The 138,771-nt window shown below is 48.3% G+C and overlaps 3 protein-coding genes and 1 long non-coding RNA gene across 4 annotated transcripts; 3 read left to right on the top strand and 1 right to left on the bottom strand.

Moving 5' to 3' along the window:
* The first annotated feature begins 53,771 nt into the window (after positions 1-53,771).
* Positions 53,772-56,892, top strand: SLC18A3 (solute carrier family 18 member A3). Its single transcript, XM_008521995.2, has one exon. The coding sequence runs from the start codon at positions 54,913-54,915 to the stop codon at positions 56,497-56,499; it is 1,587 nt and encodes a 528-aa protein (XP_008520217.2). The 5' UTR covers positions 53,772-54,912; the 3' UTR covers positions 56,500-56,892.
* A 322-nt stretch (positions 56,893-57,214) lies between these two features.
* CHAT (choline O-acetyltransferase) lies at positions 57,215-114,408 on the top strand. Its single transcript, XM_070615175.1, has 15 exons — positions 57,215-58,585; positions 64,639-64,741; positions 67,637-67,828; positions 68,735-68,853; positions 70,480-70,533; positions 73,814-73,994; positions 75,848-76,025; positions 95,260-95,429; positions 97,830-97,930; positions 98,842-98,970; positions 101,521-101,643; positions 104,658-104,799; positions 104,935-104,997; positions 109,406-109,543; positions 111,302-114,408. The coding sequence occupies exons 2-15, from the start codon at positions 64,676-64,678 to the stop codon at positions 111,569-111,571; spliced, it is 1,926 nt and encodes a 641-aa protein (XP_070471276.1). The 5' UTR covers positions 57,215-58,585; positions 64,639-64,675; the 3' UTR covers positions 111,572-114,408.
* LOC139082608 (uncharacterized) lies at positions 114,336-120,893 on the bottom strand. Its single transcript, XR_011538807.1, has 4 exons — positions 120,758-120,893; positions 118,857-118,890; positions 116,011-116,100; positions 114,336-114,527 (listed from the first exon to the last, which is right to left on the bottom strand). It is a non-coding gene; the product is annotated as an uncharacterized lncRNA (long non-coding RNA).
* A 58-nt stretch (positions 120,894-120,951) lies between these two features.
* C1H10orf53 (chromosome 1 C10orf53 homolog) lies at positions 120,952-138,323 on the top strand. Its single transcript, XM_008521992.2, has 3 exons — positions 120,952-121,081; positions 136,869-136,988; positions 137,946-138,323. Exons 1-3 carry the CDS (start codon positions 120,985-120,987, stop codon positions 138,008-138,010), a joined length of 282 nt encoding a protein of 93 aa, XP_008520214.1. The 5' UTR covers positions 120,952-120,984; the 3' UTR covers positions 138,011-138,323.
* Positions 138,324-138,771: the final 448 nt, after the last annotated feature.

The raw sequence follows: 138,771 nt of genomic DNA, 5'->3' as shown, positions 1-138,771 counted from the left end.
ACTATTCATGGTTTGAGGCATCCGCTGAGGATCTTGGAATGTATCCCCCATGGTTAAGGGGGAGGACTACTATACAGTCACATTGGAGTTTAGGGCTTCAACATACAAATTTTGGGAGGAGAACAGCACAATTCAGTCCACAGCAAGCCCAGCCTTCAGTGACCTCACACGGGCGGCTTGAAGCTGGCCGGGAAGGAATATTCACACTACAGAAATGGACAAACTATGAACCAGGACTTTTGGTGGGAGGGGGACCTTGATCTGTTTCCAGCATACGCCTGCTTGTTCTTCTCAGGCCTGCGTGACTTTGCACATGCGTCTCTGCGTGGAATTCTCTCATCCGTTCCAAACTCAGCCCAGAGTTTCTTTTTTCTGAAGCTTTCCTTGGCCCTCTAAACAGAGTTAGGCATTGCATCTCTGCTGCACGCCTAAAGCAATATTTCCAGTATCTCTAGTGTAGCACTTATTGCTTTAGATTTTAACACATTTTATTTAACAAGCACTTATATAGCCCTCACTGGGGGCTAAGTTTTGTTCTGAGTGCTTTACACATACTAACTTAATTAAATATGACCAGAATTGTCCTTGTGCCTTTCCTTTCTATTTAGTGTTCAGTGCAGGAAACTCTCCTCCTGCTCTTATGAAGCAGAAGCGCTAAGTTGAGCCTCAGTTTTCAAACCATCAGGGTAATGACAATGCACCACCTTGATTCTCCATTATCCATAAACATGGAAAAAACTAATGAAAAAAACAGTAGCAATATATTGGGAGAGCATTGAATACTGTGCAAAATTGATAAATCTGAAAATAGAGGTCAAATCATATTATTTAGAATTATGTTGGCAACTACTAGAAAGACTAATGTTAAATATACGTTGAATAAATGAGCAAATAATTTTAAAATCAATGAATGTATAAAATCATATAATTCCACTGAAATACGAATGTATGTGTATCTGTGTGTGCATGTGTGTGCGGTGGGGATGAGGAACAGTCCCCTTACTTTTTGTTCACACCTCCACCAGGGCATTTGTGACTTTATCTCTCTTAACTTCATTGTTTCATATATCCTGTTCAACTTTCTCTTTGCCCTGACTTTTTCTCAAACCCCTCCGTGATTAATTTTGGCCATTGCTTTTTTTCATGATCTTTTAGGGTCATTTCAGTAATCTCCAGCAAACACCTTGCTCTCCAAAGCTGATATAAAAAGAAGAGAACAGATCCGCATGAGCAAGTTCTGCTCACACTGTAGAAGGTACAGGTTCATCTCAGTGTGTCCTGATTTTATTAGGCTCCCCTGTTTCAGTGTAATGTTCCTGTTAGTCACCAGCATTGTAACTAACGTGTGCAGTTGTACATTAAGGAGATTTTGAAGGGAATCCTCATGATTCTGAACACCTGAGAAGAAAGTTATTGTTGGTCTAGTCTTCATATCAGTGGAAACTGAGAGTATGAACATAAAGAAGAATTTAGCAATAGTAAGAATAACCTGCGGACTTGGATGTGTTTACAGGATATCTAATTTCAGATAAAACTCATAGAAAGAAAGTGGACTCATGCTGTCTTAATATGCTCTACACTGATGAGGCAGCTTCATTTGCTTGTTCACTGTTGGTCCGGCTCCCTTTGAGCCGCTGACTCTCAGGGGATGCTATTCAACCAGTGGCCACTAGAGGAAGCAGAGCACCAACTACTGGGTTTGGGTGATTTCGTTTCAACAGACGCATTTTAGTGAGTGCCTACTCCGAGCCGGGTGCTCTGTTGCACGTGGAGGACACAGGTGAACAGAGCAGACAAGGTCCCTGCTCTCATAGGACTTACACTTCAGCAGAGGGAGAAAATTAAAAAATGCATTAAACAAATAAAAATATAAAATAATAAATTTTATTTAGGAAAATAAAATAGGATAACATGTTAGAGAGTGAGCGGGATGCCTCCCTAATGGATGTGAGGTGGTATCTGAACAGGAGACATTCTGGCTGCAATCTGAATGACAGGAAGAAGACTGTGAGGTGGGGATGAGGCAGAAGAGGATTCTCGGCGGGAAGCAGTAGTACAAAGAGGGTAAGACAAGCACAAACTTGGCAAATTTAAAGACTAGAAATTGACCCACTGCGGCTGAAGCCGGGGTAGGCAGGGGCTGGATGGCTAGAGCTCTGTAAGCTAAGCATGGAATTTAGATTTTCATCTAAGTGCAAATCAAATCCTTTGGGGGAGAGGTTTAAATAAGGAAGTGACATAATGAAACTTACATTTAAAAAATATTGTTTTGGCATAAAGATAGTCTTATGGATCAGTGGAATAGAATTGAAAGTCCAGAAGTAAACTCACACATCTGTGGTCAATTGATTTTCAATACCAGTGCCAAGACCAGTCATTGGGGAAAGAAAAGTCTCTTCAACAAATTGTGCTGGGAAACTAGATATTCACAGGCAAAAGAATGACATAGGAATCTACCTCCCACCATATACAAAAATTAACCCAAAATGGATCAAAGACCCAAATGTAAATGCTAAAACTATAACGCTCTTAGAAGAAAACTTAGGGGTAAATCTTCATGACCTTGAATTTGGCATCGGTTTCTTAGATATGACACCAAAAGCACAGGCAACAACAACAAAAAATAGATCAATTGCACATCATCAAAATTGAAAACTTTTGTGCATCAAAGGACGCTATCTAGAAAGTGAAAAGACCAGCCACAGAATAGGAGAAAATATTTGCAAGTCATGTATCTGGTAAGGGTCTGGTATCTAGAACATATAAAGAGCTCTTCCAACTGTTGAACAACAAAAAGAACAAACCAATTTAAAAATGAGCAAAGGACTTGAATAAACATTTCTCCAAAAAATATATATCAGTGGCCATAAGCACATGAAAAGATGCCCAACATCATTAGTCTTTAGAGAAATGCAGATCAAAATCATAGTGAGACACCCCTTCACACCCACTACATGGCTATGATCAGAAAATGGAAAATAACAAATGTTGGGAGGATGTGGAGAAATTGGTACCCTCATATGTTGCTGGTGGTAATGTAAAATGCTGCAGCCACTTAAAATAATTTGAAAGTAGTTTGTCAATTCCTCAGAAATTAAACACAGAGTTACCATATGACCCAGCAGTTCCACTCCTAGGTGTATAATCAAGAGAATGGAAAACCTAGGCCCCCACAAAAAATGGTACACAAAGGGTTCATTGCATTGTTATTTGTAATAGCCAAAAGGTGGAAAAATCCAAAAGTGTGTCAACTGATGAATGGATAGACAAAATGTTGTACGTCTATACAATGGAAAATTAGTCAGCCACAGAAAGAATGAAGGACTGACACATGCCACCACGTGGATGAACCTTGAAAATATCATGCTGTTTGAAAGAAGCCAGGCACGAAAAACCATGTTGTATGGTTCCATTTATATGAGAGGTCCAGAATAGGCAAATGCATAGAGACAAAAATAAACACCACTGAATTTTACACTTTAAAAGTGAATTTTATGGTAGGTGAATTATATCTCAATAAAGCAATTTTTGTTTGTTTTTTTTGGTTTTTTTAAGATTTTATTTTTTTCCTTTTTCTCCCCAAAGCCCCCCGGTACATAGTTGTATATTCTTCGTTGTGGGTCCATGTAGTTGTGGCATGTGGGACGCTGCCTCAGCGTGGTTTGATGAGCAGTGCCATGTCCGCGCCCAGGATTCAAACCAACGAAACACTGGGCCGCCTGCAGCGGAGCGCGCGAACTTAACCACTCGGCCACAGGGCCAGCCCCTCAATAAAGCAATTTTTTAAAGAGCTCTAGTGCCTTAGGGCTTGAACTGTTGTTTCTCTTGGAAATCTTGTGACAGCCACCAAGCAAATAAGCCCGGTGGGCATCAGGTCAACTCAAGACTTGTGAGTGAGGCCATCCTAGACCATCCCGCCCTAACTGAGAACTGAGCCTTCAGCTGACCTCAGGGATCAGTGGAGCTGATCCAGACCAGAGAAATTCCTAGCTGACCCATGGAATTGTGAGAACTAATAAATATTGGTGGTATTAAGCAGTATGTTTTGGAGTACTTTATGCAGCAAAAGCTAACTGATGTGGACGGTGATCCAGAAGGATGGCACAATGCTCGGTGCCAGAGGTGTGGACGACAGGATGGCTTCTTTCTGAGGGCTCATGGTCCAAAGAGGACCTGCGATTTGCACAAAGGCACAGGCAGCCAGCAGGTCACTGCACTGTCACCTGTGGAGCAAGCAGGTCCACGGGACTCCAAAGGCTGTACAGATCTCTGGCATTCAGAGGAGATGCAGAAATGAGCCAGCAGAAAGAGAGCCACTCCTCTTCCACCCAGAGCAGGTGGTTCTTAAGTGGGACCCTTCCTCACTCGTCCCAGCGCTCTGCCACGCACGGGCACAGACACCTGGGGCAGGGAAGAGAGGCTGGGAGGGGGGACAGGCCACAGGCTTTCCTCTGCCAGCAGCTCACTGCTTCTGAAGACCTGGGCAGAGGGTCCTAACACTCAAATGAGCTGCATATTTACCTGAAAGGCCACAGATGTTTTAACCCCAAATTAGAATACTGGCCAAACTTATCAGATGTGACCTGGGTAATATTGTCTGTCAGGAGACCAAGTTTCCTTTCCTCCCCACTTTCATGAACAGAAAAAGAACCTGAAAAAGCAAAGTTGATAGTAGTGCTTGTTAGAGGGGGAAATCACGTTTGAACGTTGTTGGATTAAAACTCCCCATTCAGCCTGTTACATTCTCTCATTCATTTTTCTTTCCCTAATACTTGGTCCTAGCAATGCGCCTGGCCCTTGGGAAGAGGAGGAATAAATATCTGAGTCTTTGCTCATGTCGTCCTCCTCTTCGGATCGGCAGTGTGGTGGTGGTCCACAAGTTCTCCGTGATTTAGCTCAAATTCCAGCCCTTTCCTAGAGCCTTCCCAACACTCCCCTTCGGGCTGCAGGAAATCCTCCTTGCTGTCTGTTCTTAACTCCAGCACAGCACTCACCAGTGCTGCTTTGTAACTGGCTGGGTCAGTGTCCATTTCCCCTACTGATTGGGGTAAAGATCTCTGCTGCCCCCACAACCTCCCCCTTTTCCCTCCGGAAACACAGGATGTCACTCCCAGCCCAGCCGTGTCCCCTCTCCCACAGCCATGAGGACTGTCAGGCACATAAAGAGAGATGGCTGCTGCCTGTCAATGCGTCAGCCCCTGGGGGACAGCCAGTCTCAGAGCCATCAGCTGTTCCGAGGTTGCACGAAGTGGTGGAGCTTCAAAAGCTTGCCTCCTCCAGCCTAGCGGAAGCCCCTGTCCACAGCCCACCTCGTTTCTGTGAGGTCTGTGTTTAGAGACCCACAGATTCCTCAGGATGCTTTTTAAGACTTCCTGCTCTTTGCTGGCAAATTGTTAATCAGTTTGTGGCAGCATAAATAAAATTAGAGGGTTTAATTTAAACTAATGAATGAGTGAGTGGAGACCAGCCTGGCGCTTTGCTCTCTGAGCCTCGGAGCAGTAAATAATGAAAGTGTCACACAGCGAGTGATATGTTTTAGCAGAAGTGTAGGGCCAGCAGAAACGAGACCTCAGAGAGCTCCTCCACCGAGATGCAATTTGCAAGTTGGTGGAATCCCCATTTTGGTGTGTCTTATTAACTAATTCCGCAGGAACTGTTCCAGTTTTCTGGCTTTTACAAAGACGGGAAAAAAACGCTAGCACTCAGGATGCCCATTCTCTGCGTCTCCTTGGCGTACCTTCACGGGGCACCGCTTAATGTTGTGGTCCTTATGGAGGGGAGCAGTGGACACAATGATGAAGCCACACTATAGGCATTTAGTGGGTGGGGACCTGGAATTCCGACATTGTCAGTGTGGAGGACACAAAAGGGAGAATTATACTACATTCTACTTGACTTTCAAATGCTTTCCCAGACGTTTGTGTAGGTAGAAAACTTACTTATAATTATTTGAGTTAGAACTGAACTCCATGTGACATAAAGTCCTTTTGGCACAGTCTTACTAAGGAATTTTCCAACGATGCACCTACCGTGTGAGTGAGGTAAGCTGAGACTTTGGCAGCATTTTAAAAGTCGCATCCCCAATGGCAACACCCCTCCTCGTCTCCACATCTCTGGCATAACGCTGAGTCAGTCTGTGCTGTCGCTTGTCACTTTCAAGTTGATGCCACATATACGCCCGAGCATCTTTCTATTCATTTTGTGTCCAAGTGTCAGCCTGCCCAAGCATTCGCATGTTGAAATGAGGATTGTTTCATTACAAATTATTTCTCTTTTATTTTATTCAGCAAAGGTATTATACTGATTTCAAAAAACTGTGTGTGTGTGTGTGTGTGTGTGTGTGTGTGTGTGTGTAGCGGGTGTTAAGATGTATTTGTTACAGAATGGGTGCCCTGGATCAGATGAGTTTGAGAACCAGTGTTCATGCCAGCATGTGACTGTGAAAATGGTTGAGAGAATTTTGGAGAATGTGCCTTCCCACTGCTCCTCCTATTCCCTGACCCCACCATCTATCAGTTCTGATTCAAGTTCCAAGGGACTTCCAGAAGGCATTTCTGGGCCTCTGGAACAGCTTTTCAGCCTGGGCAAGTGGTCCCACGTCTGAACTCTCCATCCAGCTGGCTGCTCAGTTCTTTCTCTAGCTCTCTGTCCCACATACCCCACACCCACTCCAGCTCCTGTAATTCTTGAGGAAGCCCAAGAGTGTTCCTTTCTTGGCTTTCCTTACTTTTCAACTCACTTTTATGTCCAGGGGTTGGGGCCATGAGGGTAGGGGTCCTGGACCTGGGCTGGACGCTGGGGCAGTGTGGTAGGCAGGATTCCAAGATGACCCCCATGTTCCCATGATCCTCCCTCCCCCACTTCTGGACATGGCCTGCAGAGTCTCCGGGGCCCCTAGTATGATGGATTTTACTCCTGTGACCAGGTTACCTTATATGACACAGTGGCCATTTAAATAGGGAGATTTCTACATGGGTCTAATGGAATCATCTGAACCCTTTAAAAGCAGGGAGTTTTCTTTGGCTGGTGGCAGAAGGGAAAGTCAGAGATTCCCAATGTGTCGCTGCTACATTGAAGATGGAGGGGGCCACGTGGCAAGGGATGCAGGCGGCCTCTAGGAGCTGAGAGCTGCCCCCAGCGGACTTTCAGTGAGGAAACGGACTGTGGTTCTACAACCCCCCGGAACTGAGTTCGGCCAACGATAAGAATGCACATGGAAGCAGGGGGTTGCCCAGAGCCTCCACACAGGAACTCGGTCCTGCCGACTCCTTGATTTCAGCCTGTGATACTCTGAACGGGGTCATGCTCTCTCCCAGTCACGCTGTGCCAGACTTCTGACCTACAGAACCGGGAGCTAATAAATGTGTGGTATTTTAAGCTGCTGGGTCTATGGTAATTTGTTGTGCAGAAGCAGAAAATGAATACAGACAGGCACTATTTTCCTGAGGACAACAGGGCCAGGTATTTGGAGGGTGATCTGTGAGGAGCTGAAGCCAAGGCCTGACAGAGAGGAGAAGGTGCAGCTCAGGGGCACAGACAGAGACCAGAGGCCCGGTAAGATGGGAGGTCCAAGTGGGGCTGAGAAGCAGCCTGGTATCCACCACATTGATAAGATACAAGTAGCAGTGGTTAGTTCCCTTTAAATGTTTTTTCTCTATATATTTAAAATTTTTCTCTCTCTGTATAATGATGGCACAGCCTTGTTACAGAAAATTACCACCAAAAAGTAGTAAGAAAAACCCAGAAATCCCAACACTGACAAACAACCACTGTCAACTCTGGTTCACATCCTTTAGATATCTATGCAATATGGAGGTAAATAATTTGACACAAGAATTACAACTAATTTTAATTGAAGTCTTGCCCTGGGTCAGTACTGTGCAAAATGCTTTACACAGAGTAACTTATTTAATCCTCACAACACTCAGGAGTACTTAAGTACTCATATGTACTTATGAGACAGGTCCTTGTACTCTTATGAGATAAGCCCAGTTCTCGTCCCCATTTTAAAGCTGATTCACTGAGGCCCAGAGAAGCTGGACAACTTTCCCCTGCAGGTCACCCTGCAGAGCCTGGATTGGTCCTCAGGCAGCTGGACCCCAGAAACTGCGCTCTAACCAGTACCTCTCTACTGCCTTGTGTAAACAGGATTTCACAACAGATGCAATTTGACAAGCAGCTCCTCTCAGTGCTCCGTCACTGGCAGTGTCCTAGGTCGGGTCCCACAGGAAACAGGCGCTAAGGCAGAGATTTGCATGCAGGAGATTTGTGGGGGGCAAGATCCAGCAGAGGGAAAAGGTGGACCGCAGTGTCCTTTCAACACAGGCCTTGGCTCATCCCTCAGGGATCCCTGGAGCAGGGATAGCCCTCCAGACTGAGTCAGGGGCCCTGACTTCTGCCATGGCCCCAGGATGCAATACTACCTTTGATCTACTGTATTGGGTGGAGATGAGGGGAGCAGTTTCAGGAGCTATTGTAATAGCTCTGACCCCACAGGCCAAGGGACAACTGTGGGAATTCCGTCCACTATCTAGTATGTGCCTTCCAATTATACCTTGGGGACTGGGAAAACAACCACTGGCTGGGTTTGTGCGTCCTTCCACGAAATTGTCCTCAACTAATGGGAGCCAGCTGCCTTGTCTAAAGTTACCCAGCCTCTAATGACTGGTCAGTGTTGGGTACGAAGAGCAGCCTCCGTGCCTCGATTCAAAGCATCTGTGAAGGGCCAGCCCTGCTCCAGAGCTCTGAAAGGATTAGTTCCACTTTCCTTGCAACTGCCTTCCAGTGGAACTTTCTCCCTCTGCCCAGTCCTGCTTCGCTCACTTCCACACTGTGCTGTTACCACGAGCACTTCCCAATAAACTCCTCTGCCTGAGAGTCCCTTTCCCGGGGCTCGTGACCTAAAGCAGTTGGAGTCAGGAGGGGTTCAAAGATGCCGATTCTGAAGTAGGGTTTTAGGGTTGTATCACCAACTGGCTGACAATGAGGACCCCATAGCTGTGTTAGGTGGGGTGGATAGCCCCCAGCATGCTGACACTGTGCAATTTTTAAAACTTACACCAGTCATGCACTGCAATGGGACAGCAGTAGAAGGATATTACAGGTGTAATGTCTCGGGATTCTGAGGAGTTCAAGAGAAGTAATGATCATAAAGACAATGAAATTGGTTGACTCTTACTGAGTGCCGTTGATACTTGAAAGAAAGACAATGACAGGCTGAGGGTGATCAGTCATCAATTAAAGGCATGGCGTGAAAGTCAGACAGCCTTCTTGGCAACATAGAAAGAGATTCTCATCTTTTGCAGAAAGAGCTGAGACAAGACCCAGGTGTTAACTATAAGACAGTGGAACTCCAAGGAAAGTTGAATTCTCAACCCCAAGTCTGCCATGCCAAGGTCAGAGCCAGGGAGGAGAAGGAGTGGAACCCTGAGGCAGGATGGGGATGTCTGGGTTGATGCATTTGAGAACTATGAAACCACAACCCTCTGAAATCTCTAGGTCTTCAGAAGTAGCCCCTCCTCCTTATTAAAGGCCAGGCCCCCCCGCCCCACTTTGCTTGAAGACAGAGAGAAGTCTCTGCTTTGCGAGGCAACACATACCTCCTCAGGACCCGCCCCACCCCCTCTACTAATCACCAGACTGAAAACTAGTGTCAAATCACAACAAAACCTGGCCAGACGAGTGGTAAGCCAACTAAGGGAGGAAAGGATCGTTAAGACCCAACCAACACTGACCAACAAGAGCTGGGATATGTGGCTAGGAGCCTCACTTATAGAGAGAGATGGAGATGAAACAATAGAACATGGAATTCCTAAGAACAAGAGAGGTGGGCAGTCAACGAGGGTATTGCTCAATCTGTACATTTAAAAGGAAGCCAGGATGGACGAGCGAAGGCAGAGGGCAGCCGCTCCAATAAAAACTCAAAATCTGTCTCAGTCCGCTTAGGCTGCCATAACAAAATACCGCTGACTGAGCAGCTTAACAGAACACAAATTTATTTCTCACCATTGCGGAGGTTGGCAAGTCCAAGATCAAGGTGCAGGCAAGGCAAGTTTCGTTCCAAGGCCTCTTCTCTTGGCTTCTACATGGCTGCCATCTCGCTAAGTGCTCACATGACCTCTTCTTTGTGCGTATGTGGGGAAAGAGAGGGAGCAACTCTTTGTGTCTCTTCTTATAAAGGCACTGATCCCATCATGAGGCCCCACCCTCATGACCTCATCTAAATGAAACTACCTCCCAAAGGCTCTATCTCCAAGCACCATCACATTGGGGGTTAAAGCTTCACTATGTGGATTGGGTGGGGACCCAAACTTTCAGTTCATAACATAATCCTTTGCCCAGGTTCTGGATTTGAGCCAACTTGCAGACCTGAAACCTATTGACTGAAGGAGAGACTGGGTCCCCGGAGGAAGGACCTGCAACAACACATGCCTTCCCAGCCCTAGGGGACCGTTTCCCACATCCTCTACCTCAGCCCTAGAATAGTGGCTGTTCTTTATACCTGCTTTTCCTGTGTTCTTTAGAGTTATCTTTATTTTTTACTACCCAGTTCCTTATTATTCCATTTTCCTATGATAGTTAATTGTTTAAACTGACTATATTCAAATTAATATGTGATTTCTCACTCCTGACTTAACCCAACTGATACAGAATTGGTACCAGGAATGGTTTTATCTCCCACCCTCTTGTTTGCATGTATCTTACTAAGGCATCTAAAGGACTTGCTACTTCCTGCTTATCAGATCTGATCAAAACGATATTGTCAATGAAGCAGACCACTGTGATGTTTTGTCAAATGTCAAAATGATTAAGATCTCTGTGGACTATAATATGCAGACAGCAGGAGATTGGCATAGCTCTGAGGCCAGATTGTGGAGGTATACTGTTGATAATGCCAGGTAAAAGCAAATGGATTCTGGTGATCCTTATAAATTGGTAGGGAAAAAGATACTAGCTAGGTACATACCAAATGCCAGGAGCTGTGTTTATTTTTTCTAGTAAAGCTATACATCTGAGACAGTAGCTAAAATTGGAGTCACCATTTGATTAAGTTTACAATAGTCCACAGTCATTCTCGAAGATCCTTCTGACTTCTGCACAAAACTGGTGACTTACATGGGGCCATGATAGCCATCACATCCTAAGTCTCTTATGGTAGCACTAATCTCTGCAATTCTTGCAGGGATATAGTATTGCTTCTGGATTACTATCTTGGAGAAAGTGGAAGTTAATCCTTAGCCTTTCCTATCATCATGGTCCTCACCTGATAGATCAGAGAGGCCATGTGGGTGTTCCACCAGTTGCTAAGTTTGTCTACTCCAATTATACATTCAAGAACTGGGGAAATAACCCCAGAGTTGGTCCATGGACCAACAGGGTCCACTGCGACTCAGACTTAAGCTAAGATTCCATCTATCACTTGACCACCATAAATTCCCACTCTGACTGGTGGGCCACTGTGGCATTTTCGGTCCCCAGGAATTTGGGTCCCCAGAGTCAGTATCTAATAATCTTGGAGAAGTATGGGAATTTCCTTTCCCAGATGCACAGTCACGCTAGTATACAGCTCTAGGTGCCTTTGGAGAAGGCTTAGAGTAAGATTTGCAGTGTATACTTGTGGCGATGATACAGGGTTTTCCAGAAGGGGTCTCTTCATTCAAGGGGCCCTGAGTGTGTGAATTGCCTTGTATCTAGAAACAAGGGGAGACGCCATGACTCAAGTCAGATCTTTGGCTACCAGACCTAGAGGCTTTCTTGTTATATAGATCAAGCAACACTGTAGTAGACTGTCCATCTATTTTATTCTTAGGAACATTGTGATAAGCTGGCCACTGCCAATGATTTCTGTGAGTCAAGGCATTCTGATTGCCTGTACATCCATGCTGCCCTTTACAGTACATGTGTCTTTGACAACTAAGTGCTGTCTCTTGGCCTCTACTATTCTGAGATCTCACCTCTATTGAAACCAGCAAGCCCATCTCAAAGTCAGCATCCCCTAGAGTCATATCTGACCTATGGGAGAAAGCAAACACAGAGCTGTTCAAGGGTGCAGGTGCTCTGGTCACTAATTTGTTTTTCAATTCCTTAGTGAAGAGAGTATCTCTGGCCTTCCTCTGAAATGTAGGTGGGGGCTAGATGTACAGGTTGACATGATAAATCCAGTCCAACATTCCAACTTCCCTAGCCTTTGGATTCTATTCTTTGTATCATGCCAGTACAGCCCCAGCATCTGAATTGCATTAGATGTAGGCCAGCATTGAGTCCAAGATTCAGTCAACAAGGCAAGTTGTTGCACATACAAATATATCCATAGCAAAAGAAGGAGGAAATACTCATGACAATTACAGTTCTCATACTAAGAGACACCCTGAGGGTCTCCTGTATTCCACACATGCTCTTCCTTACCTCCGTTATGGACTAGTAATCCAATTTCCCCTGGGTGGTCAGGCTCAATCATCCCAACCGACACCATAAGTCTCATATTTGCCTGTTGATTCAGAGGCATGGGGAGCCCAAATTGGTCAGGTGACAGTCTTAACTTCCAGAACAATAGAATCATTATTGTGTCTTTCAGTGGAAGCGTTCCTTCCTCTGCAACCAAGACCTCTAGATCAGCAGAACACAAAGTTGCAGGAACAGGAGGCAAAAAGTTTGCTAGTGGGTCACTAGGAATAATAGTGAGTGGTGCCACTCCCATTTCCATCCCTTGATTCCTGGACCAGAGAATCCTGGCTATCAGAGAAACAGCACTATATATTGGACTGATTCAGAGCGTATATGGCCTTCTGGAGAACCTTGCCCCAGCCCTGAAACATGTTGTCACCTAGCTGGCACTGTAACTGAGACTTGAAAAGGTCATTCCACCATTCCATCAAGCCAACTGCTTCAGAATGGTGGAAAATCTGGTAAAACCAGTGAAGTCCATGAGCACGAGCCCATTGCCACACTTCTGTTGCTGTTCTGTGAGCTCCTTGATCAGAAGCTGTGTGGAATACCATGACAGTGGATAAGGCATTCTGTAAGTCCACGGATGGCAGTTTTGGCAGAAGCATTGCATGCAGGGAAAGCAAATCCATATTCAGATTAAGTGTCTATTTCAGTAAGGACAAAATGCTGCCCATTCCATGATGGAAGCAATCCAATGTCATCAACCTGTCCCGAGGTAGCTGACTGATAACCCCAAAGAATGGTGCATATTGGGGCCTCAGGGTTGGTCTCTGCTGCTGGCAGATTGGGCACTCATTGGTGGCCATAGCCAGGTCAGCCTTGGGGAGTGGAAGTCTACATTGCTGAGCCCATGCATGACTTCCGTCCCTGCCACTATGGCAGTTGTACACAGGCCCATTGGGTTATGACAGAGGTGGCTGGGAAAAAGGCTGACTGTTATCCACAGAACAAGTCATCCTATCCACTTGATTATTAAAGTCCTCCTCTGCTGAGGTCACCCTTGGGTGAGCATTCACATGGAATGCAAATATCTTCACCTTTTTTTGCACATTCAGAGAGGTCTATCTATATATCCATTCCCCAAATCCCTTTGCACCTATTTTCCGAACATATTCCAAGTCCCCAACCATCCAGCCACACCATCAGCTATAGCTCATGAGTCAGGACCTAATAGTATGTCTGGCTATTTCTCCTTCCAAGCAAAGTGAACAACCAGACACACTGCTTCAAGTTCTGCCCGCTGGGAGGATTTCCTTTCACCACTGTCCTTCAGAGATGTCCCCAAAAGGGGCTGTAGGGCTGCTGCTGTCCACTTCTGGGTGGTGCATCCGTGTTGTGCAGAACCATCTGTAAACCAGTCCCGAGTCTTCTCTTCCTCTGTCAACTGACCATAAGGAACTCCTCCTGAGGCCACAGGTGCGGAGAGGGAGAGAGAAGGCACTGTAACGGGAGTGGGGACCATGGGTTTTTGGGCCACTTCTTCACTGTACTCACTTGCTCAGGCCCGATCACATATGTACCACTTCCATTCAACGCTGGAATGTTTCTGTGCACACCCAACTTCCTGGCTTGGTAGGTTAGACAACACTCAGTGCATAGTGCTCAGCTCAGGTCGCATGGTAACTTGTTGGCCTGTGGTTAAATGTTCGGTCTCCACTAAGACCCAGTAACAGGTCAAGAGCTGTTTCTCAAAAGGAGAGTGGTTATCCATACTGGATAGCCGGGCTTTGTTCCAAAATACCAAAGGCCTGCATTGCAAATCACCTGTAGGGACCTGCCGAAAGCTCCAGACCACATCCCTCTCTGCCACTGACACCTCAATTATTTAAAGACTAGAGGTTAAGAAACATAGAGCAGATAAGCATGGCACTTGTTTGTTCACTTCTCCCATGCTCCATAAATAATATTTTTTAAATAGAGCATGATACTCTATCAGTGTGAGCTTGGATCACACTACGTCATGAGACCTGAGTGTGTTCCAATCTTAACAGAGCCTGAGGCACAGAGAGAATGAACCTGCTGTACCTCATATCCTCTCTGCCTAACACAGGGCCTCAGACGCAACTCAGTTCGGTGTTTCTGAAATGGATGGGAGGCTGGCACATGCCAAGAGTTTCCTTCTACCTCCCGGGTCTAGCACAGTCTTCTTAGCTTGCAATGGTGGTTCTCAAAGTATGGTCTGAGGCACCCCTGCATCAGCATCATGGATGAGCTTGTTAAACACAGATTCCCAGGCCCCCTTCAGACCACCAGAACTGGAATCCCCAGGAGTGGGCTGGGAACAGGCCTGTCCCCGCAGCTCCCTGGGACCTGACCCATGCTGAGAGGCGGCCTCTGGGACCTCCAGACCAGGGGAGGCATTGCTGACTCCCCCCCACTCCTCCTTCATTCTCACCCTCAGTGCAGCCCCCCACGTTTAGTTATGTTTCCTTTCCTTCTGTTTAACTCCACCTGCTGGTTATCTGCCTCCTATCAGCTTGGCCTGTCTCGCACACCAGAATAACTATTGTGGAGTCCAGTGGTAGTATTTATCATAAAGTTACACTGTTTCATATTTCTTGCTCAAGAAATGTGGTATTTTATTTAGAGCTGGCTGTTCTAGCCCGAGTCAATACAGAAATGATACAGGTAAGGATCAAGGGTCAGAGGTACAGAAATCAGCAAAGGTCCCAGGGAAAATCTCAACATAACAGAACAATATTCAAGAAGAGAATGCAAACCCTCTCCAACAATTAATGCCTTGGAATCACAGCTTTAATTTAAAAAACGTTAAGCACTTATTGGAGATGCGGGTTGGGATTTGGAACCCGTGTGGTGCGTGTTGTTTTCTGACTGATAAAGGAATTGAGGCCTTTGGTCCAGGGGAGAAAATGCCGGGCTCAGCAAGATCCAAGGTGCATGCAATTTGGAAATGGTTTGGAGGAGACCAATTCCCTGCCCAGAAGGTCTAAACAAACCCAAACCCGGGCTTTTTACACAAATGATTAGAAATGAAAGGAAAACTTTCATCGCAGCAAAGGTGTGTGTGCAACATATTGGCCCCTTGGTGTCATTTGAAGGAAATTAATGTGGAGGGCCAAAGAGATGGAGTCTGCAATATGCAATGCTCCAGGGAACTGCCTGGGAGTTTGTTCCTAGTGTAGCAGAAATAAATGCTCCCAGCAAACCTGCAGGGAGAAATAAGACACGTGCATAAGTAAGATTAATCAGTGAAGCTAGCGTCGACCTAATGAGTCATCTTTAACATCATAAAACTCGAAAAACACAAGGTTGTGGCCTGTTGGATCTGTGCACTCAGAAGAAGCAAAGAGAGGCTGCCCAAGGGCACGGCTGTGGGCAGCTCTTGAGCGCGTTATGCCTAGCAGAGATGAAGTGATAGAAAAATGGCTGCGTTTTATTGACCTACCGTGGGTCTGTTTCTGTGCAGACTTGGGGTGGGGTGCTGGGGTGGAGAAAAATGAAGGTGTGGGGGCTCATGAGCCTTCTCCCCTCAGGAACCCCCTTCCTTCTGTTCAATGAGGCTCCCAGGGAGGCTGTGTTTCTGTCCAAATCAACCATCCACCAGGACTTTCTGGGATGCAGCACCAGCTTCTGGAAGACTGGGGAAAGGAGGGGCACACAGCACGGCCAGCACAGGACCTCCATGGGGCAGGACCTTCAGAAGTTTCCAGGCCCCAGAGAAGAGTGTTTGGAGTGGCCTTGTGTCCACCTGTGCTGTCAGTTCTCCACTCCCATTTGTCACCAGATCCTGTGGGCCAGGGCCCACCTAGAATTAGCCCCTCCTTTCTGCTATGCATCTGCATCCACTCACACACAGCCTTTACTTGTCTTGAGCCTGAAAAGCTCTTCATGTCCCTCCCCTTCCATACCAGTTATCCCCAGACTCAATCAAGACTAGGCTGAGGGCCATGTGCTATCCTCATAAATCACAGTCCCTTTTAGAAGATGGCCCATTTTACTCAGTACCTCAGATGTCCCACCCCTGCCACCCTTAGCCATCAAAATTCCAAATCTCTTCCTCGGGGAATCATGATTACATGGCAAGCCGGACCACGGCCTCTTGACCATAGGCTCCCCTGGTGCTTCTGGCTTTGAAAGCTTTCTTTAAACATCCGAAAAGCTGAAACCCACCTTCCCTCTGTTGACTCATTCCATCTAGATGGTGGACAGCATGCCTCAAGAGCCCCGGAGAGCTCCTCTGTGGTTAGATCCCCCTGGAGGAACAGCCAGGCCCCTCCGCTGTGCACAGCTGGGTTCTGTGGGAGCAGCTTCCTTCCTTCAGAGACCATACCACGTCGCACCGGCACTGGGATCCCACCCACACCCAGAGCTCTCCAGCCCTCTGCACACCAAAATTGCCAGTCCTGTCACATGCAGCTGGCTGCTTGGCTTACTCCATAAGACTCACTGTAGTATTCAATTCTCTGGGCACACAGCCCCCCTCCCTCCAGTGGCAGGTCCCGGAAGTCCTTGGCAAGGGCATCAGATCTGGCCCTCTTTCTTGGGCCATGTGCACACTCCTTGTCCACACATTCAACTTGAGAGCAGGTTTCTGGGACTGTTTGTCACGGCAGACACTGAGTATACGAAAGGGCACGAGCTTTAGAGCAAAGCAGGAACTCACCTGGCCTGGTGTCTTGAGTTAATGTCTCAGAGCCTTGGTTTCCTCATTTTTCACTCCTTCAATAATATTTACTGTTCCTACTGTGTACCTGCACTGTTCTAGGCACTGAGGAGACAGCAGCAAATAACAGAGACAATCTCCACTCTCCTGGAGCTTACGTTAAGTAGAGAAAGAAAGACAAGCAATAAAGGAGTAAGCAAGTAAATAAATGCCAGTGGAAAACGCCATACAGGAAGTCCACGTGACAGACAGACTGTGGCTGGACAACCGGGGGACTGAGTGGTCAGGAAAGGCCGCTCTGAGGAGATAATCTTCGAGATGAGGCCCGATAACCAAGAAGAAGCCAGCTGCAGGCAGATCTAAAGGGAGGGGAGAGGAGAGCGGGAATGTCGCTGAGGTCAGAGTGAATTCCACATATTCAAAGAGCAGAAGGGCGGGGAGTGGAGGGAGCAAGAGGAAGTGGGGGTGATATGAGTCCAAGATGTGGGCAGAGGCTGGGTCATGCCGGGCGTTGTGAGCTGCAGGGTCTTCCCTGCTTGAATTTTATTCTAGTTGCAACAGGAAACCACTGGGTGGTTTTCAGTAGGAGAATGATACCAGATTTCAGTTTTTAGAACTTTACTTGTATGCCTGCCTTGGGATAAGTAGTCGGTGGCAGTGGCAGGAAGTGGAGGTGGGTGTAGTAGAGGCAGGTGACTATTAGACAGCTTCTGCGACTGTCCAAGAGAGATTAGGATGGAAGTAGTGGAGATAGAGCAGGCCCAGGTTTGGAATATGCCTTGGGAAACTTGACAGCTCTTGCCAATAGGTTTGATGTGAGGGTTGAGGAAAGGAGGAATTAGGGATGATTCAAGATCTTTTGCTTACGCCACCGTAGGGTGGTGGTGCCATTTACTGAGATGGGGAAGCCTGGGAGAGAAGCAGATATGTGCAAGTGGAGAGGAAACAGGAGGAATGTTTTAGCCGGGTTTTGTCTGAGAGACCTCTTAGACATCTAAGTAGAAATTCCAAGTATGCAGTCAGATATGTGAGCCTAGCATTGAGGAGAGAGGTCTGGGGTAGAAACATAAGTTTGGAAGTCTTCAGTACATGATGGGATGTGAAGTCATGAAATCATAGGAGAGCACCTTGAGGCAACATGTAAATAGAGAAGATGGACCAAGCTCTGGAGCCTCTAGCATTTAGAGGTCAAGCATGAAAAACCAGCGAAGGAGACTGAGAAACTGGGGTAGGAGAAAAATTGGGAAAAAGAGAATGTCGTGAAAGCCAAGAAAGGGAATATTTCAAGAAGCAAGTAGTGGTCCACTGTGTTTATACTGCCCACTTCATAGGACTCCTTCAAGGACTGAATGAAGTAGTGTACACAAAAAGCCCCTATGGGCCATGCCATGAATAACTGCACCATGACTAATAATAGTAAGATGCCTATTGTTGTCTGCCACCAGGGCCTACTACTCTCATGAGGGTCCTGTGTATGACTGTGGACCACTCTGTTCCAAATTGCCAGTGGAAGAGCAATTGCAGCCCTATTTCCCTCACGAAATCCAATGGAAATTGTAGTGATCTTTGGGTAACAAAAACTTTTAATGGAATGGACCCAGAAGGATCAAATGGGAGAGGAGGATGGAAAGAGGTATGAAGAGTTTATAAACATCATGCCTGAGAACCAGAATTTTCACCAAGGAGGCAGAAAAGAAGTTTTGCCAAAGAAAGAGTAAAGGATTGTTCTAAACCTCATTAAGACACTGAGACCAAACATTATCTAGTTAGTCCTGGCTGCACACTGATTGATAAAATGGGTTATCATACAGTAGTTGGGTCAACAGAGATTTGAGTAACTATTGAGCTTTTTATGAAAGAGTATACAGTATGAAACCATTATCTCAAAAGGGAAAGCAGCCCAGTCATTTACAAACATCTCTATAGTTTCTCCATGTCTTGAACAAGCCATAAGAAAAGCTTCACAACAACCATGAGCTCTAAGTGCTTGACTCTTTATGTGTGTGTGTGTGTGTGTGTGTGAGAGAGAGAGAGAGAGAGAGAAAATGCACAAAAGAGAGTCAGAGATAGATGACCAAATATGGGGATAAATTAACTTTTTTGAAAAATCAGATTTCTATGTGAAATACTGCTGTATCATATATTTCTCCCTAAATCTCTCTGTCTCTCTTTTTGTGTCTCTCTCCCTCTCTCTCTCATACAATCATTCACTAGCCTATAGACAACACACAACCCAACCACCCACCTGCCCATCCAATGAGCATTTATTGATCACTTCCTCTGTTTCAGGTCCTGTGCTTAACGCTGAGAAGTCAGAAATAATGAGAAATTCAGAATAAAACAAAAGCAGATTTTGAGAGGGAATAGCAAGGACTATATTCACCTTCCATCTAGTCAAAATATATGAAACAATGGGTTTCAACACATTGGACACCAGGCAATGAAATACAGGGATTCCTGAGCAATGGAAGACAGTTGAGAATAGCCCTGCAATTGCCTCAGTTTACCACCTTGAGAGAGTTTCCAGCACACAGTACACAGAGAACCCAAACAGAACCAGAAGACTCTGATTCAAGAACAGGGAGCTGAGAGTCTGGGGCAACAAAAACAACTAGAATTCTGAGGACAGAGTGCCAGACAGGAGAGAGAACTACAGAGACTTACAGGGAGTCCCTCTTGAGTACTTAGCAGAGTATTGACCAGCATGTTTGTGTAAGGAAATTACCCAGGTCTGGGAAAAGAGCCACCCAAGACTATTAGAGAGAACAATGCCAACTGCTCACACAGTGGTTGGAATAGCGCCTGTTCCTACCAGGCAGACTGGAAAACCTCATAATTCATGATAGAAGTACTCAGGGAAGTCTTGCCTCAATAATGTAAAATAATTAACCCCAGACTGGGCACTGCTCCAGATCCACCAAACAAATCATAAATCAAAACTTAAAGGATCAAACTGTCTCCAAGTAAATTAACTGCACCCCAGGACAATGCTCAAGAAGACTCATAATAAAAATTACTCAGCACCCAACAAGGTGAACTCACAGTGTCTCACATCCAATCAAAGATTACCAGGCATTCAAAGAGGTGGGAAACCATGATCCATAATGAGGTTAAGAAAGTTATAAAAAAGACACAAGTTAAATTCCTGAGATGAAAACTACAATGTATAAAATGAAAAATATCCTGCATGGGATTAATGACAGACATCACAGAAGAAAAGATTAGTGAACCTGTAAACATTGTAATACAAACTATCCAAAATGAAACAAAGAGAGAAAAAAAGAACTTTAAAAATGTAAAGAACATCAGTGAGTTGCAGGATAACTTTAAGCAGCCTAATATGTGTGTGACTGGAGGCCCTGAAGGGGATGGGCAGAAAATATTTGAGAAATAATGGCTGAAAATTTTCCAAACTTGATGAAAATTATGAAGCTACGGATCCATGAAGCTTAACAAACCCCGAGCACAAGAAACATGAAGAAAACTACACCAAGGCATATCATAATCAAATTGATCAAAACTAGAGATAAAGAGAAAAATCTTAAAAGCAGCTGGAGGAAAATGACGTGTTATATAAAGAGGAACAAAGATAAACATGACTGCAGATATTTCTTCAGAAACAATGCAAGCCGGAACACAGTGGAGTAACGTCTTTAAAGTACTGATAGAAAAGAAATCATTCTAGAGCTCTATACCCAACAAAAATATCTTTCAAAAACAAAGATGAAATAATGACTTTCTGACATATGAAAGCTGAAAGAATTCATCATGACCAGACCTGCAATACAAGAAATGTTAAAGGAAATCCTTCAAACAGAAGTAAAATAATACCAGATATAAATCCGGATCTATACAAAGAAACAAAGAATGCCAGAAATGGTAGCTACACAGGTAAGTGTATAAGACTTTTTTTTAAAATTATTTAAGTTTATTTAAAAGATAATATAGTTTAAACAAAAATGATAGCAAGGTATTTAATATTTATAACTTATGTAAAAGTAAAATTTGTGACAACAATAGCATAAAGCCTAAGAGAGTAAGTATTCTAAGGGTCTTGCACTATATGTCAGTGTTTCTCAACTGCTATTGATATTTTTGACTGGTTAATTTTTTATTGTGAGAGACTGTTCTGCGCATTGTAGGATCTTTAGCAGCGTCCCTGTCCTTTATCTGTTAAAAGCTCCTAGTCCCTAGACCTTGCTGACTGTTCTCTGAAGGACAAAATTGCCCCCATTCGAAAACCACTGCTGTATGTGAGATGGTTTAATATCACTTGAAAATAGACTGTGATACGTTAAAGAAATATACTGTAAATCTTAGAGCAACTACTAAAATAACAAAACAAAGATATAATAGGCCAACGGAGAAGATAAAATTGAATATTAGAAAAGATTCAATCCAAAGAAGGCATGAAAAGAGTTAAAAGGGAGCAAAGAACAGATGGGCTACATAGAAAACAAATAATAAGATGACAGACTTGAACTTAACCATATCAAAAAATCACATTAAATCTACGTGGTTTAAACATTCAATTAAAAGGCAGAGATTGTCAGACTGGATAAAAAAGCAACACCAAAACTACACACTGCCTAAAAGAAATACTCTTTAAATATAAAGACCAAAATAGATTAAATATCAGGGTGGAAGAAAATATATACCATGCTAATACTAGTCAAAAGAAAGCTATAGTGGCTATATCAATATCAGACAAAGAAGATTTCAGCACAAAGAATATATCAGGGATGAAGAAGATGATTTCATAAAGATGAGGGGGTCAGTGGATGTTAGCTCAGGGCTAATCTCCCTCAAAAAAGAAAGAAAGAAAGAAAAAATAGATGAAATAACACTGACAGAACTATAATGAGAAATAGACAAATTCACATTATACTCAAAAATTTCAATACTCTTCCCTCAATAATTGACAGGACAAGCACACAGAAAATCAGCAAAGATACAGCAGACGTGAACATTCTCAACCAACTTGATCTGTTGGACATTTATAGAGTGCTCCACAGCAAAGTACTCATTCTTCTTTGGATTTAATTTGGTCTTCCTTTTCTAACTCCTTAAAATGGTGCTCACATACACGACTAGTCCTTCTCTCAGGCATCCCCATCTCAACAAAAGCAACCACCCTTCTTCCAAGGTCTTGGGCTAAAACCCAAGAAGTCCTCTTCAATACCACTCCAACAACTAACTACGCTCTACTTTGAAAACTTAGATTGAATCTAATCTCTTCTCTGTATCCATCACTACTACCCTGGTACAAGCCATCATATCTTGTCTGGATTTCTGCTATAGGCTCCTAATTAAAATGCCTGTCTCACTCTTGCTTAGCCCCTACTGTCTATCCTAGTGGCCTACATATTTAATGTTCACAGATTATCTGTGATATATCACACTTGCCAGCACCCTTGCAGCTGGACAGTGCTATAAGCAGAAACAACTAAGGTCACTCCTAGCTGAAACAATGAAAACCCCTATCTAACCCTTCAGCCCCTTCATCTTCTGCCATAGTGTTTGGTAACCCCAGAGGCCACACACTGAGGTGGTATACCTGCAAGATGAAGCCAGGCTGCATATCTGACCTTCAGTTTAGAAAGAGGTTGCCCTAGAGAGCCACCTGTCTTGCAGTGGAGTTTGCAGGACCGAGAAATAAATTTTATGCATTCAGACACTGAGATTTTGGGTTTGTTTGTCACTGCACTGAGCATATCCTATCCTAACTAATACAACCCTATACACGGCAAAAAGGTAGATCTTTTAGAACATATATGCCCAAAATTTTAAAATTTCTTTAATTAAGGTGCAATTCACATAACACAAAATTAACCATTTTAAAGTAGCATTTAGGACATTCACAATATTGCCTAACCATCACCTCTATAAAATGCCAAAATATTTTCATCACCCCAAAAGAAAATCTCATTCTCATTAAACTATCACTCTCTATTCTCTCCTTCTCCAGCCACTGACAACCACCAATCTGCCTTCTGTCTTTATGAATTTACCTATTCTGAATATTTCCTATAAATAGAATCATAAAATATGTGAACTTTTGTGTCTGGCTTATCTCACTTAGCATAATGCTTTCAAGGTTTATCCACATTCTAACATGTATCAGTACTTCTTTCCTTTTTATGGCTGAATAATATTCCACTGTGTTGATATACCACAGTTTGTTTATCCATTCATCGATTGATGGACATTTGGATTGTTTCCACATTTTAGCTATTGTGACTAGTGCTGCTATGAACATTTGTGTACAAATATTTGTTTGAGTACTTGTTTTCAATTCTCTTGGGTATATACCTAAGAGTGGAGTTTCTAGGTCATGTGGTAATTCTGTATTTAACTTTTTGAGGAACCATCAAACTATTTTCCACAGAGGTGCAGCATTTTACATTCTTGCCAGAAACATATATGTGTTCCAATTTCTCCACACCCTCACCAATGTTTATTATTTTCTGGTTGTTTAAAAATTGTAGTCATCCTAATGGGTGTGAAGTTGTATCTCATAGTTTTGATTTGCATTTCCCTCATGGCAGATGTTGTTGAACATCTTTTTATGTGCTTGTTGGCCATTTGTGTATATTTTTTGGAGAAATGTGCATTCAAGTCCTTTGCTCATTTTTAAACTGGGTCATTTGTCTTTTGTTATTGAATTGTAAAAGATCTTTACATATTCTGGATACTAGATCCTTACCAAAGATATGATTTGCAAATATTTTCTCTCCTTCTGTGGGTTGCCTTTTCACATTCTTGATTGTGTCCTTTAAAGCACAAAAGTTTTTAATTTTGATGAAGTGCAATTTACCTATTTTTTCTTTTGTTGCTTTTGTTTTTGGTGACATATTTAAGAAACCAAAGCCAAATCTAAGACCATGAACATTTACCCCTATGTTTTCTTCTAAGAGTTTTATAATTTTGGCTCTTACATACAGGTCTTTGATCCATTTTCAGTTAATTTTTGTATATGGTATGAGGTAAAGATTAAACTTAATTCTTTTGCATGTAGATATCCAGTTGTTCCAGCACCATTTATTGGAAAGACTATTCTTCACCCATCGAATAGTCTTGGCACCCTTGCAGAAAATCAATTGTGTATAAATGTACGGCTTTATTCATAGGACTTTCAATTCTATTCCATTGGTCTATATATCTACTCTTATGACATTACCACGCTCTTGATTACTATCGCTTTGTAGTAAGTTTTGAAATCAGGAAGTGTGAGTCCTCAAATTTTGTTCTACTTTTTCAAGATTATTTTGACTATTGAGGGCCCCTTTATTTCCATATGAATTGAAGATAGGGTTTTTCATTTCTGCAGAAAGGCCATTGGAATTTGGTAGAGATCACACTGAATGTGCAGATAGCTTTGGGTAGTGTTGCCATCTTGACGATATTAAGTCCTCCAGTCCTTTAACATGGGATGTCTCTCCATTTACGTAGGTCTTTAATTCATTTCAGAAATATTTTGTAGTTTTCAGTGTACAAGTCTTGCACCTCCTTGGTTAAATTAATTTCTAGGTATTTTGTTCTTTTTGATACTATTGTAAATGGAATTGTTTTCTTAACTTTTCATGTTGTTCATTGCTGGTGTTTAAAAACACAGTTGACTTTTGTGTGTTGATCTTGCACCCTGCAGCTTTGCTGCATTTGATTTTTAGCTCTAGTAGGGATTTTTTTTTAATGGATTCTTTGAAATTTTCTATACATAAGATCATGTCATCTATGAATAGATGTAGTTTTACTTCTTCCTTTCCAATTTGGATGCAATTTATTTCTTTTTCTTGCCTAGTTGCTTTAGCCAGAAATACCAGAACAATGTTGAAATGCATTGGTAAAAGCAGGCATCCTTGTGTTGTTTCTGATCTTAGGGGGGAAACTTCAGTTTTTCACTATTGAGTAGGATGTTAGCTGTAGATTTTTTGTAAACACCCTTTATGTTTTGAGGAAGTTCCCTTCTATTCCTAGTTTTCCAAATGTTTTATCATTAAAGAGTTCAGGTTTTGTGAAATGCTTTTACTGCGTCAAATTGAGATGATCATGTGGAGTTTTTTTCCTTCATTCTCTTAATGTTGTATTTTACACTGATCGATTTTCTTATGTTAAACTATTCTTGCATTCCTGTGTAAATTATATGTGGTCATGTTGTATACGCCTTTTAATATGCTGTTGTGTTTTGTTTGCTGCATTTTGTTGAGGATTTTTGTATGTATATTTATAAAGGATATTGGTCTGTATGTTTCTTTTCTTGCCATGTCTTTGTGTGGCTTTGATATCAGAGTAGAAATGGCCTATTGAATGAGTTAGGAGGTATTCATTCCTCTTCTATTTTTTTGACAAGACTTTGAGAAGGGTTGGTGTCAATTTTCTTTAAATATCTGATAGAATTCACCAGTGAAACCATCTGGCCCTGGGCTTTTCTTAGTTGGGAGGTTTTAGAATACTGAGTCAATCTCTTTTCTTGTTATAGGTCTGTTGAGTTATCTAGGTTGTTGTTATAAGGACTTCTTAAGTAGTTTTGGTAATTTGTATGTTTCTAGGAATGTTTCCCTTTGATCTAGGTTATCTAATTTGTTGGGGTACAATTGTTCACCGTATTCTCTTACAGTACTTTTTACTCCTGTAAAGTGATAGTAGTGTACCCACTCTCATTGCTTACTTTAGTTATTTGCATCTTTTCTCTTTTTTCTTAGTCTAGTCAAATGTTTGTCAGTTTTGTCATTTTCCAATAACCAACTTTCTGTTTTGTTAATTCTCTCTATTATTTTTCTATTTCTCTATTTCACTTATCTCTGCTCTATCTTTATTATTTCCTCACTTCTGCTAGCTGTGGGTTTGGTTTACTTTCATTTTCTAGCTCCTTAAGCTGTACGGTTAAGTTGTTGGTTTGAGATCTTTTTTATTTTTTAATGTAGGTGTTTATAGTTATAAATTTCCCTCTGAGCACTGTTTTTGCTGCATGTCATAAGTTTTGGTATGTTGTGTTTTTGTGTTCATTCATCTCTGAGTATTTTCTAATTTCCTTGTAATTTTTTAAACATATTTGTTGTTTATGAGTGTGTTGTTTTGTTTCTATGTATTTGTGAGTTTTCCCGTTTTCCTTCTTCTGTTGATTTATAGCTTTATTCCATTGTGATCAGAGAAGATACTTTGTATGATTTCAAACTTTGAAAAATTTTGGGGAATTGCATTGTAGCCTAGCATATGGTCTATTCTGGAGAATGTTCCATAGGCATTTGAGAAGAGTATGTATTCTGCAGCTGCTGGATAGAGTGTTCTATATATGTCTGCTAGGTCTAGTTGGTTTATAGTATTTTTTGGCCCTCTATTTCCTTATTGATGTTCTATCCATTGTTAAAAGTAGGTATTCAAAGTCTCCAACTATTGTTGTAGAATTTTCTATTTCTTCCTTCAATTCTGTCAATGTTTGCTGCATTTTGGGGGTGGGGGGGTCTCTGTTTATAAGTGTGCATATGTTTCTAATTATTATATCTTCTTGATGAGTTGAACATTTTATCAATGTATAGTGACTTTTTCTGTGTCTTGTAACAATTTTTGAGTTAAGGACTATTTTTTTTCTGATATTACTATAGCCCCCTCAGCACTCTTGATTACTATTTGAATGGGATATCATTTTCCATCCTTCTACTTTCAACCTATTCATGTCTTAGGATCTAGAGGTAGTTTCTTATGGACAGTTTATGGTTGGATCATTTTTTAAAATTCATTCTGCCTATCTCTGTCTTTTGTTTCAAGAGTTTAAACAATTTCCACGTAATTACTGATAAGAAAGGACTTACTCTTGCCATTTTTCTATTTTCCTGTATGTCTTATACCTTTTTTGTTCCACATTCCCTCAATTACTGCCTTTGTAGTGTACCTCCTTGACTCTCTTCTCATTTCCTTTACTGTATGTTTTTATAAATATTTTCTTAGTGGTTATAGTAGAGATTACTGTTAACATCCTACATTTATAACAATATAACTTGAACCAATATCAAGTTAGCTTCAATAGCATACAAAAACTTTGCTCCTATACAGCCATTCACCACTTTTATGTTGTTATTGTCACAAATTGCATCTTTGTACACTGGGTGCCTATTTATAATTATTGTTTTATGCATTTGTCCTTTCAATCATATATTAAACCAAAAGAGGAATTACATACCCAAAACACAACAATATTGACTTTTATATTTGCCTATGTAGTTTCCTTTGCTAGAGTTCCTTATTTCTTCATATGGCTTTGAACTACTTACTGCCTAGTGCCCTCTCATTTCAGTCTGACATACTTCATTTAACTTTTCTTGTAGGGCAGGTCTATGAGGGAAAAACTTCATCATATTTTATTTATCTGAGAATGTCTTAAAATTTCTCCCTTAATTTTGAAGGATAGTTTTTCTGGATACAGAATTTTTGGTTGACAGTTTTGTTTCTCTCAGCACTTTAAACACATCATTCCACAGCCTCTGGCCTCCACAGTTTCTGAAGAGAATTTGGCTGTTAATCTTACTGAGGGTCCTTTGTATGTGACAAGCCACTTCTCTCCCTGCTTTCAAGATTCTCTTGTCTTTGGCTTTCAGCAATGAATGCCCTGATGTATAATGTGTCTTATGGATCTCTTTGTGTTTATTCTTCTTGGAGTTTGTTGAGCTTCTTAGATGTATAAATTTCTGGGTTTTTAAAATCAAATTTGGGAAGTTTTTGGTCATTATTTTTCAATATCTTCCTACTTCTTCCTTTCTTCTCCTTCTTGGACTCTCATGCATATGGTGATAGCTTGATGGTTTCCCATCATTCCCCTAGGCTGTGTTTCTTTTTCTCCACTCTTTCTTCTTTCTGTATAATTTCAAATGCCCTATCTTCAAGTTCACTGATTCTTTCTTCTGCTTGCTGAAATCTGCTATTGAAACTCTCATGAATTTTTCATTTTAGTTATTGTACTTTTCAGATCTAGAATTTCTGCTTGGTTTCTTTTTATAATTTATGTCTCTTTATTAACATTCTGTATCTGTCAAAATATCAATTCTTTGGTTTCCTCTAACTCTTTGAGCGTAGTTTAGACACTTGATTTAAAGTTTTTGCCTAGTAAGTCCAAAGCTGTGCTTACTCAGGGACAGTTTCTATTCATTTCTTCTGTGAATGTGTCATAATTTTTCGTTTCTTTGCCTGCCTCATAATTTTTTCTTTAAAAATGGGCATTTTGAGGATTATAATGTGGTAACTCTGAAAATCAGATTCCTCTCCCCTCCACAGGGTTTGTTTGTGTTGCTTGCTGTGGGCTGTACCTGTTAGTTTGTTTAGTGACTTTTCCAAACTATTTTTTTTATAAAATCTGTTTTCCTTGTCACGTGTGGTCTCTGAAGTCTCTGTTCCTTTAGCTTGTGTTCAGCTGGTGTTTTCACAGAGATTTCCTTTAGCACCAGAAGACAGAGAAGAGAGAAGGAGAGAGAAATAAAAGAAAGAGAAGAAAAGAAAAATGATTCTCCTAGTCTCTTCAGATTGGCTGTGTCGGGGCAGTCTTCAACACTTAGATAGGCTGTTAACGATTCCACCTTAACCTCCACTTTCCACTTCCACTGATCCTAGAGATCAGTGAGAGGCAAAAGCTTAAGGTCTTCTCAGGTCTTCTCTGAGCATGCATTCTGCCCTGGGTGTACATGTGGCTTTCTTGAGTCCTCAGCATTCATGGGAACTTTTGAATGCCCTAATATCCTAAAACATTCTTCCCCTAGCTTTTGTTCCCAGGCTTTGGGTTCTCTATTCTCGGCCTGAACTGTAAGCGTTTGCCCCAGGCAGAAGTGAGTTGGTCATTTGCTTTACAATGTCATCAAGGAATGCCCACTGCCTGTCCACGCTGAGTGAGTTCCAGGTTAGGTGAAACAAAGGCAAGCACCTTGAGACCATTTTTCAGGTAACTCTCAGACAAGTTAGAACCGAAAAATCACAATTACTTTAGAATGGGATCTGCTCTGCTTCCTCTGGAACCAGGGACCAGAGTTCCACACTGGGAATGCAGGTTGCCATCTTCAAGATGGCTGCCAAGCTGGGGTGGAGGTGTGGTAAGGGCAAATAAACACATGGCAAGATGTTTTCTATCATTTTTAAGTTACTATTTTCTTTTCCTTTTTTAGGGGTGTAGGAAGATTGGCTCTGAGCTAACATCTGTGGCCCATCTTCCTCTTTTTTTTTCTTTTTTTGAGGAAGATTAGCTCTGAACTAGCATTTGCTGCCAATCCTCCGCTTTTTGCTGGGGAAGACTAGCCCTGAGCTAACATCCGTGCCCATCTTCCTCTTCTTTATATGTGGGACGCCTGCCACAGCATGGTTTGACAAGTGGTGCGTAGGTTCACATCCAGGATCCAAACCAGCAAACCCCAGGTCACTGAAGTGGAATGTGCAAACTTAACAGATGCACCACTGGGCCAGCCCCCAAACTTCCTCTTTTCCCTTGAGGAAGACTCACCCTGAGCCAACATCAGTGCCAATCCTCCTCCATCTTGTACATGGGACACCACCACAGCATGGCCCAATAAGTGGTGCACAGGTCCACACCTTGGATCCAAATCTGTGAACCCTGGGCGGCTGAAGCGGAGCATGCAAACCCAACCACTACACCACCAGGCCAGCCCCAAGTTACTTTTTTCTTGATTCGGCATTTTCTTGGTTGTGAACCTTTGACTATTTTTCATTTCTGATGAAGTTGATTCTGGCAGTTTTACTTGTTTTTTCAACATTTCTGTGGAGGGATGGCAGCTTGGAACTGCCTACTCCACCATTTTCACTTTGTCACATGATCAGTTATTTTAATGAACTGGATTCATAGAATTTAAGCAGAAACTAACTTTATACCTTTTCACATCTACCTTTTTTTTTTTTTGAGGAAGATTAGCCCTGAGCTAACATCTGCTGCCAATCGCCCTCTTTTTGCTGAGGAAGACTGGCCCTGAGCTAACATCCATACCCATCTTCCTCTACTTTATATGTGGGACGCCTGCCACAGCATGGCTTGCCAAGCAGTGACATGTCTGCACTCGGGATCCGAACCAGCGAACCCCAGACCACCAAAGTGGAATGTGTGCACTGAACTGCTGCACCACTGGGCTGGCCCCTCATCTACCTTTAAACCTGCTCTGTAGGCTATTTATTTTTAACTCTTAGGTAAAACCCTAGATGGACCTAATAACTTTTCCAGTTATACTTAGATGGTAAGCAAATACACTCTTGTTATTATCTAATCCAGTGTAATAGAAATAACTCCATTTCATCCCAGTGTAATAATCATATTTATAAATTCACCCAATCTGCCTTCTACCCCAGTCCCTACCTGTTCCAGACGAGGAACTTCCAGGAAGCCTGGAAGATGGGGTACGTGCGAAGAATATAGTCATCTCCTACACTGTTTCCTGGCTTTGCACCCACTGCCACCAATGGCTAGACTGGCTTGAACCAAGAGGGAGAGATAATTAACAGAAAGCACAAAATGCCTGGCCATCTGGTAAAGGTGACTCCTGGAAGCCAGATGTCTAATTGCCAGTGTTTTCTCCTACTGGGTGATTGTGTAGGTTCATTAGTGGTCTCCTTCTGGGGAGAACCATCTGCTTAAGAGCCCAACAGGGGTCTGGAGAATAATGGCTGAAAAATGACTGCAGCCTTGCAATCAGGGAGGTGTCTCTGTTTTCCCTTCCCAAAGACTGCAACCCAGAGCGGGCAGGGGCCCAGCTTCAACAGTGAAACTAGGGCAGTGGTTCTCAAAGTGTGCTTCCAGATCAGCAGCATCAGCATCACCTGAGAATTTGTTAGAAATTAAATTTGGGGTGTATATCAGACAGGATTAGAAACTCTGAGAGTGGGGCCAAGCAATCTGTGTTTCCTAAGCCCTGCAAGTAATTCTGATACACGGTCAAATCTGAGAAATGTTGATCTTGGATCATCCCCTAAGCAATGATTCTCAAACATGATCGTGTCATGTTTGACACCACGGGAGCTCAAACAAATACTGACACCTAGGTCCCACATCCAGAGATGCAGATTTAATTCACCTGGAATGAGACTTGGGCACCTGGATTTTTTTTTTTTCACATTTTTCCTGGTGATTTTAATATGAAGTCAAAGTTGAGAACCACTTACCTGTGGGATGATGGAGGAAAAAGGTGAATGGAACTTAGATCTCTGAATGACCATGTGGAGCAGAGCCTCCTGCTGACTTGTAGCATTTCTTTGGGACCTTGGTGCGAGAGAGAAATTTCTCTGTTCTTTGAGCCACATGATTGTCGAATGACCTCTTAGAGCAACTTTTGCCTGACTAATACAAGATTGCTAAGGATGTGAGCCAGAGTTGGTGGTTCCCCCAGCTCTCCCCCGGTATTTCCTATTTTGGTCCCCATAGATAGGATGCCCCACTCCAGCTTCATCTTGGGATCCAAACCCCAGTGCAGGCCTCCCTGATCCACCTCAGCCACCATGGAAGGGCTCCAAACTAAGGGAGCAACTGATACACTGGCAGAAAAGGGAGGGGTACAGGTCTAAGTGAGTGAAAAGCAGGTGAAACAAGAAAGGAGTAAGTTAGCCTAGGAAATTGGAGTTCCTGGTCAGAGAGGGGAAGAAGGGGGTTGTAGTTCCAGGAGTGGAATAGCACTGGGTGGTTCACGCTCACGGCAACAGCCATGGGTTGAGCAGCCACGAGGTGGTGTAGTGAGAGTCCCTGGGGTCTAGGAAGTCCAGGTGCCGTGAGGCAGTAAGGAGGACAACGTTCTTCCCCGACTGATCCTGCGTCACCTTGCCCAGTCCCCTCCCATTGTGTGCTCACAGACCCGCCACAGAAGGAGGGACAGTCATGAGCAGGTTATAAAAATGGACCCTTTCCTGGCTTTGAATTTCAAAAGCTAAGAAGGCCCTTCAATGACATAGACCATAGATTTGGGAGAAAAACATGATGAATGAGAGTAAGGATACCACCCTCCTTACTCTGCCACCTTAGCCTCCCACCAATTGGAAAACCATTCCCTAGGCTATTGGTGGTCGGGGGGAGGTTGAGGGAAACAACGAGAGTGTAGATTTGGGTGGATTTCAAAGAGTGGTTCTGCAGGTCGTCCCCAGACTAAGACTGAAGGAGGCATCAGAATCCAGGTAAGTCTCTGGGGTCTGTGAGCAGAGACGAGCTATGCCTGCCTCCCGGTAAAGACCTAGGAGAAGCATCAGGGACGGTCCTAGAGGGAATGGCTGCATTGGGTGTTTAAGCAGAGGGGATGTTGGGCAGCCTCTCAACAGAATGATTCCTGAGAGCCAAAAGCATTACAGAGGAGACAGGCAGGCAGCAAACAGGGACCACGCAACAGGGACGAAGGATGCTCCTCTCCCCACCCCAGGACCTGCATGGGTAATTGACACCAAGGACCAGAAGCCCTTTCTTCCCCAAATTTCAATCTCAGCCATAAGGGAAAGGGGGAGAATCTGTGTTGGCTAAGGTTAGGATTCCCTCACTTGTGCAGCGTGGGGACTGGCATCAGAATAAAGAACATTCATATTTCTTGTGTGTCTCAGTTGGATTGCACTTCTGCCTATTGCAGTAGAGCACAGGATAGGTAGTAGAGGCAGATGTCAGTGGGCAGAGGCAGGACGTGCCCTGGAAGGAAAGACAGGGACAGGGCAGATGGAACCAGGTCTTCCTGACTCCACATGAGTGTCCCCCACTGTCCCTGGAGTTATGCACTTCTGAAGCTTTCCTGGAGCCTGTTGAAGTGGGGTGGGGTGGGGCAGGCAGGGAGGCATCCTAGAATCTGGGAGGCTGGTAGCTGGTCTCAGCTCTGAGCTGCAAAAGGACATTCAATTGCTGCCAAGACTTCATTTTTGCTTCTTTCCCCACATTTCCTTGACTTCCATGACCTAACAGCAAATCAATGGGTCAACTCAGTGAAATAACCAGGAAGTGACCTCCTCTGGCCGATCCATCCATTCATTCAACTGGCTTGTGTCCCAGGCAGCAGCATGGAGAGTCACTGATTCTGCCTGCCACCATCTGGGGGAGCTTCACAGAGGAGGGAGTCATTGAAAGATGAGCCTTGAAGGTGAATATGATTTCGTGGACCAGAGAGGGTAGGGTGAGCAATTCATCACGAAGACACATGAGGAAAGGCTATTGGGTCTGGAACCTGGAGAGCAGGGGCCATAGCTACTTTCCTCTGTTACCATCACCCAGCAGAGAAATGGACCCAACATGGACAGACAGACAGAAAGAGGGATAGGTAGATGAGTCAATGAATGAACAAAGTTAACACGGCTATTTCAAGCAAGGTGAAGAAAACTCAGAGAACCCAAAAGAAGTAAAATAAAATAAGAAGCAAATTCAAATCTCTATTACAGTCAACATAGACTCTAACTCATCCTTAACTCATGCTGTTCCCTCTGCTTGCAATGCCACCCTCCAAGCCTTGGTGATGAGCTCCAGTCCAGGCTGAGAGCGAGCGAGGTGTGATGGATGCACAGGCCTCCCCTCCACCCTCTCTTACCACCCAACCATCACACTCCAGCCCTGCCCAACTCTGGGTGACTCTGAAAGGCAGACTCCCACTCACATGGGCTGTTCCTCCTCCTGAGAAGTCATTGCCCTCTTCTCTGCGTCTCATTAACTCTGATTTCTCCTTAGGTCCATTTGAGGACCCAGAGAGGAGTCTCCAGTCTATTGTGTGGATTTCCTCTCCTTGCTGCTGCCGGGCTGTTAGGGGATTGATTCCCTACCTTTGCATTTCATCTCTCCCCACCTCCAGAACATGTGGGGTTATTTTACTCCTATTCCAAACACCAAGGAAACAGTCCCAACCACCCGTCACTCAGGCAAGAGCAATAGCATATCCTAAGACTGGAGAATTAAATGTTACAACAGGATGTGTACACACATCAGCTGGGAATCAGGTCCTGGTAGACGTAGGCCGGGGCTGCTCTTCATCTCTCCACACCTCCCAGAAGCTCCCCCTCTGTCCTCAAATTTGGCCATCGGCAGCTCAGCATATCACTCCCCCAGCAACTCTAGAAGCAGAATCTGGGGCTGCATTATGTTGTTTACATGATATACAGGCGTAAATTTCCTGACTCCTCACTGGTTTCATCATTTCTGCAGATCTGGGGAACTGGTCCTGTAAATGCCCTCTGGCCCCTACACATTGGTCAGCATGGGCTTTTATTACAGGTGTTCCTCCAGGGCCTGCACTTGAGGAGGGACAGCGTCACTGACGGTTGGACCTCAGCCAGAGCCGGGGAGTGGGCGAGTCTGGGCCGGCTGCTGCCTGGCCTTGTTGGTGGCACAGTCCCCACAGGACATGCAGGGAGGACCCAGGGAACTGAGGGTATCAGCCAAGCACAGGGACAGGACAGTAAAGCCAATATGGCAAGCTTACCATCCCCTCTAAGACATCAGCCCATAATCATACAGGACTAGGACCAGGGATGGCTCCATTGCAGAGGCTCTCGTAAGATGGCCTAGTGATGGGCAAAGGGCCGGTGGATGCCATAATGGATTCCAGAAGAAAACTGCCAGCCTTAATGTGTGTGTGTGTGTGCATGCCTGTTTGTGTGTACGTCATGAGTGTGAGTAATTGAACGTGGACACACACACACATACCTGTGTGTAGTAGGGGCTTTAGCACAGGCCTCTGGGCCACGCCAGTTCTGGACTCAGTTTACATCTCTTTTCTCGGGCAAACTGACCCTGATTCTCCCACAGTGCAGCTTCCTGGGGGCCCAAAGAACAACACCCGTTCAAATGCCCATCCCACAGCTTCTGAGTGGCGTGGCCAGGATCTGGACCACGGTGGATCCGACGTGAGACCGAGGGCTCTCTGATCAGTGAGGAAGAGTGCTTCCTGTAATATCTCCAAGGACCAGAGGACAGTAACGGTTTGCACTGCCATCTCCCACCACAGCCATTCTGCACACAAACAACTCCAGCTCAGCAGCTTACAGCAGAAAGCATTTCTCTCTCTCTCCGGGTGGTGGACCGCTGTGGCTCAGCTGGGACTGGCTGGAGTGGTTCCAGACTGGGACCAGCACCGCTGGGGCATGACCTTCTCAAGGCAGAGGGCAGAAGCACAAGATTCTAACCCACATCACACAAGCACACGAAAGCCTCTGATCACAGTTCCATCAGCCAAAGCAAGTCATATGGCCAAACCCCACTCCAGAGGGGCAGAGAAAGATATTCCATAGTGTTAGTGAAGGTGAAAGATACTTTCAGGCAAAGACAAATACAGCCCTGCTTCCTTGCCCCAACCTGACCACCATATTTGGAAGACCCACTTCCTCATGGTCCATTGTGATGGTTAATTTTATGTGTCAACTTGACTAGGCTATGTGCCCAGATGTTTGGTCAAACAGCTGTCGAGATGTTGATATGAAGGTGTTCTTAAGATGAGATTAACATTTAAATAAGTAGACTTTGAGTAAAGCAGATGACCCTAGGTAATGTGGGTGGGCCTCATCAATTACTCGAAAGCCTTCAGAAGAAAGAATTGAGGTCCCCCAGGGAAGAAGGAATTCTGCCTCCGGCCTTCAGACTCAGGCTACAGCATGAACTCTTCCCTCAGTCTCCAGCCTGCCAGCCTGCTCTGCAGATTTCAGACTTCCAGCCGACCTTCTCAAGGCAGAAGGTACTAAGCCACACCACCACAATCACAAGAGCTGAGCCAATTCCTCAAAATTAATCTCTCTTTCTCTCTCTAAATATATACACATCCTATCGCTTCTATATGTCTGGAGACCCCTGACTAATACATCCATCAAGCACGTTTGTCCTCTGAGACCTAACCTCTGACCTTCTCCTGCAGGGTCAGACCTTCCCCAGGGTCCCATGGTCATGGGTCAAAGCAGAAAATGTCAGGTCCCCTTTAAGAAACTGAAACACAGAAAGGTCCCAGAGCAAATCCTCATTGAGATGAGCCAGCTTGCTGTCTGCTTCCAATCCCAAATCATTTAATACATCAGTGCTCTCCAACATTTAATCCCTTAAAATGATGCTCAACAGGAGTAAAAATGCCGAGGGATCAGATAAGTTTGGGAGGCACTGGATACACTCATTAACGTTTCCAAGAAGTTCTGCAGTAAAATACAACACAACAATAATAACAACTCCCCAAACCCAAACCTGCCTAACGTTGTTTAACATAGCACAGGACCCTGCTCCTCACCCCCATCTGAAATACCTTCAGAAGAAGATGCGCTCCCTGCCGGAAATCGAAGAACCTGGGGAGGCAGAAATTAGGCAAACCCAAGTCAAACGTCAATCATTACATATTTCAGCATTCAGTATCGGTGAGCAGTTCCCCAATCCTGAATAAAATAGCGATGCTTCCTGCTATGAGGGACCCCGGGAAAACGTCAGGATGGGGCTGGTGCTGCCGAGAACAGCTGGGAGGTGATTCCTTCTCTCCTGGGGACAGATGGACAATAGCCCGCCCCCTCATCCCTCAGCAAGGCACCCCAAAACCCCTATGTGTGTTCTGAAAGAATAGCAGCCTACGAAGCTGCTCCGAGGGAAGAAGACATGTATCTTGTCTCAAGCAGATGTTTGAAAGCACCTTGCTTTAAAAATCCTACTTCTTTTGTTTAAGGACCAGTTTAAATGAATTATATATAATAAAAACATACATAAGTCATTTAAAAATCCTGCTTGGTTAGTCTTCTGATATATGTCCTAATAAATAAATTGGGGGGGGGGGGGACTTGTCTCCTTATGCCCCAAACAAGAAAGGGGAAATGTGTTCTAGCTGTCACTGTGGACACACAATTTTGCCCCAGAGAAGGTGACAGAACATTCACAGTTTTTGCTGAAACAGTTGCCCAGTCGTCCTCAGAGGGGCTTGACTGAGGCTATGGGAAAACCCACCAGGTCCCCCCACCCCAGCCCATTGCAAGCCAGCCCATCAGTGGACTGTGGACGCTCCACAGTCCAGGACCTTGGGGATCTCTTGTCCCTGAAGATAATGCCAGGATGTTGCATGGTCCTGTAAACAACTGGGCTCAAAGGAGGAGTGAGACCCACAGACTACGCTCCATCTCAGGGTGGTCTGCTACTTCCATTTCAGGGAGAACGAAGCATCACAGCACAGTCTAGCCGGGAGAGGGGATGCAGCCTAGGTCCTTGCAGGCCCTGAAACACCTACTACGTGCCAAGGGCTTTACAGATGTTGTCTCACTGAATCCTCAGGAAACGGAAAATCAGTAACTTGCCCAAGATCACACCAGCAAGTGGCAGATCGTGAATTCAAACCCAGGTCTCCCAACTCTCACGATTTCAGATTTCTTAGTTCTCCTTAGAAAGAGGTCAGTTCATAATCCTCGTGTGACCCAGACACAGCAGAACATTTTGACCCTGTCATTTTAACTCCAGTGCCTTTTTGACCAAGTTGCCTGGGGGGAAAAAAAGAAATTTGTTAAAAAGTCAACACACAATCTAATAGATAAAACAGCTTAAATAAAAATTTTCATTGGCTGAAGAAATGGATAAACTAATAATAGCGACAAGGACCTCTAAAGAAAAATCACAGAGGTAGAAGTTATATTGATGAAATTTGATACGGATTTTTAAAGCCCAATGGGTAAATAAAATCTTCATTGAGAAATTTACAAGGAAAATAATTTATCCCACTGAAGATACTTTCAGTGAAATAAAAATTAAAATGAACAGCCCGATGGATGGACGAATAATTGATCTATCAGAGGGAGAGCATGTCATTCTCAAGAGTGACCAGACAGTGGCAGCAAAGACCAGTGATGGACTCATCCAGGCCAGCGGGCATCAAAGTGTGGTCTCGGGGCCAGCAGCCTGTTTCTGGGAAGGTATAAGATAATTTCAGACAGGGGCAAAACCCTGCTGGGAACTTGTTAGAAAAACAAATCCCAAACCCACTGGATCGGAAACTGCTGGTGATGGAGCCCAGTACCCTGCATTTTCACAAGCCCTCCAGATGGTTTGGGTGGCCACTCGGGAGACGCTGCAACCAAGCACAGGTCAGTTTTCTCCATAGTCAGCAGGCACTAATGTAGGAGTTGATTACGCGTTTCTTTATTTTGCTAAACAGCTTCTGCCTAGCCACTAAACTGCTTGTTTTTGAGAGAAAGAAAATGCAGCTGACTCTATGTCAGACTTGGGGTTGAAAGCTTGTCTCCAGCTCTGAAACGGGGATGGGCGGGTCAGAGCCTTGTGTCCACAAGGACAGCTCCCAGGCTGGCCACCCTCATCCCATTGTCCTCCTGTCCTGGGCACTGTAGCTGCCCCATCTCCAGCCTAACACCTCTCTCCTGCCTTCATGCTCCTCACACTTCTCACCTGCAGGCGGCATTTTTCCGTTTGTCTCAGGTCTCCTCTTGGAAGGGAACCCAGTGATCAGACCCAGAGAGCAGGATCTGCCTTCCTGAGTCCTGGCCTCTCCCCAGTCTTGACACTGGAGGTCACATGTTATACACCATGGAGCGCTCTCTTGCCGTAATTACCCAACTGGTAAATGAGAGGGAAAATCCATACCTGGCCCTCATGATCCACCAGTCCTGCCCTGGTTCCTCCTGAGAGCCTGTGTGGAGCCCACAGTCATGCCTCATGAGGGTGTCCCTCCCGCAATGACTGGGGGGAGGTGTTTAGATGAAGACGATGTTGCCTGCAGAGCCTTGGGACAAGGTCTGGGGGCAGCCCCTGAAAGAGCATGGGCTGCAGAACAAGAGGGACCTATTCCAGTGTCAGCTCCACCACTTTCTGCAGGGTTTGCACCTGCACAAGCCTCATCAAGCCCCAATTTGTACATCTGTAAAATGGAGCTAAAACTACGTTTCTCACAGGTTCACTAAACTATCAAGCATGTCAATGTCAAGCACAGTGCGTAGCACCTGGTCCTGTAGCTCTCAGCACGTGGATACAGTCTTCCCTTCCCTCAGGAAGTAGTGAGCCTCCTGTGCCTGGCAGCATGTAAGCAGAGATTGTTGCCCATTTTGTCAGAGATGTGGAACAGAGGTTACAGGTACAAATGCCTTCAGGATGCTGGAGACTCAAAGAAATTGGTGCAGTAGCTGGATGGGGCCTGTGGGAAGCTGGTGACGGCATGCCCTGTCTAAATGGGGAGCTGCCATTTGGCTCGGTGAACTGCTGCCAGGTGGAAAAGAGGCTGTGAGTCATCGGACTTTCTTGCTTTTCAAAAGAAGTTGGAAATATAGATGTTTATGGGAAGCCCAGGCAATGGCCAGCCCCCTGAGGGCCACAGCAGAGGGGATCCATGCTCCAGGTCACTCACAGCTGTGACCAGCTGAAACCATCACTCTTAGAGGCATTCTCTGGAGGCCCCAAGAGGAGGGAGGAGCCTGGTTGCTGTTCAGCAGACCTGGCTTTGCATCTTGGCTCCAGCGCTCATTACCCGTGAGATGTTATGCACCACGATGACCAGCACGAGCCTCTTCTCCATCTGTAAATTGGGGCTACTAGGAACTCCTACTTCGCCAGTGTTTAGCAGGGATTAAGTGAAACCACATTGTGAAAGGGCTTTGCGACTTGAATGTGAGGTGTTCATGTTAATCAGTGATGACAAAGCCCATCTGATAAAGACCACTGGGGATGCACTATCACAGCCCAATAAAATTAGGGTTCTTAACTTGCACACCCAGGGACCTGGGGGCGTCCTACCAGAGGAGTGATAGGGCTACTGTAGGATCTGTGGCAAGGGCAGGTGTAGGAACAAATTTAGATGAAGCAGTGTTTGACACGGTTATGGCACAGCAAAGGGGCTGCACGGAGAGGTAGACCCGGGGTCCCATTTCCTTAGAAAGTACAAAGGGAAGATGGTGTGGGATGCTGTGTCCGAAAACCCCTTAGCTGGAGCTCTGCAGGGTTGGAGATGGGGACCGGTTCTCTGAGTCACAGTAAGCCCCTGGCACGGGTCCTCCCATGACGACTGAGGTGTCCACTTCTCACTCAGGATTCCAAGCAGCCAGGTTTCTGGCCACCTGTGATTTTAGAGAGCAGTTTCTCAGCACCATGTCCTTGGTGCTCTTACAGACGAGGTGTTGTAACAACCGTAGGTGCCCCTCCAGCGCTGCACAGTAGAGCCTGTGGTTGGAACCAGAAGGCCTGCCCCACAGCCCCAGCTCTGCCTCTTCCGAGCTGTGCCGTCTTTGCTCATCACTTAACCTCTCAGATCCTCAGTTTGGGACAAATACAGACCCACGATCCCTAACTTGCAACTTCAACATCTAAAAAGCACTAAAAGCCAAAAGACTTTTTATAACTCATTGGCTGCAAAACCTGTCTTGAACTAACTCCTCTGCTGGCAAAATCTGCCTGAACCGACAGGAGTCTTTTTATGGTCTCTGTGGACGCTGAATATTTGTACATGTCTCTGCAGAAAATATTGATGTATTTGATTATGGGGTGCTCCCCCAGAGCCTGCTGGGAAATGATAAAAGATACAGGATACCCGTTATCTTATTTTCCTGAAATACACAAGATTTTCAATTCGAAAAACCATGAGGCCCCAGGGTTTCAGACAAGGATTTGTGGGTCTTTGGTGGCTAGCTCAAAGGCTGGGGGTGGGGATTACACGTGGTGCTGTGGAAAGGTGCCCCATGTGGAGCACGTGGCAAGTGCTCAGTAACACCAGCCATTGGGCTTGCGGCTGCGTGCTCTTAGTGCACTTCTTCCCTCCCCACGTGCCATTCCCCAGCTCTCGCCTCCTTCCTCAGGGCTCCTGGGCCCTCTGCCCTTTCCCCAACCCCGATGCCTCCTCTGGGCATAGCCAGTTTGGCAGCTGTCCTCACAGGGTGAGCCCCTCTTCTCAGGACAGACTTGTTCGCAGATGTGGTCCTCCCCTCCACCAGGACAACCCCTGGTCCCGTCCTTCATCTCGCTTCGAGCCCTCGGCCTGGCCTTCCAAATTCAGGAGCAAAGCCAAACCAACTCTGCTTGGCAGCTTTCTCCTTCCCACCCTTAGATCTCTCACTCCACTTCTGATGCTGAAGACCCAGCTAGAAGGGAGGACCCACACGGGATTCAGTGGGTCACCCATGTCTCCCATCCTTCAGCGGCAGGACCCACTTGTCCAGGTCCCTGGAACCTGATGCCTGGGTGACTCAAACCCTGCGAGGCCTGGAGGCTCGGCAGGTCCTGGTAGCTGCCTTTGATTTCCGGGCCTCCTCAATGAGCCATTTAGAGGCTCTCTGTGCCCCTTTCACCTCTCGCGTGGCTGCTGGAGGACCCAGCCTTGCTAAGTGAGTGAAGCTGGGATGATCAGCTCCCTTCCAGAGAGCCTGGGGCCGGCTGTGGGTGGTGGTCTCCACCCATGAGGTGTGGTCCCTGATTTTCACCAAGACAGAGCCACACCCCGCAGCTTTCAGTTCCGCTGGGGCCAGGCCCTGACCAGCTCGTCTCTAAGGGGCTGTGGCTGGCTCTCTGCTGACTTGGCCCTCCAGCCCCCCATCTTGAGCTGGGTTGGAAGAGCTCAGGAATCAGGGAGTGAGAACCACAGGCCCCAGCAAAGAAGGGCACAGATCCCCCAGGCAGAGGGGCTGTGGGGACAATCTCACTGAGGGCTTTATTAAGACTCTGGGGAGTGATGGCTTTATTGAGACCCTGGGCAAGCTGAAGCGAGGTCTGGAAGGCCAGTGGGGGTCAGAGGTCAGTCTCCCCAGGCTGACCTCATGGCTCAGGTCACTGGGTTGCACACTCACAGGCCCAGCAGTGGGCGATGCCATTAACCCTCTCCCCTCCTGTTTCCCTTCTCAACGTCGCCATCATCAGCTCAGCTCACCTTCCCTTCCCCACCCGGTTCTGCAGATGACCCTCCACATGACCCCCTGCCCTCAAACACCCTCTCCATCTCCCGGCTTTCCTGAGTTCTGGCTTTCCCCAGGGACGCCATCTCTTTCCCACCCTCCCTCTGGGTTAATTCAACAGCCCCTTGAGGGCCTTGGATTGCCAGCCCCTGCCACCTCCAGGGCCCCCTCCCTGGGACCCCTCAGGACCCCACATCATAGGGACCATGTGTTCACCTTTGCTGCAAGTCATGCATTGTCACCCAAACTGTAGCTGAGACAGAGAACAGCCCAGAGGCCTCCCCTGCGTTAACACACTGTCGGGGGCAGTGGTGGGTGACATTCTCCCTCCCCTTCCAACCCTCCACCAAGAGCAGCATGTGCTCAGACACCAGGAGGCAGCCCCATCCCCATGCTTCCCAGCCTCTGGGCAGCGTCCTCAGTCCCTCCCTTCATTCCAGCCCAGCAGCCAGTGCTGGGCCCCAGGCTGGCTGGCTCCTCCCCACCTTCCAGCTGACATTCAACTCTGCACCCCCACCTTGTCCCCCTTTTCACGTGCCTTCCTGGGGCATCCATTCCAGGCAGGGGAGACAGACAATAAATCTAATCTATGAACTACACATATGGGACCATGCACACTGGAAAAAACAAAGCAGCCAGGAGGGATAAGAAGTGCTGGGCTGCAGTTTTAAGCAAGGTGGTCTGGGAGGGCTTCAGTGACAAGTGCAGATGGGAGGGAGATGTGGGAACGAGACATGCAGATGGATTACTTCCCAGGCAGAGGGGAGAGCATGTGCAAAGGGCCTGAGGTGGGTGGAGTAGGCATGCCCAGGCCCTGCTGAGAGGTGTGGGGGTGGAGTCTAGACCAGAGTGCCTGGAGGCCACCGGGAGGGCACAACACTGACGTCTAATCCCCCGAGGGCAGTAATTAGCCAAGGTGGCATGGTTCCCCTATTAGCTTGTTAGTTTTTTAAGATGATAGCACTGGCTATGCTGTCAGGGAGGAAAGAAGCACCCTTATAGTTAGTGGAAATGGAATCAGATCATGCTTTTAGAAAGCCTATTGGCTTTGTGTTAAGAGATGTAAAAATGGTCCTACCGTTCAGACCAGTCATTCCACATCTGGGACTGTATTCTCAAGGAAAATCCCAAACATGGGAATCTGTATATTGTCCCCTTCAATTAGCCATGGAAAGGCAATTGGCTCCCCGGGCCCTGGCACACTGCCCCTCCAGTCCCAGGGCTCTGCCCTCCAGCACCCCACCCCATACCTGGCCTGGCCTGGCCTCCCACCGGGAGCACCTCCCTCTTCTCCTCCCGCCACGGCATCCGTCAGGATGCACCTATCCTCCCACCCCACCTGCCGCCCCTCTGGCCTGCGACAGCCCAGCCAGGCTCCACCTCTTCCCAGGAAAGAGTCCTCTTATTTTCTCTCTCGAAAACACCCAGGACTGATTCTGGGCCCAGTGCCTCTCACCATCCCTCCTACTGGGATTGGAACTAGGGCCTATCAGATGGGGACGGGAGGACAGCTTGGGCCAGCCTGTCACTCCCACCCCAGGTAGAGGGTCTTATCTGGTGCTCCTCCATGTGGGGTTCAGCCTGGGCCCTTCTAAGCCCCCAGGAGTGCTCGGTGGGTCCCACCTGTCACAAGGGAGGGCTGAGAAGGGCTGAGAAGGGCAGGGCCTGGCCCCGCTGTCCTCCTTCCTTCCCGTCACTTGGGGAAGGACAGAGGCTTTCTGAGCCCATCAACTGTGCAGACTAAACACTGAACAAGGGAGGCTGGAATTTGCTTGATATCTGGGATCAGACAAGAGGAACATTCCAGGTCATGCAGTCTGCTACCTGATGGCAGCCAAGAAGTTCAAGCGAGGGAATGGCACCTGTCCACCTGTCACTCATTCATTTACAAACCCCCAGACGGCCCCCTCTGTGCCAGCCTGGCCAGGCCTGGAGCCTGCTGAGGGTGAAGCAGCCTGCTGGGGCCTCACAGCCCAGAGGAGACAGGCGCATTCCTTCTGAAGGGTGTGCGCATGTGTCATCAAGAATTAGTTTGAAACTAGCTTTAAGTGAAATTTAATTAGTAGCATCTTAATTACCCAGGCAAACAATGCTTTGGTTGGTCTTCTTGGTACTCAAAGCTGATCACATTTTCAATGAGGTGGGAGTGCCCTGCTGGTCTTCCCCGCAGCCGCCACCCCCAGCTGCCCAGTCCCCACACACCTGTGGAGAGAGGGAGGCCACACCTGCTTCACACGTCCAGACACCCCTGCGTCGGGCCTTACTGTAGAACTTGACTTCTGTGGCCAGTGGCAGGAGTTAGGGTCAGTCAGGGGTGTCCTGGGCCACCAGCCCGTGCCCCAAGGGGCCAGGTCTTTCCATCCAGATGTAGGCTTTTTCTCTAGGACCTCCCACGACATCACCAGGAGTTTGGGGCTCAGAATCCCCAACTTGCCGGCCCAGACTTTCTCTCTCAGGGGGACCTCATCTCAGCGCCTCCTCCTGCCATGAGTCCACAGGGCTGTCCCCCAAAGTTCTCCAGACAGATCTTAACATCTTCCTACCTCAACAAGAAAGAGTGAGAACTACAGTCACTTTCCTCCAGGCAAATGCCTCCAAAAAGAGCCACTTTTTATTTGTTCATTCCACATGTGCCAGGCATGGTGCCAGGTGCTGGGGGCAAGGAGGTGACAGATCTGAGAGGGTCACAGCCGACGTTTGAGAAGCACTGGCTGTTACCGGTGCACAGTCACGGGCAGGATTAGGGGCGTCCCTGCCTTGCACTTTGCTCTCCACTCCCCTGCCCATCCATGCACCCGCCAGCCCTCCCCGACACCCCTGCTCTGCCCGGTCCTCACCTCGTCCCTGAGCACAGGCCCCAGATGAGGAAAGGACCCTGATGTCCCTCACTTCGGTACAAGCTAGCTGCCCCTCTCCCCTTAAGGGGAAAGAGCAGTGTTCTGGGCAAAGTCACCCACAGCTGCAGCTCGTCCCTGGAGGGGAGGGTGAATGCTCCAGCTCTTCCTTCTCTGCTGGCCACTTCCCACAGGTGTGTAGGGAGCTGGGAGCTGCAGGGCGCTCACTATGGCCTCCTGTCCTACCGAGTCACCCAGCCCCTCGAGCCCCCATCAACCATCAGAGCCACATTTGTGGGTTCAGAGCATGGGCTCTGGGGCCACCTACCTGGGTTCAAACCCTGGCTTCGTTGCTTCCTAGCTGTGCGACCCGGAGTGAGCCACTTCATCTCTGCGTATCTCAGTTTCATCAGACATAAATGGGAGAGATAAAGATCAACACGACGAGGTTGTCATGGGGAATGAGAGAGCCAGTGCCAAGCTTCTTGAGCTGCAGGTCACCAACAATTTGTTGGCTGTAAAACCAAGTTAGTGGGTTGTTACCAGCTTTTACATAAATACAGTGGAAACGAGAGTGTGCCTCACTTCAGAGGGGCCGGTACACACATCTGTGTGTATGTGTGTGGCACAAACCATTCCCAGATGGTTTTCTACCTGTGAGACCCCATTGTGGGTTTGGGAGATATTAGATGGATTACACACAGGCCAAGGTGGGGAGAAGCCATGTGGGACTCACGCCGGTGGTGCTAGGGTGGAGGGATGTGCACATGGGTCAGGATGCTCTCTGTGGTGAGTAACCCATTCTGTTGGGACAGAGAAAAGGATAACAGTGGGACTGGACGTGGCAGGACCCACACATCCTGGGCAGGCAGGTATGCACGTGTGGCAGATATAACTAGAAAGAGCAGCATGAGGAGGAGCTGGGGTCACACAACAAGGGCCTTGAAAGTCATGGTTAGCTTCCGACCTTGACCCTTGGCAATGGAAATTTAAATCAGGAGGATGACCAATTTAACAACTATCTACTGAGTGCCTACTATGGGGAAGATTTATGTTTTAAAAAGATTGTGAGAGAAGTTTGAGGGGCCAGGAGCTGGTGGCAACACAGAAGGCAAGGGGATCTGCCAAGAGGCTACTGCAATGGTCCTAGCATGAGATAACAGGGACAGAGATCAGGATGTCTGGAGAAGGAGACAGATACAGATTCTGTACGTGGAGCTGGATGGTCCCCAACACCTGGAAAAGGATGGAGGCCGTGACCCTGCACACAATTTTGGGGGAAAGAGTGGGGCTTTGAAGGCCACAAAATAATTCTACAGGCCCCCAAAGCATAGAGGCCACATGGCCAAAAGGATAAACCCATGGGCATGAGTCAGGCAGCCATGTGACCTTGGCACATTACTCAACCCCCTGCACTGCCAATTTATAAAATGGGGCTCAGATGAGGACAGCTCACAGGGGTGTTATGAGATTGAAAGCTAATAACAATAAAAGCCTTCCACTGGCCAGGGGTCACACTAGGACTTCTTGATGACCTCTCTCTCTTACGTCATGGACACGTCTGGAGAAGGTGCTGGCAGGCAGCCTGGAAAAGGACCAACTTCCAGCCACTCAGACACAAGTCAGGGAAACTGGGCCAACTCTGCATTGCCGTTGCCCTCTCTGGGCCCATGTTTACAAGTTAGACCGCCCACAATGACTTGGAGGCTCAGGGTAGCGAGGCCAGTATGCAGGCTCTGCTGGGCTGGCCCTCTCACCAGATGGGGCCTCTTACCTGCATCTCCACCATCGGCACCTGGGGCCCCTCTGAGAGGGAATCTGTTTCCGGAGGCTTCAAGACAGAGGGTCTTGAACCTGTGGTCACATCACCCAAACAAAGAGGGTTTCCCCGGTTCTCAGTGAAGCCTGTCACTACGTACCCATTCAGAACAATTCGCTCCAAAATAAGCCCCTCCCTTGGATTTCCACTGAGCCTTCCTATGCACAGAGAGTGTGCTGGGTGCTGGGGATACACTGATTTAAGAAGCACGCAGCAGCCCAATGGGGCGTCCTTCTAGGGAGGTTCTCTGCCCTCTCTCTGCGCTGGCCTCCAAGACTTCCTGCCCTAAACCTACACTTTTCAAGTCTGAAAATGGAAGTGACTCCGACTGATCAGTGCTCACTTTTCACATCAAGACAAGCCTCCAAAACCAGGAGAGATGGCTGGCAGCCTTCATCTATCTTCATTTTCCCAACAGAGCCAACCAGGACTGTAGAATGCAGTTTCCCTTAAATATCTTTTTGCCTACCCCACTAGTCAATCAGGGGAGCTCTTCAATGAGGCTGCAGCGTCAGGGAGCCTTAGAGCAGATCTGTTTCCTGGCTCTCCCCAGGGTGTATCTGGGGTATTTTGCAGAAACACTCCAGCTTTCCTCTAAGTGTCCCTCTGGCCATTCCTAGGCTCAACAGAATCCTGGCACAATGAGGAAGCTCAATTCTTTTCAAGAGTGACAAATAAGCTTATTTTTCCATTGCAGAGTCATCTATTGGGGGTGTTGGGTACCAGGGGCTGAGCACAATCTGGCCACTTCAGACCCTTCCTGCAAGGACACACATCCTGGTAGAGCAAACAGACATGTGAATGTGTCCTCATGATACATGTGGCAAGTACAGTGACAGAAGCATGGTCTGGGCACACAGGAAGGAGAGATCAGTTTTATTTGGGAGGTGGGACAAAGAGGCTCAGATTGATCATAAAAGGTGAGTAGAAGTCATCTAGGTAGACAGGAGGGGGTATAATTAACAACAGCATCAACTTACTTCACAAGGAATCTCATTCCATCAATACCAAACCCTGTGAGGCATTGTCAATGCACCCACTTTATAGTTGCATAAGTAAGATTTGGAGAGGTTAAGTAACCTTGACAAGATCAGAGAGTTAGAAACTTGCAGAGGAGGGACAGCTCTGTACATTTTTAAAATGATGGAACCTAGATCCAGAGCATTGAAGTAAATTCACTCAAGGTTAGACAGGTAGAAGGTGCTGGAAACAGGAATCAAATCTGGGCATCATATCAAGACCATAGAGATAGATGGATTATAGAGGTATATGGATTATATCGAGCTAAAGAATTTGGACTCTCTCCCACTGATGATGAAGAGGCTCTAAAGGGTTTTAATTGCTGTGATGACTTCACATCCACTCTAATTTATCCTGCCCAATCAGTATAAATCACAAATTCTGGTAGTGAAGAAGTAACAACAGTTTTCAGCCACAATGGGCATGTCCAGGGCAAAGATATCTTATTTAACGAGATTATTCTATTTAATGATGATATTCTATTGCAACAACTCAGGAAGAAAAAGACACTCCAATAGAAAAAATGGGGGAAGAAAGTAACAGGCAATTTACAAAAAAAGAGAATACAAATGGCCTTTAAACATGTGAAAAGGTACTCAGCCAATTAAAACAATTATATAATTAAGACAAAAATGAATAACATTTTTCTCCCGCCAGACTGACAAAGAGAGACAAGAGCAAGTGTTGGCGGGGGTGCTGGGAATTGTGTCTTGTACGTTGCTTTGTGGGCATATGCACTTATGCAGCCACTTTAGGGGGCAATTTGGAAATTTCTTTTTTTTCTCTTTATTTTTTTTTATTGAAGTAACATTGGTTTTTAACATCATATAAATTTCAGGTGTACATCACTATATTTCAACTTCTGTATAGCCTACATTGTGTTCACCACCAAAAGTCTAGTTGCCACTTGTCACCATACGCCTGTGCCCCCTTTACCCCTTTCACCTCCTGCCTACCCCCTTCCCCTCTGGTAAATTTAAAATGCACACAGATCGCTGGGGTTGACCAAGTTGTTGCTCCCGGGGGAGCACTTCCACACAAGCACAAGGAGATTCATTGCAACATTGTCACACCTAAAAATTGGAAATAACTCAAATGTCCATCATATGGAAATGGCTGCAAACACTGAAGTGTTTTCATAACAAAAAATGCTATGCAGCAGCTAAGAAAATAGAGCTATCTCTGTACAGACTAGAGCGGATATATTGTTGAGTAGAAAAGGAGAGAGCTGCAGAATGATACATATATAACAACAATTATGTTAAGTGTTCGATACATTTATGTTACATAAATATGATACATTTATGTTAAAATATACTTATTTAAACATAGGGGCTGTTTATGTTACATTTTATATAGATTCATAGATACCGCAGAAAGGGTTTAGAAAGGGCTTGGAAAATACACATAAAAACAGCAGCAGTGGCAGTATTTGAGAGGTAGCAGAGGGGACCAAGATTGGGGGCCAGGAAGGAACATTTATAATGCTCTAGTTCCTTGAGCATCTTTATGAGCAACTTCTATTTATGTATTACTTACATGAGTAATTTTCATCTTAATAAGTGTAGAGATAGATTTAAAAACCACTGACACATCAGTTCCTATGCAAAGTGTTATGGCCGGTGCTCTGCAGAATGCATAACAAGAAAGAACTTGTTATTAGACACACAGATGCTGATCTTACCTTCAAGGAGCTCTCAGGCTGGTGGGGGGCGGTGGGGAACAGGACCAATTCCATGGGATAAATTCCTGAAGAGGAGTAGCAAATGCAATGGGATTCATGGCAGGGTGAAAGGAAGGTTGTTCACAATATTTCAGGAATCAAAGAAGCACGTATGGCAACCAAGGAGAGGCAAGGCTGGGCATGGACCAAGAGAACGTCAGGTTCAAAGATGCAGAAGTGGGAGCTCCTGGGGCACATTAGGGAAGACGAGGAGGACAGGAAAGGCAGGGACACATTGTGGAGAGCTACAATGCTGGGAGAAGAAACTGGACTCTAGTTCCAGGCAGCACGGGGCCCTGCGAGGTCTTGCCTGGGAACTTGCCTGAAACTTCACAGAGAAAAGAAGTTTGGTACCCATGCAGGAGTGGCTTGGCCAGGAGGCAAGGAGGCAAGGGACAAATTGTGACTGCCCCAGTGCTGGGGGAAGATCTGGGGTCTGAACTGGAGGCAGGGGTTGTCTCAAAGGAGGAGGGAGATGAACCCGAAACACTCATTGGATTGGGATGGGAAGCGAGTGGATGGAGCAGAAACCAAGGGGATTTTGAGGCCCTGCTTCCACCCAATGATTCACAGGGAGAGTAGGGAGTCAGAAGGAAAGCAGGTGGGGGTAGTCCCTTCTCTAGGAGCTGCAGAGAGAGGCTCTGAGGCCTCCCCACAGTACAGGAGCTGCAGCCCCCTTCTGTTCCCACTGGAGTTGCATTATGTTGTGCACAAGGCAGGTCTGGCCTCTGAGGACAGGCTGGCCAAGGGCGGGCAGGCAGGCACGTAGTCCTCCTGGCTTGCAGCCACCAGACTCACAGGCTTCCGGGAAAGGCTGACAGGGGCCGCTCTGTTCCTTTGAATCTGAGAATATGTGGCTGGGGAAGCCTAAATTAATTAAGTGATGCTGAGGCCCTGAGGCCCTCCTGAGGAAGCACATAAGGGAGGGGGCAGTGAGGACAGGGTAAGCTGCACCTCCTCCCCCAGTATTGGAATCCAAGGAGGCTCAGGAGCTTCATTGGAACGAAGCCTGCACTTAAGTGCTTCCAGGGAGACAAAGAAATAATAAATCAAGAGCAAGTGCCCCGCCCACACGCCACCACCACCACCATCAACCTGCTTCTCCACAGAAATAAGGCCGTTTCACATCTTTGGGACCAGCTGTCTCCATGAGGCAACAAATGGCAAGGCCCTGGAATTGACTGGGCCCATGACCTTCTCAGATAAGAGGCCAAGATGGGCTGATGACTTCCTCCAGAGCAGCGCCCCTCACAACTCCCTCAAGAACACACACAAACACTAGACACAAGCACAAGTGCACAATGGCTATCTTTCCACCCCCTCCCCAAGTTGCCATATACCAAGATTCAGTGAGCTCCAGCAAGCTCCACTATGGCACTAGTCCAGCAGAGAAAGGACCTTGTTCTAGCAGACTGAGGCCACAAGTGTATTCAATGGATAAATTGAGAAGAAAGATTGCCAGCCAGAAATCACCATTCTGTCTCTATCCACACAGAACAATAATAATTAAGCTCCTCCTAAGTGTTAGGCATTGAGTTAGATACTTTCAAATAAGTGGTCTCATAATCTTCATTCATCCCGGAACAGGATGGCATGGTGGCTGAGAGCTGGATGCTGGAGCTAGAAAACCTGCATTTTAATTCTGTCTCCACCACTTGTGAGTTCTCTGACTGTGGATAAATTACTGTATCTCAGTGTCCTTGCCTGTAAAAGGGTAATATGAAGGTTGGTAAGAGGATTAAATGAGTTAATGTTTGTTAAATGCTTAGAATGGTGCCTGGCACATTATAAACCTGTCGATGTGTCTAATAAATAGATTTCTTCCTTTATTTATTCAACTTACATTTAGTACGAGATATGTACTCTGTAGCAACAGTTCATACATCTGGTTGAGAAAGGAGAGAAAAAAAAATGCTTCCATTTTCTCTGATAGGATTGGATGGGAAGTTTCCTTTTGCCTGTAATTTGCACCCAGATAGAGGAGTCTCCGGAAAGGACTTTACCAAGAGTTCTGGTAAAGAGGAAGCCACTGGCGCAGGAAGATGGAGGGGCGGTGCCCTTGTGGGAGGCTGGTTGGCAAGTGGCAGAACCGGGGACAGCACCCTGGACAGCTCCCCGCGCTCCAGAGCAAGAACGGAGGTTGTTTCCACCTCCCACCAAGGCTCGGGTCCTTGCCTTGTGCCGAGGTAAAGGGTCCTCACCTCCCTATAATTCCTGCACCCTAGTCCTTGGGTCTGCTGATGGACGGGAAAGGAGGGGGGTTGCCTTCTGAGCTGGAAGTTGGAGGGTGAGCAAGTTCAGCGTCCCTAGGGCCTCCTTAGGGAGCCAGCCCAGGACCTTCCTCCTGCCGTGGATCTTCAGCTGCCTCTCTCCCCAACACTGCCAGGGTGTGGCCACCTTGCAGATGGAGCAGCAGAAGCACAACGAGGCACAAGGGACAGGGAGGGAGTGTGAGGACCACAAGACAGGCCTCACAGCCTGCATTTAAATCCAGGCTCTACTGCTGGGATCTTGGGCAAGTGACCCAGCTTCTCCACGCCCCTCTTCCTCGTCAGTAAGACAGGGGCAATAGCACCTACACTGCAACAGGACTGAGTGAGGGTTAAATAAAACAGCACACACAACACCCCTGGCACAGTGAAGTGCTTAATAAGTGAGTCTGTTTCCTGCCATGGGGGAATGAACGGAGGACTGGAGAGTTACGGAGGAGCCCAGAGATACCTTGCCTTCATGCTCAGGAACAGACATGAATCCTGTGGCCAGAGGGTTGGGAGACCGGGTCTGCACCATAAAGGCCCTGGGAGAGTTCCTCTTCTCTAAGATCCCACTGTTCTTCAGCCCCCAGACACAAAGCTTCTGCTTTAAACCCCCACTTATTTTGGTCAGGGAAAATAATATATGCATAAATAAAAATGTTCAGCAAGCTGGAAGACTGTCCCTTTAAAAGCCTTATAATGGGAGAGTCAGAAGAGGCCAGAGGTCTCAAACTCAAATGACTGGAGAGACACGCAGGTGACATAAATGTGTGAAGCCAGCTGCAAAGAGACTTCGAGGAGATGGAGAGTGTGTGTACTGACTAAAGCCCTTCAAATAAAATTTAAAATCATTCTCTCACCCCAGAGCCCTCTGCAGGACCCATTTCCCCTCAGAGCTGCAGCAAGGGAGCTCTCTCCCCTAATCCCTTACTTAACAGAGACCAAGACTGGAGCCCAGAAAGAGGCTATGACTTGCCCAAGAGCCACAGAGCCCGGCCTGTCCCCATCCTGGGGCTCTTCCCCTCCCTCAGGCACAGGGCAGTCGGCCACTGCAGAGCAGCACAGGCAGCTCTTTTAGTGGAAGAGTTTCTCTTCCACCCCTGGGTGCCTGGGTGGGGGAGAGACTGGGCAATAGGTGGCAAGACCGCTGCCTCTCACCCTGACGCCCTGGTCTCCATCACTTCTCCCCACGGCCATTTCAGGGACAGAAGCCAACTTTCTGATGCCGTCCAGGCCCTCCACCAACCAGCACAGAGCCTGGAATCACAATACCCACCTAACCAGAGGGACTAGTCAGGAAGCCAGGGTGCCTTGTACTTTTTATCTGTTCTTCGCAAGACCCACAACTGGGAAATGAAGACAGTAGCCCATTTTACAGATGATAATAACTACAGCAAGCACTTACATTGCTCTTACTATATGCCAGGCGCTCTCAGCAGTAGGTACTATCATCCCATTTTACAGATAAAGAAACTGAGGGATAGACATGCCAAGTAATTTCCAGGAGGCACTCTAACTAGTGAGCGTCAGAGCCAGGAGCCATCTCAGTGGTTTGTCTCTAAAGCCCAAGTTCCTCGCCCGGCATCACGGTGCCTCCTTGGGATGGGCAGCAGGTAGGGGAAGCAGCTGGATCTAATGCTGGCTTGCCTTTGAGGCTAGAAAGATGGGAAGAATCCTCTCTGACTCTGGAAGAGAGACAAACTGTCATCTCAACAACACAAGTCTCCCAACCTCCTCTGCCTCAGCCTCTCTCCGGCCAGCCCGCGGCCTGGAACACGGACTCAGTGTGCCATCCAGGGCCAACGCTCTTTAGGGGAGACATTAGGGCGGCTCAGCTTGTCTACTGAGAGCGGGGCCCGCCCTCCAGGAAGGTGAGCCTCCCTTGAGCCTCTGATGGGAGTAAAGCTGCCGAGTCCTGACTCGGGAGGGGCGCGGCGCCCACGCGGGTTCTTACACTTCCAAGAGAAGACCCCAGCCACATCACTCCCAGATCCACCCGGGACTTGAAAGCCGCTCTGGAGATTGGGAGGTGGGGGAGGGAAGGGGGCGGGGCCTCGCAGGAGCGGAGGGAGGGCTTGGTCCAGGGCGCAGAGGGCCTGGGAGGAGTTAGAGTTGGGGGGTGGGGGGAGGGAGAGCGGCGGGCGCGGGTATGAGGAGGGTTGGAAGAAGAGGCGGAGCTGGGGGACCCGGGCAGTTAAAACGGAAAGGGGGAGTACTGGCTGGGAAAGGGTGGCGAGGCAGTGCGGGAGGATGGGAGTGGCAGGGCTGATATTTGGGGCCTTGGGTGGGGGCGAGGCGACTTCTCCCCTCATCCCCAGATGCTCATAGTCTGGAATTCTCTGCTATGACATTCTCCGGAAGGGCCGGTCTGTCGGAACCGGGTCCACCAGCTTCTGCGCCTCCCCCTCCCTTCCCCGGGGTGGAAGGGGCCAGGGGGCGTGGCCAGGGAAAGGGTTGGGGGATCCATACCCGGCGCCCCTCCAGTCACCACCCCACTTTCCAGCTTCGAGAACGGATGGATCCAGCCGCGGCTCACCTCGGGGGCTCCCTGCCTGCTATGCGCCGAAATCCAGGCTGAGACGGAGATCTGGAGCCCCCGGCGCCCCCCTCTCCCACGGGGCCGGAGGAGAAGCGGCCGCTGCGCGCCCCCTTCCGAGGGGAGAGGAGCGGGCGCGGACCCCGCGGGTCCTAGAACTGGGGAGGCGGAGAACACGCTCCTCGCGCGGTACACCCATTTTCAGGGGCTTGGCCAGGACTCTTTCCGCGCCAAGACCCCTTCCTGGGGCTTCCAGCTTTGGCGCATCTGGGGAGGGGACCCCCTCCCGGCCGCGCCCCGCCCCCGGCCCCCGCCCCGCCGACGTCGTATTAGCATGAGCGACGCAAGTGGCCCGGGCACCACTCGGGGGCCGAGACTCGCAGCGTCACAGCCCCGAGTGTAAAGGAAAAAAAGAGTAGGCGGCGGAGGAGGAGGCAAGAGCCGACGCGAGGGGAGGGGAGAGCGGCGGCGGGGCCAGCGAGCCGGCGGGCGGGCGGCAGCAGCATGCCCCTCGGCCCGCGCGGGCGGCCTCTCAGCGCTGCGGGGGCGGCTGCGGGCGCGCGGGAGGCGCGGTGCGCTCATCCGGCCCCGGCCCCTCGGCGAGCCCGCCTGCCCTGACCGCCCCTGAGCCCGGCGGCGGCGGGTGCGGGCCTCGGCTCCGAGCAGCGGCGGTCCTTCCCTTTCCCCCGGCGCAGGGCCATGAGCCCTGCAGCCACCTGAGGCGCGGGGGCCGTCGCGCGGCGCCGACCGCGACCCCGAAGTTCTGTGCTCTCTTCTTTGCACTGCAGGCGCCGGCGCCCGGCCCCGGCGGAGGCGTCCTCGGAAGAGCGGGCGGGCAGGCGCCATGGAACCGGCGGCGCCGGCGGGCCAGGCCCGGACGGCAGCCACCAAGCTGTCGGAGGCGGTAGGCGCGGCGCTGCAAGAGCCCCGGCGGCAGCGGCGCCTGGTGCTGGTCATCGTGTGTGTCGCGCTTTTCCTGGACAACATGCTGTACATGGTCATCGTGCCCATCGTGCCCTACTATGTCGCCCACATGCACGGGAGCCCCAACCCGGCCACCGAAGTGCGGGTGCCCATCCTGCCGCCGCCCACTCCGGCCAATACTAGTGCCGACATGGTCAACACCTCAGAGTCCCCGACGGCCGCGCGGCCGACCCGGTCTGCCCCGCAGCCCCACGTCCCCACTGAGAGCGAGGACGTGAAGATCGGGGTGCTCTTTGCCTCCAAGGCCATCCTGCAGCTGCTTGTGAACCCCCTGAGCGGGCCCTTCATCGACCGCATGGGCTACGACGTGCCGCTGCTCATCGGCCTGGGCGTCATGTTCGCCTCTACCGTGATGTTTGCCTTCGCAGAGGACTACGCCACGCTTTTCGCCGCCCGCAGCCTGCAGGGCCTGGGCTCGGCCTTCGCGGACACGTCCGGCATTGCCATGATCGCGGACAAGTATCCCGAAGAGCCCGAGCGCAGTCGCGCGCTGGGCGTGGCGCTGGCCTTCATCAGCTTCGGAAGCCTGGTGGCGCCACCCTTCGGGGGCCTCCTCCACCAGTTCGCAGGCAAGCAAGGGCCCTTTCTGGTGCTCGCCGCCGTTTCGCTGTTCGACGCTGTGTTGCTGCTGGCGGTGGCCAAGCCCTTCTCGGCCGCGGCGCGAGCGCGAGCCAACCTCCCTGTGGGCACGCCCATCCACCGCCTCATGCTGGACCCCTACATCGCCGTGGTGGCTGGCGCGCTCACCACCTGCAACATCCCCCTCGCCTTCCTGGAGCCCACCATCGCCACGTGGATGAAGCGCACGATGGCAGCGTCCGAGTGGGAGGTGGGCATGGCCTGGCTGCCGGCCTTCGTGCCACACGTGCTAGGCGTCTACCTCACCGTGAGACTGGCGGCGCGCTACCCACACCTGCAGTGGCTTTACGGCGCGCTGGGGCTGGCAGTGATCGGCGCCAGCTCGTGCGTAGTGCCCGCCTGCCGGTCCTTTGCACCGCTAGCGATCTCGCTCTGCGGCCTCTGCTTCGGCATTGCGCTGGTGGACACGGCGCTGCTGCCCACGCTCGCCTTCCTGGTGGACGTGCGCCACGTCTCGGTCTACGGCAGCGTCTATGCCATCGCCGACATCTCGTATTCCGTGGCCTATGCGCTCGGGCCCATAGTGGCGGGCCACATTGTACACTCCCTTGGCTTTGCGCAGCTGAGCCTTGGTATGGGCCTGGCCAACCTGCTCTACGCGCCCGTCCTGCTGCTGCTGCGCAACGTGGGCCTCCTGACGCGCTCCCGCTCCGAGCGCGATGTGCTGCTGGATGAGCCACCGCAGGGTCTGTACGATGCCGTGCGCCTGCGTGAGCGCCCTGTGTCCGACCCAGACGGCGCGCCTTGCAGCCCGCCTGGCCCCTTTGAGGAGTGTGAGGACGACTACGACTATTACACCCGCAGCTAGCAGCCCCGCTCCTCCTCCGGGCCACCCACCCACTCCCCACCCCTCGGTCAAGGTGGCTGCTCTGTGAGCTCACTGGCCAGCTCAGGCTCAGGGCCCGCCCCCTCCAGCGAATACCCCAGCCCCTCCCCTGTCTTGACTTCCCCTGCGGGGATCCCCTCTCCATGACCCTTTCTGTGTCCCTCTCCTTTTGGTCCAAGGGGGCGTGGAGCACAGAGGCACGCGAAGCGATGCGCTCCTGACAGAGATGAAGGGGACCGTGGGCCGCCACCTCGGGGCTCCCCTGTGTAAAGCCATGCGTCTGTCTGTCTATCTTTCCTTCGTACCTCCCAGTGCCAACTTGGCCGGCTGCACCGCGGTGCCTCCGGCTTGAATCAATAAACCGTGTCTATCTGAGACCGAGTCTCTTTACTGTTGGGGGTGGGCAGCTTGGCACAGGGCCAGCCCGAGGGTCGGGTGAGCCGGATCTAGCCTCAGTCCAGGTCTCAGCTCGGTGGGCACCCGGGAAGCCTGTGGCTCTTTTGCTACTTGGAGAAGGAGCTACGAGAGAAGCAAGTCCGACAGGGACTCTCACCCACGGACACCCTGGTGCACACACGCCCCCCTCGGCCTGCAACAGCCCCGCCCTCCCAGGCCCAGCGCAGCGCCCCAGGGCGCCGCCCGGGGGAGCCTGAGGACCCGCTCCCGCCGGACGCGCTGGGCCCCGCCCCTTCAGGACACGCCCTGAATCGCCACAGAGCCTGGAGGCGCCGGCCTGGGCTTCCCTTCGAGCCGGGCATCCTGTCCGGTCCAGGCTCCAAAAAGGAGTAGAGGCTGAGCTGTTTCGGGCAGCGGAAGGAAAACCGGCCCCATCTTTCAGGGCCCCATCTCTGGAAACGGGCGTGTGTGACGTGTGTGTGTTCGTTTTAGAGAACCAGGTTCTAGCCTACGAGGAGTAGGGGAACAGTTGTGGGTGTGTCTGCTGTGTCCCAGGCCGTGCGGGTCTGAGTCCCGACTGGATCTCTGAGTGAAAGCAGCCGCTCAGGGCTGTCAGAGAAGTCTCCCCACCTTGAGTGTGGGTCCCAGGAGCCCCAGGCCCTCGTTTGTGCTCCACTCTCTGTCCTGAAGCCCTTGGCTAGGTGATGGCCGCAGAGTCCTCGGACTCAGCGAGGAGAGCTCGCGGTGTTGGGGTACGCCTGTGTATTAGACAACGCCTGTGGGGGTCTGCACTGCCAGTGTGTGCACGTCTGCTCTCGGTCTGCTTGTCTACTGTGTGTGTGTTGTCTGGGCAGGGTCTGTCTTTGTGGGTCTGTCTGTGTGTTTTCCTGTGTGGGGCGGAGGGGGGGATGCTTTGTCTGGAGGGAGAGTCGAGTGTCTGCCTGTGACTGCGTGTCTCTAAGCATCCCCAGGTCCGTATGCCCCTCCCAGCATAGTGCCAGCAGGGATGGGGTGGGGATAGAAAAGGAGGGAGAACCTGCAGTGATCAACAAACAGGTTTATTATTATTATCATCATCATCATTATTATTGTGAAAGAAGTTGTAGTAGGGTTGGAGCCTGGCCTAGACGGTGGGGAGGGCACAGATTTCCCCAGACGCAGCCCTCCCCTGGGTTCTGCGCTGCTAGCCGGAGCTAGGATAATGGGGCTGGGGGAGTGCGGGGACCGGGGAAGGCTGGGCTGGGGACAGTGGGCACAGGCGGGGCAACGTCCTGCACCCCCTTCTCAGGCCTGGATTCTGCCTCCCTCGCACGAGCTCATCCGGGAAGCCGTCCGAGCAGGGGCGGGGGGCCGGGAGGTGGTGGTGGGGGGCGGAGAGACAGAGGACGGACAGGGAGAGACACAGGGGTGGGGCTGGGAGAGGGAGGAAAAAGGAGAGACGGGAGGGAGGAGGAACAGGAGGAAGGAGAGAACAGGCGAGGCCGGCTCGCCCTCAGCCAGTCGCGAGTCCGCGGGAACAGGCGACGTCGGAGGCTCCACCACCGACAGAGGCGGCAGCCCCCACCCCCGCACTGCTGACGCGTCGGGCGATCCCTTCCCGCTCACACTCGGGCCCGCAGTCCTGCTGGGTGCGGTGCCGCGGCGGCGGAGGCGGCGGAGCAGAGGAGAGCAGGTGAGAAGGGCTGGGCTGCCGGAGCGCAGCGGGGGGAGCCGAGGGCTGCAGAGCGAGGCTCCGTCCAGGGACCGCGCCGGGGCCGAGACGCCCCTGGACTCGCGGAGTCCTCCGAGTCCTGAACGGCAGCGGCCGTCGGGGGACCACTAGGAGACTGCAGGATTCCTTGGCTCTGGTGCTTCCCCACCCAGAGTGGGGGCGGGGGGACCGGGAGCTGGACGATGAGAAGTTAGGGGGAAAGGACTTGGAGAGGCTTGACCAGCAGGGCTCCGCGTGCGCATCCACACTTCTCCCGGACCCTCATCTACTATGTGCCAGGGTCTGCACTTTCTGTGCCCAGTCGGAGGGTCCACAGGTCTCACCCCGACCCCCTTGAAGTGCCAGCGCGCAGAGGCGGGAAGTGGGGAGCAGGCGGGGGCGACAAGTGTGAGCTGGGTCGCAGGGAGTCCCTGGGGCGCGCACACAGCCTGTGGTGCCGGCGCTGGGCTGGGGTTGGGCTTCCAGGGCAGAGCAGAGACCCCTCCGGGCAGCCTTCGGAAGGGAGGCAGGCGGGAGCATGGATTGGAGGGCACCAAGCAGACGGACGGAAAGACACATGCACACATACAGCCTCTAGGCGCTGGCCCAAAGCCCGAGGAGGAAGAGCATCTAGCCGGCCATGACCAGGTCCTCCCCTTTGGCCCCCACGAAACGATTCTGGTTCGATCTGTTGCGCCTCTCCGAGACGTGCGGTCTCCGAGGCTTCGCTAGTGTCTTCCCGCTGTGATGCTGTCAGGGGGAGGGCCAGAGCAAGAGGAGGCATCGGCTGTCAGGGCCTTTACCAACCTGACCTTGCTCTCGTAGGCCCCACAAACCCTCCCGCACTGGGGTGGACCCTCCCCTCACCTGGACGCTGCCGCTTCCGCTGTGCAGTGGGTAGGGGCAGTCCCTATGCTCCACGCCGCTGGCGGATCTGGGGACCGCCTAGTCCGGAGTGCTCCGGCGCGGTGCGTGCGAGGACTCTACATTCTCCGCCCAGCACTGCCAGGCAGCCCCAAGCTCCTCCACCCCTGAGCCGGGTCCATCTATCTTTTTGAATGTTCTGTCACTGCATCAACTACTCCTCGCTCCCAGCCCCGACTTGGGCTGTGCCAGTTTAGGCGTGGGGGTGGGAGGGGGTGGTGGAATGGGCTGAGCATCAGCTTTAGGCTCTTGGGAGAGAAGAGAGGATGGGAGAGTGGAAAGCAGGTGTGTGTGCCTCTGCAGGCTTACACTAAGGGGGATCTCTGAGGATAGAGACTGGGCCCCACTGGCCTTCAAAACTGGTCTTTGCCTCTCTTGGCCTGCCTCACCTTTGCTACTCCTTCAAAATTAATACATCTCTCTCCAGGCTGAGTCAGGGGGTCCTTAGGGGCCTGGGCTGCCCAGGTTCCCTGTATCACCTCCCTCAGCATTCCCACGCCACTTATGCTGGGAGCCTGCAGACTAGAGACTGCCTAAGTTACAGCCTGTCCAGCAGGGTCCTCCCTGCCTTGACCATAGGCCAGGCTCCCAATGAGTGCAGAGTGCCTCCTGGAGCCCAGAACCTCAAGGACCTTGTGTTCCTTCCTGCATTCCTGCATTCATTCCTTGTACTCAGCTCTGGAGTCCTCCTCCATGCCAGGCACCAGGCTAGGTCCCAGAGATGAAGCGCTGAACACAGCAAGTATGGTCTTGCCCTGGAGAAGCTCACAGTCTAGTGGGAAACAGAGGTGGGTTTTTTTGGTATAAAAATATTTTTATTCCTCTTTTTTAAATACCAGTATATATTTAAGATATTTAACATGATGTTTTTATATACATATATATAGTAAGATGCTACTACAGTGAAGCTAATTAGTATAAGCATCTCCTTACATAGTTACTTTTGTGGGTGTGGGTGTGTATGTAGTGAGAGCACCAGAAATCTAATATGAATTTTTTTTTAAAAAAAGTTAATCTGTACTTTCAGACGTCAGGATGGTGATTACCTTTGGGAATTAGGGAAGGGATAGTGATAGAAAGGGGGGCATAAAATGACATGAGGGACATTTTGTTTCTTGACTTGGGTGCTGGTAACATGCTGTCTTCACTTTGTGATGATTCTTTGAGCTGTCATTAATGATTTGTGCACGTTTGTACTTTGGCAAATACTGTTGAAAGATCCAAAACAACAGCAGAAATAAAAAGTAAATAAAAGTATTGGAAGTAAAATTGAGAAGAATCTTCCAGAAAACTGAAAAGAAAAAGAAATGGGAAACAGATGAGAATGGATAAGAAAATAGGAATAACAATCCAGACGGTTCAATCTGTCCGGAGTTCCTGAAGAGAGAACAAAGGGAAAGAGGGATGTATTTCTTAAATAATATTAAGAGAAGAAAGTTTTCCAGAAGTGAAGAAAAAAATTTAAGAATTCTTACCTGGTGTTAAGAACAGTAAATGAAAATAAACCTACTCCGGGTCACATTATTGCAAAATTTCAGAGAATGATTAATAAAGAGAAAATAGTAAAGGACTTCATTCTTCCTTTCTTCAATGGGAAAGAAAATGATTTATATACAAGATTTGAGAGGCAAAAAAGCATCGTGCTTTTCAGTAGCAATCTATTGAGTTGTACCTCACTTAGAAATGTTCACCCAGTCAGAATTATGAAGTGGGGAATAAAATAAAGGCCTTTTCAGACACACAAAATCCCATACCCTCTTCCTCTTGAACCTATAGAAAGCTGTGCAGCTTGTACCAAATAAGGGCATATAAGCAGCAAGGAGTAAAATTCTGGCTACCAGACATAGAACAGAGGAACTCCAACCAGGAGAATAGAATAAGAAAGAGCCAGAATGACAACTTTTCAGAACTGGAGAACACCCAGTCTAGACTGGAGCAGAAAGATGAAGTGACTCCAGAGGGAAATCTCCAAGGAAAGGTGTGTGTGTGTGGGGTGTGTGTGTGTGTGTTGTATTTGGATTTGCATAAAATGTTCTATAATTTTGATGGAAAATTTGGTAAAAATAAGTGATGGTGACATAGAAATACAGTTATGTGAATGTTGAATATTGATTTAAACAACTGGAGGGAAGAGAGCTATCTTTATCTTCCCTAATAGGAAGTCAATTTTATGTCTTTTTATGTTTTTATGATGTTAATTAGTGTTCTTTTACTTCCACTCAAACAACTCCCTTTAGCATTTCTTGTAAGGCAGGTCTGGTGGTGATGAACTCCCTCAGCTTTTGTTTGTTCAGGAAAGTCTTTATCCCTCCTTCCTTTCTGAAGGACATCCTCACTGGATGTAGAATTCTTGGTTGACAGTTATTTTCTTTCAATATTTTGAATATGTCTTCTCATTCTCTCCTGTAGTGAAGTTTCTGTTGAGAAATTCGCCAATAATCTCATGGGTTTTCCCTTGCATGTAACTTCCCTCTATTCTCTTGATGCTCTTACAATTCTTTCTTCGTCTTTGACTTTTGACGATTTAATTATATTGCGTCTCAGTGTAGCTCTGTTTGGATTTAACCTATTTGGTAACCTTTGGGTCTCATGGATCTGGATGTCCATTACTCTCCCCAGGTTTGGGAAGTTTTCAGCCATTATTACTTTAAACATATTTGCTGTCCTTTGCTCTTTCTCTTCTCCTTCTGGAATTCCCACAATGCAAATATTGTTTCTTTTCGTTGTGTCCCATAGTTCCCGAGGAATCCTTTCTTCAGTCTTTTTCATTGTTTTTCTTTTTACTCCTCTGACTTGGTAATTTCCAATGTCCTATTCTCTAGGTTGCTGATTCTTTCTTCCGCATGGCCCTGTCTACTTTTGAAACTCTTGTTGAATTCTTCAGTTCAGTTGTTATTGTTGTTGTTGTTTGCTGAGGAAGATTCACGCTGAGCTAACATCCATTGCCAGTCTTCCTCTTTATTCGCTTGAGGAAGATTTGCCCTGAGCTAACATCTGTGCCCATCTTCCTCTATTTTTCATATGTGGGATGCATCCACAGCATGGCTGTTGAGTGGAGTAGGTCCACACCCAGGATCGGAATCTGCAAACCCAGGCCACTTAAGTGGAGCATGCAGAAATTTAACCACTCAGCCCCGGGCCAGCCCCCAGTTATTGTATTTTTTAACTCTAGGATTTCTGTTTGGGTTTTTTTTTTTTTTTTTTTTTGGATGGCTGCTATTTCTTTGCTGAACTTCTTGTTCTGCTCTTGCATTGTTTTCCTAATTTGGTTTAGTTGTCTATTTGTGTTTTCTTGTAGTTCACTAAACTTCACTAAGAGGATTATTCCAAATTCTTTGTCTGACTGTTCATAGATCTCCATTTCTTTCAGGTCAGTTATTGGAGCTTTATTAGTTTCCTTTGGTGACGTCATATTTACCAGATTTTTTGTGATCCTTGATTCTTTACGCTGGTATCTGCACATTTGAGTAATTGGACTCCTCTCCCAGACTTGACAGGTTTGCTTTGACAGAAACAGTTCTTCACCAGTCAGCTCAGTTTGGGTTTCTGAATGTGCCTGCTAGTAACATCCTTGGGCAGGTGGGGCCTGCTATTATGGTCTATTCTGGAGGCAAGGCAATGGTTTGAGCTCTGAGGATGGTGTTGGGGGTGTGTGCCACCAACTGAGAACAGTTAGATAGGACTGCTGACTTGTTGCCCTACCCAGGTGAGGCTGTAGGGTGGGTTCTGTATTTGCTTGGATTCTCTGGTCACACTCACTAGATGATTGAGACTGGGTACTACACACAGCAGCAGATGGGACAATGAATGATCTTCCCTGCAACAGGGTGGGACCCAGGGCCCATACGGCTCATTGTTTTGCACTTCAAGTTCCCTGACCGAACAGAGTACTGGCTTTGCTCTGCACACTTTCAGCTCTGCCAGCCCACCTCTCAGCTTGATTCCTGCTGGGCTGTACAGCTTCCAGTTGTCACCAGCCCTTCTGGTCCGATGAGGCTGAAAGACACTCTCCACAGCAGGTGGGGCTATGTCACAAGTCCCTTGCCTGGGTGGGAGGAGGAGGGCCACTGCAGGCTACTCTCAATTTTCTAAACAGGTTCTCTAGTTAGGAGAGGTGGGGAGCTACCCTCAGATTTCGCTAGGAATTAATCCCCCTGCCTGTGTGTAGCATGGGAAGGCTCCATGCCCAGTACTGGCTTTGCTCTCGGGGAATCACCTCTGCCCACCCACCTCTTGGCACAAAAGCCACTGGACCACACTGCTTCCAGGAGTTGTCACCAGCCCTTCTGGTCAGATGGGGCCAGAAGATACTCCCCACCGTGGTTGGGGCTGGGATTCAGCTCCTTGCCTGGGCGTGGGTGAACTGGGCTCTAGGGTCAGCAAAACTCCTCGCTTGAGGATCTGAATCAGGCAGGTCTGTACCCTGCCTAGTTCCCTGGTCAGAGTGCGCCCCCGGCTCAGTTCTGCAGGTGAGCAAAGCTGCTGATTGGGATTATTACATGGGCACTGCAGGTATGAACTCAGTCAGCCAAGATCTGTGCACTGGTTGTTGCATGCCCCTCTCCCCTTCTCCATCACAGGCAGATTCCCAGTGGTTGAGCCCCGCAAATTCCCCTGCAATCCCCATGGGGAGAGAGCAGAGTAGGGGCTCCCACAGAGTGACCCACAATGCTGGAGGAGGGCTGGATGGCCCTCCTGGGTTCTTGGGAAAGAGAGATTTTAATCTGCAAAGCACGTATCTATTGGATCTTGGGCAATAACAAAGCCAGTGCTCTGCCAACCATCCCTCATGGGTCTGGAGTGGGCAAGCCCAGCCCTGCTCCCTCTCATGCTGCCCTGGGCAGGTCAGTTGGGCCTTCGTGACAGCAGATACCAGCTGGAGGCTCACTTCTGGCCCCATCCTCTCCTATTTGGGGGCTCAGAAAGGACACCGTGGCCAGAGGGGCTGGTCTGGAGGTCAGGAGATTGGGGCCAGACCTATAATGAGGCCTGCATACACTGCTGTCTAGCCCTGGCCCCCTTACAGGATGGGGTCATACTGGAGAGGTGAAGGGTCCATGGTGGGTCCATGTGGCTGTTGTGTTGATGCCTCCCTGCTTCTTGGTCCCCAGGTCTGCACCTCCGCTTCTCCAGCCAGGAGTCCCCAAGATGCCCATCCTGGAAAAAGCGCCCCAGAAGATGGCAGCCAAAACTCCCAGCAGTGAGGAAGAGCCTGTGAGTGACTTTTAGAGCTTTCTCTCTCATCCCTGCTCTCCCCACATACATGCCCTGCTTCCAGAACAGTCCTAGTGGCACTGTCCCCCAGCATTTACCTGGCCCCAGCCCTACACTCTCCTGGTCATGAGGCCCAGGCTGAAGCCCTATCCTGAGCCTGCTGAGGAGCACGGGAGGGTCTGGAGGGGCTGGGAGTGGCTTCAGGGGTGCAGGAGTGCAGACAGCCACACTTCCTAACCCTCAAGGCCAGGGAGAGCGCTTGACCTGGGCCAGGTTCTCTCTTTTCTCCCAACGCTTCCCCCTACAAGTTCCACTTTCAATGGCCTTGAGCCCACTGGAGTTGCCTTAAGGTGTGGCCGACTTCCCTGCTCTAAGCCTTGTCACATCCCAGCCCCAGCTGCTGTCCCTAGTTCAGCCGGGAAACCTTAGGCACCATCTTCTCCACTGGCTTGAGACAATGCCACCTCTCCTTGAGCAGGTGTCCTCCCTCCACACCCAGACTCACCTTCTGGAGTGACAGAGCAACACATCTGATCTCCAGGTTGTTGCGCATGTTGGCTCCTCTGCCACACTTGTCTTCTTGACACTTTCTTACCCTCCTCCTCGCCCAGGCCTTCGCTTGAAACCCTAATCAGAACCTCCTGGCTTCTCCTCATGAAGTTGCTCACCACATTGTCCCACCCTCTGTAGCTGACAAACCTCTGTCGTTGCCTCTGCTCCATGGCACATCCCTCCCTTTGGACTGTAGCTGCCCTCAGAGCAGCCTTGTCTCTCCATCATCCCTGAGTCTGGCCCAGGGCCTGCCTCACAAGAATGTCTCACCTGTCCAGGAAACGTGTATTGACCTGAGAGCCCAAGGTCCAAAGACCTCACTAGTACAAGTCCCTGCCTCTGGCCTGGGGTATGGGCCAGAAGCCCATGAGAGTCTGGGAGGAGCCTGGAGACATCTTGTCAGAGATTCTTGCCTCATTCTTTTTAACTCGTCACTGATTCCTGTGACCCAGGCTGAGTCCCAGGGCACTGCCAGAGCCCCAGAGAAGGGTGGCTCATTTCTAGCAGGGGTTCCAGCCAGACCTGCTGGCACTCTTGGCCAGACCACCAGCTTGGCCTGGGCTTTCTGTAGGTGCTTTCTCCATTACCCATCACACAGACCCCCAGACCCCAAGAGAAGGAAGAGAGAACCAGAGCGGCTGGGTTGGGAGCCTGGACCTGGCTCTCTGGGAGTGGGCTGAGCAGCCTGGCATGTTGCCCAGATCCATCCCTGAGTGTTCCCCAGGGGCAGAGGCAGCCCATAGTTGGCACTGATATCCTTGTTCCTCCCCCTAGGGCAGCGAACTCTAGAGACAGGCTCAGGCAGGCAGAGGACTCCCGTTCATTCATCAGCTTACACTCACACGGTCCATGGCTGCCCAGGGCTACCGTGGGGGCTCCAGCCTGTGCAGCAGCAGACGTAGAGCAGAGGCAAGCTTTCAAAAGGCCGCCTCACTCTGCAGCCCACCTGGGGTAGAAATTCCCTGCCCGCCCCACCGCACAGAGGAGGACCCCCTGAAAGAAGGCAGCCCACTCTCTGCCAGCTTTGTACAAGTGAAGCAATAATATGAACAGTCTGGATTTCCAATTGTGACCAGCTAAATGAGTGAGAAGGAAAGGGAGAGGATGCAACAGGGAGCGGGAGAGACTGACCAAGGAGGAAGGAGCAGAGTGGATGTTGGGTTAAGACTGATTTCAGGTCCCAGCTCTGCCACCAAATTGCTGGGTGACCTTGGTCTAGTCCCTCCACTCTCTGGGCCTCAGTTTCCCCATCTGTAAATGGGACAACAATCCCTGCCAGGCTAAGCCATAACATTGTTTCACATACACGTGAGATCCCTGGGTAAAGAGCTGGTAAAGTGGGCAGCAGAGGGCCCAGGCAGAGAGGACAGTGGAGGGGGCTTCTACTTAGGCTCTCGCCACACTTGGGGAGACCCCAGAGCTTATGGGTTTCCTCTTAAGAATCCCTCTAGAGGGATAAGGAGAGTAACGTCATGACACTTTATGATGTGCCCATTTGGGGCCAGTTGTTTCTCTCGCTTAATTCTCTCTGTGCCCTTCTCAAGAAAGAATTGTTATTTACGTCCGATGGATGAGGAAGCTGAGGCTCGGAGAGATTAGGAGAGGAAGAACTTCCACTCCACTCCCCCTTCCACCCCATACCCATGTGGACCAAATGCCCCTTCCTGGGTTTTATACCTGGGAGGGACTTACTGAGGAGCCCAGGGCGTGTGTCACCTTCCCAGGACACACTTTGCAGAATTCTGGTCATTAGGGCACGCAATGAACTATGCCTCCCTCCATCTTTCACCTGTCTGAATCTTTCCATCCGAGTCATAGCCTTTGGGTCCAGAGATCAATTGGGTTCTGGACACCCAGCTGGAAACAATTCCTAAATTAAGAGTGACCAGCAGCCAATGTCAATAACAAGACTATTTCACGTTAGCCCCATTCTTTATGGTTTATATGCACGTTCACATCCATGATCTCTTTGATCCTATGAGAGTTACAAGTTATTACCCCATTTTACAAGGGGGAAATTGAGGCACAGGGTTAGGGGTGGTTTGCTTAAGATCACACAGCTGGTCAGCAGCAGGGTCAGGGCGGGAACCCAGGTCTGCCTGGCACCAACATCAAGGTCTTTTCCTCTGCACTTTGTCCCCTCCTGGAGGCAGAGCAGGGGCATGGGAGAAAGCAAACAGAAGTGTCACAGTTCTGCTCAGCTGATCCCCGGAAACAGGCGAGTCCCAGGATAGGGAACAAGGATAGAGGCAGACAGAGACAGACACTGCCGTCAGATTGCGGACAGGCATGGGCCACACATAAGGACAGGCACAGCAAGTGTCTGTGGACCTTCTCTCTCAGGAGCTGCCCAAACTGCCAGTGCCCCCACTGCAGCAGACCCTGGCCACCTACCTGCGGTGCGTGCAGCACCTGGTGCCTGAGGAGCAGTTCAGGAGGAGCCAGGCCATCGTGCAGCAGTTCGGGGCCCCTGGTGGCCTCGGTGAGACCCTGCAGCAGAAGCTCCTGGAACGGCAGGAGAAGACAGCCAATTGGGTAAGAGTTGCTGGGAGGGGGCAGACTGGGGGCAGACAGGGGGACCCACGGGGCGGGGGCACAAACAGACATGGAGACAGAAGGATTTGGATGAGGGGCACATAGGTGACAAAGATAGAGTAGATGGGGGCAGGGATGTGGGAGAAACCAAAGGACAGCAGGGGCAAGAGTGAGGGACAGACAAGAGGTGGGATGGGAGATAGGGACGAGGACAGAGAGAGGACAGATGGTGATAGAGATGGGGTGATGGAGAGAGACAGGGTACAGAGGGGGAGACAGGCGGGGGACAGGGATGGAGGACAGACAAGCATGGGGGACAGACAGGATACAGGAATGGGGGACAGACAAGGACAAGGAGGAAGGACAGACAGGAGACAGGAATGGGGACAGACAAGGACAAGGATGGGGGACAGACAGGTGACAGGAATGGAAGACAGACAGGGCCAAGGTTGGGGGACAGACGGGAGACAGGAATGGAGCACAGACAAGGACAACGATGGGGGACAGACAGGAGACAGGGGTGGGGGCAGTGGAGGATAGAGGTGAGGTGAGGGAAGCAGAGAGCGGTGAAAGGCAGAACGGGGCACTCCTGGGGACAGGCAGGGGACATGGGCAAAGCCCCGAACAACCTGGATGGGAAGCTGGGATGGAACAAAGGAGAAAGCCTGGGGCAAAGGTGGAGGACAGGCACAGTGGGCTGCAGAGTGCACGGGCCCTAGCACGTAACTGGGGCTCAGTGATAGTTTGTGGAATGAATGAATGACAGTGGTGCACGAGCCAGTGAAGGGTCCTGATTGTCCTTCGGGGCTGCCAGGATGGGACTGTGGGCTCCAGAGACAAGGTGCCCCTGTTGGAGGAGTGTGTGTGGTGTTGTGGATGATGCTGTCCTTTCCCACCTCCCGGCAGGTGTCTGAGTACTGGCTGAACGACATGTACCTCGGTAACCGCCTGGCCCTGCCTGTCAACTCCAGCCCAGCGGTGATCTTTGCCCGGCAGCACTTCCAGGACACCAATGACCAGCTAAGGTGAGGCCGCCGTGCTCCCGGGCTCCCGGCTTGGGAGTCTGCCTGGGGGAGGGGTCCTGGCCCCAGCACAGGGAAGGAAAAGCTGAAGCTCCTGCCTTAGCTGAGCTTTCTGAGGCCAAATGGCCCTGAGACAGCAACCATCCCGGCCACAGCGTCAGGAGGGAGGTTAGGAGATGCTGCAGGGGAGTAACAGACACAAGTCTTCCTCAAATGTGTTTATTCAGGGTGAGGTGGGCACTAATGGAGGTCACAGGCCCCCAGGCATCCCCACGGCAGTCTTGACCTGGCTGAGGCCTGGGAGGAAGTGCTCACCCTCCCATCTCGCTAGGACTGGAGGCTGGGACTTGCTAGGATGGACGCTTTGCCTCTGCGGCCCTCCAGCCGCCAGCTCTAAGCAGAGGCTCTGAGGGGGTGGAAATCAGCCACTGCGGCCGAGCCTCTGCCATCTGCTGCCATTTTAGAGCTCACTGAGCCGCTGGAACGGCTCTGGGCCCACGGATGACGGTGGAGGGGCCGTTTACGCAGGGGAGGGGCGGAGAGGGAGGGTCTCCCTGAGCCAAACCTGGGTCTCAGACCTAATGTGGCACAGCGTGGGGACGGTTCAGAGGGAGGAGAAACGAGAGGCAGAGCCCGCTTTGGCCTATGAGCAGGGCTCAGCTCTGCTCTGCAGCCCCAGCCCCTCCTTCCTCCCCGAGACCAGCCAACTGACCCGCTGGCCCAGGGCAGCCTTCCGCCTTCCCCTGCAGCCTGGGTCTCCCTAGGGCAGAAGGAAGTGTGCAGATGGATGAATGACTTCTGAAAACAGTTCTCAAAATTGCATCCGAGGAGGCATTTTCCTCCTGATGCAATTAAGCCAGAGCTCATCATCCACGGACAGCTGAGATGATACCACCGGAGGCACAGTTCTCTGGTGCCTTTTCCCCCACCCGGAGGACCTGCTTTCCTTTTCATTAGCTCTAAGGGGACCAAATTATTGACTTTTCCCAGGAGACTGGGTTTCCCAGAACCCCAGGGTTCCAGCCCAGTCCTGTCCCAGCACAGGCTTTCCTAGGAAGGATTCCACCCCTGCTGGCTCTGTGGCCTCTCCTGGCTTCCTCTCCCTCCTCCTCCTCATTCACCTTCCAGTTTCCTCTCCTCCCCCCAGTTCTCTCCACAGGACCTTTTTTTTTTTTTTTTTTTTGAGGAAGATTAGCCCTGAGCTAACATCTGCTGCCAATCCTCCTCTTTTTTGCTGAGGAAGCCTGGCCCTGAGCTAACATCCATGCCCATCTTCCTCTCCTTTATACGTGGGATGCCTACCACAGCATGGCTTGCCAAGTGGTGCCATGTCCGCACCCGGGATCCGAACCGGCAAACCCCAGGCTGCTGAAGCGGAATGTGCGCACTTAACCGCTACACCACCGGACTGGCCCCCACAGGGCCGTTTTTAACTCAAGGCTCAGGAAGGACCGACAGCATGGGTGGGGGTTGGGGGAAGCAGGAATCCCATTTCATTAGGGTGACCCCTGGAGCCTGGCATCTGGTGAGTGGTCACTGAATTTGGGGTCGGGAGGGGGGAAGGAGGGAGGGAGAACCCCTGGGCCCCTGGGCCCCTGAGGAGTGGCTAAAGCCTCTCTGTCTCCACAGGTTTGCAGCCAACCTCATCTCCGGTGTGCTCGACTACAAGGCCCTGCTGGACAGGTAGGCTGGGCCCAGCCTGGGCAGGGTAGTGCCTGCTTCTGGCACAGCCTGCTGATTCATCTGTCTCCTTCCTATACTACACAAGGAGACTCCTGAGGGCAGGGACCTCATCTTTTTCCAGTTCTGTGTTCCCAGCTTCTGTCACAGAGCAAGTGACATCGCTCCCCTCCCCCAGCATCAGAGCGAGCTTTACCCCAGCTGGCCCAACCATCGCTGGTTCCTCTTTCTGGGGTCAGTGCTGTCCTCCCTTGCTGTCTTTAAAATGCTCCCCTCCCCCTCACCTCATATGTGCACACGCACTGTGAAATCGTGAGATGAATCTGGAGAACATGGCAGCAAGTGGGGAAGGAAGAGTTGTTGGAATGAGGTGAGGCTGAGTTCGGCCTTGCTGCCTGCTGCCAGAAGGGCATGGTCCCCCCACTCTGAGCCTGTTTCCTCAACCCCACTGTGCTCCAGCACTCGGTAAGCTGTCTCAGTGGACAGAGGGTGTCCCGACAGACAGAGGGAGCTGCGTAAGGACCGTGGGTAATCACTGGTTTTAGGAGGAAAGTCCCTCTGCTGGCCCAGGAGCAGCAGGAGAGTGAGAGGATCTGGAGGACTAAGGGTCCCCAGAGTCAGAAGATATCAGGGCATCAGACGCTGGAATGAGAGAGAGGCCCAAAGCAGTGTTTGTTGCACAGAAGAGGAAGCTGAGGCTCAGAGAGGTTAAGTGGCTTATCTGTGGTCGCACAGCCAGAAGGTGGCAGAGCAAGGAAGGCACAGGGGTGAACTTTACTCTCTTTTCAACTTGATTCCACTGAGTCTTACCCAGCCTTGGAGCAGAGCCCGCCTCAGACCTGCAGCCCCTCCAGGGTGGGGCTGTTCCCTCTGGAGAGTGGCTCTGGGCTCAGGCCCTGGGGTGAGCAGAGTTGAGTCTGAATGCAGACACCCAGCACACAGGATGCGTTGACCTTGGGTGAGAGTAATCACTCTGAGCTATAGTCCCAGTCTCAGCCCAGTCTCTGGTTTCAAAGAGCCTCATGCTTTACAAATACCCGAGGCGGGACAGTAGAGGAGGAAGGGCCTGGGCCTCGTCCAGTGGGGCTGGTGACCTTGTACCCTTCCATCGCTGACGGTCTAGACTGCAGACTCTCATGTGTGTGCACATATGTGCATGTGTGTGTGCACACTCACTCGGACACTCATACCCATACACATCCATGCGAGGGTTCCCACGTCTTAAGATCATAAACCTTGTAAGGCTGGAACATTTGCCCGAGTGCCTGTTTTGGACCCTTAATTCACTCGTTCGTTCATTTGCTCACTTTGCAATGTATTGATGCTCGGAAGATGAAGAGAAATCAGGCCCCATCCTTGTCTTTAAAAGATTCTCAGACTCTTCAGCAAGTCAGACGCAGAAACAGAAAAAACATAGCTTTGTCCCTTCCTCTAAGCCCCACACTCGGTTATCCAGCCCCCAGACGTCCCCCCTGGGTGTCTCCCAGTCATTGCAAACTGGGTCATGCCCAGGGGACCTTTGGATCCCCCCCCTACCCCCTGGCTTGCCCCTCACCTTGTTTACCAGTTCAGTAAATGCCAACACACCCCTGGTTGGTAAATCCTAGAAGTGGCCCATGGTTCTTCTTTCTCCCTTGGCACCTCATCTAATCCCTGCTCAGGCGTGTTGCTTTCCCTCCAGAACCCGCCCCTGTGCCTCCCTTCTCCCCCCTGCCACGTCCCTTCCCTTGGCCCGTATCACCTGCCCGTCAGCTCGAAGCTCCCTCGTTGTTCCTCCTGTGACCCCTTGGGACCCATTCTCCACACATAACTGGGTCACCACAAATGCAAAACAAGTCAAATCATGCCCCTGATGCTGTCACCTTCCACGGGCTTTCACTGCACCAAGAATCCAATGACACTGTCTTACCACTGCCAGCAGGGCCCACCCTCCCACGCGCCTTCTCTTTACTCAGCTGCAGCCCCCCGGGTCCTTTCTGCCTTGAGCAGCTGCTCCTCACACCATCTGGGGTGAAGGACCAATGTATCTTTTAATTTGGTAAAATGTTTGTAAAACACTACAAAAATGAATTAGTAGAAAATTGGCATAAAGGTACAAAATATGAGACCACTTGTTTTATGACTAATTTCAACAGACATAAATTTCCTCATCAAACTGCCACAGAAGTTTCTCAAAGCTCCCTTGGATTCCCACGCTCACCTTGTCATGGGCCGGTCAGCACAGCTCCGTCCGACACCCACACTTTGAACAGCAGGGCCGTGGACACCCCACCCGGCCCACCCTGCCTGCCCCAGCCAACTCTGCTCATGGCTGCCTCTTACCCTCAGGACTCAGCTCATGTGTCTGGTCCTCAGTGACCTTGTCCCTGGCCACTCCTCCTCCTCTGCCAGTCATGGTGTCATCGCCCTGCTCCCTACCTGAAACCCTCCCGTTTACCAGTTTGCTGCTTGTTGTCTGTGTGCCACCCACACATCCCAGGACCTGTGCCCCATTCGATCAGGAAACTCCTGTCCCATTTGCCGGTGTATCCTCAGGTCCCATAAGGGTGCCTGGCACAGAGGAGCGCTCAATAGTATATGCTGGCTGAAAGGGTGGATGGAAGAGAGGGAGGAAGGAGGGAGGGAAAGAGAGAGAGAGGGAGAAAGGGGAAGAAGAGGAGGAAGAATATGGAGGAGGAGGAGGAGGAGAAACAGAAGGAGGAGGAGGGGAAGGAAAAGGAGGACGAAGGGGAGGAGCAGAAGGAGAGGGAGGAAGGAAGAACAGAGGGAAAGAGATAGAGGAAGAGAGGAGGAGGAGGAGGAGGAGGAAGAAGGGGGAGAGGGAGGACACAAGGCATGCTGAGACCACCAGAGAAAGAGAACTTTCTGCCTTGAACTCAGAGGAGGCTTCTAGAAGAGGTGATGAAGGAGTAGGCTCTTGAAAGATTGGAAGGAGTTTTCTAAACAACTGAGCTGAGTGCAGGGGTGAAGGCACACCAAGCAGAGATGAGCACAAGCAAAGGCACTGAGGGCTGCAATGGCAAGCTCTGCACACGCAGTGCGGGAGGCAGGGGGCAGGGAGACTGACGGCTGGAGGACACCCTGAGGGTCTCCATGGGCCGTGGAAAGGGGGCGCACCACTACTCTAAAAAGTGGGGTACAGAGCTCTTTGACTGCCTGCGTAATACAGTTTTGGGTTTTGTGCCCTGCTTTCCCAAAGCAAGTTTCAGTAGGACCAGTCCTGACTCCCTGCTCCCTCCATCCTCTTATGGCCTGCCTCCGCCATCCCGCTGTCCCCCTCCAGCCACTCCATCCCCACCGACTGCGCCAAGGGCCAGCTGTCAGGACAGCCCCTCTGTATGAAGCAATACTACGGGCTCTTCTCCTCCTACCGGCTCCCCGGCCACACCCAGGACACACTGGTGGCCCAGAAGAGCAGTGTCATGCCCGAGCCCGAGCATGTCATCGTGGCCTGCTGCAACCAGGTAAGGGGCCCCTTGCTGCAGCAGCCTCTTGGGCTGGGGAAGGGGCGCATGTGTGCTCATCCAGTGCCTAGCCTTTCCGGGAGAAACATGGTGCACGGGGGCAGACTGGCCTCAGAATGGGGTCTCCTGACTCCCAGTCAGTCCCATTTCTCTCCACTGGTTGCCTTTTAAGAATGAGAGTTATCAAGTCAAAATGCCTTTGCTGAGCTCTCATTTTAGCCCTGACCAGCCAGGTTAGGATGAAAGAACTTCCTGGACGGACTGAAGGTCGTTAATGAGACCTTAGCCGCTCCACATGCAGTCACCCAGACAGAGAGCTTTATGGACCTCCACATTCAGGCCGTGGCCTTGACACTAACACATATTCATCATATCTGATCCTCTGGTAACCCTACAGAGGGGGCCTTGGACTCTGCATTTGGCAGATGAGAAATGAGACTTAGACAAGTTGAGAGGCTTGTCCCAGGGTGGGAAGGATGCCTAGGACTGGCCAATGCCACAAGTGCACACTCCCTCTGCTGTAGCTCAGGTCTTCAGACTGGGTTCCAGGGAGCCAAAAAGAGCCCCTGGGAGCCCACGGGACAGGCTGAACATGAGGGCTCCTGATCCTTTGCCAATGCCCAGAAGACTTTATATTCTATATACTGAGGCTTCACACAAATAATTCATCTGACACAAGCTGTTTTGTTTTGACTTTTGCTAAAACCCAAGTTTGACGCCCATCCCAGGTTCTCCCCTGGTATTTGTTCTGTCATGTTTTCTTCTTGGGCTCAGCTCACACTTCCAGTCAAAGTTGGGAGCTTAGTGAAAGTCTGCCAGCCGAGGGTGGTTGTTCCCAGGTTTGAAGCCCACTCGACACCCCGGCTGGCCACAAAATGAGAACCCTCCTCCCACTTCATTCAAGAGTCAAACCGAGCATTTCCCAGCCCCCACATGCCACAGCATCCATCCCTTCCAGAAATGCTCTCAGGCCTCCTGCTCTGGACCAGGCCACATGTATGTGCTCAGGGCGTGGGACCAGGTACTGAGGTCAATCTGCTGAGAAAGGTCTAGGAATAAGACCCTTTATGAAGCCCGAGGTTCTAGCGTCAAAGCTGCTGAATGACAGCTCACAGGCCCTACATACAAGGCACACGCAGGGACACATGCGTATGCACGCACATATGCATAGAGCATTTTGTGCGTTGTTTTTCCATTTTAATCCTCCCCTGCATGTTATTTGCTAAGTTCTTTTTTTCTCCACTCACCAGTGTGTTTGAGATCTATCCCCATGGCTCTATTGAGAGCTAGTCCATTCCTTTAACTGCTGGGTAGACATACACCGAACATTACATGTCACTTAGCAGTCCCCCTACTGGAGAACGTTCAGGCTCTGTCTCCCATTTTGCTGTTGCAAACAAGGCTGACACGCACGTTCCTTTGCAACTCTTCTGGGGCATGTGGGTATATGTTGCTCTAAGCCTTGGGCTAAAGTGTGTATTTTTAAGAGCAATGGCTGAATCGTAGGGTATGCACATTTTTAGTTTTGATAGATACTGCTCTCCAACGGAGTTGTACCAATTTATACTCAATTCCCCACAAATACAATGGTTTTATGAGAACTAGGGACCACAGGAACAAGTTTTCTTTTAGCTAAATTTAGTTAATGGCCTTCTTTGAGTTGGAGCAGCTTGGAGTCCAGCACACTCAATAGCACTGGGTTGGTCCCCAAATTGTGACTGTTCGGAACCATCACATACTTGGGAAGCTTGGGCCCGAGCATCTCCCATCCGTGCTCACGCATGAGGGCTTGGTGGAGGCCTGGCGCCTCAGGCCGCCCACCATGAGTGACGTTTGACCTGTTTCCCCCACAGTTCTTTGTCTTGGATGTTGTCATTAATTTCCGCCGTCTCAGTGAGGGGTATCTGTTCACTCAGTTGAGGAAAATAGTCAAAATGGCTTCCAACGAGGATGAACGCTTGCCTCCAATCGGCCTGCTGACGTCAGACGGGAGGAGCGAGTGGGCTGAGGCCAGGACGGTCCTCGTGAAAGGTTAGCAGCAGTGCCCAGCACGTCTCCACGCTCATCTCATCCTCATGCCCGCTGGCTCTCCTTCCTCCAGGGCCAGGCACCATGCTTCATCCCCATTTGCCATGGCATGGGGAGCTCAGGCCTCCCCCCAACTTGGGACCAATGGCGACGGGAAGTCCTGCTGTCAGCCCAGGTGCCTGGACGCTGAAGGCACTTTTCGCACCCTTGTGTTTCCTCTGACAATATTCTAGTTGTCTGGGTGAGGCTAACCAGCACTGGAAGCCTGGGATGTCTGGGAACATGGAGGGAGGAAAGGTTTCGAGCTGGAGGAAGGCTGGCCACAGTGAAGCAATTGTGTTTTACTGCGGGGTGCAGACGGCACTCATTGTAGGGGTCTGAGTCGTGGGGAGAGCTGTCAGATGGGAATTCGGGGTGGAGCTCACCTGTGGGAGGGTGGTTGTCCGCCTCTTCTGTGCAGTTTCTTGGTCCTAGAACTTTTCCTCTTCAAGCTGACCTTATTCTTCTGGCTGGCTACTGCTTTTATGAAAGTTTCTAAGCATTTCCATAAGAAAGCCAGGAAGAGTCTTCAATTTTTTAAATCATCCTTCTGGAAATTACTTTTCGAATCCAAAGCCAGCCCTGGTCCCAGGAACCAGATGGAGTGCCTTCCTTTCTTGGCTATGTTAGAGATGCTGGGATGAGAGGCGAGTCTCTCCGTGAGCCTGCCTCCATGTGCCCTCGGGCTTCCATCTGGCTGGGCGGCCATTAGACACCCTATGTGTCTGTAAACTGAGGCCCTGGGCTGAGCCTGGGCAGCGTGAGACATGGAGAGGATGAAGCCCCTGCCCTGAGTAGCCCGCTCAATAGGAACAAGCGGAGAGAGGGCGTGGGGAGGAGATTCAAACACCCGGTAATGCAGTGTCTCCCCGTGTGAGGAGATACAGCCAGCAGGTGCCAAATAAGCACTCCAGGGTTTCAGACTGGGGAGGGAGCCCTCTTAATGGGAGGCTTTTGAAAGGCTTTGTTGCAAGAGGTGGGGATTGAGCAAAGCCCTGGGACATGAGTGAGAGGGGCGGGAGGGAGGGACAGCATCCAGGTGGGCAGACTGACTGCAGGCAAAGCCGACCACCCAGCAGGGGTGTGTCTGCCCCGCCCGGTACCATGAGGAGAGGAGAGCTGCCTGGCCAGCGAAGATGGCCGTGCTGGACGTACCGGGAGAATGGGAGGGGGGTGGGGCCCGGCTCTCTGTCAACAGGCACCTGCATTTTCTGGTCCCTCTCCCTGGAAAGTTCTTCCCCCAGAGCTGGCTGGCTCCTTGCAACAGCCAGAGCTCTGCTAGCCCCAGGCCCTCCTTGAGCACCCACCCCTCCCGCCACACACACACACACACACACACACACATACACTCTGTCACCTTGACCTGTTTTCTCATCTTGATCGCATTTCTCACTCTCTGAAGTCAGCTTTTCCTTTGCTTGATTCATGCTGGTTGCTGGCTCCCCCAGTCCATAAGGTCTGGGAGAACCCCGGCCTTGTCTGCTGGGTTTATTTCTGAATCTGCTGTGCCAAACACAGTAGGTGCCCAATTACATTCGTTAAATGAGAGAATGAAGGGTTACTGATGATACAGAGCCCCAGATTTATTTCCCACTTACCAGTTAATGATCCTTTCAATCAATTATTGGGCACCTGCAGAATGCTCTGTCCTAAATCGGGGGCTGCACAGGCTATGGGGAGGTGTGAGAGCTGACCTGTTCTCACGAAGCCAATCGCCAAGTTGGGGAAGTAATAACTCAGCGTTTGAAAGTGAGTTCACTCCCTCAGGAGACCACGGTGTAATCAAATCCCACTCTTCTCCCCTCCAGGGACAGAGGCAGGCATCAAAATCACCACCTCTGCTTCCAGTACAGTTTCCACTTTATTAGCAGGCCAGGCCCAAGCCGTGTCCCCGCAGGACTGGCCGGGATTGCCTTGAGGTCTGAGTGCTTAGGCTGCACTAATCGGAATTAATTTGTTAATGGCACTTGATCTGGCTTTCTGAATGGAAGAGCTGTTTCCAAGGAAAGCGCGACAGAAAGGAGAGGGCACACGCGCCTTCCCTTTGGAAATCCTATTAATCCAGTTAGCACTGACTGTGTCGTCTGCACAGCAGGAAACCAATCCTTCACAGAGCCCTCCTTCCTGGAACAGCCCCTTCTCATGGAAGGGAAACTCCTTAGAAAACTATTTCAGAGTAGAATTGAAAGATTATGGTAACCTGGGCTAGAGTGGAGAGTGGAGATGGAAAGACAGGGGTGGGGTCTAGATATATTTCAAAGTTGAAGTGATAGGAAGGAAACGAGAAGCAAGAAAGATTCCCAGGTTTTTTATTTGAGCAACTGAGTAGATGGTGGTACCATTCATTGAGATGGGAGCTAGGTTGGGGAAGTGGCTACAGGACGGAGAAGTCCCTCCCAAGTACCTTAGATGTGAGATGCCTTGAGTCATGTAAGTGGAGACGTCAAGTTAGATCTATGTGTCTGGAGCTGAAGGGAGAAGTCAGTACAGAGATATAAATTTGAGTGCCATCAGCACATAAGTGGCATCTAAAGTCATGGACCTGGGTGAGATCATCTCAAAACAGAAGAACGGGGCCTCTGAGGTCAGGTAGAGAAAGATGCAAAGGGGATTGAGAAAGAGCAGCCCGTGAAGTCGAGAGAACACAAGATGAGTCACAGAGATCCAAGAGGGATGGAGGGAGAGGCCAACCATGCAGAATGCTGCCGAGAGCTCAAGGAAGAGCAAGACAAAGACGAAACTGTGGGCATGGCCACCCTAAGTCGTAGGTGACTTTCACAAAGGTCAGACTGGAGTGGTAGGAAGAAAGAATGGTCGTATGCTGATGGAGGGGACCCAACAGCAGGCAGAGATTGTTGGCGAGACGGTCAATGAGTAGAATCAGTAAGTGTGGATGACTCTTTTCAGACATTTTGGCATTAAAAGGAGCAGAAAAATGGAGGAGTTGCTGGAAAAGAATGGGGGTCGACAGAAGTCTTTTTAGTAGGAGAGGCAAATGCATGGCTGTACGTAGACAAGTGCATGGTCATAATCCAGGAATTATCAGTGAGGACAGAGGGGGCAAATGGGGGGGGGTGGGATTCTTTCAGAGGCAAAAGGAGACGGGACCCAGAGAATAAGAGGGCTTTCGCTGGTGCAGGGAAAACAGAAACCGGGGCCCATGGAGTTGTGAGGAGGTCGGTGGAGCACAGCAACAAGGAGGATGATGGGGATGGGGGGGATAAAGGTCTACCAGCTGTGGCTCCAAAAGGAAAGAGGAGAGAGGAATCACGTAGGAGCGAGAACAGTGAGAAGGAAGCCACCTACCCTACCTGGCCCTGGGGTGTGTGAGTGTGTCGGAAAAGAACAGTCTCCTGTGAGAGGGCACAGGGAAGCGCTCCCCTCTGGGGATGCCACCCTCCAGTTGAGGCATAAGGTGAATGGAACACTTTCAGAAGAAGTCAAGGATGCAGGGGGACTGGCTGTCACTTGTCAGGCATCATGAAGGATTCAGGAAAGAGGAAAGGCGAGGGGATGAGGGCTGAGTCCGCACAGGGGATACCAGAGCAACAGGGCATGGGAGTGCCAGCCAGAGACCCAGGAAGGGTGGCCATCATTGCAAACAGTGCTCCCAAATCCTTAACTTCTGGGAAACTACTTTCTCCTGCTTCCAGGCGTGGCTGCCTGGCTGTGGTTGTGGGGGCTTGTTGTTGGGGCGGCGGGGGGGGGGGTCTTTCTGGACCACAACAGTGTCACAATTAACATTGTGGGATGGGTTGAGCTTTTCAGGGCATCTCAGCTGAAGTCCCAAGTTCTCCCCTCCTGGGACCTGGGCAGAGAAACAATGCCCATGGGCACTGGGCCCAGTCAGGTGCTGTCCGGCGATAGACCTCGGCCAGGCTGAGCTTCTCTTGTCCTGGCGGAGTCCTGGACTGAGGTCCCTGAGCTCAGACAAAATCCATCCCTGAATTCTCATAGGGTCCACTGAGGCCCAGTGGGGTGATTGACTTCGTCAACCCTCTCTCCTTCGAGAGACGGTCCCTGAGCCTCCACCCTGCCCCCCCAACCAGGACGGCTTCCTCTGTGAGCTCCCAGGCTCCCCAGCCTGGCCCTCTGCTGTGACACTGAGAGAGTGGAGCTCATGGAGGTCCAGTAACTGTCCGTGTGGCACACTCCATGAGCAGTGGAGCCAACTGTCTGCCGAAAAGCCCACGTCCTTCCTCTGTGCCCTGTGTCCCCACACCCCATAGCCCCTCACACGCACTTCTGACACAGAGCTCAGTGAGGACACGGTACAGGATGAGTGTGGGTATTGCCGTCTCTATCAGCATCCTGATCATCCGCAGCCAATGCCGAGTGCCCTCCTGGGGAAACAAGGGCTACGAGACCCGGCAGGACCATCACTGCCCCCCAGAGGCCTGTAGTCTTGCTGGGGAGACCTGAATAAGCAGAATTGTTAGGACGAGTGTGGACGGGATAAAACCAAAGGAATGTCTCCAACAGGAGCCCTGAGGGAATTTGGGGGCCTCACCCCTCTGCCTGTCATAGCCCAGGAGGGCTTCCTGTGGCCAGTGGGACTTGAGGCTAAGCCCAGGAGGGTTAAAGTCAGTGCGACTGGGGCTGACCGGTGACATGAGGATCATCTGGAGAGCTCCTTAAAAAAACCCAGATTCCTGACTCCCATCGATTTTCCAGTGGGACAGGAGTGAGGCCAAGGAGCGTGTACTTTTAAAGCACCCTCATGTGCAGCTCAGATGGGGACCCACTTATTCAGATATTAGCAGCTACTGTGCATGGAGGTCCCCTTGATGCTGGGCCCTGTCCTGGGCACTTTCTGTCCCTTGTTGCTTTAAGTTGTCGTTATAGTGTGTGCGCGTGGGTGTATGTGTCTGTAACGTGAGGTGGGGATGTCATCCCTACAGAACAGAGGAGGCTGTGTCTGCCACAGGTTGACGTAGTCCCCACCCTTCAGGTGGCCAGTGATGGAGCCGGGACTGACCCGGGGGTATCTGTCTCCCGAGGGCCCAGGAAGCAGGGATGGGATTCGGGGCCTCGGGAGGGGCATGCGCATGCTCTCAGGACCTCCCTCTCCACCAGGCCATGGAGCTGTGGCCTTCCTGAACCCAGGAGGAGCCAACACCGTTATGCTGGTCTGGAAATTTAATTAGACATTCAGCCCTGAGTCTGGAAGACTACAGCGCTTGTCAATTTGAAGAAAAGGATGGCCAGCTCAGAGAGCTGCCCCCTCCCAGCCTGCTGGCTTTCCTGGGTACTGCCGTGGAGATCCTGCAAACAGACTTTAGAGGCAGATGCCTCCGTTTACACAGTCCCGTAAATATTTATCCCCAGCAACCAATTAGAGCTGAGCCACTGCTTTCAAGGAGGGAGCTGACAGAAGGTGGCTGCGTCTGCACAAGGCTTTGGTCATGGTTTACAAGAACCACTCGGGATGGGGCATTTTGCTATTTAAATATTGTCATCCAGGGATAGGCAAGTCTGCTGATTTTAAAACCAATTACACATTAGCAATAACAGCCTCTCTGATTTAATTGGCCCAGAAATACCTCCTAGGCTCTCAGGCTGAAGGCTGTTTTCTTGGGGTGTGGGGGTGGGGGCACTGGGGCCAATGCCTCCCCGCCTCCGTCCCACAGTGGAGGCAAGAAGGCTTTTATGGACCAGAGCATCCAGACAGGGAAAGGCACGTGGTCCAGGGCAAGAGGGCTGGGCTTGACCTGCCCCTCCTTGCTGTCCCCTGGAACCTGGCTGCGTGGGCTAGAATATGGAGATAGAGCCCCATCCTGTGGATATGACTGGTGGGCTGCAGAGGGGCTGCAAAGCATGTCGTCTGGTGCCTGGCTCATAGAGGGTGTTCTCTAAATGATAACTCTTATGAGATTTGGGGAAACACTCTGAGGATGTTTTGCCCAAGGCCCACAACCTCTCTGGAAAAATTTGGTGAACTGAAAATGGGCCCCTGTTGACAGGGCACTGTCCATGTGGTTCAGTGACAGTGGCCTGTGACCTCAGGCTGAGTGGCCTGTAGTCCTCGTGTGGAACCCTAGCCTTTTGTTTGCACCCGGATGCTCTTTTCCTTCCCCAGGCTCCCACATACCCCACACTCTGTGTGCACACCCCAGACATGTCTCCTCTTTCATTCCTCCCTGGTTGTGGTCTTTCTGGCGCTCAGGTTCCATCTCACGGGCAGCGCAATGATATATGGGTACAAGGTAGCTGGAAGGCGTTTTTGTGTGTCTCCTGCCCTCCTCCACTCGCCACCTCTCCCCTAATTCTGAAAATACGATAGCTCTTTAAATCTGACTTTGTGGGAAGAGTGGTTAGAACCCAGAGGAAAGAGCAATTCCTGGCTCTTGAGTTCTTTTATTTTTAAATTAAGTTAAACGTACTTTGGGATAATTGCAGATGCACACGCACTTGTAAGAAAGAATGTCACTTGTACCCTTTTTTCCCAATGCCCACATCTTGCAAAACCGTAGTACAATATCACAATCCAGATATTAACGTTGATACAGTCAAGATACAGACATTCTCGTCCCCACAAGGATTCCAGGCGTTGCCCTTTATAGCCACGCCCACTTCCCTCCCAGCCCCACCCTTCCTCAACCCGTGGCAACCACTAATCCATTCTTCATTTCTGTGTTACTGTTTCAAGAATGTTATATAAATGGAATCATATGGTATGTAACCTTCTGAGATTGGCTTTTTTTCACTCAGGATAATTCTCTGGAGAGTCATCCAAGCTGTTGCCTGTGTCAACAGTTCATTCTTTTTTATTTGTGTAGTCTGTGATGTGGATGTATCATAATGTGTAATGTAACCATTCACCCACTGAAGGACACTGAGTTGTTTCTACTTTCTGGCTATTACGAATAAAGCCGCTATGAACATATATGTATAGGCTTTTGTGTGATCATAAGTTTTCATTTCAGGAAAAATGCCCAGGAATGAAATTGCTAGGTCATATGATAGCCACATGTTTATTTTTTAAGGAGCTGCTAAAATGTTTTCCAGAGCAGCTGCACCATTTTACATTCTCACCAGCAATGCATAAGTGACCCAGTTTCTCTGCATCCTCGTCAGCATTTGGTGTTGTCATGATTTTTCATTTAGCCACTCTGACAGGTGTGTAGTTATTTATTGCAGTTTTAATTTACATTTCTCCAATGACTAATGATAATGAATATCTTTTTATGTGCTAATTCATATATCCTCTTTAGTGAAATATCATTTCGTGTCTTTTGCTCATTTTCTAATTGGACTGTTTGGATTTGGGTTTTTTCTTTTTCTTTTTTTTTTCCTGTGAGTTCTGAGAGTTGTTTATATATTCTTTTCTAGCCCTTATTAGATATATGGTTTTATATTTTCTCCTAATCTGTAGCTTATCTTTTCCTCTTCTAAGCAGGATGTTTCACTGAGTAACTGGTTAGTTTTGATCAAGTCCAATTTATAAATTTTTCCTTTTATAGATCGTGCATTGGGTGTCAAGTCTAAGAATTCTTTGCCTAGCCCTAGATCCCAAATATTTTCTCCTATGTTTTTTCTAAAAATTTTATAATACATATTACATTATATATTTAAGTTGATCTATTTTGAATTAAGTTTTATGAGATGTGAGATTTATATTCGAGTTGGTTTGGTTTTTGACCTATGGATGTCCCATTGCTCCAGCAACAATCATGGAGAAGGCCATCCTTCCTCCATTGAATTACTTTTGCGTCTTTGTCAAAATCAGTTGGGCATATTAATGTGGGTCTATCGTGAGGTTTTCTATTCTCTTCCGTTGATCTATATGCTCGTCTCTCTGCCAGTACTACACATTCTCGGTTATGTAGCTGTATAATAAGTCTTGAAATTGGATATACTGATTTCGCCAACTTTATTCTTTTTTCTAAATTCTTTTAGCTAGTCTAGTTCCTTTGCCTTTCCACACAGATTTTAGAACGATCTTGTCCATATTTACAAAAAGTCATGCTGGGATTTTGACGGGAGCCGTGTTAAACTTGTGCATCAGTCTGTGGAGAGCTGACACCTTCACTGTGTTGTCTTCTGATGCGCGAACATGGTACATCTCCCCATTTGCTTAGATCTTTGCTTCCTTTCATTAGTGTTTTGTAGTTTCAGCATGCAAATCCTTACAGCTTTATTAGGTTTACACTGAAGTATTTAATTTGTTTTGCATGATTGTAATGGTATTGCATTTTTAATTTTGGTGTTTGCATACATTTCGGGTATACAGAAACACAATAGATTTTTGTATGTTTACCTCTTATCCTACGAACTGTTGAACTCATTTATGAGTTCTAGGAGGTTTTGGTTTTATCGTTGTTTTTGTAGATTCCTTAGAATTTTCTACATAAACAATCATGTTGTGTGAAAACAGGGACAGTTGTTTTTTCTTTCTGATCTGTATCCCTTTTATTCCCTTTCTTGCCTTATTGCACTGGCCAGGACTTCCAGTACTACATTAAAGAGCAGTGGTAAGAGTGGGTATCCTTTCTTGTTCCTAATCTTGGGCAGACAGCATGCAGTCTTTCCCCTTTAAGTATGATGTTAGCTATAACCTTTTTTGTAGATTTTCTTTATGAAGTTGAGGAAGTTCCCTTCTATTCCCAGTTTTTTGAGATTTTTATCATGAATAGATGGTGAATCTTGTCAGATATTTTTACTGCATCAATTGCTCTCATGAGGTGGTTTTTCTTTTTTATTTCCAGTAATTTTATTGCAATCATAATGGTTTATGACATTGTGTAATTTCGGGTGTACATTATTGTTTATCAATTTCTGAACAGACTTCATTGTGCTCACCACCAGTAGTCTAATTTTTGTCTGTCACCATACATATGTGCACCTTTACCCTGTTAATAAGGTGGATTACATTGATTAATTTTCAAACATCGAACCAGCCTTGCATCCATAAAGGAAGCCCCACTTAGTCATGGTGTATAATTTTTATAAGTTGCTTAGTTCTATTTGCTTATATATTGTTCTCTCTCTCTGTGTATATATATATATACACACACACACACATATATATATATGTATTTTTTTTTTTTTGGTGAGGAAGATTGGCCCTGAGCTAACATCTGTTGCCAATCTTACTCTCTTTGCTTGAGAAAGATTGTCGCTGAACTAGCATCTGTGCCAGTCTTCCTCTATTTTGTATGCCTATTTTGTGGACGCCACCACAGCATGGCTTAATGAGTGGTATATAGGTCCAAACCCAGGATCCAAACCCGTGAACCCTGGGCTGCTGAAGCAGAGTATGTAAACTTAACCACTACACCAGTGGGCTGGCCACTATTGTTCTATTTTTTTGTATGTACATTCATGAGAGTTATTGGTCTATAAATGGTTGGTTTTTGTGTTTTTGTTTTGTTTTGTTTTTTGTACTGTCTTTAGCTTGTTACAGTGTCAGGGTAACACTGGGTTCATAAAATGAATTGAGAAGTGTCTCCTCCTTTTATATGATCTGGAAGAAATTGTGTACATTGGTGTTATTTCTTCCTTAAATGTTTGGTAGAATTTCCCAGTGAAACCATCTGGGCCTGGAGATTTCTTTTTTCTGGAGTTTTAAACTTACAAATTCAATCTCTCTAACAGTTAACAGGACTATCCAAATTATCTATTTCGTATTTGGTTCATTGTGATAGTTTATACTTTTCAAAGGATTGGTCCATTTCATCTAAGTTGTCAAATTCTTGTCTGTAGAGTTGTTCATAGTATTTCCTCATTGTCCTTTTGATGTCTGCAGGCTCTATAGTGATTGCCCTATTTCATCCTTGATAGTGTGTCTTTTCTCCCTTTTGTTTTTCTTTGTTAGTCTTGCTAGAGAATTGATTGATCTTTTAAAGGGACCAGCTTTCTTTTCATTGATTTTCTTTTTTCTTCTATTTTAATTTCATTGATTTCTGTTCTTTGTTATTTCCTTCCTTCTGCTTGCTTTGGGTTTATTTTGCTCTTCTTTTTCTAGATCCTTGAAGTGAGAACTTATATCATTCATTTGAGACTTCTCTTTTCTGATGTCAGCATGTGTGCTATACATTTCCCTCTCAATGGTGCTTTAGCTGTGTCTCCCAAATTTTGATAGGGCATATGTACATTTTCATTAATTTCAATGTTTTTAAAAAATTTCTCTTAAGACTCCCTCTTGACTCCTGGATTATTTGGAAGAGTGTAGTTTAGTTATCAACTGTTTGGAACTTTTTCTCTTATTTATTTTTACTTTGATTCCAGTGGTCAGAGAACACATTTTGTATGATTTCAATTCTTTTCAATCTGTTGAGGATGTTTCACGGCCTCGGACACGATGGTCACCCTTGGCATGTGTGTTCTCAGGGCACTGGAAAAAGGTGTGTATTCTGCAGTTTTGGGTGGAACACTTTATAAATGTCAGTCCTGTTGATTGATGGTGTTGAGTTCTTCTGTATCCCTACTGACTTTCTGTCTAGTTGTTGTATCAATTATCGAGAAAAGGGTGTTGAAGTCTCCAAATATGATTGTAGATTTATCTATTTCTCCCTTCAGTTCTGTCAGTTTTTGCTTCATTTATTTTGTGGTATATTTGATACATACATGTTTAGGATTGCTATATATTCTTGGCGGATGTAACATCCCTCAGTGTCTCTGATACTTCTCTTTGCTCTGAAGTTAACTTAACCCGATATTAATACAGCCACTCTTGTTTTCTTTTGATTAATGTTTGCTTGATATATCTTTTTCTTTTCCTTGACTTTCAACCAACCTATATCGTTATATTTGGTGTGAGTTTCTTGCAGATAGCATATAGCTGGGACATGATTTTTAATCTACTCTGTCAATTTCTATCAGTGTAATTATTAATATGCTTGGGTTTAACTCTGCCATTTTATGTTTTGTTTGCTCTGTTTTTCAATTCTTGCTTTCTTTTTCCTGCCTTCCCGTGGGTTACTTGAACATTTTTTAGAATTCCGTTTTGATTTATCTGTAGTGTTTTTTAGTGTATCCATTTGTATAGCTTTTTCTAGTGGATTCTATAGGCATTACCTTATATATACATAATATATCACAATCTATTGGTGTTGAAATTTTGCCAGTTCTCGTGAAATGTAGAAAGTTTACCACCTTTTACATCCCTTTACTCTCCTCCATTTATAATATAATCATCTTAAATATTTCCTTTAATATAAATTTAGAACCATATTAGGCAGTGTTATAATTTTTGCTTCAACTGTGAAATATAATTTTAAAAACTCAAAAAGAAAATGAAAAATTATTTACTAAGATTTTTACTCTTTCTGTTGTTCTTTCTTCCTTTTGATGTTCCAATGTTCCTTTTTTTATACAATTTCCTTTCTTTGTGAGAGAAATTCCTCTAGGCATCCTTTTAGGGTAGCTCTGCTGGGGACAAATTCTCTTAATTTTTCCTCATCTGAGAATGTTTTTATTTTCTCCCTCATTCCTGAAGGATATTTTTGCTAGACATAGAATTCTGTGTTGATAATTCATTTCTTTCAGCGCTTGAAAAAGGTTGTGCCACTTCCTACCAGCCTTCATGGTTTCTGGAGAGAAATATGCTATAATTTGCATTGTTTTTTCCCCTAAAGGTAAAGTGTCATTTCTCTCTCTCTCTGCTTTCAAGATTTTTTTCTTTGTCTTCGGTTTTCGGAAGTTTGACTATGATACGTCTTAGTGTGGATTTCTTTGACTTTATCCTGCTTGGGATTAACTGAGCTTCTTGAATCTTTAGGTTTGTGTCTTTTGCCAAATTTGGGAAGTTTTCAGCCATTATTTCTCTGAGTTCTTCCCTGCCCTGCTCTTTTTCCTCTCCTTCTAGGACTCCAGTGACATGATTGTTATATTTTTTGTTCCACGGATCCCTTAGGCTCTGTTCTCTTTTTCTTAGTCTGCTTTGTCTCTGTTTAGACTGGCTAATTTCTATTGTTTTATCTTCAAGTTCGCTAATTCTTTTCTCTGCCCCCTACATTCTGCTGTCAAGCCCATCCACTGAGCTTTTTATATTGGCTATTATATTTTTCAGTTCTAACACTTTCATTTGCTTTTCTTTATATCTTTTATTTCTTAGTCAAGACTTTCCCCTTTTTTTCGTTTGTTTCAAATGTGTCCCTAGTTGGTTGTGGAAGCATATTTGTGATGACTGATTTAAAAATATTTGTCATGTAATTCGAGCATCTGTGTTATCTCAGATTCTACTGATTGTGTTTTTTCCTCAAGTTGAGCTTTCTCTGGTTCTTGGCATGACAAGTGATTGTCTATTGAAACCTGGATGTATTAGATATGAGACCCTGGATCTTATTTAAAGCTCCTGTTTTAATGGGCTTCCTCTGACGTTGCTCCAGCAGAGGAAGCAGGCAGGCGCTGCCTTGTTACAGCCAGGTGCGGGGAGAAGCCCGGGTTATTTGTGTGGCCTGACATGACCGCAGGAGTGATGGGACTCCTAGTTCCTGGTGGTGGGGGTTGGGAATTCAGGCTCCTCCCTGGTCTCTACTGTGAGGGGAGCAGCTTGGATGGTGGTTGGTGGATGGAGATGGAAGTCCCAGCTTCCATCTGAGACCATGCCTTCTCTGATACCACCAGAGGTTGAGATGCTTCATTACAGACTCCACACTCAGCCTTGTCTGGCATGGGGTGGGGGGTTGTTACCTAAAAGTTTTCTGTCTTGCTAGTCTACCCCTTACCTGATCCTTTTAAAGAGAGTAGGCTTTTGCTGGGCTTTTTTTGGTCCACTTGTTTGTGTTTTCATGTTGTTGGGATATTTTAGGTCAAACAGAAAAGCCGGTGTTAGGACTACCATAACAAATACACAGACTGAGTGGATCAAACAACAGAAATTTATTTCTCATGGCTCAGGAGGCTAGAAGTCCAAGATCAAGGTGTCGGCAGGGTTGGTTTCTCCTGAGGTCTTTCTGCCCGGCTTGGAGATGACTGCCATCTCACTATATCCTCACACGGTCTCTTCTCTGTGCACATGCTTCCCTGGTGTCTTTTCCTCCTCTTATAAGGACAACCGTCTTCTCGGTCTAGGGTCCCATAGGGTCCCACCGTATGATCTCCTTTAACCTTAATTACCTCTTTAAACGCCCTGTCTCTAAATGTAATCACACTGGGGATTAGGGCTTCGACAGAAGAATTTGGTGGGGAGAGGATACAATTCAGTCCGTAACAGCCAAGGGACCCACCATCACGTTGTTCCTTGGGTTCTGAGGTCCCTAGCTGCTCTGCCCTCCTCTCTCCATCTTTCAGAGTCTTCCTACATTTTTTAAAATGTAGTGCCCAGGGCTTTCAGTGGGAGGAATAGAGAAAGGTCCACTTGATCTTCCCGGAAGCAGAAGTCCCTCCCTCTCTCTTGGCCTCTTCAAAGAGGCTTTTGTAACTCAAGTCAAAGCAGTTCTGATTTGCAAGACCCAATTTCACTGGGCAAGAAATGCTCGTGTTGGAATTCTCATAGCCTCTGGGGACTGGGCGCATAAAGATTACCCTGTATGCCATAGAATAGAGAATATGTGCATGATGGCAGATTTTCCTCCCAAAAGAAAATATGACCCTTCTTATGGGGAGGAAAGATGCTCAGATGGGACTGACAAAGGTTTAGAAGCTCTCAGCCTCAGAGAAGGAGCCTGGTGCCTCCATCTGCCTGGACCATGTGAGGCAGGACAGTAGAAATCTGACCAGGCATCTTCCCAGGGAATAGATCAGAGAGGGCAAGTGTCCTAGAGAGGGCTGTGTGTGTGTGTGTGTGTGTGTGTGCATGCGCGTGCACCGGTGAATGTGTGGGAGAGCAGCTCCGGAGAGTTCTGCAGCCCTCCAAAGGCAGAAGTGCTGCATTCATTTCGTCTTTGTTCATCTTAGTCACAGTGTGTAAGCTTTCCACCTCTAACAGAAGCTCCTGGGGCCTCCAAGGCCTCGTGGCCTCTGGAATTTCTGCATCATCGAAGCTGCCAACTCCCCAGGCGTGGGTGGCAGGGCCAGCTCCTCCTATTACTCAACTCCAACTTCTCACTATTAAGCAGGGGCTCCTTGAGGAAGATGGATTTACCCCATTAAATGAGCCTCCGTGTGCTCGATGAGGATGTCACAAGACAAACGGCTCCCGCCGCGTGCCTGCAGCCCACCGCCCCGAGTTTCCATTACATTTGGGCCGGAGTCATGGTGGATGAGTTCGGGTGTAGTTCATTTTCTGCCTTACACGATAAACTTGTCAGCATCTGACCGATCAGCTACTCATACGCAGGGCGTTCATTTACAAGGCCACCTGGCACCCAGCTCTGCTGTCCTGCTCCCATTTCACTGTGTCTAATGAGCCAGGTCCTGGTTCCTGTTGGTTGGTGCAGAGCTCCGGGGCCTTGCATGACCTGCATGCGGTGGTGATGGCTCAGCCCCTCCTCAGGGGTCCCTCTCTCCTGCCTGGAGGTGGCTGGGGCCTGATGCCCGGGGAGCTGTCCTTTTTTGCTGCCAGCCTCGAGTTGCCCAGCTGGGAAGGAGAGTGTCAAGCCTCTACTTTCTTGCCCAGAGGTTGCATCAGGCCTGCTCCCTAGCCTCCTGGCTGGACAGGCCTGCTGTGGGCTTCCTGGGGAGCTGCGGCTTTCTCGCTCCACACTGGCCTTGGGGCTGTTTCTAAGGAAAGCTTGGTATAGGCAGATACCAAGCCTGGGCTCTCACAGCTCACCGAGGTGAGCTCAACAGGGCCAAGGTGTGCAGCATTGGGGCTGCCCATGGCCCCTTGGCCAGGCTCCAGGCCCACATCCTCCTTAAGCTGCTAGACATCCTAGACTCTGCTCTGACCATATCAACCTCTACCCATGGTCCTTCAGTGGCTCTCTGGTGTGGCTAGATGAAGGCCACATTCCCGAGCCTGCCATTCACGGCCCTTGTTGATCTGCTCCCCGTTTGGGCATTGTGGTCGGCTGCCTGGGATCAAGTCCAGCTCCCTCCATTTATGGGATTACCTCAGGCAAGACATTTAGCTTCTCTGCTCCCCCCGTGAATGGGGATGATATTAATGCCTATCTCATATTCATCAATAGGAGTGCCGAGATGGATGCCTAGCACAATCTGAGTGGGAGCCCGACAAAGGTTAGCGAAAAGCATCCCTTCACTGTGTTCTTCCAGCCTGGCCTAGATCCTGCATGCCTGCACCCGGAAGCTGGGGTCAAACTGCAGCCGGGGGGGGTCTGCTCACCCACAAACTCCACCCGCAAGCTTAGGTGTCTACTCCCCAGCTCTCAGAGCCTTTCCCCACACTGTTATCTTCCTCCTGACGTGCTTCTCCCTTCCTCTCTGCCTATTTGAATCTGACCCAGGCCTGGCCAAGGCCTCCCCGTGCTTTGAAGTCACTGGCCAGCCTGGGAGCCCAAAGGACCCCCCAGAAGAGCACACAGTGGAGGGCGGGGCACCATGGCAATTGGCAGGGACTCCTACCGGAGGAGAGAGCGCCAGGGCTGAGAGCCCCGCAGAGAGTAAGAGATCCCTTCCCTGTGTCCATCTCCTCCCCATCCCTCACCCTCCCATCCCATGAAGCTCCATGCCCTGAAGGTAGTGGTTCTCTGACACTTGAGGGGTCGCAGACCTTTCCTATCAGCCATCTGGGCTCCCTTTCTGAGCTGTGCACACAGATCTCAGCCTCGCCTGTCCATGCACACTCAAGTCCATTGCCAGCCGTAGACCCTTTCCTGTGCCCACTTGGGCTGGAGACCCAGGTCCCACCCTCTGCGAGCTCACGGGCATGGGGGAGGGGACCAGATCAGGGCTCTGGGAGCTGGACTGGCAGTGACTGCTTGAAGCATGGGCTCTGGGGACAGTGGTGGGGTCACGCCCTCTGCAGTAGGAGGCAGTGTGTGTAGGAGGGGCCGGTCCACCCCTGGGTTCGGGTGCTATGTGAGGTCGTCCTGGTGGACAGAGCAGCGGCTCCTCGTCTGCACTGAGCAGGTGGCTGAGCTGGCGTGCTCCGGGTGTGAGGAGGCTGGAGGGCAGAGGCTCCGTCTGGGCTGCTCCCACCCGTGCCGGGGGCAGAGCCAGTACCATTAGAGGATTAGGGAGCTCAGGATAATGTTACGAGCAGGGCTTTGATAAGAAGAGCAGGAGAAGGGCCCCGTTTCAGGGGACAGCCTGTGCTAAGGTGAGGAGACGAATGTGCACAGGTGTCCAGGGAGTGGCAGGAGGCTGGCGGGAGCTCCAGGCAGGGACTCAGGGAAGGTGACCCAGGAGGTGAGCCGTGGAGCCCAGAGGGCCATGTTTAGAAGTTTGGATCCTACCTCGTGGGCAGTAGGAGCTGCTTCAGGTTGAAGAGGGTGGCGCGGTGACTGCACCACACTTAAGGAGCAGAAGGAAGGGGAATTTCCCCAGGGCCGCGACTGGGTCTCATTCACCTTTCAGTCCTCAGAACGTGGCCCAAAGCCCTGAAGTTGATCAGACAGGAAAGCCCAAGAGGCCGTTCCGAAGGCGATGAGTCATCCCGGCCCCACAGGATGGCCCAGAGTGGTCCTAAAAGCACGCTGCTCCCCTAACCCTCATTCTAGACAGGAAGGGGAATGGATGACCCCAGAATGGGCTGGCCCACTGGTCCCCCTCCTTCCCAGAGTAGAAGGCCTGCTGTGAGAGACACCGCCTTCCCCGAGGATTTGCAAGAAGTGGGAGGAAGGCGCTGGGTGAGTCCTTTCACGTGAGGACGTGTGGACACCTCTCGGGAAGCTGGAGAAGCCACCTGACAGAGCACTGTACAGCACAGGTGGTTTTAGCATCCGTGAGCTCAGCAGGTGTCGAGGAGACCTGGGGTGGGAGGGTCTTAGGGATCGCCCCACTCCAGGCTGACTGCACCAGGAGAGGGAACTCGCCATGTGCCCAAGCAAGGGTGCAGCCCAGAGAGGCCAGGGCGAGCAGATGGGACATCATCAAGGGCCACCCAGGTCCCTTGCTGGACAGAAGGAAGGATGGGGGAGTTCCTGATGTGGTTCCCCATGGCAGCATCAGGCCATGCGTGAATGCAGCCTCCCACTGACTGGGGAAGGTGCTGCTGTGCCTGGTTCCAACCCATGGGTAGGACCCGGCTGGCGAACAGAGGCTGCGGGCGATCCTGAGCCTGCTCCCACACATTCCCTGGACTTCAGGAAGGCAGATTCCAGACAGATGTGAGAGACGGTGGCCCAAGTCTTGGCTTGATGCTCGGGAAGAACAGAAGCCTCCAGAACTACAGGCTCTGAAAGGGGGAGTTCGGATTCAGCAGTCACTGGGATCCCAGTGGGGAGGGGAAGGGACAGGAACTGAGGCGTGCATGTGGCTGCACAAGCAGAGGGCTGTGTCCCAGGCTCAGAATCAAGGGGCACAGAGCTGACGACAGGAAAGAGAAGGGCCAGCACTCAGGACCAAGGACACCCAAGTGCCTGCCTTGATGCTGGGACAAGTGGGAGCACAGTGGTGGGGGGAGGGCTCAACTGTCATCTCAGAGGGATCCTCAGCCCCGAATGTTTCTATGTGATGACAAGAGTAGCCCTCTGAACAGGGACCTGGAATTTAGATACTTGCAGGGGCCAAGGGGCTGAATAAATGAGAGAGGACTGTGGCAGAGCAAGGATGCAGCCTCTCAGCTCCAGCTAATTCCTGCAGTGTGAGGGTGTGAACCCGCCACCCCCAGATGGTACTGGCGAGGATTAGATTTGGCTACGTGTGACAGAAAACCCAAAATAATAGTGGCTTAAAGAAAATAGAAGTTTCTCTCTCTCTCATGTATGCCAGAGGTGAGGCGGCCAGAGCTGATACCTGGTGGCTATGGGTTCCTCCATCTCATGGCAAGAGTGTAGCCCTTATCCTCATGGTCTAAAGTGGAAACTAGAGCTCCGGCCATCACACCTGTGTTCCAGGCAGTAGGATGGAGGAAAGTGGGCAGAAGGGCAAAGAGCAAATGTTAGTTATCTTTAAGGAGGTTTCCAGGAAAACACTGTCATATAATGTTTCTAGATCTTGTTGGCAGAATTTAGACCGTAGCTGTAAGGGAGGCTGGGCAAGGTGGTTTTAGTTCTAGTTGTCCCTGTGCCAAGCTAAAAGTCAGGTGTTCTATGACTAAAGGGGGAACGACTATTGTGACACACAACTAGCGATCTCTGCCACACAATGCCCCTTTGCCTCCAAACACCACACAGCCCATCTTCCCATGCAGAGAATATCCTGGAACTTGGGGGCGGGGTGGGTAACCCTGCCGTTCATCCTGTTACAGCATCCAGGCCAGAAGTCTGGATCTCTGGGCGATGCACAGCCTTCACCATTGAGTCCTGATGCCCACGCCACGTATGGGATGGCAGAGAAAGAACATAATCGCCCAGTAAACTCCTGACTGGCAGACGGGAAACACAGCTGCACCAGGGCGGCCATGATGAGGTCCCGCTGGGCTGGCTGCGTGGGCCTCCCCATGCTGGTGGAGGAAGCTGCCTGGGGCAGCCCACAGGGCCAGCCCGCCTCTATTTGGGGAGGAACCCCACGGCCAGTGCTCCCTGTGAAGAACTCAAGCTCCCTTAGCAACACCTCTCCTGCACAATTCTGTAGCCTTTAGCCTCTTTGTCCTCATGGGTTCCACGGGCCTGGAGCAGCCCCAGTGGGCTCGTCTGGCTACAGGTTCGGGGCAGCCTGGCCCTTCCATCCACCCTCTGCATCAGAATAACTGCTGGGGTGGCGGGGGACGGGGGGCATAACCTTCTTATTCTCGTACTGCAGATTTTCATGTGAAACTGACTAATTTTAAAATTTTGGCAAACGATGTTTGAAAATTATAGTTCAGGACAAATAAACATGCCTATGTGCCAGACATGGCTCTCGGGTGCCAGAGGGGGGGTGCTGTTGGATGGGGAGTTGGAGCTCCTCCCCCACACAGGCTGGCCCGAGGGTCTCATGTCCCTCATGTGCATGCAGAAGGCCCTGTACGAGCCCCCTTCATCCTGGCAGACAGGACCAGTGACCACACATCTGGGGGCAAAACTGGCCGCAGCGGGAGGGCGGGCCTCTTGCAGGGACCCTGAGGGTGAGCTGGCCCCTGGGGTTAGCACAGAAGCTCAGGGCAGTCTGGCTGACTTCACAGCCACTGGGGTGGCTGGAGGGGTCAGGATGGGCTCAGGATGGGGATGTCCTACGTGTATGCATCTATGTGGTGTGTGGGGCTCTGCGGAGCGGATCCCAGGTGCAGGGCAGGGCAGGTGCTAAGCCTTGCTTGCCTGCCCTGCAGACTCCACCAACCGGGACTCGCTGGACATGATTGAGCGCAGCGTCTGCCTGGTGTGCCTGGACGCCCCGGGAGGCGCGGAGCTCAGCGACACCAACAGGGCTCTCCAGCTCCTTCATGGCGGAGGCTGCAGCCAGAACGGGGCGAACCGCTGGTATGACAAGTCTCTGCAGGTGAGTGTCCCCACGGCATGGCCTGTGACCTGATCTGGCACGTGCTCATGTCCAGCAGGCTCACTCACTGGCCTCTGCTGCTCAGGATGCTGCATCTGGGGCTGACAGAGCTGAGGGGCTAGAGATGTGCCATTGGGGTCAGCCCCTGGACCGGCCAGAACTCTTCTCAGGAGCAAGTGGCCAAACCCAAGTCAGGTTCCCTAACCTTCCTGCAGCCCGTGCCAGGCCTGGGGGGCCTCCGGGTCAAACCTGGGGCTCACTCCCCATCTCCCACCACACACAGAAAGGTGGGGGCATGCCAGGGGCTCCCACTGAACAAGTCCTCCACACGTTCAGCAAGAATCACGTCTGATGCCCAGACATGTCAGCCTTTCTGAACTTCCGTCACTCTGGCCTGGCCATTTCGACACACCTCCTTCCACCCCTGAGAAGTGGGACAGCCCAGCATCTCCACAGAAGAAAAGTCGTAAAACGAAGCAAAGCAATGCACATATTTTTCATTCACGTGACATCAGGCCAGAAACAAGACATTCATTTTCGGCTGCAGAAAAATACTCATGCAGTTGGGGATGAAGTCAAAGTTGAGCCGTCCGTCCCCGTCCCTCCATCCTTTTTTCCCCAGCATGCCAGTCCTGGATCTAATCTTGTTTGTTTTTAAAGCCGCTACACTTTCACAACGTCCATATTAAACAGCAGCCAACGATCTCTGTGCCTGGGGCTAGCATCGCTCACACTAATAAGCATTTCTAGGCAACATCGCATTTTTCTCTTCTCTGGCCCCTACGTTCTGCAGGTTATCCTTTTTATTGGTTTGCATATTGATTCTGCTATTTCTGATGAGTTCTCTTGCTGCTGCGCTGGCTGTTTCAGCCTCCACCACTGGTGCTAATGGCTTGTAATCTTTCACAGAGCAGCTGTGGGAATGAAATGATGTAATGGATGTACAGGACCTGAAACATAGGAAGCCTTGGTAGCGGTTTTTAAAACCCACTGTTTCCCTCTCCTCCTTTTAGTGGCAGGGACAGAAAAGCATGAACACGTGAATGGGCACAGCCCTCCCCTCCCCCTCAGGTGGGTGACTGTATGCACCTCTGGGCTCTTTTTGCAGGCAGGAAGGGTGATCAGATAAGCTGTGAAGCCAGCAGGCTCCATGGACCTGAATTGAAAGGATTGAGAGCTAGTCTCAGGATGGAAAGGCGGGGGACACGGGGGGTGAGACAAAAGAGCCTGCCAGGGTGGAGGTTTGAGAGAAACCCTGTGGGAAGTTTGTTTGAAGAGTGAGAGTAAAGATTCAGACAACAGACACATTATGTGAGAAAGCAGGCAAGGCACGCTGAGAGCCGGCTCAGGTGTGTGCCCTGTGTTATGGTGCCTGGAGAAGGTTTCATAAAGGTTTCGAGAGCTTGCTGTTTGTTTGTTTCTGGATGGTGCGCCCACATCTGCTGGGTGCGATTCTGTGCAGGGATGGGCTACAAGGCAGCCCCACTTTATTTGGGTGACATCTGAAGAATCGCATCTCAGTCTTCTCATTACTAGCTCCCAGTACTCTTGTACATACTGAGCATGTCCCTTTCCCAAGTCAGCTGAACACAGCCTTTGTAAAGTCATAAAAAAAATCGTAAGTCATCTTTATGGCTTCTGCAGATCTTTCCTATACCTTCTCTCCAATGCTCGTATCAATTCTGTGAGCTGGGCCTCATTGGATCCAATTTGAAGCCAGAGAGTCGAAGCGTCTTGTCAGAGCTCTCCCAGCTGGCAAGTGGCAACGGCAGAACCGGAATCCGGGTCCCTGACTTGAAGCCCAGGTGGCAGTTAACGGGGCATCCTCAGTGGATCTTTCCTTCACTCCCATCAAGGGATATTCTAATTCTCCCCGGGAATCTGCACACCATCCAAATTGAACTGTTGTCTTTTATTCACTCATTCAACAAACTTATTGAACACCTACTTTGGGGTGGACTGATCTAGATCCTGGGAATAAAATCAGTGGTTGCATCCGTCAGAGTCCTAATGACACAAAGCAGTACAGGACGGCGGCCTGATGCACTGTGAAGGGCTAACAAGCCGAAGGAGCTCACCCATGACCTGCCAGGTGTGCCCAACATCGGCATGGGCGCTCCGGAATCATGGGGCTGCTTCAGCTGGGGGCCTCTGGGCTCCACCTTCACTGCCCAGAGCATTTGTGGGAAGGTGGTCCCACAGTCTAGAGCCATCTTGAGGCCCCCATATTCTCAGGCCGTGGCGATCACTGACAACGTTCTTTTCAGGAGATGATGTGCTTTGGTGTCCTCAGAGGAGAGGTCCTCCTGAGAGGCCAGGGCGCCCGGCCTGGAGCCAGGAGGCTGGTCTGAAATGCTGACCCTCCGAGGGGCCGGCTCACCTCTCTCTTGCTTATTGCAGTTTGTGGTGGGCCGAGACGGCACCTGCGGCGTGGTGTGTGAGCACTCCCCATTTGACGGCATCGTCCTGGTGCAGTGCACAGAGCATCTGCTCAGGCACATGTGAGTCTGGGGTCGGGGTCCCTCCAGAGCAACCACCGGAGGCAAAGATGACTCCCGAGCGGCCACCAAGCCAGGCCAAGGAAACTTTGGGTGGCCACCGGCGGGGCGGGGGGGGGGGTGGGGAGGGGGGGGAGGTGCTATAGTCTGGAAAGCGTGTTAGCAAAAGATGGATTTCAAAACCATCAGACGCTTTGTTGGCCATGGATAGAAGGGGCAACAGGTTTGGGGCAGGCGGGCAGAGGTGGGCAAAGAATTCTCAGCTAGAAAGGAATGGCTGCTTTGGTCCAGGGGAGCCCAGATCGATACCTATTGCTCACCCCGAGTCAGGGCTGGGCCGACCGTTGACCAGCACAGAGGGGAGGTCTCTGAGCTGCATCTCTTTCCATCCCCTGAGGCCGGGTCTCTCTCCCTAGCTCCCAAGCTGGCCAGACTGAATGCTTCTCTGTCCCTTCGACATACCAGGTTCCTTCCTCCATTCACGATTTTGCTCATTCTCTCCTTCTAGAATCTTCTCTCTGAATCTAGGTTCTAAATCCCTTCCATGATTTAGGAACTCTTTAGAATCACTGAAAACCCCAAACCAGCCCCCATAGACAGAACAACACAATTTGCTTCTTAATTTCTCTCCAGGTGTCTTATAAGTGTTAGGGGTGTAACATAGTCGAACGGGAAAACGTGAAAAGAAATATTGGGCTTTGGAGTCAGGTGGAACTGGATGGAATCCTGGCTCTGCCACTGACTAATGGGTGGCCACTCTGAGCCTCAGTCTCTTCATCTGTGCAGTGGGTCAGAGGGCAGCTCATACCCACTGAATCTGCAACAGCTAAGATGACTGCAGAGGGCAAAGAAAAACACTGCCCCCAGCCCTCCAGCTCTTAGGGCCACAGGAGGTCGCCTCTTTGTGCCTGCAGGATGCAGAGCAGCAAGAAGCTGGTCCGAGCTGACTCCATCAGCGAGCTCCCTGCCCCCAGGAGGCTGAGGTGGAAGTGCTCCCCAGAAATTCAAGGCCTCTTAGCCTCCTCAGCAGAAAGACTTCAACGGTAAGGATAAGCCCAAATCTCCTTTGGGGTGCTGCTCCGGGGTCACCCCGTGCCCACCCCAACCCCCCTGCGCCCACTGATGAGGCAGCTGGAAGCTTCTGAAGACCCCAGCTCCTCTGCCTCCCCTCGCCCGCCCCCACCCCCTCATGGAAATGGAGTCAAACAAGAGGGGAGTTATAACTCTCAGGAAATAACCTTGCCGAAGTATCCATCATTTCCATAAAATGCAAACGTGCAGCTATTTTTTTTCACGGTTTCACCTGACTGAGCAGAGTCAAGGGGGGGAACGAGCCCCTGCTTTCAGGGAGTAATAAACAGCTGGTTTGAATAGGTCATTTGAATCCAAGCTATTTCCATTTGGTTGAATTTACAGTGCAACGTGACAAGAAGGCCTCTTTCCCCAAGGGGAGGGGGCAGCTCAGGCCCTAACGGGACCAGGCAGGAGGGCCAGGGACAGGTGTGGGCCCCTTGGGTGGACCAGCACTGGTGCAGTGGCAAAGTGTGGTGAGAGCCATGGGCTGGCAACTAGATCTGGACCCTGGTTGTTCACTCCCTCATTCAGTAAGTGAGCATGAGTTCATTCATTCATTCATTCATTAACCATATGCAAAGCTCTAGTGTGTGCCAGGCCCATGGCAAGGCTCTGAGGACACACAAATGGATGTGCCATGGGGCCTTCCCTCTACACATTAGTGGAGGAAGTGGACCCCTGGGCCAAAACAGATGTGATGCAGTAAGTGCCAAGATGAGAGCAAGGCATGCAGACCTGACCCCACAGAGGACACAGGAGCTGAATTCTGCCAGGACATTGAGAGAGGGCTTTACAAAGAGAGGCCTTGAAGGATGGATAGGAGCTTGTGGTGCAGGCAGCTGGGGAAGAGGCAGAAAGATAGCTTGTTCCAGCTCGTACAGGTTCATGAAGGATCCAGGCTGGTTTGGAGACCAGCGAGTGAGAGAATGGCCAGAATCGGGGCACTGAAGGGAAGTTGGGCCACACTGGGCAGAGTTTTGCTGTCCTCATGTTAGGGGACCCAGCAGCCGTCCCCCCATGGTGAGGAGCCCCCGGAGGATTTTGTGTAGGGGGTCTTGGGAGCCAGTGAGGAGACTGTGAGAACAGCGCAGGTGAGCGGACAGAGGGTGGCCAGGCTCGGAGGGTGGGGTGGGTCCACTGAGAGCTACTGTGGAGGGTGACTGCTGTGGGGGGAGTGTGAGAGGCCAAGGGCACTCATCTACGTAACGGGGCTGATATCTTGAGCTGATAAGCAGGCTGCTAGGAGAGTGAGTGGGTGGGCTGCTGAGCCCTGGGTGGAGGAAGGTGCCCACTCAGCTTCAGAGATGCCAACAGGCCCCATGTGACCCTGAGGTCCTCTTTAAAGAGGGGGAGAGGCAGACGAGGCTTGGGTGGGGAAGCACGAGGAGGTTCAGTGGTCTTGAGCTGCCCATGGAAGCAGGTAGGGTCTGAGTGGGCAGAGCTGGGCAAGAGCTTTCCAGGTGGCTGTGGTGACCATGAGCTGAGCCTGTCCGGGGACAGTGGGTCAACAGGCTGCACTGAGCGGTGAGTCCCCTGGGTCCCCAGACCCTGACACAGCACCACTGAGAGCTGAGCTCACATGAGGCTGGAGGAAAACTTCAAGGAGGGGCAGGGAGGGAGTGTATGCGTCCTGTGGGTGGGGGACCACAGTGCCCACTCAGGGGTCTGCGCTCACACGCAGCTCCTGGACAGATGGTGTGGACCTTGCCAGATGTGGCTCCAGCGGATGTCAGCCTGGACCCCAAACTCATTATGAAGAAGAAAACTGGGCGGTATTACTGGGGGGAGAGCAGTACGCAAGGATCTCAGTGTAGACGAGGAATCCTCCTGTTGCTCTGACAATGATTCGTAGGCAGCAAGCCCTGGGCATATCATGGGAGGCTCAGCAGGAGTTTCTGGATAAAAGAGGTTTTCAGTCCCCTTTGCTGTGATGACAGTGATCAGCAGCCAGGCTCCAGGCCTTTCTCCCTGCAGTACGACAAGGATGAGCCTCAGCAAGAAGACACGGCTTGCAGCCATCTGAGAAACAGGCTTTTCCCTAGGCAGAGGGGTTTGCCGCATCTGGCAGAATGGCCAGGATGCCCAAGAATCCATAGGGATGCCAGACCACCTTCCCAAGCAGGTCGAGTAAATGGCCTCGTTAGCGCCTGCTTCCGTGGGCAGTGGCTTCTAGGACTCTGTTTGTGGGCAGGGACCTTCCTGTTCATGCAAATGTCTCTCATGCCCCCTTGTCCCTCCCTGCAGCCAAGCCCCACACCCGCACCCCCCAGAGCAGGGCCACCACCCTGCCCGGCCAAGCCTCACCTTCAGCTCAGAGTAGCCCTGGTCCGGCATGCCCTCTGCCACTTCCATACGTCAAGGCTTGTCTCTGACACCCCAAGACGTTCCCGGAGGGCAGGGACAATGTGGACTTCTGGAGCACTGGGACATAGACCAGGCTGGAGAGACTCGGTCGGACTCTGTGGTGCATGCATTCTATTTTGCAGGCAATGACAGCATCTTATCCTTTTCTTCCACAGCATAGTAAAGAATCTCGACTTCACTGTTTCTAAGTTTGACAACTATGGGAAAACCTTCATTAAGAAGCAGAAATGCAGCCCCGATGCCTTCATCCAGGTGGCCCTCCAGCTGGCCTTCTACAGGTGAGCACTGTCTGCTGACAGAAGGACTCTGTGCCAGGCGGGCTGACTGATGAGCTGCTCTAGATTCTAGAGTCCAGAAACATCCTGGAGGGAGGGCTGGCTTCCTGTGAGCCTAGAGGATGGGAGGATGACCAGGGCAGGCTGCATGGAAGGAGATGCTGCCTGAACTGGGTTTTGAAGTGTGAATCCAACCTCAGAAGAGAGAAGGAAGGATGTGGCAATGGCCCAGGGACACAGAGCAGGAATGCCAGGCTGACGAGGTCCAGGCAGACGATGGGGACATCCAGTTGAGGAGGCTGCTCTCCCTCCTGATATCCTCCAGGCCACCTGGTCCCCTATAGCTGTGACCTGTCCTCCCCAGTCTTCCAGGCCTTGATTAAAAAATGGAACTGGCATCCTCCCAGTGGGTCAAGTCAAAGATTTTGGACTCATCCTTGATTCATCCCTGTCTTTCATCCCCCACGCCCCATGTCAGTTCTCCAAATGTCTCTCAGACCCGTCCTCTGTCTTCCGTGTCCACCACCATCGGCCCCTCCCAAGCCCCTGTCGTCTCGCGCTTGGTCAACTGCAGCATTTGCTCCCCAGGGGTCTCTGCTTCCACTCTTACCACTATAATCCCATCTTCGAGAAGTGTGAACTTTGAAATATGCAAATCACGTTCTATCACTTACCACTTCCAACCCTCCCAGGAGTCCCCACCACGCTTAGAACAAAGTCCAGGCTTAGAAAGTCTCCCTGGGAACTGGCCTCGTCAGGATCCCTCGCCCCAGGCTCTTTCAGCCTCCAGACCTTTGCTCTGGCTGTGCCTCTGTCCACCCGCCGGTCCCCACCACTCCGCATGCCAGCTCCTCCACTGCTCAGGTGTTAGCCCTCAGAGGCCTTTCTTGACCCCCTTATCAAAAGCAGCCCCCGGCCCCCTGACCCCCAGTTCTCCATCATGCCACATTGCCTTCTCTTTTTCTTTCATGGTAGCGGTCATTCACGTGAACTGCTTTGTCCATTGATTTGTTGACTTACTTTGTTTTCTAGACTGTCTTCCCCAAGCATGACACTCTGGGTGCCTCGCATGCCTGGCACAGAGTAGGCATGAGGGACTGAGTCACTGACATGAGAAGACACTACAGGACTTTTAGCCGGGGGTGGCACGGTCAGGTCTATGGTTTAGAAAAATCTCTGTAGTGGTGGCTCTGTTGGGGGAGGGGTGAAGAGTAGGGGATGAAGGTTGAAGGCAGGGTAGGGAGTACGACTAGCCTTTTGTAGGAGGCTGAAATGCAAATACAAAGTAGATCTTCCTTAAGACAGGCTGGCTCCTGTTGGTTCCAGAGTTCCAGAAGCGACAGCTCATAAACTGGCATGAGCAGTCAGCACAACCCCGCCAGCATCTGCTTTTGGTTTACAACATCTCGGGGGGGCATTGCAATAAAGCTGGGGTGAGGGGGTCTTACTAACGAGCAGGCAGCACCTGTGAGGGCACAGCATCCCAGATCCCAGTGTTCCCCTAGGGACCGTAACGCCCACGGAACGGAGTGCAACCACTCTGAGTGTCCATCCCGTCAGGACTCCTTGCAGGAGGCTGACGTCCCTCGACATGGGGTGTGTGCTCATCGCAGGGTCACCAAGACCTCGCTGGCATTGAGCTGTGGCAGACCCTAGAGTCTGAAACGGCGGTCAGTGCCATTCTGACACTCAGATGGCACGTGGCTGAAATGGGCCAGGAGGTCAGGGTCCTGCTGGAGCCACAAGCGGAGACACTGCTCAGTGAGCACTTCAGAGCTTCAGATCCAAAGCCAAGGGGGGCAAGTGGACCCTGCGCAGAGCACCCCCTCTCCCCTCCAGAGATCTTTGCTGTCCCTGGACATGGCCAGAGGCTCCTGGGCTCATTAAATAGCCAAAATCGGATCTGCTTCCCATGGAGAACATTCTTCAGAGTCTAAGCCATGACGAATTTTTTAAAAATCTGCTCCTAGATTCAGCAGAAACCTGGAAACTGCTCATATTGGGGTTCATCAGTAACCAGCCCGTAATGGCGTCTACTTTTGTGCTCAGCGTGGTGCTTGCCTCCAGGATCCATCGAGATATGGGGAATGAGCTCCCTGCCAGAGCCTTGGGAAAATGAGAAATAAGCGTACAGGAAGTTTATCCACTTGCTCCCCAAGCAACACACTTCCAAGCCCTGTGCCGAATCAGACTTGGCTTCCCTCCTCCCGGAGCTCCCCCAGTGTGGGAGAGGCACGCCCTGAAAAGGCCAAGATTCGCGGCCACGACTTGCTGTGTGTCTTTGGGCTGTCACTGCTGTTCTCTGAGTTCTGTCTTTCCCCTGCCCCACCCCCAACACCAAGGACTTTACTGACTGGTGAGAAAGGTGTGTGCCAGCCAGATGTGCAAACGTAGGGGTGCTCACTCAGTTCACATGGTTAAGAAAGAGACTTTCCCTGGCTGGTGGAGGGAGCAGCCAGTCCTGCTCTGGTCACAGATATCAGGGAGAAGAGGCACAGCCAGGGGACCCACGGGTCTGTTGGAAGTCCAGCTGCCTCTGGACGGGGCACCCGTGCAGTGGTTTACCCCCATGACCGTGGAGGGCCCCATTCCTGCTTCCATCCGTAGGTCATACTTGAGTTGTTTTAAGTAAAACAGGATTCTCTCAGGGATGCGAATGATTAATTACACAACTCTTCCATTCTGTGCTATTCATCAAATGCTCATTGGGTCTCACAGAAAATTCTAGATTTTCCACCGGGTTGGGATTTTTTTAAAAAGCTACCAGTCACTTCTTTATTTTCTATCCATGCAGCATCACCAGTGTAGGAAAGTGTACATATCTGTTCATATTAGAGACGCCCCAACATTCGTCTCTGGGAAATCTCCCCTAGAATTCTATTAACATTAAAATGAAATACTGTCCTAAGTCAAGACAGGACTGCAACAATAAAGCATGCTGAAGCTATTTTTCTTCCCGCATTTATGATTCCCTGAGAATGCATCACCATTTGCCATCCATCCTCCATCCTACGCAGGCTCCACAGGAGACTGGTGCCCACCTACGAGAGTGCGTCCATCCGTCGATTTCAGGAGGGACGGGTGGACAACATCCGATCGGCGACTCCAGAGGCACTGAGCTTCGTGAAAGCCGTCACTGACTGCAAGGCTGCCGTGCTGGTAAGTCCTCCTCTGTGTGGGTCTCAGCTGTGAGCTGCCCGTCTGGCTGGCTCCCTGACAACCGGCTCCCTTGGCTTCTTTGTCAATGAGCAGCCCCTTGCAGCCCCGTGTGCTGCATCTCTGGTCTGTTCTCAGGATTCGGAGAAGCTGCTGCTCCTGAGGAATGCCATCCGAGCCCAGACTGAGTACACCGTCATGGTGAGTGACCTGTTGGCACCTCTCATTTGAGCTCATGACTGTGGGCTGAGCCCAGAGCGGGGTCTGCAAGAGCAGGGCCCCAGCACAGTCCGTGGGTGAGACCTGGGCCACCACCTGCCCAGCGACTTGGGAACATCACCCTGCCTCTCAGAGCCTCCTTTTTCTTATTTTTAGAACCCAGGTAACACACTACTCCTGCTTTTTACATGAACTTTTACAAGAATACAGTGAATGGCCTTTGAAAAAACAATACTGATAATAATAGCACCCAATATGTACAGCACTTTACAGTTTATACAACAAGAGTGGTCAAAGGTGAGGGGATGGCGCCCGGCCTGGCAACCTGTGGTGACTTGCACACCTTGCACAATCGCAGGTGAGGCAATATTTATTCCCACCCAAGGCTGGTTTTGCCTTCTTCTTTTCTGTGTATTTATTTGTATTGCCTGTGAATAAAAAGCCTTCGCTGAAAATTAATAGTGAAATCAAAATTGTAAGAGAAATATTTCCGTTGTTTAGGGAATCATTTATTTTCTAGCACTGCAAAGCCATCATTTGCATACAAATGACAGAGAATGAGGTAGTACTTGGGCTGGTGATCCATATATTAATTGCAAATCATTCTAATATAGTCTTTGAAGGATCATATAACCTATGAAAAGGAGCTCAAAGAATTTCACTCTATATACTTGAAGGCAAGTGTTAACACACCTCTGCGTTTTAGCACCAGCCAGTGTAGACTTTTCTCTAATTCAGTGGCTAGGTCCCTAATTCATCAGAAGTGCTTATTTTGGGGTAAAATCAGGCTCACTCTTATGTATTCAATGGATATTTTCCTGCTTTATGCCAGGCAAGGCGCTGGGGGCTAGGAAATAAAAAATGCAGCCCATAAGCCCCGTCCTTAGAGAGTTTACCGTGTGGTTGGAATTAGAGGTCTTTGGTTGATAAATCCCATCCTATATGAAAAGAGCCCTCAGGAAGGAGTAGACAGCACAGAGGAGCAAGCTCATTCCTCTGCTTGGGAAATCCAGGAAGACTTCCCAGAAGAAGTAGTGCTTGATATGAGACTTGACGGGTGAAGAGGTGCTTGTGAGGTAGGCATAGAAGGGAAGGATGGCCTCCGAAGGGAACAGCATGTGCAAAGGCAAAGAGTCTCAAAAGAGAAAGACACACTGGAGGAAACGCAAGCAGTTCAGCCTGTGCAGCATGCAAAGGACAGAGGAGCAAGAGAACTTCTGATGTCGGATTTCTCTGTCACAAAGCTTCCTCTGGTGACCAGGTAGAAAGACTGGGTGAAGCAGGGCGTGGTCTGCCAAGAGACAGCAACAGTAAGTAGGAGCCTATATAATATTTAGGGCAAGCTGGGATGAGAATAAAGACATTTTCAGATAGACAAGGTCTCAAACTTTTTTCGTACTGAGCTCTTTCTTACAAATCCATTGGAGGATGTAAACTGTTAAAATAGGGGAATAAAACATAAAAGAGGAAGTCAGAGCCTCCAAAAATCACAAGATCCAAGACAAGAGGGGCCTGCCTGGTGGCACAGCGGTTAAGTTCACATGTTCCACTTCTCAGTAGCCCGGGGTTTGCCGGTTCAGATCCCTGGTGTGGACATGGCACCACTTGGCACGCCATGCTGTGGTAGGTGTGCCACATATAAAGGAGAGGAAGATGGGCAGGGATGTTAGCTCAGGGCCAGGCTTCCTCAGCAAAAAGAAGAGGACTGGCAGTAGTTAGCTCAGGGCTAATCTTCCTCAAAAAAAAAAAAAGAAGAAGAAGAAGAAGATCCAAGACAAGAAAGGTGGAGAAAGAGGATGATAGCAAACGGAGATCCCAAGTTGACAGCTGTTCAGCAAACGGAGATCCCAAGTTGACAGCTGTTCAGCAGACCTAGGGAGGCCCGGGTCCACAGAGGAGCAGGAAGTGAGAGGAGGAATGAACTGATAAATTACCTGATACATTTTAGTGTATTAAGGGAAGTTTACACTTCTGGCTGAGGGTTTAGAAATCAATTATTTATAGAGATATAGAATGTTAAGCAAGTGGAAAAATCCTAATTTAACCATTTAAAAATCGTCAATTCTAGGGAAAACCAAAAGTTGAATGAGAAAGGAAATCTAATCACAATCCACTATGAAAGTCAGCTTCGCTCAGCTGTGAATACTTGAATGATTATAATCATGGAAACACAATGTTGATCAAACAGCAAAGAGTTAAAATGTAGCTCTTGGAAAATAAAATAAAGTAAACAAGAAAAAAAAAGTAGCTCTTAGGGAGCGGGGTTGCGGGGGGGGGGGGGGGCGTGTAAAAAGAGCCAAAGTTTCATCTTGTGTCATAAGAAGATCCTGGTAAATCTGAGAAATGCAGTGCTGGCTGTCTGAGCATGGCAGTTAGAACTAAGAAAGCCAATAGCCAAAAGGTTCCCACGGGGCTGCCTCTGCAGAGCGGGAATCGGTGCTGGCAAAGTGACATAAACTTTTGGCTTATTTGGGTTTTTAAACTATACAAATATGTGACTTTGATCATTTAAATTTTTATGAAAAATTTAGGAAAACATCCTCTAAAGCATTGCCATAGGGTTCTGTTGTGTTGACTATTTTAAGTTGATGAGAACTAAATGAAAGAGATGGAGGATGGGGAGAGGAGAGCTATAAAAATGCTTTGTGGTAGACGTGGTGCCTGGTTGGCCGGGAGGGATAAGCGACAGGGGCAAGAAGCAAGGAAACTCCAGATATCTGGCAAGCCTATTTGGTAGTGATAGTGGAGAAAGGAAATTTCAGCAAAGGATCAAATGCGGTCCAGATCCCCCGTCACATACTGTCACAGCACCACATGCTTTTCCTGCATAGCGCTGACCTCAGTTTACAACCACGAGTTTATCTGTACGGCTGGTGACTACCCGCCTCCCACCCACATAGGGCACCATAGGGGCCACCTCTAGGACTTTGTTCTCTGTTGTCGCTCCAGCCCTTAGCAGCACCAGGCACACAGTAGGCACTCAATGAAGATTCCCTGAATGAATGAAAGGCTGAATGATGAGTCATTTTACTCATTACTACTCATGGCTGTCATCCAAACGGTCTGCTGAATCCACCCCAGTCGCTGCAGTGAGTTCAGAGATGGTGAGAACAGGGGTGGGTTGGCTGCTGCACAGAGCAGCTGCTGCTACAGATCTACACGAATCAGCGATGAAACAGAGGGAACTGGAGAAGTTTAAAGGGCACCCTGCTTCCTAGACGGGCTCAGAGTTCTTGCCCTCTGTCCTAACGGGGCACGTCTAAAGTGAGCTGTGGTTGTATAACTTGTCTTTTCAGCCTATAATTAGGTGTATTTGGAGAGACTGGGACCTCTGAGTCATTTTTATGCATTCATTCTCAGCTGAAAGAGAATGGCTGTCAAATCCTAAAACGTGCCTTGTAAACCTGAACAAAGTTCATTGTGACGGGAGGTTTTAACAGCTCAGTGGCCATCTTATGTAACTGTGAACCCCACCCCCCAAGAGTTTCTCGTAATTACCCTGATGTTGACCCAGAGGTTATTACTATAGGCTAGAGGGGGCCCCCCCATGTCTCCGTCAGCCCCCAAAATCACCCCAAATAAACAGGCAATCCAGGCAAAACCAGTGTGCACACTACACATGCAGCCTCAAGTGGGAAAGATGGAGAATGAGTGCCTGGCCCCACCGCCCCACTTCCGGCCACACCACCACCACCCCTGAGCTCCTCCCACACAGAAACTCTGGAGTCCCCACTGCTGTTATCTTATCCTTTAATAAGAGTTCAAATATCTTGTATTAAAAAGAAAAAACCTTTCCGCATTCAACAAGCTTTCTCCTTGAAAACGTCTGCTGAGCCTCTGCTAAGATGTCCAGTTTCTCTCCAAACGATTTCTTAGATTATGAATCCAGTTTGAGTGATTCTGGGCCCATGAAATGGCAGCCTTCGCTATTTCGCTTCAGAAACAGATCTTAATATTCTCTGTCTCTTATTCCTTGGGCTCCCACTGGAGGACAAAGTGTTGCTTGTGGTGAAGGTCTGCCCCGTGACAGCCCAGGGCACCCCTCCCCATGCTCGAACGGGACCCAAGGGTCCCGGGGCCCAGCACCTGTCCTCCACAGACTCCTGCCCTCAGACTCACTGACCTTTAACTCAGGCATCCTCACGTTAGAATCCAACCTGCTCTGGACCCCTCCTGGGCATGTAGAAATGTGCAAGGGCCCAGGGAGCAGGGGCCACATAGTAAAGTGGTCAGTCCTGGGTGGCCACCCACACACATTGTCTGCAGCAAGCACTGGGTAAGTGTGATCCGTGGCCACTGGAGTCGCCATTAGCACTGAGGGCTAGAGACGAGGGGAGGAGGCGCGTGGGAGCCCACACCTCATTTCCTGTTCTTTGTCGTGACCACCTAGGCCATCACAGGGATGGCCATTGACAACCACCTGCTGGGGCTGCGGGAGCTGGCCCGAGACCTGTGCGAGGAGCTGCCCGAGATGTTCACGGATGAAACATACCTGATGAGCAATCGGTTCATCCTCTCCACCAGCCAGGTACAGCCCTAGTGTGGCCGTCACCCGAGAGGCCACTTAGTGTAACCAGAGGACTTTCTAATGAGCTCAGGGACTACAGGTTGGAGTCAGGCAAGTCCTGGCTCTGTTTCTTACGAGCTGCGCGACCTTTAGCAAAATGCCCTACATGCAAGGAGGCTGGTTCCCCCATCTTGTAAATGGGAGTACCCATGGACACCACCTTAGCAGAGGTGGACAGGATAAGAAGGCACCCATTCTTGTGCCCTAACCACTATGCTCACTACCTTTCAATCTGTCACCTGAGAGGTGGTGTTCCACCGGGGTGCCCACAGGCCCTGAAGCCTGAGAGAGGCTGAGTGAAGTCCTGGCTCAACTAGATGCGACGATATAGGTTTCTAGAAAGCTCAGCCCAGTGCCTGGCATGGACAGGGCCCTCCAAACAGGTCACAGGATTCTTGTAAAGGGCCACAGGACCCACAGCAGGCGATGCGCTGTCAGTCCAGTGTCTCCACCCAGTGCTGCAGGCTCGCCCGGTTGGAAGGCCACTGTCACAACGACAGAATGAAATCCATTAGGGAAAGACAGGAGTTTGGGAGAGAAAATACCACCCCCTCCCCGCCAACATCAATTTACTACAACCCCACCTCATCTGTGAAAGACTGGACGTGGGCAATAAAAGAGACGGAGAAAGTTGTGTTTGAGGATGAAAGCCCACTCAGTAATTTGATTTTGTCATTAGGGCAGTGAGCTTGCAGATGTGAATAAACGAGGGCAGAACACAACAACATAAATTCTTCAGGAAACCATCCATGGGCAAAAAGCGCTTTGGAATGGCTTTATGGCCCTCGGCTGTTGCACGGCAAATTTATCTGACAATGAGGTGACTCTATTAACAAGACTAATGGTTTGTTCTACCCCATTAAAACGGCCAGTGTCATTTCTGACGGGCCGAGTACACATCACCGGAAGCCTGTGGTTTAAAACAAACCCACGCAGTCACCTGCCCAAGAATGTGTTCTCTTTTCCCCCTGAGCCCAGCTAATAAAATTAATTCAGGGTGTGGTGGTTTGTTTTTTTTTTAATGAACATTTATGGCTTCAATGCCTTCAGAAACACATTTTCTTGGTTTGGGATCCAGATTACAAAATTTCAGCGCTCTGATTCAAAACATACTAGGTACCTAACTAAAATTCCAGTTGATGGCAATCTCTGAAAGGCCCAGTGCTGGGTAATTGTGCATGGCCAGGCTGCGGAGAGAAGATCAGACCAGCCAGGCGATACTGACAGTAATTAAGGATGTGGGGGAAATCGACAGAAAAGACGGGCCAGACTTCCTCCAGTTCATAAATTACTCCCTCTGGGAAGACATCTAACTGTTGGGTGCCACCCGGGTGCCATTTAGTAAATTACCCTGATTGCCTCGGTGCCTCCAACAGCCCCCAGGTGAAGGAGAGACTCAGCCTGAGCCCCAGCCCCAGGCCACCCTGGGAGCTTCAGACGCCACAAGTCGAGCAGATGTCACACCAGGGAGTGGCTTATGGCCTCCCTTCTTCTGATGGTGTGCCGTGAGACAGGGTTGTTTTTACGACTCTGGCTGTGCCCATCCATGCTGAAGCAATCAATTGATTTGGTTAATTCAGTCAAATGCCCAGGTGGAAAATAGTCAGAGAAGCGAATAGCCCGTCAAGGCCCCCCGGGGTTGCCGGAACGCCCTGCACTCCAGCAGGCTCTCCAGTGGCATTTCAGAACAAGCAGCTTCTGACCTGTCCTCTCCTCCAGGTGCCCACGACCATGGAGATGTTTTGCTGCTACGGTCCTGTGGTGCCCAACGGGTACGGGGCCTGCTACAACCCCCAGCCGGACAGCATCCTTTTCTGCATCTCCAGCTTTCACGGCTGCAAAGAGACCTCTTCGGCTAAGTTTGCGAAAGCTGTGGAACAGAGCCTCATGGACATGAGAGCCCTCTGCAGTCTGCCACCGTCTGCCGCGGGCAAGCCACTGGCCACAAAAGAGAAGGCAACAAGGCCCAGCCAGGGGCACCACCCTTGACTCCCGCCACTAGGGTTCACCTCCCCAAATCCAGCATTCCATAGCTGCCTGACCCTGCCGAACCCCTGCTCCCTACCGTCACCCCAGCTTTCTGTAGCTCCCTTGTCCTCAGGGCCCAAAACACATACCGCACTGAGGCACCCCACAAAGCTGGAGTCTTGGGAGGAAAGTGGCCCTCATTATGCACGGGAATCATCATTATTTATCAAGGTGCCCTCTGGCCTGTGCACTGGGAAATGGGACCAGCCTGGCTCGGAGGTGCCTGGGTGAGGTGGGGGAGTCCAGGCTGACCTCCCTCCGTGGCCTCAGAAGCTTAATGTCAGTGTTTGCTTTACCCAGCAGGACCTGGCGTGTCCCGGTGATGTTTCTGCCCAGTCAGAGAATGAGTCACCTTGTTACGAGCAATGTACCTAAATGAATCAGGAAGAAAGAGGCTAGCTCCAGGTCATTCCTCTTTTCTTTGGGGAGGAGTAGGGGGCTTTGTTTTTAGATTCAAAGCAGTCTGATCACGGCATTCAGGATAGCCTGCTCTGCGCCACGCAGATCCATAAGCACCCCATCCCCTACACACACGCAGCCCCAGTTCCTTTAAAATAGAGTGACCTGGGCCCACAAACATGTTTCTCTTTTTGCCTCCCAGGGGCAGCCTTCCATTGAGTTCAGAAAATCTGGTCTGGCTATTCTGAAAGGGAAAGAAAATCATCTGCCAGTGCCCTGGAGTTGTGGCCGCTCTCTGCTTTCCCGGGGGGCATCGGGGACAATCCAGGAGGAATAAAGAGCACAGCCCCCGGCAAGCAAGAGGGACGGAGGGAGGACCAGTCCACTTCCCCAGGGACCCTGCCACTTGCCTTTTTTCTGGTTGCTTTCACACTCCCCTTCACACAAAACACACCCCGACAGGTGATCTGCGTTTTAAAGAAGAGAGAGAGAGAGGGTTGCTTCGGGCTTTTCTGCTGTTGTTGATTTGTTTTGTTTTGTTCCTTCTTAAGAGAGGCTTTCAAGGAAACCATTGTGACATCAATTTCAGAAAATGATCTCAGTGGTCCAAGCAGGATGTCCTTGGACAGGTGGGTTCCTTTATGTGGAGGATGTCATTAGCCAGGGATTCTGACTAAAATCCACGTGGAAGAGCCCAGAGCAGGGCTCTCTGCTGGCCTTGGCGGCTGAGGGGACAGCCGGCGGAGAGCCGGGCTGGGGGGAGGGAATGGCCACGTCCACAGCTGCCCCCGACGGAGGGGCAGACAGTTCACAGAGCCGGAGTTGAGATTGTCCCAAGAGGCTGTGATCATTGAAGAGATGTGAAAGGCACTTCCCATTGGGGCATATTTTTATGGGGAATCTAAAATGGTGAGGGAATGGGAAAGCAACCAGAAAAATCTAAGCTGCAAACAGCGGAGGCACCTGCCTCTGCCTGGAGGAGGCGCAGAGCTCAGCTCCCATCACTGGAGTTCTGAATTCTGCTGTGCTCCCTGTGGCGGGTGGGGAGGGTCCTGAAAAAGCATCACTTGCAACCCCAACCACCCCCCACCCCCCGCAATCCTGCTGTGCTCTGTGTCATTCTGAGCACTCCACTCTGGCCCGGGGACCCTGCATGGGTCCCTTCTGTGCAGGCTCTCGCACTTTGACCCATATTGAAGCAGGTGGGGCTGACATGGGGAGGGCATTTCGACCTTTGCTCAGCTCTTTGAAAACATAAACAGCCCCAGGCAGTGACCTCTTGAGCCCTGGTTTTAGACTGAGGATTTCTACTGAAGGATCTGGGAGATTCTGATGCTGCCCTTGCAAGTCATTGGTCTGTGGGTCCACGCTTCTTCCCTCAGACATCCATCTTCCTGCTCCCCTTGAGAAGTGGCAGCCCGAGAGTCGTAGGGATGTCTGGGGAACTGCTGTCCACCTGCTGTAAGTTGACCCAATGCCACTCATCTCTTCTCCCGAGTGACTACAGTGCAGATCCGAATTGTCTGCTGGGTTCCCTCCATGGATTTCCGGGCAGGCAGAGAGCTCTGGTTTTGGGGTTGGGCAGCCCTGCTGACCTTGGCCAAGAGACTTTAATGCCCAGAGACTCAATTCCTTCCATTGTCAAATGGGGGCAGGAATGCACGGACCTTGTGAGGCTGTGAGGATGGTGGCTCACGCGTGTCAAGGGCCTTACACGAGCAGGTGGGCAGGGTGCCCACTGTCGGGATGGGGTTACTCCAGCAGGCATTGTTTAGGTGACTTTTGTTTCAAACATTTTACACTGATTTGACAGAACCAAACTCCCCTCTGCCATCCTCTGAGCATAGGGACAGGAACTGACCCTGTATACTCAGATATCAAGCACGCACTGTGAGGGCATTGAGAATGTGGATGGTGGACGTTTGGCAGCACGGAACACTTCCTCTCTCCGAGGAAGGGGCTGGAAGCTGGTCTTCCCGCTCCAAGAACAGGTGGGTGCACTGAGTCTTTATGCAAAGGCAACACTGAGCCACGGCTCTAGGCATCTCTGTGGGGACCCCGGGAAAGGAGACTGTTCCATGCGTCCCCAGAGAGATGAAAAATGAAACCTGGAGACAGTCATTTTGGGACAGTGATGCATAATAAAAATGTATGTGGCCACCTTACAATACTGCTAAGTTGCCAAAATATATAAAGTTGATATTTGAGTTCTATTTTTATAAGATAGTTCTAGATTTATGGCAATATGTACATGTGTATTTATAGCCTTTCAATTTTAAGTTATAGTTTTGTGCTTTAAAGAAATATATGTATGACCAAAGAACCATATATTGAAAGCACTATATTCAGATGATTTCAAGACTGTGAGTCTGTAATCAATAAAAAGTCATGCCAAGAAAGATGGAGTTGGCCATTGTTTCTACCCAGAAATGCTATAAACATTTTGTTGTAAATTCCGTGAGGTGGGTCAACAATTTCTTTGCTTTGTTTGAGGTCTGTCAGCAGCAGCGACAAATGTCTGAAAGATACAGGGGCCAGGGGTGAAAAGGAGGAAGGAACTTCGTCTCCCCTAGTGTGTGGCATGCCTCCATGGGGTGGGGTGAGGGGCACAGAGCCTTCATGGGGTGTTTGTGGTCAGGTTGGTGGAAACCTGGGTATACAGATGGGCATCTCCACCTAAGCCTGCACAACATGTGTAGGCAGAATGGAGTGGAAGGGAAGCTCCAGGCTCGGAGATGGGATGCCTAGACCATAAACCTAGCTCTATCTCCAACTTGCTGTGGACTTTGGGGACGTCATTTCCCCTCGCTAGCTCTCAGTTTCCTCATCTGTAAAATGGGGATGTTGACATCAGCGCTACGCACTTCCAGGGTTGTGGTGAGGTGACGTAAGATGGTCATTATTTAAAAACCCAGGAAGTCACCTTACACCTGTTAGATTGGCAAAAACATCCAAAACCAAGAGCGACAAATGTTGGAGAGGTTGTGGAGAAAAAGGAACCCTCATACACTGTTGGTGGGAATGCAAACTGGTACAGCCACTATGGAAAACAGTATGGAGATTTCTCAAAAAGTTAAAAATAGAAATACCCTATGACCCAGCCATCCCATTACTGGGTATCTATCCTAAGAACCTGAAATCAGAAATCCCAAGAGTCCCTTGCACCCCTATGTTCATCGCAGCATTATTTACAATAGCCAAGATGTGGAACCAACCTACATGCCCAGAAACTGATGATTGGATAAAGAAGATATGGTGTATATATACACAATGGAATACTACTCAGCCATAAAAAAGACAAAATTGGCCCATTCGCAGCAACGTGGATGGACCTCGAGGGTATTATGTTAAGTGAAATAAGCCAATCAGAGAAAGACGAACTCTATATGACTCCACTCATAGGTGGAAGTTAATATATTGACAAGGAGAACTGATAGGTGGTTACCAGGGAAAGGGGGGTGGGTGGGAGGAGGGCACAAAGGGGGAAGTGGTGTACCCACAACATGACTAACAATAATGTACAACTGAAATCTCACATGGTTGTAATCTATCATAACATTAATAATAATAATAAAAAAAAAACCAGGAAGTGATGTAAAAATCTAGCATTCTTATTGGAGGCTCACAGGTACATGAGTACACAGGTTCCTTCACCCTGCACAGGACAAAGATATATTCAAGCTGCAGGACCCCCTCTGTGGCCACAGTAATCCACAGAACCAGGACTGAGATGCCTCCAAATGCAAGCCCAAATGCTTTCCAATCAGACCCTAAAAGGACCCTTAAATTGTACGAATTTGTATGACTGGGATGCGGAAAAGGCATTATGCAAAAAGATAATGGCTGAGACTTTTCCAGGAGGAATGGAGAGGATAGGAAGGAACAGGATCAAAGTAATGTGGGTTTGCTCTTATTTACCCCATATATCACACATGGCCCCAAAATAACCAGAAGCAGACAACAGAGAAGAATATGAACAGGCACCCCAATCCCCTACTTACACAATAATGCCACCTGCTCCTTGCTGTCTCTGAAGGTCCTGTGGGGTGGGTGCTGGTACATTCAGGTAAAAATGCAGGGATGGGTCCCTCCTAAGTTCACAAGAGTGACCAGAAGTTTCCAAATTACACCCAAGAAGTTCTGCTTGGGGTGGGGGGAGAATGAGTGCCTTGGGTTCCCTTTAAAATTCAGCCAATCTCAGGGCTGGTCTGGTGGCATAGTGGTTGAGCTCACGCACTCTGCTTCAGCGGCCTCGGGTTCCTGGGTTCAGATCCCAGGCATGGACCTACACACCACTCATCAAGCCATGCTGTGGTGGTGTCCCACATACAAAATAGAGGGAAACAAGCACAGATATGAGCTCAGGCACAATCTTCCTCGAGCAAAAAGAGGAAGATTGGTAAGAAATGTTAGCTCAGGGCCAATCTTCCTCACCAAAAAAAAAAGAAAGAAAGAAAGAAAGAAAATTCAGCTGATCTCCCTGCTTTTATGTTTCCCTTTCAAAGAGGCCTCTTAAGTCTGTAGGATGAATGATATGCCACCCCTGGGAAAAGCTGGCCTCACATCACACAAGAAGACCTTTCTAAAAGCTCTGTTTTCCCTTGTTTCCTAAGGACCAACTCTCTCCTTGTTCTTTTCCTACTGCTTCCTCCATCTTGTGGGATTTCACTTCCTATTTCTGTCCCACATATGTCACCAGTCCCCAGGGTTCTGTCCTTGGTCTCTATTTCTTATATTCAGGAGCAGCAAAATGCCAGGCCAAGCTGATACACCTATTAAAACATACACAAAAGAGGAAATTCTTTTAAATATATAGTCAAGTTCAAAAGAAATAAATCCTCACATTCCAGAAAAAAAGAAAGTTGTCCAAAACAGAGCAGGGAGTGGGAGCTAAAGGTTTATCAGACCAGACACAGACTCTGGCTGACAGTGGGGTTTACCACCCCTGCAAGGTGAGAGGACGTAACCTCTGCCATGTGAGGTGGGAGATGCAGCTAACCTCCTCGCACAAAACCGGGACCTCAAAGGGGTGTCCCAACCCTGTGAAAAGGACTAGAAAACCCCTCCTATCAGCCCAGGGGAGCATCAAGGAACTGTGCCAACACTCATGGCTGTAGATGGTGGAAAAAGACATCCATGAGAAATTAAACTATAAACTTGTGCCGTATGTGGATGTGGAATCTGAATTTATACAACTTATCTGTAAAGCAGGAATTCCAAGCCAATAATGTTTTAAAAAATAAATAATTGCCTGGATCAGTGAAATCCAAAGGGCCTCAAGCAGAATCAAATACAAAGCCACTTTCCACAACCCTTGACACACCAAGCTCCCATAGAGGGAAAAGACTCCATTCAAGATGAGCTCACAGTCAAAAACTACAAACAGCACAAGAAATGGCTCACAGGAGGGAAAGCAGCAAGTATACAGGAGAATTAACATCAGAAAGGCTGGAGAGAATAGATGACAGAGAGAAGCTATAAAACAGATATGTCTAACATTGTAAAGAAATAAAAATACAAAGGAGATACATGTAAGAGTTCAGGAAGGAGAGATTAAAGAGAATTCAGGACGGGCAGGGGAAAGCGCTATTCAAAGAGAAAATGGCTAGGAATATTCCAGAATTGAAGAAACACGTCATCTAAAACTCATGAGTCAAAGAAGAAATAATAATGGAAATGTAAAAATCCTTACAGCAGAATGACAATAAAGATATCTTATATCAAAACCTCTGAGATACAGCAAAAGTCATGCTTCGGGGAAAATTTATAGCTTAAAATACTTATATCAGAAAAGAAGAAAGACTGAATACTGATGAACTAAGTGTAACTCTAAAAAGTAACAAAAAGAACCCAACAGTAAACTCAAAGAAAGTAATATGGATAAAAACAACTATCAATGAAGAAGAAAATAAAAAACAATAAAGAAGCCAAACAAAGCAAAAGTTGGTTCTTTGGAAAGACTAACAAAATAGACAAGTCTCTGGTAAAACCAATAAAATAAAAAGAGAAAGTCAGAAATAAATAATATTACAAATAAAAGTTGGCATATCTACAATAAAGTAGACATTAAAAAGGTAACAGGAGAATACAGCAACTACTTTACGCCAATAAATTTGAAAACTTAGATAAAAATAGAAAAATTCTTAGAAAAATATAATTTACTAAAATTGATGCAGGAAGAAACATAATTTCTGTAGAGTCTTCTAAATCTTAAACAAACTGAAACAGTACTTTAAAATCTTCCCACTCAGGAAAACAAGGCAAGGGGGGAACATAAAATTTTATAGACGTGTTCTACCAAACGTTCAAAGAAGTGATCATTTCACTTGTATACAAAATAAATAAGGGGATATTCCTTCTTCTTCTATACTCCCTTATTTATTCTCTGAAGCTTGTACAACTTTAATATCCAAAGCAGACTAGGACACACAATAAAGAAAAACTGAAGACTCATTTCACTCATGCATACATATCCAAAAATCCTAAACGAAATGTTAGCCAACAAATTCTAATAGCATATAAAAAAGGTAATACACTCATGACCAAATCAGCTTTATCCAAGAATGCAAGGTAGTTTAATATTAGAAGATATCTAAATGTCATTTACTCATCAACAGCTTAAAGAATAAAAATAATAAGACCATTCGGATAGATTATTAAAACACATTCATAAAAATTTGTCATTTATAATTTTTTAAATAAAAATCATGGTAAAATGAATTAGAAAAGAACTTAGATGACAAAAAACATCTACAAAAAACTTACTATATATCAACCTAAATAGGGAAATGTTGGAAATGTTCCCTTCCCTTTAAAATCAGGATAAAGAGAGGATATGCACTCTTACCATTTCTATTCGTCATTGCAGTAGAGGTTCTAGCCTGTGCAATACGATGAGAAAAAAAATAGGAAGGCTTAATAAAGGAAATAAAACCGTCATTATTTGTAGACAATGTGATTGTCTATATAGAAAACCCCCAAAATTTACAAATAAATTGATAGAAATCATTTAAAAAGGTCAGGGTAGCTTAAATAAGATCATTACATAAAGGTCAATTTCATTTCATACACCAGCAACAAACAATAAAAATCACAACACAAAATACAGGATTTACAACAGAACCTAGCAAGAAATCTAACAAAAGACACGAAGACCTATCTGCAGATAATTATAAACTGTATTGAAAGACATTGAAGAAGATCTAAATAAATGAGAAACATTTCAAGACCACGAATAGGAAGGAAGGCCTCAGAAAGACATCAGCTTTCCCCAAACTGATGTCTAGATTCAATGCAACACCCGTGAAACTCACAACAGGGTAACTTCTGCTGCTGATAATGACAGACTAGTTAATTCAGACTAAGCTTCCTACAGAAGACGTCTTTAAAAATCTGGCATATATGTTTTCTTAAATCTTCTTGGACATCATAAAAGAGCTAACTGGATCAAGACCAGGGAGAGCATAGTGCCGGAAATGCTTTTCCTCTGGGGCTATCTAGTGATCTTGAATAGGCAACCTGGAAGATGAGATGCAATTTTTGAGTCTTTGAGGAGTCAGACATACAAAAATTGGAGTCCAGCACCACTAAGAGGGAACCCTGGTAAGCCACACCCTCTTTGCGCTAGGATGCTAAAGGAGTGCACCACAGGAATGAGGATAAAATATAAATAAACCAGCCTCCACATGGACTGCAGCCAGTTTCAAGCCATCTGGATGGCTCAGAAAATCTCAAGCTTTGAAATTGTATTAAGATGATCCCAGGTTGCTGGTGCTACCAGGACACGGCAAGAAACAAAAACAAAAAATGTCTTCTCTAGAGGAAGATAACAACAGCCCTGGCCTCGAATTTTCCTACAAATAATTTTTCTCATATAATGGGTAGTACACAGTTAAAATAAAGCAAGCGTTCCAGGAGACACGACTAAATGAATGGAAACCAGCAGAAATAACAACAGAAACAGACACATGAGGTCTCCAGACAGTGGAATTCTCAAACACAGACTATAAAATAAGTATCTTTCCTATGATCAAGAAGATAAAGACTCCTAAAAAACTTGGCAAGAAACCGAAAACTGTAAAAAGTGGCAGAGCAGATTTGAAAAGGGACCAAATTAAAATTCTAGAATCGAAAAATAAATAACTGAAATGACCAACCAGATTGATGGTATCAATCGCAGCTAAGACATGACCGCAAAGAAAATCAGTAAACTAGACGACAGGTAAAAATGAATGAGTAAAGGAAGGAATACACACATACACATACATACATACAACCCGGAAAGAAGCATGGAAGAAAGAAAAACACAGAAGAGAAGAGAGAGAAAGAATACAGAGACGGTCTATTATATGTTTAACTGGAGTCCCTGAAAAGTGAGAAAACGGGACAGAAGCAATACATGACGAGGTAATGGCTTGAATTTTTCCAAAAACAGATGAAGGATTTAAATTCACACTTTCAAGAATCTCAAATCCCAGGCAAGATAAATAAAAAGAAATCTATGCATAGACACCTTACAAGAGTTTCGATTCCTGCTACACCCCTGACTAGCCTGGGAAGGTTGCGCCTCAGTTTTGTAAACAGAAAATACAACGTACTTCATAAAAATGGAAAAATGATTAAATGATATAATACACAGAAAGCACTCAGCACGTGGCCTGACACGTACTTTCTGTAACTGGCTGTAAACATTGGCTGTGGTTATTTGTCATTAACACTTGCCATACCAGGTTGAAATCCCATGTTTACCTGGCTATGAGGGTCTTAAAAGCAAGTTGCCTCCGACCACCAGGCCACCAACACACCTTTTGACATCCCACCAGCGGGCAAAGGACCAGAGAGCCAGGATCCTCCAGCTCCGCCTCCACCCGCCCTGGCCCCGCCCACCCGCGCGTGGCCACGCCCCTTTTCAAGGACCTGGCGGGCAGTTGCCTAGCAGTGTGTGTTGCGCCGCAGCGCCGGCAGGCGGCCCGGCCATGCCCAAGAATGCGCAGGTCATCCTGCGCTATGGGCCCTACAGCGCAGTCGGCCTGTCCGTGGAGCACCGCACCTTCCGGCTGGAGGGCCTGCAAGGTGAGCAGCCGAGCCCAGGAGGACCACTCAGCTGCGTGCACCCAGGTGCACCCCAGCCTCTGAGCATCCGTGCAGACTGTGCCCTCTGCCTGGACTTCCTTGCTTCCTCAGCCCCAGACCAAGTGCCACCTCCTCTGGAAAGTCTTCCCTGAGCCCCCACCACCCAGGGATGATTTTGCTTCTTCTGGCTTTCACCGCTTCAACATAAGAGTGGGAACAAACATGCACTGTGAGCCCAATGGGTGCCAGGCAGTTTAGACAAATTACTTTGATAGAAAGGACTACATACCCTGCTTTCCACATTGGGAAACTGAGGATCGGGAATATTAAGTGATTTTTTCCCAAGGTCATATGGCGGAGAGTCTATCCCTTGATCATTCATTCATGCAACAAACCTTTATTGAGTACCTAATATGTATTGGACACTCTTGTAGGTACTGGAGACACCTTGGTGAACAAAGATACACGTCCTTGAAGTGACCTTCTCATTGCTGACTACAGTCGACAGTTGTGCCAAGCCTGGGACAGAGGAACGGATTCAGAGTGGGAGTTCCCACTGGTCATAATTGGAGGGGAGAGAGGAGAGATCTGGAAAGGTTTATTTGCTGGAATTACATTTGAGTTGAGCTTTAAAGAGTAAAGAGAAACTAATCAGTTAAAGAGAAGAAAGAGCATGCCAGGCAGAGGGACTAATATTTGCAAAGGCAGGAAGCATGAGCAAACGATATATTTGTTAAACTGATGGAAGACGTGGCTGGAGAGGTAGACAGGGCCAGATCCTGCAGGGCCACAGAAAAGTTCTAGGCAGGGGGATGAAACTGGCTGCTGCAAGAACAGATAACAGACGGGGCCAAGAGCAGAAGCAGGGAGACAAGCCAGTGAGCTTTGAGATGGTCCAGGGGCGAGATGATAGTAGCTGGGACCAGGATAGCCATAAAGGGGTGGTGGCACTTTAAGGAAAGGCAATGGTACTCCCGGAGAGGATGGAGATGGGAGGCAAGGGTCAAGAGGATGTCTTCGGGATCCAGTCAATGTCTGGCTTGAGCGAAGTGCTGTTGGTTGGAAGTGCTCTACGCTAAAACTGAGAACACTGAAGATGGACCACAAAACATGCTCCATTTTGCATTTATTAAACTTCAACAATCAGGGAAGGCCTCCTGGAGGAGGTGGCGTTTGAATTCCGGTTTGGAGAGGGGAGGATTTCCATCGGCAGAGAAAGCTGCTTTCTCTGAGAGAACAGTTGATGGAGAAATGTCTGTTGTAAACAGCTCTGTGTTACTTGGCAATGCTTGAATGGTTTGTGGTCTTGGCTGGGGACACTGCCTAAATAACTGACTTTTTGCTTCTTCCGCCTTTGGATGAGCCCCACTCACCAGCCCGTCACCTCACAACCCACCTCTGGTTTTTGTTCACTAAATGATGAGACTAAGCAGCTACAGCATTTCTTTAAAATAAGGTGGATCTTAGGCTGGTGGAGGGGAAGCTACTTTCAAGAGTTCTCGGAGCCTTGTCATTTCCTCTGTCTCTAGGCTTTTGACTTCTGCAGACCTTTTTTTCTTTGCTCCAGTCCTAGGGGCTCCGAGCTCCTCCTCCCAAACCCAATCTCGCATTTTCCATCAGTTCAGCTATTTCTTTTTCTTTTTTTTTTTTTGTACTATTTTTTTGTGGTGGTAAAATATATATAAGAAAATTTGCCATTTTAGCCATTTTTAAGTGTACAATTCAGTGACATGAATGAGACTCAGAATGTTGTGCAACCATCACCACTCCTATTTCCAAATTTTTTCAGTACCCCAAACAGAAACTCTATATCCAGTGGGCAGCAACTCTGCATTGCTCCCTCCCCCCAGCTTCTGCTAAGCTATACCTACTTTCTCTCTCTCTGAATTTGCCCATTCTAGACATTTTATGTAAGTAAAATCATACAGTATTTGTCCTTTTGTGCCTGGCTTATTTCCCTTAGCATAATATTTTCAAGGTTCACCCATGTTGTAGCATGTACTAGTGCTCCATTACATTTTATGGCCAAATAATATTCTACTGTGTGCATACACCGCATTTTGCCTATCCATTCATCTGTTGATGGGCACTTTGGTTGTTTCCATCTTTTGGTTATTGTGAATAATGCTGCTATCAACACGGGTGTACAAGTATCTGAGTCTGTCTTCAGTTTTGGGGAGGCATATATCTAGGAGTGGAATTGCTAGGTCATGAGGTAATTCTATGTTAAACTTTTTAAGGGGATACCAAACCGTTTTCCTCAGCAGCTGCCCCGTTTTACATTCCTACCAGCAGTGTATGAGGGTTCCAGTTTCTTCACATTCTTGCCAACAGTTGTTCTTTTCTTTCTTTTTTTTTTAAGTTATAGCCATCCTAGCAGGTGTGAAATGGAATCTCATTGTGGTTTTTAAATCTTTCTTTTTTTCTGCTTTTTCTCCCCAAGTCCGCCCAGCACATAGTTGTATATTTTAGTTGTGGGTCCTTCTAGTTGTGGCATGTGGGACGCCACCTCAGCGTGGCCTGATGAGCAGCGCCATGTCTGCACCCAGGATCCGAACCAGCGAAACCCTGCGCCGCCAAAGTGGAGCCCACGAACTCAACCACTGGGCCACGGGGTCTGCCCCTCATTGTGATTTTTATTTGCACTTCTCTAATGACTAATGATGTTGAGCATTTTTCATGTGCTTATTGCCCATTTGTGTGTCTTCTTTGAGGAAATGTCTATTCAAGTCTCTTGCCCATTATTTAATTGGATTATAATTTTTGTTGTTGAGTTGGAAGAGTTCTTTATATAGTCTGGATAGACTCTTGTCAGATATATGCAAATATTTTCTCCCCTGTAGGTTACCTTTTCACTTTCTTCATAGCGTCCTCTGGCGCACAAAAGTTTTTGATTTTAACCAAGTTCAATTTTTCTGTTTTTCCTTTGGTTGTCTGTGCGTTGGTGTTTAAGAAAGCATCGCCAAATCTAAGGTCATGCAGATTTGCCCCTATGTTTTCTTCTGAGAGTTTTGTAGTTCCTAAATTTAGATCTTTGGTTCATTTTGAGTTAATTTTTATATATGGTGTAAGATAAAGGTCCAGCTTCCTTCAAAAGATATTCACCTAGATATCCAGTTTTCCCAGTACTCTTTGTTAGAGACTGTTCTTTACCCATTGAACTCAGTAGTTAGCATAGTCAACTACTTTCTTGTCAAAAATCAGTTGACCACAGACACAGTGATTTATTTCTAGACTCTCAATTCTATTCCATTGGTCTAGATGTTTATCCTTATAACAGTCCCACACTGTTTTGCTTACAATAGCTTTGAGTAAGTTTTGAAATCAGGAAGTGTAGCTCCTTCAACTTTGTTTTTTCTCAAGATTGTTTGGGCTATTCTGGGTCCCTTGAAATTCCTGTGAGTTTTAGGATGAGTTTTTCCAATTCTGCAAAAAACACCATTGGAGTTTTGATAGAGATTGTATTGACTCTGTACAATGCTTTGGAAAATATTGTCATCTTAACAATATAAAGTCTTTCAATCCATGTGCATGGGATGTCTTTCCATTTATTTAGGTGTTCTTTAATTTCTTTTAGTAATTTTTGTAGTTTTCAGTGAACAAGACTTCCACCTCCTTAGTTAAAGGAGCTTTGTTCTTTTAGATGCTATTCTAATTGGAATTGTTTTCTTAATTTCCTTTGCAGATTGTTTATTGCCAGTGTATAGAAATACAACTGATTTTCGTGTGTTGATTTTGTATCCTTCCACTCTGCTGATTTCGTTTCTCAGCTCAAACAGCATTTTTGTGGACTCTAAGCTTTTCTAGATATAAGCTCATGCCATCTGTGAATAGAGCTAGTTTTACTTTTTCCTTTCCAATTTGGATGCATTTTGTTTCCTTTTCTTGCCTAATTTCTCTGGCTAGAACTTCCAATACTGTGTTGATAGAAGTGGCAAAAGCAGGCATCCTTGTCTTGTACCTGATTTTAGGGGAAATACTGCAGCCTTTCTCCATTGAGTAGGACATTATCTGTGGATGTTTCATAGATGGCCTTTATCATGTTGAGAAAGTTCCCTTCTAGTCCCAGTTTGTTGAGAGTTTTTATCATGAAACAGTGTTGCATTTTGTGAAATGCTTTTTCTGAGTCAGTTGAGATGATTATTATGTGTTTTTGTTTCCTTCGTTCCATTAATGAGGTGTACTATTTTTATTGATTTTTATCTGTTGGGCCACCTTGCATTCCTGAGATAAATCCTGCTTAGTCAAGATGTATAATCCTTTTACTATGCTAACTACTGAGTTCAGTTTGCTAGTTTTGTGTTGCATTGGCCAGTAGTTTTCTTTTCCTATAGTGTTTTTGTCTGGCTTTGGGATCAGGATAATGCTGGCCTTGTAGAATGAATTTGGAAGTGTGCCCTTCTCTTCAGTTTTTGGAACAATTTGAGGAGGATTAGTGTTAATTCCTCTTTAAGCATTCGGTAAAATTCACCAGTGAAGCCGTCTGGTCCTGGGCTTTTCTTTCTTGGGAGGTTTTTGAGTACTGATTCAATCTCCTTACTAGTTATAGGTCTGTTCAGATTTTCTACTTTTTCTTGAGTCTGTTTCGATAGATTGTGTATTTCTAGGAATTTGTCCATGTCATCTAGGTTATCCAATTCGTTGGTGTATAGTTGTTAATAGTATTCTTTTATATTCCTTTTTATTTTGGTAAAGTCAGTTGTGATGTCCCCTCTTTCATTTATTGTTTTGGTTAGTTGAGTCTCTTCTCTTTTGTTCTTAGTCAATATAGCTAAAGTTTTGTCAATTTTGTTGATCTTTTCAAAGAGCTAACTTTTAGTTTTGTTGATTTTCTATATTGTTTTCTATTTTGGCTCCACTCTAATTTTTATTATTTTTTTCTTCTAGCTTTGAGTTTGGTTGGCTCTCATTTTTCTAGTTTCTTAAGCTATACGGTTAGATCATTGTTTTTTTTTAATGTAGGCATTTGCAGCTATAAATTTCTCTCTGAGCACTGCTTTCACTGCATCCTGTTAGTTTTAATATATTGTTTTTCTTTTTCTTCCTCTCAAGATATTTTCTAATTTCCCTTGTGATTTCTTCTTTGGTTGTTTAATTTCCAAATATTTATAGATTTTTCCAGATTTCCTTCTGTTACTGATTTCTAGTATCATTCCATTGTGAGCAAAAAAGATACTTTATAATATTTCATTCTTTTAAAATTTATTTAGGGGCTGGCCCAGTGGCACAGTGGATAAGTTTGCGTGCTCCGCTTCGGCAGCCTGGGGTTCACCAGTTCAGATCCTGAGTGCAGACCTAACACCACTTGTCAAGCCATGCTGTGGCAGGCGTCCCACATACAAAATAGAGGAAGGTGGGCATGGATGTTAGCTCAGGGCCAGTCTTCCTCAGCAAAAAGAGGAGGATTGGCAGCAGATATTAGCCTAGGGCTAATCTTCCTTAAAAAAAAAAAAAGAAATTAAATAAAATTTATTTAGACTTCTTTTGTGGCCTAAAATATGGTCTATTCTGGAGAATATTCCATGCACACTTGGGAAGAATATATACTCTGCCTTTGGCTGGAAAGTTCTGTTTATATATGTTTGGTCTATTTGGTTTTAAAGTGCTGTTCACGTCGTCTATTTCTTTATTGATAGTCTGTCTAGACGTTCTATCCATTACTGAAAGTGATGTGTCATAGTCTCCAGCAATTATTGTAACACTATTTCTCCCTTCAAGTGTGTCAATTTTTTCTTTATAAATTTTGGAGCTCTCTTGTTAGGTGTGTATATATTTGTAATTGCTATTCTTCTTGATGAATTGAAACTCTTTTTGATATAGAATGTCCTTCTTTGGCTCTTGTAAACTTTTTGACTTAAAATCTAGTTTGTCTGATAATCATATAGATAAGCTGGCTCTCTTTTGGTTATTATTTGCTTGGAATATTTTTTTCCATTTTTTCACTTTCAACCACGTTGTGTCTTTGTATCTAGAGTGAGTCTCTAGTAGACAGCATAGAGATAGATTGTGCTTTTTAATCCATTATGCCAAAATCTGCCTTTTAATCAGAGAGTTTAATCCATTTCACACTTAAAGTAATTACTGATAAGGAAAGACTTACTTCCGCCATTTAGCTGTTTGTTGCCTGTATGTCTTATTTTATTTTTATTCTTCAATTCCTCCATTACTGACTTTTAAAAAATTTAGTTGATTTTTTTGTCATGTACCATTTTGATTCCCTTCTCCTTTTCTTCTCAGTATATTTTACATTATTTTCTTAATGGTTACCTTGGGGATTACAGTAAACATTCTAAACTTATAACAACCTAGTTTAAGGAATATCAACTTAGTTTTCACTCGTATACAAACAATCTGATCCCATGCACCTCTGCCCCGCTCCCTTTATATTATTCTTGCCATAGATTACATCTTTATACATTGTGTGCACATTAACATAGATTTATAATATTGTATTGTTCCTTTGCCTTTTAAATCATATAGGGAAAAAAGAAGAGTTACAAACCAAAAGCACACCAAAACTGCTTTTATGATTACCTCTGTAGCTACCTTTATCCGTGTCCTTTAGTTCTTTATATGGCTTCCTGTTACTCTCTAGTCTTCTCTCATTTTAGCGTGAAGGACTTCCTTTAGCATTTCCTGTAGGGCAGGTCTATTAGCGACAAATTCTGTCAGCTTTTCTTTATCTGGAAATGTCTTAATTTTTCCTTCATTCTTGAAGGGTAGTTTTGATATACATAAAATTCTTGGTTGACGGTTGTGATGGTTAGTTTTTGTGTCAACTCTCAACTGGGTTTTGGTGCCCAGTTGTTTGATCAACCACTAGTCTAGATGTTGCTGTGAAGGTATTTTTTAGGTGTGATTAACATTTACAATCAGCAGACTTTGAGTAAAGCAGATGACCCTCCATATTGTGGGTGGGCCTCTTCCAATCAATTAAGAGAAAAGTCTGCAACATCAACTCTTGCCTGAATTTCCAGTCCTACAGACTTCAGACTTACCAGCCCTCACAAGCGTATGAGCCAATTCCTTAAAATAAATCCCTCTTTCTCTCCACTCCACCTCTCTCTTTCTGTCTCTGTCGATATATATAACTTGCTGATTTTATTTCTCTGGGGAACTCTGACCAATACAAGTTTTCTTCCTTTAGTATTCTAAATATACCATCCCACTGCTTTCTGGTCTCTATGGTTTCTGATGAGAAATCATTTAGCTGTTAATCTTATTGAGAATGCCTGTACATGACAAGTCATTTCTTTTTTGCTCCTTTCAAGATTGATTCTTTGTCTTTGTCTCTTGACAATTTGACTATAATGTGTCTCAGTGTGGATCTCTTTGAGTTAATCCTTCTTGGAGTTAGTTGAGCTTCTTGGATGTGTATTTTCATGTATTTTCCATCAAATTTGGAAGATTTTCAACCATTATTCCTTCAAATATTCTTTCCACCATTCCTTTTTTCTCCTTCTGGGATCCCCATTATCTGTTTGTTTGTACATTTAATGGTGTCCCACAGGTTCCTTAGGCTCTGTTCACTTTTCTTCATCCTTTGTTCTTTCTGTTCCTCAGACTCAACCATTTCAATTGTCCTGTCTTTAAGTTAACTAAGTCCTTCCTCTGCATGCTCAAATCCACTGATGAACCTCTCTAGGGAATTTTCCATTTCTGTTATTGTATTTTTCAACTCCAGAATTTCTATTTGGTTCCTTTTCAGAATTTCTCTCTTTATGGTTATTCTCATTTGGTTCATCCATCATTTTCCTGGCTTCCTTTAGTTTTTGTCCATGATTTCTTTTTGCTCTTTGAGCACATTTAAGATAGTTGATTTAAAGTAAGTCCAGGGCCGGCCTGGTGGTGCAGTGGTTAAGTTCGCATGTTCCACTTCTCGGCAGCCCGGGGTTCACTGGTTCCGATCCTGGGTGCGGACATGGCACTGCTTGGCAAGCCATGCTGTGGTAGGCATCCCATGTATAAAGTAGAGGAAGATGGGCATGGATGTTAGCTCAGGGCCAGTCTTCCTCAGCAAAAAGAGGAGGATTGGCATTAGTTAGCTCAGGGCTAATCTTCCTAAAAAAAATAAAATAAAAGTAAGTTTAATGTCTGGGTTTCCTCAGAGACAGTTTTTATCAATTTATTTTTTCCCCTTTAAATTTCTGTTACTTTCCTGTTTCTTTGTATACTTTAAAATTTTTTTGTTGAAAACTGCATATTTGACTATTAGAATGCAGTAACTCTGGAAGTCAGATTCTCCCCATTCCCCAGGGTTTGCTATTCTTAATTGTTGAAGGCTTAGCTTGTGTTCAGCCTGTTTCAACAGAGACTCCTTGAATGGCAGGAGCTTTAAAACAAACAAAAAAATAAAACAAAAAGTCTCTCCCATTCTTTATGTATTTGCTGTATGTTGAGACACTCCTTTAACACTCATCCAGGCTATTTACAATTCTGCCTCGGCCCTTCGTTCCTGCTTTCACTGAGTCTATAGATGAACCAGTGGTGAAAGCTGGGGATCTTTCTGAGTCTTCTCTGAGCTTGCATCCTGCTCTGGGCATGCACTTGGCCTTCTAAATCCCCCAGTACATGCAGGCACTTTTAAATGCTCTAATTTCCCAAAGAAACTCTCTCCCCGGCTTTTCCTCCCAGGCTTTGTGAGGCTCATCGTATGTCTCAACAGTCTTTTGCCCAGACAGCTACGGATTTTTCATTCGTCTTATAGTGTTTTCAAGCACTGCCCACGGCTTTTCCAGCCCGTGTGAGTTCCAAGTTTGGTGAAACAAAGACAAGCGCCTTGTGTCAATCCTGTATGTAGCCCCCAGACAGGTTAGAACAGACCAACACAAGGATTTGCAAATAAGGTCTGCTGTTCTCCCTCTGGAAACAAGAACCAGGGTCCCACACTGGAAACAAGGGCGGCTATCTTCAAGACTGCCACCAAGCCAGGGAGGAGGTGGGACAAGGGCAAAAAAAGATGCCACAAAGCATTCTTACCATTTTAAAGTTGTCTTTTCCTTGACTCAGCATTCACTTGTTGCCACCTTTGATTATTTTCCAAAGTTCTGACAAAGTTAGTTCTGACAGTTTCTGGTTGTTTTTTCAACCTTTCTACGGAAGAGTACTCCACCGTTTTGCTGATGTTTGAAGATACTTTTTATTTGAGTTTCTTACTGCTGCCACAATCAGCGTGATTGTATAGAGTGAAATTAGATCATTTACATACCAAGAATTATATTAAAGCAGGATACATAAATGAGCATTTTGTTATAATGTACAATTTACAAGTGTTGGAGGGGAAAAACTCACTGCCTGGTTTGTACACAAATCCTGTCGCCTCTCCTTGGTCACTTGTCTCCTGCTTACATTCTTGGCACTGTTGGTGGAGAGACGGCATGAGCAGATACTGAGCACGAGGGCCCTGAAGTCCAATCGATCTAGTTTTAATGGTCTCCATCATTTAGTAGCTGTGTGGCCAACGTCAAGGTCAAGTTATTTTACCTTTCTGAGCCTCAGTTTACTTAATAGTAAAATGGGAGAAAATCCCTATCTATACTGATGTGAGAATCCAATGAAAAAATGCATATAGAGTCATGCGCACTATACTTGCACATAGTAGGTGCTTAGCAAGCATCAGTTATTATTCTAGGGGAAAGGGTCACTAGGAGGCAGAGGGGAAGTAGCTGGGGGCGTGTTGGGAGCAGCAAGCAGTTGGGTCTGGCTAGAGGATGGTGTGCTGCAAGAGAGTCAGGCCCATTTTACCCTTGGCAATAGGGAGCCAGTGAAGTTTCTTGAGCTAAGGAATGATGAGATCAAGGATGTGCCTTAAGAGGCTAATTCTGAAGGAAGAGATTTGAGAAGAAGTGGGAGAAAATGAATTTTATTGAGAAATATCAAGGTTAGAAATTACATCCTGGAGTTGAGGAGAACAACAAAGGCAAATTTGAGTCAGAAGTAGTTATGACCTTAAATGACATCTATATGCAGATGAGTCCCATCTTATATCTCTAATCAGGACCTTCCATTGTCATTGTGATGTTTAGTTGACATCTCAGACTAATACGTCCAAAATGTCTAAACCAGCCTCTTGACACTCACTCCCACACCCACCCCTCCTGCGTTCTTTCCATCTCGGTTCATAGCAGCTCCGTTCTTTCAGTTACTCAGGCCAAAAGCCTTGCAGGCATCTTTCCCTCCTCTCCTTCCATCAAACTCCTCATTAAGTCTAGCAGTACATCCTGTTGGCTGTGTCTCCAAAGCATCCTGACGGAATTCAACCACTTCTTACCCTCCCTACAACCACTCTCCACCTCTTTGTCCAAGCCAGCATCATCTCCTGCCTTGACCACTGCCCCGGCCTCCTCACTAAGCTCCCTGTGACCACTCTTGTCCCCTCCAGTCTGTTCTCAGCACCAAAGCCAGATGAAGCCATTAAACCTGAGTCAGAGCATGACCCGTGCCTCCAAGAACTTTCCAGCGGCTCCCAGCTCACTCAAGGCAGAGCCAAAGGCTTACAGTGGCCTACCAGGCTCCTAGTGACCTCTTTGACCTCACTTCCTCCATCTCTAATCACTCACTCTGCCCCAGCCACCTGCCTCTTCACTGACCTTGACGTTCACCTTGGGGCTTGGCAGATGCTCCACCTGGAATAACGCTTCCCCAGATTCCTGCATATCTTCGTTCTTCACTCTCTCTCAGCCTTCAGGTCCTTCTCAGACCTTCGTAGACAGGCCTTCCTTAAGCATCCCCATCAAAAATGTCAACACTTCCCTCTGCCTCCCTCTTCTTTATCTCCCTTCCCTCCTCTCTTATTTCTTCTTAATGCTCATATGTATCTAACATAACACGTATTTCACCCTTGTACCTAGTTATCCTTCTCTCCTGCTGGGATGGATGCTTCGGAGGAGCAGGGGTTCTTGTCTCTTCTGTTCTCTGCCGCGTCCCAGTGTCTGGAGTTGTGCCTGGCATGCCTTAAAGATCCATAAATATTAGTTAAAATGAAGCCACATGGAGCTGAATGCTGGGACCACAGGACGTGAGACTGTGGAGGAAGCAAGAAAAGACAGAACTGGGCAGACGGCAGGAATTGGCAGGGGCCCCTCCGAGGGGCACAGAGGTCAGAGAGAAGCTGGAGGCACAGGAGGCAGGTGAGAGGAGAATTTCAAGAAGAAAATGGTTATTGGGCACCAAACTGTTAAGCAGGAGTTATCTCTAGAAAAAGATGAATTTATGGTTGGTAAAGGATATAGAAAAGAGCATTCTTGAAGACTTGCATTAGGAGGGTAAATTGGCACAGCCACTTTTGAGGGCAACTTGGCAGTGTCTTAAAATTTAACCACACATTGCACAATCCAGTTATTTCGGTTCTCCCATATGCATATATATATATGAAATATATTCACAAATGTTCAGGGAGGCACGCCCATGAATGTTTTCTGCAGCGTTTCTGGTGACAGTGAAACATTCGAAACAACCAGAAAAAGGAATGGCTGAATAAATTACGGTACATGCATCGCGTGAAATGCAATGTAGTAGATCTCTTATGTTGACAGGGCTGGATCGCCACAACACAGTGTTCAGGGACTAAAGCGTGCTCCCGAATTCCATGTACACTATGATCCCACTTCTGTTGAAAAAGACAAAGGGAGGGAGAGGGGGGAAGAATTACGGGTGACTTTTAAAATTCTGTCCTTTAACTTTGCGGGAATTTTTACAGTTTTTTAAAAAATCGTGGGTCTGCATTCCATTTATAATCTGATAAAATTTTAGAGTTTAAAATATATTTCTTTTGCCAGCAGAAGTACTTTAAAGGAGCGAGAAAGGAGATAGGGCAGAGCGTCAACCTGCTGGGAGGGCCGGGGAGAACCGAGCGAGCCATTGAGTGTGCTGATGGTTGTTCACCTCCGAAAGCACAGATTTAGGAGAGGGTGGGCTGAAAATTCTGACTGCAGGAGGAAAAGGAGTGGGGAGAGATGAGGAAGCAAAGGGCACAGATAGGGGTGGGGCTATTTGGGGAAGATCAAGGGGAGAACTCATATGGTTGAAGGAGACTTGAGTGTTGCAAGGTGTCAGCAGGTGGCTGATTGTTGTCAGCTTTGTATATCCCTGAATGATAATGCCTGTAATTCTGGTAGCCAACATTTGCGGAGGGCCGATCACAAGTGCCAGGGAAGCAAATCAGGGAGCATCATCTCCCCATCTCTGTCCCACACTCCACCCACCACTTTAGACCAGAGGAGGCCGCCACAGCAAGCACGAGAGGTGCACAGCAGGCCTTCATCTGTAAAATCTGCATCTGAATTCTGGGTATTTCTTTAAAAATTATAGCCCTTTATTATTTCCCGAAGGCCTGCTGGTTTTGGAACTGTGCCTGGTCTTTCCTGAACTTGCTACGCCTTAAGCGGTCTGAAAAGTTGTGTTCTTTATTACCCACGAATTATAATAGCTCAGCAAAAATGTCTCTCCTCTGGCCTCAATACTGACGAAGCTAAACCAACTAATGCTTAACAGAAAGGTCGAAGTCGTTTTCCCTGGCCGTGGTTTCTCCTCGCCTGCTGTACGTAAGTCTGCCAAATGACTCGCTAAAAGGAACTAGAAGGAATAGAAAATGGTCCATAAAAGGAGAACCCGCCTTTATTGAGCGAAGCTGCTCGGGGTGACTTCCTCCGTCACTAGCTCTCGGTTAGCTGCGCACATTAGTGGTTGTCAGCATTGCGTCTGTGGCTAGCGGACGAGGGGAGATGCCTGTCTGTCCGTTTGCCTTGACTTCCTCCCCAGCAGCCTTTAAATCATTCACAGATGGTGCACAGTCCCGCCAGCACTGGGAAGAGGGATGGTCCTCCGTGTCCCTTCCGCTTCCCCAGATCCCCCTTGAAGAATGAGGTGCCACTTCAAAGAGGCAGGCGTGCTGCGGGTGGCCTTACAGCTTCTGGTTGATTTATGCTGGAGTCGAGCCGCTGCCTTTGCAAAGACTTTGTTGCAAGGAGTTTATTTATCTGACCTTTCTTTGAATAGACAACCCCATAGCAGCTCATAGGAAAAAAATGGGTCCTCCGTGGAGAGAGGTGGCATTTGGATGAGCTGCAGGAATGCTGGGGCTTCTCCGAGTTTGATCCCTTAAGCCTGCGCTGGCTGCCCTACAGCAGGGCTCAACACATCCTCCACCGATGAGAAGGGGACAGGTGTCCTGAGGGTGAATATACAATGGAGACTCTGAGGGGGTTTTCGCTTTAATGAGAATCAGGTCACTCAGGGTCCAAAAGAGCCATTGGAGGTGCCCAGCGCAGTTAGGAGCGTGTGGATTTGACAAACTCCATTAACACCAGGCACTTGGGCCGGATTGTGGTCCATGAGAGAGGCATGTGCCCTTAAAGGCCCCAAGAGCCCAGGCTTCGCGACTGAACAGAAGGTAAAGTGAAGAGTGACGTGCTCTCTTAAGAGGATTTCTTCCTGCTGGGCTTCGTTTGCTGAGACATGAGGCAGAACCCCATTATTCTGCACCCCCCACCTCCACAGGGTGGGTTATTCAGTGGATCAAACCCTGTTTCTTAGACACACCTTGCCATGAAACAGTGCTGCTGTTCTCCTAAAAAAACCCCAAACCCAGATGCTATTTGGGCACAAGGCTGGGTCAGATGAGCCCTGCAGGGAAAGACCTGTGGGACGCTGAGGGGTGCGTGCGTTCCTGGGGCTCCTCCAGCAAAGCCCCCTCCTCACTTGCACTGCGGTCACTGTGATGGGCCCCAGATGGGACCTGAGCCCTCCTTCGCTCCAGAACCCCCGGGTCTTAGAGAGCTGGTGTTGGGTGTTAGCAGGATGGAGGCAGCACCATGCCCCCAGAGGTGGGGCGTAAGGTAGGAGTGGAGAAGCTGTTTTGTTCCTGATTTCTGCCTATCAAGTTGAAGTACATTGCCCAGGACCATCTTCAGATAAGGCAAAGCCAAGGTCGTAGGGGCCGAATTGCCTCCCACCTACCCACTTGCGGCTTTGCCCTCTCCAGCTATACCTGTCCTCTCCTGAGGGGGCGCTGCTGGGGGGAGTATAGGACGCCTGGAGACTGCCTTTATGGTTCCCAGACCAACCGCTGGCCATTCCAAACTGGGTGGACTGCTTCCTTTAAACAAGTCGTTGGTCCAAGCCGAGCGCCTTCCTCCAAAGATGCTTAGGAACAAGACACTTAAATAGGATACAACAGCATAAATATGTCAAAGAAAAAGATGCGAGTGTTCTGTAGAAAGAGGCTTTAGCTGACGCGAGGTCAATTAGGGCTGCCCCTGGGTGCCCAAGGAGCGCTCTCTTGTTAATGGTGATCCACGCTGAGTTGCTTTCTGAAGTTCCTTTCCAGAAGTGAAATTAAAATCACGCAATTAAAATGTTCACAGTTGGGGCTGGATGTTCTCGAACTGATTGAAAGAGGAAGAAGTGGACACGCCAACATTTTGAAAGAGCAATTGTCTCTGTAATTAAATGCAACTAACTGACATAACTGTCTGCTTTTCTCCACCTAAGACGATGGAAATGCTAAGACTTTTAAAAACATGCCCACTAGCTGATTTCACTTTCCAGCCTAACCAAAATCCTCACTGGTGTGTGAAGGCTGCCAAAGGTGGTGACTTCCGTCATCAGCTCCAACGCCAATGTGACGGGGTGAACATAGCGAGAAAACTGGGGACAAACATGTTGGAGAAAATAGAGCTCCCGGGCTGTTCAATGCCTGTCATCTCTCCTAAATCCATCTACTCTCGCATTTCCACAATAGAGAAGAAATCTAACCACTTTTCTGTAGCCGATCTCTGGGGAAGGAGCCATAATTCAATGTAATTCATAATTCAAAAGCATAACCAAAATGCAGATTCCAGAGATGAGAATAAAAGCTTAGTCCATTAGCTTTTTTCAAAAACATTGTTTTCTGATTGTTATAGAAGATCTGGAAAATGCTAAAAGAATAAAAAGGAAAAAGTTTCTCATAATCTCAACACAGAGAGAGAACCACTGGGTATTTTCTTCTTTTTTCCTATTATGTATACATATTTTAATTAATGTTGAATATATATTTTAATATATGTTATATGTATACCCTGATTTTTTGCTTATATTAAAAATATTTTTCTTGCTATTAAAAATTCATAAACATTTTTTGAAATGTCCAAATAAAATCTCATCATATGGACTTACCACCATTTACTTGACCATCCTCTTGTTATTGGGCATGTAAGTTATTCACACTATTCTGCTATTATAATACTACAGAAAGGAACATCTTGTTGCAAAAATCTGCCTGTATTTCTGATTTTTTTCCTTAGAAACCTTTCTTACAAGTACAATTTCCTGGCCAGAGATTAGAATCACTTTTTAATTCTGATTTATTTTAAAGTTTTTGAGGGTTTTGGCAGGTGTTGTCAAACTGCCATTCAGAAGGGTGACCAATTTATATTTCCACCAGCAAGGTTAAGAGGTTACCTCATTTCCCAAATCTCCTTCAACGTTGAATATTGTCTCTATAAGAAAAGCTCAAAAACTCTTTCTAAAGAAAGCTCATATTTTAACAGATCACATGGCGCGGGGGCAAATGGCAACCAAAGCCTGAATTGCTCAGGTCTCTGTCTGTGCTTCCCGGCAAAGCTGAGGGCACGTGGAGGCCAGCACCAGGTAGGTGCCCCCCAGGGCGGTTGAGTTATAGCCATGGGCAACTGGACAGCAGACCAGCTGCTGTCATCCACGAGGACATCTGCACGTCTGCTGAACTGGGAGTCTATTATGGGAACAGTGACATGGGGTCACTCATGTCCTTCTCCATCTTTTCCAGTTGTGTTGGCCAAAGATGGACACCACGTCATCCTGGAGAAGATAGAAGAGCGGAACTTGGTGGAACTCGTGGTGAATGAGGAAGTTGTATTCCACTGCAACATCAATGACTTGGAGTTCGGTGAGCCCGTCCAACCAGCATCCTGCCTCCTCTGAGGCGCTCCAATTTCTAGTTGAAGTGATCAGTGTGTCAGGCCGACATTCAAATTGGGTTTCTTTCTGAGTCTTAAATTCTTACTCGAGGCCCTGTGCTTGGTGGTGCATGAAGGATAGCATCCTAAACCCCACACAGTAAGGTGCTTGATGCTCAGGGCTCTTCCCAGAACACCGGAAACAGAAGAGGAACAGAAAAAATGAAGTTTTAGCCCTAGACTTCCAAGGATTGGTGGGAATTTAGGGATAATAAGTTGTTTTACTTTTTCTTTTCCTTTTTTTTTTTTTTTTGCATTGTAGTAATGTGTGTTTCATTATTATTTGCCTTCAAAATGGTTTTTGTTCCATTTGATTATTCTATCGAGGCTTGCTAAGAAATTAGAGTTGATATGCCAGCAGTGCCTAGCTTTATCAGCAATGTTGTAAGAATTTCTTTACCCTGGAGACCTTCTGGCCTGGAAGGCTGGCATTGTGCCTACCTCACTCTGCTCAGAAGCAAAAGCTTTGGCAATCCACTAATACTTTACTAACGGCTAGTTAAAAATTTACGTGTCTGTGTACTTTGAAAATGCTCTTCTAGTGGAAGCTGGATGTATGTCTTATACAACATGAAATTGTTGGGGCCTGCCCCGTGGCCGAGTGGTTAAGTTCACGTGCTCCGCTTCAGCGGCCCAGGGTTTCACTGGTTTGCATCCCGGGCGCCAACATGGCACCGCTCATGAGGCCATGCTGAGGCGGCGTCCCACATGCCACAATTAGAAGGACCCACAACTAAAAGATAGAAATATGTACTGGGGGGATTTGGGGAGAAAATGCAGAAAAAAAGAGAAGATTGGCAACAGTTGTTAGCTCAGGTGCCGATCTTTAAGAAAAAAAGAAATTGTATGTAAAGCTGACCAAAATAAAATTGTATCTGTTTCCCTAGGAGGTGATGGTGACCTAGACCCCCTGTGCGCAGCGGCCAGGATAGCCGTGCTAAATGCCTACTGATGTCCTCACGGAACAGGCATGTGAAGTCAGCGGAACAGTAGCTGCCTCCGGCTGTTCTGTGATACAAACAAAAGCGGCCATTCTGGGCCGTCGACGCTGGACTCTGCCGCTCCGAACGAGGCAACACCAGCCTGTCCTTCAGCCTGCACGGCATAGGACTTCTCACCTGGCTGCAAGGACATGGGGCCCACAAAAATCATGAAACCATATCATTTGCAGCATCTCTCAGTCTCTACCCATAGGGAGAGCCCTCCAATATCAGGTACACGTTGAGCTGAAGGAAACAATAAAATGCAATCTAATAACAAGGCGCCATCCCTTACTAATAACGCATAGTTGCCAGAAGCACCTGAGATTCCATTCCGTAGTAAGCAAAGAGGTAAAATTAAAGATGGGCAGGAGAGGGGAGGGCTGGGGAAGGGAGAATAGTGGCCTTTGAAAATCTGAACCGAAAGTTAATGTCAGTATTTGGGAATCTGGCTATTCCTACGGATTTATTTCTTACTCCGAACGGAATGATATTTAAAATGCTAACATATAATTACCTAAAGTCAAATCTTCAGCCATTCTCCTTTAAAACAAGAAAATAATCTGCCTTCCAACAGACTGTTCTGAAGAGGGCTGGAAAGAGGCCAGGGCAGGAGGGTCGAGTGGCTCACCTGTCCCCCTGGAGGAAAACACAGTCCCTCGGAGTTAAGGAAGGGTTTTAGTTACGGTCGATGTAAAACTCAGCCATGTCAAACGATGTTCTTTCTACTTTC

The sequence above is a fragment of the Equus przewalskii genome, chromosome 1 (assembly GCF_037783145.1).
Source record: "Equus przewalskii isolate Varuska chromosome 1, EquPr2, whole genome shotgun sequence".
Classification (NCBI taxonomy): Eukaryota; Metazoa; Chordata; class Mammalia; order Perissodactyla; family Equidae; genus Equus; species Equus przewalskii.
The sequence above is the reverse complement of the archived record's forward strand: the minus strand, read 5'-3'. Positions and strand labels throughout refer to the sequence as shown.

Bases quoted from the DNA above. Each gene is read 5' to 3' on its own strand.
- CHAT (XM_070615175.1), top strand. From the start codon at position 64,676: ATGCCCATCCTGGAAAAAGCGCCCCAGAAGATGGCAGCCAAAACTCCC. The intron at 68,854-70,479 runs GTGAGGCCGCCG...CTGTCTCCACAG, and splicing joins GACACCAATGACCAGCTAAG to GTTTGCAGCCAACCTCATCT. The intron at 104,800-104,934 runs GTAAGTCCTCCT...GTCTGTTCTCAG, and splicing joins ACTGCAAGGCTGCCGTGCTG to GATTCGGAGAAGCTGCTGCT.
- C1H10orf53 (XM_008521992.2), top strand. From the start codon at position 120,985: ATGCCCAAGAATGCGCAGGTCATCCTGCGCTATGGGCCCTACAGCGCA. The intron at 121,082-136,868 runs GTGAGCAGCCGA...CATCTTTTCCAG, and splicing joins CCGGCTGGAGGGCCTGCAAG to TTGTGTTGGCCAAAGATGGA. The intron at 136,989-137,945 runs GTGAGCCCGTCC...CTGTTTCCCTAG, and splicing joins CATCAATGACTTGGAGTTCG to GAGGTGATGGTGACCTAGAC.
- SLC18A3 (XM_008521995.2), top strand. From the start codon at position 54,913: ATGGAACCGGCGGCGCCGGCGGGCCAGGCCCGGACGGCAGCCACCAAG.